Consider the following 138,560-nt stretch of genomic DNA (forward strand, 5'->3'; position numbering starts at 1 on the left):
TGATATGATGGCAAATAAACAGGTAAGTTATTCGATTCGTTCACAATTTGAGCACAATTACTGCGTCTCAACCTTACTGTACAGATATATTTACCTTTGGATCAGAGTCGGTCATGAAGTACCAGCCAGGTATTCAATACAATGACTTGTGGAGGTCCCATATCTTCACAAGTTATACATTATATTAAAAGAATAAAGCCAAAAATTATAAGTCAAAATTCAAGAACAACTAGTTTTTTTTTGTTTTTTTTTATAAACGAAAGAAATACAATGCATGTTGTAATTATAATTGTATACATGTACGTGTAAAACATCCAGAGATCAACGCACGAAGGTACGTAGGCCATGTGTTGTGTGGGGTATCCCCAGTGAGTCTGTGTAGTCTGTCATGACGGTGAAGATCGTCTCATCTTTCTGAAAAGGCATACATGTATATAATTCGCATCTATCTGTACATGTATACATACCATCTAAGTATCGGGCCGACCATCTAAGTGTGGCACAATGGTATAACCTGTCGGCATTTTCAGGCTTAGCGATTGTAGATCGTGAGTTCGAGGTCCGTTCAGTTATATGACTCGATATCGTGCCCTGACCGGGCCTCGACTGAACTCACGAACTAGTACGGCACCCAATCGCCCAGCCAGAAATACCCACAGCTTAAACCGCTGCGCCACATCGACGTTCATAAAAAACGTGAACGCCATGTGCGCTGTGTGTTGGGGATCCGAAGATAAAAATTTGAATTTCCTGTCGTGATTGTTCCAGTAGATAAAGGAAAAGTACACGTTATTACAATGTAATTCATGTCATTTTTATTGTTCTGAAATCCTAGTCTGGTCATCTTTGATAAGCTTAATTACTGCATGACTGATATTTAACGTTCTGTATACAAAAGCAGATTCAAAAAACATTGCAAAGAATATAAATTTAGTTTACTTGATGATGAATTGCAATTCTTTTTCCATTGCTCCGATCGGTTAAACCCAAGCTCTAAAATGTATCTCTCCATTGCAGAAATATTTAACCAAACTTGAATGTAAACAAATTTTAACATGTCGCTAAACAATACCAAGATCATACTTACTTTAATATACTTTAATTCATCAATCATGTCAGTAGAACCGAGAGAAGACCGGTCTGTATGCAGTATGATTTAGTGTATTTTGTTATTTCCATGTTATTCTTGTTTAGTCATCAAATTACACCTGTAATTATATTAGAGCTAATAGTATTTGAACTGTATATATATGTTCTAACACGTGTTTAGTTTTAAATGTAGGTGTCCATTTGCACCTGAACATTTGTTCATGTTCACCAATACTTTATTATTAAACTACTCTGATTGAATCCAAAATATTCTCATTACTTTTGCGTTAAACTAGAGACTTGTATATCACCTTGCTTTGTAAACAGAACAAGATATATATTCAAAATATATTATATTACGGCAAATGGCCCGACAAAATAACTTTCTAAAAAAAAAAAAAAATTTAAGAAAAAAGAATTTAAAAAAATGAAGATGGATATTTTTACGAAGAATGTTAACTCAATATATCTTTTTTCCGCAAATTGATTATTGTAAAGTCATCTTGCTTAGCTTTTTTTCCCCATTCTGGTTTCATCAGATCGTCTTTTCTAATATGAATAGGGCGCGGTTTGTCATAGTTACCTCCCTTCATGAGATAGCGTCATATTCGCACCTGTAACAGTAAACAAAGATGGCGGTGTTATAGAAAGGCGGTCAGCGCTGCAGAATTTCAGGAATTTCGACAGTATTACTGAACATGTTATCATAACATACACAAAAATCATCTCTCTGATTTTCGGATTGTATTGTGTACCAAAGTAATAATTTCTGGAGCAAAATCGATGCTTGAAATAGCACAGGTGTGCTAAATACCTGTAGCCTTAGGTAAAAGACGGAAGTGTTATTGTCGATTTGAAAAATGGCGGACTTCATGAGTAACCTACTACGGGCCAAACTTTTGACCCTTTCAGGAATAGTGTACTTGTTATGTAGTTTAGCGTGTATTCTGTCGGCATTGCTTCCCTTTTGGTTTGTTCTGAGAGTAGACCTGACTTATTCAGACGACAGCAGCGCAACAGTATCGAGGAAAATCAACTCTGGTCTGTTCTTCATGGACGAGGGACGATTTATCAACATGATGATGCTTGGTAAAATAGACAACCATGGGCTAGTTCCACGTAAGTTTCTTTTCTCCGGGTTCATCAACTACAACTTAGTTTGTGGCACGAATGAAAGCCGAATTAGCCGAAAACTGATTTAATTTGTCATTTTTATATATATTATATGGTATTCATATTATATCGAGCTTTGCGATTGGTCATACATTATTAGTCATGTCCTACCAAAATTTACCAGTTGTACTATGTTTTCACCATATCGTACCAATGTGACGATTTAATTCCTTACCCCTTATAAAGAAATTTGTATCACAAGTAAAGACACAAACAAAAATTCTGAAATATAAATGGATGTTGGATAAATTTAGGGACCCTTTTGTTCCTCTCCATTGAGACTGGACACTAGCCAGCTGCCACTCAGTTATTTTTTGTTTCTTTTATATGGTTCTTGCATTGTCTGATTATTGCTGCTAAGAATATGTAAAAGAGTTATACTGATTCGCAGATATGATAATTAATGCAGATATGAGTTAGAGAACTTTTAACATTATAAATTTAAGATTTGATCAACAGATCGATGCTGGCAGAGTAATATATAGAATCCATTTGTTCAATTCAATGACCTTGACATAGTGCTGTGTCCAGTGAATACAAATGTACAGGCACTTTAATTAATGCAGTCTATTAAACTAAATGTAATGCTATAGCCTAAAAAGTGTAGAGGTTAATTGCTGCATATCATCATGATCAGATATACTGCACATGGTCAATTGCACTAGATTTGATGCTATACTTATTATTATTATATAGGACATGGTGTGAACAATTAAAAAGATATTTTATGATTTTCTAAGGTCATTATATATATATAATTGTTCATGGAGTATAATGACAGAGTTATATACTTAATGCAAATAATAAATTATACCCCCCCCCCCCCCCCCCCCCCTGAAAAAATGCATGTACATTAATATAATTATATATATTAAAGAGGCTTACCCGCAGACGGACCGGTGAACGGCACATTTCCGATCACTAAATAAACTTCAGTACACGTTTCTATGTGACAAAATTAGAGGCTTTCCGACTTTATTTCTTGAAAACAATTACAGAATATGTATTTAAAAGACGTTTTAAAACTCAACCTGAGAGGGAAATGTATGGAATATAATGGCAAATCTTCTTTGTAAATCGCCGCTGCCTTTGAAGTTATCACTGTGCGGCACTGTGCACGTGCTTGTTTCTTTGATGTGTCAATCAAGTTAGACTCCACTTTATAGCGGGGACTTATTGCGGGTTGCGATTAGATAAATAATATTTAAAAAATGAGGTTTTAATATCACTTTTCAGCGTTTTATAAGGAAAATAAAATGAAAAACTCAACAATTTCAACAATCTGTCATGTGTAAAAAATCTTTTTCTATTAGTCAATTTTTCTGATCTCTCTGCGGGCAGGCCTCTTTAAGATATTAAAAAAATAAATGACAGATTTTTGATTGAAGGACTAACAAGTAATCAGTGAGATTTACAGATTTAATAGTAAATTTTATATGTCCTGGGTCCAATTTCAATGATGTGAATTTGGTGTTGACAGCCATGCTACAGCTGGCCCAGCTGTTGTTTCTGCTGGGATCTCTGGGAATGATTGTGTGCTGTGCTACAACTTTTATCCTGGCCTGTAGGAAATACGCCTCAGCTACAGGAGAGCTCTGCCTGGCGGTGGCGACCACTCCTCTTAGTAAGTATAACTATATATGGAATTTTGATGAATTTATAAAATAAAGTGAAATTAGATTGACAAGAATATAAGACGAGAATATTTTCCTTTAAGAGTACAAGTGTATAGGTACTGCTGCGACAGTAGTACCTATACACGTATATATACACGCTTTTGAGGTGTAAGGAATTATACATGTAGATTCGGACTAATAGATTACCGAAGCCGGCCATTGAAGCTCTCATAGCAGGGTTGAGATATATACATGTATCCACGATACAGGAAAATATTTGAATATTTTTCTCACATACTTGTAAGAAATTGTAAGGTCTGTACATGTTGTGAAACCTTTTCATGGTGCGCTATCATCAAGTTTCCATAAGATCTATGTCAAAATTGGTGATTACTATCAATTTGGGACATGGTAATGCTACATAAAATAATGATATTATACTATTGTGAGTGGCGTTATAGCACATGCCAGCTGTCTTTCACTTAATTACCCGTATGACAGGGCATCCAGTTGACCCTTGACTTTCAGCAGTTTCAGAAGTCAAATCATTATTTGACAGAAATCTGATTGGTCAAAACATATGTCAGGTAGACATGTCCCTTTAACATACTCTCAGGGGTCTACTGGATGCCCTGTATGAGATTGAATTATCCCATCGATCCCTAGCAACTATGTCGGGATCACCCTGTGAAGTACAGGTATGTGAGAAATGATTATAACACTGGGGCTTAATTCAAATCAACAATACATGGTCCATATTAGGTATAATATGTATATGTTATAACATATAAAATACATGGATTTAGGAATTGGTGTTGAGCCCCTATACGACACACAAATATTGATATCACAGGCACTCCCCTCATCTGTCAATACAGCAAATTTTGTATATAAGGTGTATTGACAGACGAGGCAAGTTCTTGTATAAGGTGTACATGTATTGACAGACGAGGCAAGTTCTTGTACCGACATGAAAACACTTTGACAGATACTGTCACTTAGCTTAGAATTTGATTGTTATATACCAGTAAATAGGCTTCAAAAAGGCCATTGCAAAAAAGCCTTACCTTAGTTATTTTGTCATGTAGCTACTACACATGTACACAGACAGGTACCTTTTGAGATTTTTTTATACAAATAAGTGTACATAAATAAAAATGTTTGATTGTATTGTTTTTGTTTGATTATATTATTTTTTGTGTTTTTACAGCAATATGTATGGTGGCCTCAATAATCCTGGTTTTTATGTCTGTGCTGGTGGACACCCAAGCAGAATGGCATGGACTCCCAGTTCCTGATTATACTCCAAACCGGTTTGCTGGATTTTACAAAGTACTGAAAGTTATTCCTGAGATTTCCCTAAACTTTGGGACTTATGTGGCGTGTATTGGAGTCGTGTTTTCCATCGTAGGCACCGTCTTGATGTGGATCCAGGCATGCTGTACCTGTCAAGAGTTCCATGACACCCGCTATCACATGCTAAGGGAGATTCCTGATTTGGGTTCCAGCCCAATCCCTGGGAAACACCATGGTTTTGCCAATATCGGGTATACAAAAACAAATCCCGGAGAAATCAATATTTAATCATTTTCTGAACCATTTTCTCAAAAAAACAAAACAAAAAAATACAATGAAACAATCTCATTGAATTAGATTAACAAAATATCCATTATTGATTTTAGTTAAACAAAATTCTTATAAAATGTGTTGATCTTTGAGATTCCACATATATCAGAAAATCAAGACTAGGCCAGTATATACTGTAAACTTACTAAATTTAGCGCTCTCAAATTTTAGCAAATTTAACAGATACATGCAGTGGTGATTCAGCCCACTCATATTTGTTATTATAAAACTAGAATATGGTAAGAGCTCAACCATAATTTTGTATAATGCATCCTTTGAGCACGAAAATAAGATACCGCTAAATTGTATTGTTTACAGTGTGCAGATTGTATTTTTCTTCTTTTTTTGTTAGTTTTGAGAAAATGGGACTGGATATTCTTTTCAGATTTTCTTGAATAAATGTGTAGTTTTAAATAAAACAAAGAAAAGTGTACAATTTATTCAAGAAAACTTGTAGTGTAGAAAGGAATAAATCTTCATAATGAAAAGACTGAAAACTGATCAGTTCAAAAAATGGAATCCACAGTTTACTTAGATTAATGGGTGAAAAGAATTAATATGATTGTTAGAAAATTCATGTGAAACAATTATTCAGCCAATATAAAAATATTTTAGAGTATATGGAGTGTTCAAAACATAAAAACTGTTTCTTCCTTCCTGTACTTACCTGCCCAAATTTGAAGTGATTACTTCAATTTTATCTTTTCTTTCTTGACATCAACTTATAACAGACATAAGTCTTAAATTATGTTTATAAAACAACAACAGAATCACTGGTCCTGAAGACTGGACCTGTATGAAATTATAGATTGTTTTTTAAGGACATACAGCATTTTTGTTTATTACAGGAAACTTACTTTACAAGTAGATAAACAATCTAACTTCCTAACTTTAAGTTTTTCATATGACATTTGAAACATTACAGATTTTTAAGGGAAGTTCTTGTAACTAAAATTGTTTTCCTTGGCTCTGATCATATTTTCCTGTGAAAATGAAAGCTTAACAATTTCCTTAAGTTAAGGAACCTTGAAGGAACCGAGTCCAAGTTGTTTTTATAGAAAAACTCTGAAATACTTAAATATGGAATTATCTTAATTGCACAGAAAAATACATGCATTTTGAAAATAGACTCTAAAACAGATATGTACCAAGCTTAAAGTCTAGAAATAAATTCAATGTGAAAGTACATGTATAACAAATGTATTTTGAACGAATTTCTTAAACTTTAACATTGTACTTTTGTGAAAGTATTTAACAATTTACGAGAGTATCTACAGTCTTAATTAAGTGCTTTTTCTAGATATGTACATAAAACCCTTGACCAGTAATGATATTGGAAGTTTTGCTGTTATACTTCCTAATTTTGTACATAACAAAAAGTGCCATAAAATCATCAGAAAAGATCTTTAAAAAAAATGTTTTATTTCAAATTTGTGTTTTGGTACCTTATATGAAAATCCGTTTCTGATTTACCCTTACATGGTGAACCATTTTGGTGCAAATCTATTTCATAGTAAAAAGTTCAGGTGTTACAAATTATGTAGTATTTTCCAGTAAAAATGTTTCCGCTATTAATGAATATGAAATAAAATGATGAATATCATTGTGTAATCGAGTATAACCGTAACTCAATAACTATGTTTGTATGTAAATAGACTGTAATAAAACTGTATCCCTATATATATATATATATATAACTATATACGCACATAAAATGTACCAAGTAACAAAGCTTTAACTCTTAATATCAACATTTACAATTTATTGATATTTTTATATCCATGTCCTATATAAATCCGCCGTGACAGGAAAGTTTGAACTAATTTCGTGGGGCTGTAGATCCCAAAATTTAAAAAGAATTGTACAGATTTAAATATAATATGCTGGCCTTCCAGTAGACCCTTGACTGGCCTTGGGAGTATGTTTTTGACTCCCTTAAATGATAATTGACTCTTCGGTTTAAGGGACTTGTCTATTTGATATATATTTGGTCCCTTCATGATCAGATTTCCAAGAAATAATGATTTGAATTTGACTCCTGAAATTGAATTAGAGGTCATATATGGATGCCCTAATATACTGGTACTTTCAGAAAGGAACTTCAATGATGAGATAAATATTTCAACTGCCTGATTTGAAGTTAACATTAATACTTATAAAAATAAAAAGTAATTGGTACTTGGTAAATAGATATATTGTAAATTAACAGGTCTAGACAGATATAAAATGGTAGATAAAATATAATATTCAAAGAAAAACATATAAACAAGACTGGATTATGTCTCTTTAATTGGACCATACCCTTGCCATTAGTAAATTAGTAAACATATAGAATAAATATAATGTAAGGTTTGTTTTAGCTATAATGACTTTATTATCTAAGATATCATCACATAGTAAAGTGGTTTAGTAAATAATCTGTGTAAATCATTGAATTATTGTGTAGTACATATATAAACACAGGATATTTATATACATTGTATATGTATACCGTGGTATGTATATGTATGGAGCAAAGAAGTAATCCTAAGTGTGGACATGAAATATGTCAAATTTTCGAGGCAATCCGCCCCTTTATCAAGACACAGAGAATACAAATACAATCACATGATATTGTATATTCTAGTACTATTTATATATATTATGTGATCATATTTGTATTCTCTGTGTCATGATCATGATAAAGGGGTGGATTGCTATATTTTTAAACAATCTGTTATAGAATTGGTAGGGGATGGCCAGTAGAGGTTTTGGTTAGTGTTTGGCATTGCTTTGGAATGGGGAGCTGGTTTTGGCAAGAGTGTGGTAGAAATTGTTTCACACTTGCATTGAATTTGAGTACATGTGTTTGCATTTTGGAACTTCCCTTTTCAGATGTAGCTTATCTAGATCACACTTAGTGTTTTTTCCATTTCCATGTTTTTGTCAACAGCTAATTAACTTACGCAATACCGTTAACACAACATCTCTCACTTGTAGTATGACCAAGCATGTTTTCCCTTAATTTCCTGTTCATGCACTCTCTTTACCCTCATTCTCTGCAGTTTTCTTTAATTTACACATGTACAATTTACGTATAAATAGTGCATACTTTCCTTTCATTTAGATCTATGTATAAATTATACATGGCAATTGTCTTATTACCTAAATATGGTTATTTAGGAGTAGAACACTGGTGCATTTTCATAGTTTTATTTACAGGTTCCTCATGATCACACTTAGGGATGGTATTTTTATTCTCACACTCATATAACTAGAAAAGGGACTGAAAAACATAACCATTGAGTCCCTTTAGATTAATTTTCAAAAGAAAAACAAAGACTTTCCAGGGTCATTTTTTTAACTTTTGAAAATTAACAATTGAATGAGGCTATAGCTATAAGAAGCAGTGATTTAAGTATACCACAGAACAATGTATATTTCTCCAAGAATCCCTTGTCAGATCTACTGGAATCTTATATATGTATGTATATAGTTTTATACTTCAGTTGTAAATAGATTCATTCACCAGTCATTTTGTGTAAGCTTGGATTAGTACATACAAGGATATGTATCGGACATGTACAGTACTATACATGAACACTGTTTATAAGAACTGTGTATACTGTACATGCACATTTTGTGTAAAACATGTACAGTGTATTGTACACAATTATATAGAGTGTTTAATGCACTATATATGCATATTGTTCACTGTATGCACAATGTGTGTACACTTTTACATCATATGTACATTGTATGACATGCTATGTACATTGTATGACATCTTATGTACACTGTAATGACATCTTTTGTACACTGTATAACATTGTATGCATACTGTATGATATTGTATTACACTGTATGACATCGTATGTACAATGTTTGACATTATGTACACTGTATGACATTGTCGACGTCTTAACAGTTTTATGTTGTGTGTATGTACATTGTATGACATTGTCTGTACACTGTACATATATGTATGCACGTTTTATGTACGCCGAATGCACATTATGTACCTAGATTTGGGTAGAAAGGAAGAAAATTATTCTATATTTTGGATTGATTTTTACCTCAGATATGAACATGTGTCATGATAAAAACATATCTTAATAAAAAAATTATCAGAAATAATATTGTCAGTTTTCTTATTATTCTGATGATTTTCAAAGTTTTGAGGTATTGTACTCTTGCAATGATATATCGGAGCCATATGGACAAGAAGAGACTCAAGGCAATTTGATAAGAAGATATGATATCTTCTGAATTAGGTCTAAACATGTTGAAAGATGGTGACGATAATTTGTTTGTCTGCTATCGTAAACACACTTTATTTAGTTGAAACACTGTTGACAAATGTATTATAGATTTATTAACATAGAAAAGACTGTATACATAGACAATTGTTTTAATATCCATGAAAAAGATACCGTTCATGTCATTGTCAATCACTCGCATCAGTCATTCGCTTCATTCTAACTGGTATCCATAACTGTACAGCCAGCTTCACTTGCTTCCTTTGCTTACTGTCATTGCATTGCCTAACACTATGCTGCTCTAATCTTGTTTTTCATTGGCTAACATGCTGCCTTCACTTATCTCGGCTCTCATTGGTTAACATGCATGCTATCTGATCTATCATGGCTCTCATTGGTTAACATATCTGATCTCTGTCATTTTAAATTCAAACGTTGTATACTCTCATCATTGGCAAGCATGCAAAACTAAATAATTAAAATAAACCAAAGATAAAATATTTCGAGACTAGCGCTGTTAAATCTGCCTTTTCTTGAGAATTAATATGTTAAATTGTTCCAGTTTGTATCTGTACTTAACTGTTTCAAAATAATAAACCAATGTTATTTAAAATGTCTACAAATGGTTTGAGAAGTGTTTAAATTCGTGAAAACGTCTGTAATATCACCAATATCATAATGTATTTTAGTGAGCTACCCTTGTTGCCCATGGGATGCTAAAATGAAAATCGTTTTCAATAATCGAAAAATATAATCTAGGAAAGACCAGGTTTTTGAAACTGATCAAATTTCTTTGCAGGTAGCAACAGAAATTTATTCCAAATTAATGAACCTACACCTTACACCGTGGACGATGATGGGTAGTCTCCCCCTAGCTAGTGTGGACGAATGTAGGTGGGTTAGCGTGGCGGGAGACAGCAAGCAAAGACACGTGAACTATCTGTTTGATATGTTGTACATTGTTTTGTGCAGTTGTTAAATGTGTCATTGTACATCAGGAGTTCCCTTTCGAATTGCTATGTAATTCATTTTTTTTTTAAATTGTTATCTCTGCATTTATATTGCGACAAAATCATTTGTAATCAAGAGTTAATCTTCGGAAAATCATGCAATTGTAATACATAAAACGAAAGTGATATACGATGTGATTTTTTTATTTTCAAATATAGAAAATAAAACCTTGCTTATGCTTTCAGGAAAGGAAATCAACATTAAAAAACAATGTAATTTGTATGTATGAATAGAGACATACACTTGTATGTTAAGAGCTTTTTCTCAAACAGCTTTTTGTAACAATATTTATTAATGCGGAATATTTTATCATGGAATTAAAAATAATTGCTTTTTGTATGATAAGCAACGCAGATATATGTAAAGTGCTATTATCTAACAAGAATAAATAGGCTTATTTAAGGATGCATGCATCTTGGTATGAAATGCATCAACCCAGAAGAGTTCCACTGTCTTTTGATTGGTAAATTTGACTAGGGAAATTTATGCACTGAAATAGTACTAGAAAAGGGACATCACAAATCTAGGTAATATCTCTTTCATTTAAGTGACATCACTCTCACAAATCAAGGTATTATCTCTAACAAGAAGGGACATTTTTGAATTAAAATTATAAGTAATTCTGGAGTTCCAACATACAACCTTTCTTGGTTTGTGTTTCGGTTTATTTTCAAATTTCAAAATGGTTTAAAAAGTCGCATGCTATGTGTGATATGGAATACATCTCCAGAAAATGACCAAACTTAAATTTCACAACAGTACCAATAACTAATAAGTAATCAATTACGCCTTTATGATCAAAATCTCATTAGCATACACTTTATGTCATTCCACATTTATTAGCACAAAAGAATAGAATCAAGTTTGAAATAACCATTATTAATCCGTTTCCAATAAGTATCTAATTAATAAGGAATATACTGAATTCCACGGAAACAAAAATACATGTACGTGCGTAATGCAGTAATTTTTAAATGTAGTATTTCGAAGAAAAAGGAAGGATAATGTGGTGATGGGGTTAAAAAAAAAATAAAAAAAATATAGTGTGGAACGATTGACGATAAAAAGGACTTTGTCAATTTTTTTTGAATGGATGATACATTTTAATTTTCTCATATTAAGGTGCTAAGATTGAACACATGCTTGAATTACTGCTTCTTTTTGGTTGTTTATAATTAATGATTAATAAAACTAATGAGCATGCAGGTAGACATAGATTTAATTTTATAAAGTTAGATAATAATTAACTTGTTTAAAACGTCAACAGTGTATATACTTACATCATTCTCGTCCGCGATCATCTGTCAAGCTTTACCGACAGAAACGAAGGGAAGTGACTCCGATAGATCAAAATGATACATTCATGGAGTATTGTGTTTGTTTTATAATTCGATTTTAGAGATGGATTCTTAAACAGGTGATCATTAAAATGTCTTTGCATAATAATGATTTTGATTTTAGCAAAGCAGAAAATATCTTTCGAAGTGAAACTGCTTACAGCCAATCAGTTCAGAATTTTGTAATGTATTCTTGACAATTAATTCGTCAAAAATATTGTTTTCTGATTGGTTATATGATAATTTCCATTCTTCCTTGATTAAGTATTGATTCATGTGAGTAATTATTACAATGGCGAATTATTGACAATGTCTTGCTGTCTTGTAAAAGTTGAGGGGTTTTTCACAAGCTAGTTACGATAAGAAATTATTCACCTGGCATTTTTAATTGAAAGAGATTATTCAAAAATGTCTTGTCACAGTACAGAACTGTTCACAAGGTCTTGTCGCGATGAATGCTTCTTCACAAAGTCTCGGTTGATTAAAATATGTATTCACAATAGCTTTGTATTGTGAATAATTGAATTAAAGTTTTGTCACAGAACAGAAATTTCGAAAATAAAATACATTGTACATTGTATCATAGTTATATAAGTCAGCAACTTTCATTATAAAAATCATTCCCAGATTTCCATGTGATTGTTTTACTAATTGCCCCTTACGGAGGTTCTGAGTACATGACATACTTTATATATTTTACCTATTTTTTTAATACGAATTGTAATTGGATTATTTTACCTGTAAATGTTGATGATTTTATTAAGTGATTATATTTTTTATCAAACGGAATCAAACACTCATTGGAGATCACTATAATTAGGACATATATTTTTATATAATTTAACTAAATGAAGCTATGCGCCATGATAAAATGCTTAACATATCTTAATAAAATCATCATCCCAGAGAACATTCCAGAGTGACAAACACTGTACAAGAGAAGGTGGATTTTAACGCTTTAAAGCATAATCTTTCATTTTTTTTACTTTCTTTTTTCTTACATTTTAAAATCATCATCACGACTACCATCATCATCATCATCATCATCATCATCATCATCATCGTCCCCCAGAAGACATTCCATAGCGACATTCTTGATAGTATGGCTTTCTTTAGAAATTCAGGAATCGAACCGAATGGTTGTGATATCTCTTAACAATTCTTTAAATAGTTTTTTTTTCTTTAATTGTTTAATCATAACAACAGTTATGTTTGGTTCCGTCACCATCTACACGTGTTCTCTCCTATATTAGTGTACAAATGATCATCTTTAACTGTTCCGCTCAACTTTTATCTCTGGAATGTAAGATACAATTCAATGGAGAAAATACAAGGAAGTGTAATCTTCCTCGTCGTGAATCACTGTGAAAAGAGGATGTAGACATAATTTTAGTCCTGCGTTCACCAGCCTTTAAATGCGTGCCAAGATAAATTATTATAGCAAAGTCTGTCAACATCTTTTTTCCTTTGTTTTTTTTTTCTTCTCACTTGACTGGTACATGTATGAATCTAAGAATTTTTTTACCAAGATTCGAAAATCAAGCATAATAATGGTCCATTTCTGTTTCTTTGCGAAAAGGTTGCTGTTTCAGTTCTATGGTAGTCACATTGATTAAGTATTAATGATTGACAGCTAGCGTCGCCGTGTACTTAATGGGACAAATACGACAACATGATTTATTTTGTAAAAAAGATGTATAATTTTGCAAGATTTCTTATTAAATCAAATAAATAATGAAAAATAATATATTTTGTCTGTCTTGAATCTTTAATTGGGAATTACTGATGAATAACTTCAGGTGACTGATTACATGACTTTAAAGTTATAAATCGTTAGTACAGTATTATATTCGTTCATCCAAGGATTTCTCTTTAAGATGAATGGAGCGAAGCATTAAAATAGAGAATATGAAAAATAATTTTGATTGGATGATTTTCGAAACATTTTAAACGCTTATGATAAACACTATTTCCTCAAAAAAACATCACCTGTTTTCATAGAAATACTTATAGATATATAATTTGTAATAAAAACGTAATGAAGCTTTCTTCTACATTGAATATTTCGCGAGAAATGCTAATAGGTACAATGTAGTTATAATCGGTACGATAATAATGTGCTGGCGGAAAAACAATCGTCAACATCTTCTGAATTAGGAAAATGACGTTGAAAATATGTTGGAGTTGACATGTATTGTTCTAATACAAAAGAAATTACTTATTCTTTATAAGGCAGATACAATGTTAATGATTTGTTATGCTTCATTTATCAAACTATGATGTAAGGTATTTTCTAAGATTCATTTATTCACATTTGGAGTCGTTTTCCTTAAAAACTGAGCATATAATTTCCACGTGAATGTCTTTTAAGAACAACTGCAAAAGAAGTAAAACTCTAGCTTCTACAAAATACGTCTTATTCATCGAATCGAAATCTATGTAGCTAGTGCCAGAATTTTCCTGTCACGGAGAATGTTGTGGAAAGTTTTTCGCCACTCTGAGTGTACCGCCTTTTAACAAGTTGAGTTAGCTAATAACCCACTGTCAAAGTTTACCATCTTATTGACCGGTGGTGTTTGCAAATAACCCACTGTCAACGTTCAACACCTTTTTTTAACCGGTGGAGTTAGTAAATAGCACATTGTCAAAGTTAACACCTTTTTGATTGGTGGAATTAGCCAATTGCCCACTGTCAAAGTTGACTACCTTTTTGACAAATGTAGTTAGCCAATATCCCACTGTCAAAGTTTACCATTTTTTAACGGAAGGAGTTATCCAATTGCCCACTGTCAAAGTCTACAACCCTTTTCAATGATGGAGTAAACCAATATTCTACTGAGAGATGTTACCGCCTTGATATGGCAGGACTGACCGCCTATAGGTATCACCACCTTATCAGTGCTCTAGTACATATGATCACACTTCTGTGAAAATTTGTTGCTTGAGTTTCCTGAAACACGAATGACCCAAATACCAAGACAATGTACGAAACGATTTACAAAACCACAGGTAAGAATTGGATGACTGTCAACTGAAGATGACAATACATTTCTAAAATGTATGGATTTAGATTCACTTCCAGTATCAAGAAAAAATGGAACAAAAACTTTGGACAGGAGTCATGAAAAGCTGACAAAGAGGATAGCCGAATAAGTTTAAACGGGAATATAGTAATGGTTAAATAAAGGGAAACGTGAGAGAAAAAAACCCTAAACTTCTACAGCTTTAACCAGCCAAAATAAGAAGAGCATACAGTAGTTGGTAAATTTCAACAAAACATGAGAAAAATGCATGTTTCAGGGGGACATAATTAACTCATTTGTATCTCATTTATTGTGCAAAACAGTCATGTCGTTTTGCTCACAAGGGTCTAAAGCACAAAATAGGAGCATTGGTTTGACTAGATTGGACTTTATGATATGTATTAACACTGATTTTATTTAGACCTTGAAATGCAAATGGCGGTTGTGAATAAGATCAGACAATTATGGCATATAAGAAGGTATTTCAAACGTCAAAAATGCTCATATTAGATACTATAGAGAACTCTAGACATGGCAGGAAGACTGTTTTTAGGAAAAAATGTTCATCCGTTGAGTTTGGGGTAAAAGATATATATTTCTGAAAAAGGCCCAAAACTCACCAGTTTGACAATTTGTCTTAAAATGGATTTCTTACTATAATAAGATGTCTTAAACGTATTATATAGGAGCATTTTTAATGGCTGAAATACCTCCCTTTATGCCATATTTGTGTAATATCACCCACAGCCGCCATTTGCATTTCAAGGTCAAAACTAAATATGTGATTATACCTATATAATGTACAGCTGGGCTATTTTTCAGGTTTGGTTATCTTTGTGGCTTAGAATTATTCCATGCTACAACTTACCACAAAGTAACTCTATAGAAGAAATTGTTAGCATCTACATCAAATTATTTGTGATTTTAAGACACTACATGTCCAAACAAGCATTTTGGTATATTACATGACTATTTTTGTGCAATTTTAAAGCTATTTATTCGTGTTTGAAGATCAACATTATTCTGCTATATAGATGACTCTTAATGAATGATTGTAGCTATAATGTGTTGATCATTTTGATTGCTACAGTTAGCTCATCATGTTGTTTTTTATTGAATAATATATAATTGACACAAAATCTATCTATAAATGGCGTAATTCGATAACACGAGTACAAAATATGAACAAAAATAGATTTACATGGTAAAAGAAGTACATAGATAATCGTGGTCAATGTCTTAAAATATAAACTGTATTTTGGCGAGGGTGTTTTTTGTCACTTTTGTCTTTCTGTCCCGAGGCAAAAATACAGCTTATATTTTAAGACACTCGCCATGTATTCTATTTATCCCGCAACAGACATCAACAATAATAATTTTGAAGTGAAACGATATCAACAATATTCCAAGTATGTTCGCCTTTTAAACGTTGTTTCACTTTGAAGTAGGCTAGTAGAATTGACGCACGTGTTATGATTCCAAAATAAAGCTATTTTCTGTTACTGCCGAATACAGCAAAAATATGTATAGTGTGTGTATTCCGACAATGCGGTAGCAGTTGCAGGATAAAAGAAGATATCTTGGTGTTCCAGATGGGTAAGTCTTCTACTTGATTGACGACCCTCAGTATGATCTGTTGTTGCCATGGATAGTATATTGAACACAAAATGAAAAAAAACAAAACAATTAAGATGCTTCAAACTTTTGTGGAAAAAAACTCGAAGACAGACAATATCGCATATATTGATATAGTATTCAATAGGAAATATATAGTTGTAAGTGAAACAGTTATTTTTGTAGTCGTCTATAATACTACGATTAAAAGGTACAGTACAGCTTTATAATGAGGATACCAAAATACTGTAGTCTCCAGCATCAGCCGATTACCAAGATCTTTATTTAATCACAGGCGTCTGCTTCTGGTTTGCATTAATAGAAAAAAAATATTAGACCCTACTGTTGATAAAGTGGGAATAGGGCTGATATTTTTTTCTAAAACTAACCAGATTAACCCGATTTAATTTTCCGTTCTCACACTACCATTACCAACTCTTACTCCTCTATCCTCTTGTGTTGAGGTTTCTTTTCCAAGAACGGTGAACGATGTTATAAGTACATACATGTAGTTGTTAACTATACTGGAGAATACTTCGTTAAACATACGACTTGATTGACATTCTGACCGACAACATCTCTGACTTCGGGGACAGCCAATCTGTATGGTAAGCGTGATGATTTCAACTTGTTTATTCTCTATTTTCCATTTCTAGATAAAACATCCCTGCATCCCCACCTATTGTGATGCTATATTCAATACGCCAGGGCGTGTTAGCACTATCCCGGTTTCCACGACACACGTCGACTCCTGACGGGAAAAGTGTCATCACAAGTTAAGGTATTGACAGATACAGGTAAACGAAGACATGACACAGCTTCATGGTCGACATCCTACCATTTAGCGAGATGTTAGATGCGTTTGATACTTGTTGCTTAGACCTAGCCGTTAGGTCACCAGTACCCTAGTTCTCATTTTGAGAACGTGAATTAATTTAGATTCGATATAGAAACAGAAGGCCTAGTATCTTTCTCCTCAGAATTGTGACATCGTTTTAATGTCGGTATTCCCTGTTGTTTGGATTTTTTTTTCTTGCGTACCAAACAGGGACAATTTAAAATCTCTACCAGAGAGGTATTGTATCTCCTTGGCTAAATATTATATCTTTTGGTTCCACCTGTCACAAAATGGATTTTATTTAGAGCAGAAAACTCCTCCGTCTCTTTTCATAGTTTGTTGAATATTTTAATCGACTCTGAGCTAAGTATCAAATGAAACGATTTCCATCTAAGTTAGTAGTGATAAAACTGGGGGTTCTGGCGCACTTTGCCCCATAGGGTTAGTATGGGAAAATGTTACCCTCCCTGAAGTGATATTTTATTGTCTCTGTCAATAGAACGGACACGGGTCAGAGACCCATCCCATGTCCGCCCGTACAATTATTTCCTATTCTAAAATGGACAATATATTCATATTTACACCTGGGAGTCGTCTAACACCCTTGACACGATACTGAGACGATCTGTGTATATGTACACCTTTTCTCGTATCAAGGTGTCATGACATTAGATCTTTCTAGGGTAGTGCACTCTAAATATCAGTACAATATATATATATATATAGTAATAATAATAAAAAACACAAACCAGAAATTCACACTAGCGCTTTCAACATGCTTTGAGAGCAAGCTCTTCAGGTGTACTACACCTGAAGAGCTTGCTCTCAAAGCATGTTGAAAGCGCTAGTGTGAATTTCTGGTTTGTGTTTTTTATTATTATTACTATGTATACCCATCACAAGGACATTATATATTTTTAATTATATATATATATATGTATATACGCGTTAATATTATAAATACAGCTATTGACTATACTGCTAATTCGGCGGTGTTACTCTCCAATGTCCATACGCAAGGCTACTTATACCATCATCAAGTATATATCTTTTGTCATCAAAGGGTGACAACCCGAGTTTGTTGATATTTATGTTATATAGCTGATGTCCATAGCTTCGGATCTGAGTCATATTTGACATATGTAATTCTTTTTTGAATAAGCACTGTTTATAATGCTCATGCTTTGTGTTGTTCTTAACAACACACTTCTTGATACCTTTTGCTCTCTTCATTTCTACCTTTACTTTTGGCTTTCCTTTGCAAACATCTTTATCGTGAACCAGAGAATACATCTTTGATTTCAATCCCACGAACTCGTGGATCACGTTGCCATGCATCTCGTCTTTCATCTTTCCTAGCACTTTCTTGTTTGTTAAGTTGTGAAGTGGGTGATCTTTGTCATATTCTGATGTGTCGAACAGATAAAGATCTTGTTGCATGTCCTCGTAGATGTCATCTGTTTGTAAAATGTACGCTAGAGAGTCGGTATCGGTGAAGAGGAGTTTCGCTCCGGATCCATATTTCGTTTTAATGTAATTATAGTGGAAATCGTACATCAAGGTCTTTGAGATGTCTAAAATGGAAAATCCTACATAGATGGGCCTGTTAAGGTATAATTTCTGCTTTAGCATATGTACTGCGACTAAGTTTTCGTGGAAAATTTTGAAGGCGTGAAATGATGGCTTGCAGGTAAGTTTTCTGGCCATCTTTTGACTGTTGACCAGCTTAACGTCAACTCGCCTCCTAAGGTTTTCCATCGTCTTGCCAAATACGCTGTTGTTCATCAATTTAAAAAAGTCCTTTTCAAATTCGTTTCTGGCGCGTTTTCTTTTTTCTGTGTTGTAGCTGATGTAATTCTCCAACCACGGACTTTGTTCGAAGGACAGCACTCGGTGAATCTTTGTTAATTTCATACCCAAAGCAAGATATAATTTGACATTTCTGTAGTGTACCCACATACTTCTCTTTCTTACTCAAGTTAGGGACGAGTTTTTCCGTAGAGGTTCCCTTGAGTTTGAGATCTTCCATGAGCTGCGTGGCATACGGAGACAGCATTGCCTCCGTAACCGTTAGTTTCTCGGGTGCAAGAGGATAATCGTTATGGAGATCGTGAAGATCTTCTGGATATTCCATGTCTACCTCGAGGATATATCCCTTGTCCGAATTATCTGCTATCTTGGTAACGTCGAAATCATCGTTGGCATCGATCCATTCAAAGTCGTGTGTCGGCAGAGGCTGCGACATAGCCCAGCCGTATAAGTTGTTAGCGTCCAAGTACATGATGTATTCATCCGGTTTGTTTGAGTCGTATTCTGGTACATATTTGTTGTTCGCCTTTGCAAATCTATGTGAAATCATAGAAACTCCTCTTCGGAGTCCCTTTTCTATGAATAAGTGCATGTCGATATCCGTTAACAATTCTAAATTGACACCCGTCATTTTTAGTGCTGCTTGCCATGCTAGTCCTGGTGATGTATAGAAATGAGCGGGGTCCAGCTCATAATAGTTGAGACAAAGCTCGCGGAAGTTTTCGAATACATCTGCTAAGGCCAAAACGTCCGTCAGGACGTATAGGTCATGATATTGCCCTAAGTTCTGTATGTTGAATGCCTCCCAAACAGTTTGTGCATGGTGATAGTCTTCATCTGAAATACTCATCCCCGTCAATGAACTTCTGAAGACCTGCTTGTTTGGTAAAACCGTCTCTCCGAATTTCGCCTGACAATCGAAGTAGTCGTACGGATACACCTGCTTCCGGAGCAGTAGAGGGAGGACTTCTGAACCAAAATGTGTGACCATGTGCTTGAATTGAGATGACCCATTATCGACAAGATTACCAACTAGTTTATCTAGAGACGAGCTCATGAATTGGAATGAATCAATAAAGTCCATACATCCTAACGAGAACGATATATATTTCTCCATGTTATTTGGTATACAGTTCAATCGCTTGTGTCCTATTTTGCCGATGGCCTGCATAATGAGATGACTGTCATAACCTCGTAAGTTGTGCAACACTACTGGAATCCGTCCCGTGAACTTGTAATTTAGGTTACATTCATTGTGTGCTGCCCCTCTGAATACTCCCGTCACGTGACAGTGATCCCGAACTCTGTCGTCTCCGAGCGTCTTTTTACATATGTGACAATGCGTGGCGTGTTTGAAGTTCTGCCAGTCTCTTCCTGCCATGCGCATTGGTTCGCATTGCTTGAAGCGTTGTTCTATGAGTTCTTGTTCTTGAACCATACAGTTTACGAATTTGTCCGCTGCATCCGCTCCTCTATACACCACGGGCTCCTTACAATGGTCTTGTGTGAGACCGACCACTTTGTATGCGAATCCAGATGGTATGTGCTCTGTTGTCTTTTCTGTATATGATGATTTTGGGTTTTTAGCACAGCTTGCAATCGGTACTTGGAGACTCTCAAAGTCGGCGAATATAATATAAGGTACCTTCAGTTGCTTCTGCGTATTCTTGTAAAATAGCCATTTGTCTTCTTCTTTTGGAAGTTCTACTTTCTGAGTTCCATGTGATTGACAATAGGCTATATGATCTTGCAGTATTCTTTCCTTCGTAAATCCATGCAGACAGTAAGGGCAGTGATAATGCTGTCCACGATGTGAATGTTGATCACTCAATAACCTATTCAGATTTTTTATCCAGCAATAGTGTGATTTCTTGGCATCGCAGATCATCAATAAGTCCACATGCTTGTGGTGGCGTTGTTTCGTCACGTGTTTGGGGAAAATGTCTCCTCTTTCGTAACCGAATACATTGATGGATATGTTGTTTTGAGTCTCGAACCGAGATATGTCGTCCATCTTAATCGGAAATGACACATCTTTGAGATTAAGATCACCTTCGTGTTCCCGATACTTTTTGACTCGTTCAGCGTCTCGCAGCCAATACCGACCACATGAAACATTTTTCATCTCTGTTTTTCACGTTGATGACGGCGTGTTTGGATCTAAGTTTCACCGGAAGTGGAATGTAACTGGAACCTTTCAACGGCCTGTATCTTGCCATATGAACGGTCAAGTCCAGCACTTTGTCTACGGTCCAGTTACTTCCTTGTCGTTGGTATTCTATAAAAGACGTGTAAATCTTTTTAATGGACTCCTTGATGGTCTCATCAATATCTTCAAATTTTAGCAGCGTTTGACATTTCCCGCGGAAATGAGGCTCAACTGTCTCTGTTGTTTCTCCCTTCTGTCTAGATAACCGTACCTTTATGGCGAGGTAATATTTGAGTCCTCCCCTCGCCTTTATTGCTTCCTTAAGCACCTTCTTCACCTCCTCGTATTTACTCCTAAGGAAAAGCATTGGGTCGAACTTCTCCACACCTTCACCCATTATGATATGAGTCTTTAGAGTACCACCCAAAGCCTGTTGACCACATGGGTTCTGCTGTTCTCCTACGCCCGCTGTCTCTGGCGTACTAGTATTCTGAACGTCAGCACCTCCCGTTTGTGCTACGCCATGCCTTTTTAAATGCCTTTGGTAGTTGTCTTTCCGATTGAATTCCATTTTACACGTTGGGCATATTAACTTTGTCTTCTGTGTATGAGCTGTACTTTTGTGGCGGCTCAGGTGCGACCTATTTTTAAAACTTTTCCCACACTTGTCACATCCATGTCCTGCTTTCCCTGTTCCGTGTTCCATCTTTGCTGCTGGAACAGCGTAATATATCGTTAATCACTGGTTTATATGACATTGTATGATAAAAGAGTCTATATGAGGAACAAGTGTGCGATGAGTTGTAATTGCCATCGGTAAAGAGTATTGAATAAATATACGATCTGATTAAGAAACCGTGAGGTTTCAAGGCGGTTGCACGGCCGTTCGACGTTTCTGTCACCAGAAACGGAGATCCACCCATTCAAGGGTCCATGAGAATCGAGTCGGAAAGATATTCCTGACAATAACGGGGACATGGTACTTAATAACACCCTCTTTCCGTTGCATCAGCAATCTTATCATATTAGATGATCTCATGTCAACGGCAAGCAAAGACCCTCGTATTAATGAATTGTTTACTGAGGGGAGTCATCATAGGAATCTGTCGGTCATAACCATCAATCAGAACCTCTTCTACAGCAAAGATCCAACGCAGAGGAGGAACTGTCACTATCTTACTTTATTCAACAATCCCATTGACAAACAACAAATTATGACTCTGGCTAGACAAATGTATCCTGAAAACCAACAACATTTCATGCGATACTTTTCAGAAGCTACAAATAAACCTTATGGCTACTTACTAGTGGACTTGAAACCAACTACGCCAGAGGGTTTGCGCATGCGCGTGAACGTTTTAGATGAAAACATTGGCGGGGTGCCTATAAAAGAACAGAACGTCGCCGCCAAATCTCATTCCGCAGAGAAAGGTTCATTAGCACAGACGTGTTATGAAAACCTAAACAACCTCGAGGATCAATCTACGTATAACAGCAATAATCAATATCGTGAAGTGCAATCCGAAGACATTCTTGACGAAATGCCTGCATGCGACGATTGTGGGGTTATGTTCCAAGACGCACACGATTTGCAAAGACACGTTAAACGATGGTGTCCAGAGAATGACAAAATGAAAAGGAAACTTGATGAAGATGAACGTCCGTCAAAAAGGAAGAGGGTGAATATTTTCGATGACCTAGAAACCATCGATATCGAAGAGGAGGATGAGGATGATGAAGAGGATGAGGGGGGTGAGGAAGACGCATTTTTCAGCAAAATAAGCAATCTGGCTAGAGTTAAAAACAGAAAGCTGTGGCTAAAGAAGATAGAGAAGTACAAAGGAAATGGACTTTCAAGCAGAGAAGCGGAGAGTAAAGCCGACGAAAAGATGAAAGAGAAAGATCTGATGGAATTCCTCAATCAATACGGGCAAACACTCATCAATATCCTACGCCTGAAAGGTGGGAAACTACATACGAAAATCATGAAAAGTATAGAAAAGTACAGACAAAATGGTTATGAAATTATTCCTGCTGTACGCATGTCACTGTTGAAATACAAACACCAACTCCAGGAGCACATGGAGGAGGAGGAGGAGGAGGAGGAGGAGGAGGAGGATTGAAAAGTTGAATGGAGGAGAAGGAGATTGAAAAGAAGAGGAAATGATTGGGTTAGTTCAGATGAGGAGTCTATATAAACACTGATGTAAGCCTTATGTATACCAGTACTGTAAACTCACTAGAGAAGTCAACATGTCTACTTGGGAGGACTACTTGAAGGCGGTATATTACAACCCGTCCAATGCTGGTAGTTTCTCCGGTCCTGACAAGCTATATATATACGTACGGAAAGCAGGAAAGTACGTCATCAGCAAATACAAAATAAGGAAATGGTTACAGCGACAAGAACCTTACAGTCTCCAGATATCACTCCGACGACCTTTGAAAAGCAACAGTATAGTAGTTACAGGGATCGATGACCAATGGTCTGCAGATCTCATGGACATGGTCAAGTTCAAAAGTGAAAACGATGGCTATTCATACGTACTAGTGGTGATAGATGTGTTCTCCAAATATCTGTGGATGAGACCGCTAAAAGACAAGAAAGGAGCATCCGTAGCAAAGGAAATTCGCGACATTCTTAGCAGGGGGAGACAACCTAGGAGGATCCGTACCGACAAAGGTCAAGAATTTAGATCAAAGGAGGTCAGTACTCTCCTGAATCGATCCGGCATTGACCATCTCTATGCTCAAAACGAAGCAAAAGCCGCCATAGCTGAGCGTGTAATCAAAACTATCAAAACTAGATTGTACAGATATTTCACGCACAGAAGAAACTACGAATACGTTAAGAATCTACAAACGTTTACCGATAGCTATAACCATACGTATCACCGGACAATCGGTATTGCTCCAAGAAGCGTAGCTAAAGACAAGGAGACGTCTATCTGGTGGAGAATGTATTGGCCGAAAAAAACAGGTAGGTTTGCGAAAAACGAAGAAGGTTCGCAAGCCATTCAAATTTAAAGTCGGAGATAGAGTAAGGTTGTCTCATCTGAAAAATCCTTTCTCCCGAGAATATGACGAAAAATGGACGGGTGAGATATTTACCATTTCCCAAAAGATACTGCGAGGGGGATTACCTATATACATAGTCAAAGACTATGATGACGAAGAGATCAAAGGAACTTTTTACCAGTCTGAGCTACAGAAAGTGGACGTTCGGGATGACGATATGTGGAAGATGGAGACCATTTTGAAAACCAGAGGAAGGGGTCGAAACAAACAATATTATGTAAAATGGCTTCACTGGCCTAAGATATTTATTTCCTGGGTGCGGGCATCTGATGTAACCGATTTGTAGGAGAGTGAACTACCCTAGAAAGGTCCAATGTCAGGATCCCTTGATACGAGAAAAGGCGTACATATACACAGATCGTCTCAGTATCGTGTCAAGGGTGCTAGATGACTCCCAGGTGTAAATATGAATATATTGTCCATTTTAGAATAGGAAATAATTGTACGGGCGGACATGGGATGGGTCTCTGACCCGTGTCCGTTCTATTGACAGAGACAATAAAATATTGCATGTAACACTGCTCTTATCTCGTTCTTTATTCAATCAATGAAATTAATTTCATCAAAAATATTCAGTACATGTGCATCTGCTATATCTAATCAGCATTAATTAAAAGTGATTCATAATGACTATGACGTCATATGTTACCCTCACCAATGTTACTCTCACTTCAGGGAGGGTAACATTTTCCCATACTAACCCTATGGGGCAAAGTGCGCCAGAACCCCCAGTTTTATCACTACTTAAGTTCCCCATTTCGTTTTTAGGAACTTTCTTAATAATTGCATACTTATGAATTATATAGACAAACAAATAGGGAGACGTATATGATCGAGTTCCCAACCAACGGTCCATAAATACCTATATGTATTATAGTATACAAATGACTCCCCGGTGGAGAAAAACGGACACAGTTTTTTTTTTAATTGTATTTGTATATATTACGGGTTGTGAATACCACTTTATTGTTCCAACGAGTGATCACACAGAGAAATCGACAAAGTATTGAACAGGCTATGACGTACTGTAACCAATTCGAAAAAGTGCGTAATATAATGGTGAAAAAAAATGCTATATTCAAATTTCTTGTAAATTTTTTCTACCGTGGAGTTACTTCCCTTCATACCATAATACATATAAATACGGACCGTGGGTTGGGAAGTTGTCCCTGCGGGCATTGTGTGACCGACAACAAAACATGAGAAATAAAACGAATGTTCCACGCTTAGTAGCCGGATGTTGTGTTAATTGAGTTACTTTTATACAAATTGTATGTATTTACCTTTTATAAAGGATAAAGGAAAACAATTGTTCGAAATATTATTTTAATTTGCTGAGCATGTTAATAATATAATGGTGTCTGTAACATATCAAGCGAGGCCACTATATACAATATTATACCGCGTGTTAACCCCGGTTTCTGCCAACATCTTCACGCCAAAAGCATGTTTACTAAATCTGAAAAATGGAATGAAAACAATGGTATACAAACTGCTTTTAAGTCAACCGGAATACAACATCTTCAAATCTTTGCTATATTAGCATATATATTATATTGTCATATGGTTTTAGACACTCAACAGTTCTACATGGGACATATGCTTGCTCTTGTCCACGCATTCTTAGTTAATATATTTAATTTATTCTCCGCTTACAATAGTGTTTCTTATATCTTGTTACCATACTGTGATATATTTTTTTTCTTTTGTATGTCGTAATAATAGCTCATCTGAGCTTAGTTCTGTTTCATATATACGACTATGTATCTTGTATCATGTATCTTGATGCATATAAAAACAAAAGTATGATAAAAGTGATTATACTCTCGTTTATTATAATAGTCAAATGTTCATACTGAAGGCAGTAGTCAAATTGGAACATTTCCTTACATAATTATACAATGAATTTCGGGGTTGGGGTTGGGGTTGGGGGGGAGCTGTACTTCCTCTGGCCTATTATAATCAAGTGTTTCATTGTCTCTGTATTACAACTATAAACCATTTGATCGGTACACCATAATACGACTAATTTATCAAAGCGCCATTAATTATTCTTATACAAGTAGGTATTACAAAATGACTTCATGTTGTTGTACCAGTCTATCTTGTCAGTTGACTTGGTCACTTTTTACAATAAACCGGCCACAACAAGTTTAAAGTAACCATAGACTTACCGTTTATTTCTATTTTGCCGTCTCGGTCCGATTGACGCAGTTTCTCGATGACATCTTGCTTGATTCTGGAGTCGGCCTTGACGATGGTCTGTAACTGGTCAACTGTAACGGTTCCGTCACGGTCGTGGTCGTACACTCGGAAAGCCTCGCGTAATTTCTCTTCTTCCATTCGTACCTGAGGAAGGCGATGAGTTAAAGCAGTTTCGAAATCTGCCCAGGCGATAGAGTTATTGTCTAAAAAAAAAAAAAAAAAAATGTGTTGCATTAACAGTTGATGAGTGACGTCACCAGACTGTAAACATGTAGAGTATTATCTAGTTCACGATATACTATGTAATTGCGTCCATTGCTTAATACATATTTACAGTTATATCAGTCCGAGTTTCCTCTGTCCCTGACACTATATCTCTGGTGTCATGGCCAGAGGAAACACGGGCTACAGTTATATGTATCAGTTATAGTTTCCACAGAAAACTGGCCGATGAGCCTTTTAACATCTTAATGTTGTTTACGTCGCACGACGACTCATTATTGTTCCGCGCATGTGCAAACCGCACCAGACTGCGACAGACAGAAATCCGACTTGAAAAACATATAACTATGGTGGCTCGTTAGGGCCAAGTATCAAATCTCGCATTCTCGCACTCTCGACCTAAGGTAGGTCGAGAGTGCGAGAATGCGAGATTTGATACTTGGTCCTAAAGAGCCACCATATATACCTGATATTCGTGGAGTTATTTCCTTGCAGGACATTGCGTGTTCGATGTCTTTGCTATGCCTGGTGGTTTCGTCATCAACACCCAAGGGTATGATTCCACCCAAATTCGACCTAAATTTGCATGGCAGGTGTCATCGGTGAAGGAGAAGACGCTTACCCTCAGAGCGCCTGGTCTTGTTTTCCTTGGTGTTTTTTTTCAAGGATATCCGTGGATTTATCATTTTTGTATAGAATCAAGGTTTCCTTTACATATCAGTTTTCTCCGTTCTATATTATGAATGCAATAATAGTTTACAATCACCACAAAAACAACTGTATTGTCCAGTAATCTACAAACTAACAAACCCCACTAAATGAATTTCACGAACATGGTTATTTATATAGGTTGTGAGAGTATTCCCACGGAATGATAATCTTTATAACTTGATATTTTCTGATTTTAACTTTATACCTGATAGTTTTAAGCTGTTAAAACCTACCATCTGGGTCGGCGTCTTTGAGGATGACCTCCTCAGCCTTATCGTCGGGATTGAAGCCGATTCCCTGGATAAACATTATGAACTGGTCACGTGTGAGTTTTCCATCATTGTCATCATCCAACAAGTTAAATGTGTCACGAGCATTTTCGAAAGCTTCTGCATCGGGGTTCTCTGAAAAATAAGTTCTGATTCTGATAAATTATTATTTAAAACAAATACAATAAGTCTAGTAAACATTATGTACCTTGATAAACTTTTTTTTTTCATTTTTAAGATAGTACAATGTATACTAGTCCATTGGTTACGTCATTTGATGTTTAAATCATCTCGAATTAATAGAATTAAGTATTGTACGATATGCAAAATGTATAATTTTCTGTTGCGTATCTCACTTTCCTATACACGTGTCTCCCACATTATGGTAACAAACGATAGAAAAGCCTGATCCAGACCAATAAATCACAACTTAAGAGCTTTGATTTTCAAATATCCAGTCTTAGGCTCCGCTAAGGCCTGGGTTTATAAGAATCCCATTCCGAACTTTAGACTTTCCTGCGTACAACGTTGGTGTTGTTTTTGTTTAGTTTTTGTCTTTTTTTTTCCAAATCCCAATTTTTATTGCTTGTAATCAACTTATATTAAGTTGAACCGACTGTACATTGCAATTAGCACAGGAGTTTTGCAAAGTAATTCGCTTGGCCACTTTATATGCACAAGATCATTACGCACGAACACATAATGTTTAGTAGATAGTAAAAGATACATATGTACAGTTAACGGGTACTATTTATCTCGTAAGTGTTTTAATGTGGTAAACAATCATACAACAACAACAACATCAACAAATAAAAAACAACAAAAAAACAAAAACAAAAAACAAAAAACAAAAAACAAAAAACAAAAAAACAAAAACAAAACAAAACTATACGAATACTTTAGGAGATGACGCATTTAACGAGACCAATATATAAAGCGATCCGTTCCTACTTCCGTTTCCGGTTAACAGCCTGAAGCAACTAGAGTTACTGTGTCGGGTAAAGAAGAAAATCTAGCAGTTGTAAACTCTGTCAGCGAAGTAAGAAACCTAAGCTCTCCGGACTCTGTCGGGGCAGAAAGACAATGTAGGTCTCCGGTAGTACACTCTGTCGGGTAAAAAGGAAATCTAACTCTCCGGTTGTACACTCTGTCGGGTAAAAAAGGAAATCTAACTCTCCGGTTGTACACTCTGTCGGGTAAAAAAGGAAATCTAACTCTCCGGTTGTACACTCTGTCGGGTAAAAAGGAAATCTAACTCTCCGGTTAAAAAATCTGTCGGGTAAAAAAGAAATCTAACTCTCCGGTTGTACACTCTGTCGGGTAAAAAGGAAATCTAACTCTCCGGTTGTAAAATCTGTCGGGTAAAAAAAAAATCTAACTCTCCGGTTGTACACTTTGTCGGGTAAAAAAGGAAATCTAACTCTCCGGTTGTAAAATCTGTCGGGTAAAAAAAAATCTAACTCTCCGGTTGTACACTTTGTCGGTTAAAAAAGGAAATCTAACTCTCCGGTTAAAAAATCTGTCGGGTAAAAAAGGAAATCTAACTCTCCGGTTGTAAAATCTATCGAGTAAAAAAATAAATCTAACTTTCCGGTTGTACACTTTGTCGGTTAAAAAGGGAAATCTAACTTTCCGGTTGTACACTTTGTCGGGTAAAACAGGAAATCTAGTTTTCCGGTTGTAAACTTTGTCGGGTAAAAAAGGAAATCTAACTCTCCGGTAGTAAACTCTAGTGATTTGTTAAATAGGATACGTACACTGTACACGTACACGTACAATTATTTATAATAAAAACACAACGACCTCCACTTATTAAAGTAAATTTACCTGTATTCTGAAACATTCAAGTACGTGCCCGTTATATGTAATACATAACCACCAGTGTGATTACTGTTCTACTTGTTAATATAGACCTACTGTAGCAATCTTCTTTAACGTAAAATACCTTCACAATTACGGCATACGACCTGAGTAAGGGGTACGCCATTTAATTTAAAACTCTATCATAAAGTATTTGGATAATGCTTTTAGAGACACACATGTATGTAAACACTCGTTATTAAAACAGTACTGCGTGTCCTTTAAACGGAGATGTGAGGTAGGGAAACCATTGAACTATTTCTTAATGGTCTCTTACTGATATATATCAAGAAATAGAACTCTGCTTCCAACAGGTGAATCTTTTCACTTGATTTTTTTATGGGAATTTTTTTATACTGTTTAAAGAATTAGCCGAAATGTCAAAACTTTAGCACACAAATTTGGAAAATGTTAATTACACGCTAACTATACACCAGGCATCGTATCAGTTAAACAGAAAATACAAGTTAAAAACAACCCAAAAACAAACAAACAAACAAAATATATAGACAGTAGAGATGTTCCCTCTGTAATTATATTTACCTGTATAACCGTATGTGGGGGAATCCCTTAGTTCACTCGTGTCGTCATCAGCCATGATCTCTGCCAATATTCAGGTACTGAAATCAAATGACATTTCTGTTAAATCTACGTCCACGTTGGTGTAAGTCACATTCTAGGAGTTTGAGTGAAGAGAGTACAACATGGATACATTTATATCACTTTTAGGACTGATTTTTTCTTGTACTCAAACGATTTTTTCATGATATTCACTAGCCCGAGTTTTCTCTGGGCCTGTCACCATGTCTGTTGTAGCCTGAGTGTCCAGACATTGTGACAGGGCCAGAGAAAACTCGGGCTACACCAGACATGGTGACAGGGCCAGAGAAAACTCGGGCTACACCAGACATGGTGACAGGGCCAGAGAAAACTCGGGCTACACCAGACACGGTGACAGGGCCAGAGAAAACTCGGGCTACACCAGACACGATGACAGGGCCAGAGAAAACTCGGGCGACACCAGACACGGTGACAGGGCCAGAGAAAACTCGGGCGTCACCAGACACGGTGACAGGGCCAGAGAAAACTCGGGCGTCACCAGACACGGTGACAGGGCCAGAGGAAACTCGGACTACACCAGACATGGTGACAGGACCAGAGAAAACTCGGGCTACACCAGACATGGTGACAGGGCCAGAGAAAACTCGGGCGTCACCAGACATGGTGACAGGGCCAGAGGAAACTCGGGCTACACCAGACATGGTGACAGAGCCAGAGAAAAACTCGGGCTACACCAGACATGGTGACAGGGCCAGAGAAAACTCGGGCTACACCAGACATGGTGACAGAGCCAGAGAAAACTCGGGCGTCACCAGACATGGTGACAGGGCCAGAGAAAACTCGGGCTACACCAGACATGGTGACAGAGCCAGAGAAAACTCGGGCGTCACCAGACATGGTGACAGGGCCAGAGAAAACTCGGGCTAGATATTCACATCTCTGCCTTATAAACACCAAATGCAAGCTTGAGGGGAGACACTGAACGCTATGTGTCAATGTAACGTATAATTAACAACAACAAAAACACTGAAACATTGATATTACTTAATCAATAGTTTATAGATATTGATATGCCGATTCGTATAGTCTTTGACATTCGTCTGTCAATACACATGTTATCTGTACAGGTACTCGTCTGTAAATACACCTAATATCTGTACAGGTACTCGTCTGTCAATACACCCAATATCTGTACAGGTACTCGTCTGTAAATACACCTAATATCTGTACAGGCACTCGTCTGTCAATACACCTAATATCTGTACAGGTACTCGTCTGTCAATAAACCTAATATCTGTACAGGTACTCGTCTGTCAATTTATCTAATATCTGTACAGGTACTCGTCTGTCAATACACCTAATATCTGTACAGGTACTCGTCTGTCAATACACGTAATATCTGTACAGGTACCCGTCTGTCAATACACGTACTATCTGTACAGGTACTCGTCTGTCAATACACGTAATATCTGTACAGGTGCTCGTCTGTCAATACACCTAATATCTGTACAGGTACTCGTCTGTCAATACTCCTAATATCTGTACAGGTACTCGTCTGTCAATACAGCTAATATCTGTACAGGTACTCGTCTGTCAATAAACCTAATATCTGTACAGGTGCTCGTCTGTCAATACACACGATATCTGTACAGGTACTCGTCTGTCACTACACCTAATATATGTACAGGTACTCGTCTGTCAATACACCCAATATCTGTACAGGTACTCGTCTGTCAATACACATGACATCTGTACAGGTACTCGTCTGTCAATACACCCAATATCTGTACAGGTACTCGTCTTTCAATACACCCAATATCTGTACAGGTATTCGTCTGTCAATACTCCTAATATCTGTACAGGTACTCGTCTGTCAATACACCTAATATCTGTACAGGTATTCGTCTGTCAATACTCCTAATATCTGTACAGGTACTCGTCTGCCAATCCATCTAATATCTGTACAGGTACTCGTCTGTCAATACTCCTAATATCTGTACAGGCACTCGTCTGTAAATACACCGAATATCTGTACAGGTACTCGTCTGTCAATTCATCTAATATTTGTACATGTACTCGTCTGTCAATAAACATAATATCTGTACAGGTACTCGTCTGTCAATACTCCTAATATCTGTACAGGCACTCGTCTGTCAATACACTTAATAGCTGTACAGGTACTCGTCTGTCAATACACCTAATATCTGTACAGGTACTCGTCTGTCAATACTCCTAATATCTGTACAGGCACTCGTCTGTCAATACACCTAATATCTGTACAGGTACCCGTCTGTCAATTCATCTAATATCTGTACAGGTACTCGTCTGCCAATTCATCTAATATCTGTACAGGTACTCGTCTGTCAATACTCCTAATATCTGTACAGGCACTAGTCTGTCAATACACACGATATCTGTACAGGTACTCGTCTGTCAATGAACCTAATATCTGTACAGGTACTCGTCTGTCAATACACCTAATATCTGTACATGTACTCGTCTGTCAATAAACATAATATCTGTACAGGTACTCGTCTGTCAATAAACCTAATATCTGTACAGGTACTCGTCTGTAAATACACCTAATATCTGTACAGGTACCCGTCTGTCAATACACCCAATTTTAACACAGGCACTCGCCTCGTCTGTTAAAACACCCAATATACAATTTATATGTATTGATAGACGAGTCGAGCGCCTGTGCACGCCTGTTTTCGCCTGGAACAAGATGTCGAAGGGGTTTGAATGTGATGGGTACTTTATATTCTGATGATTCGATAGTATTGTACAGATTTTATGCAACCTATTAATCGGACATCTCGGATGTGACCACCACTTTAAACGACATACCACCCGGGTTGTCTCGGACTTGATGATCACCCAATGTAAACATCACAAATCGCCTTGGACTGGATTTGATATAATCTGTGACATTTACATTTTATTGGTACGTGATAGGCATCATCCGTCGGTTCGTTCAACACAGGGATGTAATGTTTTCCATGGGAATTGGATTTAGAATAGTCCACAAATTATTTATCATATATACACCGACATCTACTATTGTGATTAATTGTGATTATCTAACGAGACCTGTACGTTATATCCAACGAGACCTGTACGTTATATCTAACGAGACCTGTACGTTATATCTAACGAGACTTGTACGTTATATCTAACGAGACCTGTATGTTATATCTAACGAGACATGTACGTTATATCAAACGAGATCTGTACGTTATATCTAACGAGACTTGTATGTTATATCGAACGAGACATGTATGTTATATCTAACGAGACATGTACGTTATATCAAACGAGATCTGTACGTTATATCTAACGAGACCTGTACGTTATATCTAACGAGACTTCTATGTTATATCTAACGAGACTTGTATGTTATATCTAACGAGACATGTATGTTATATCTAACGAGACTTGTATGTTATATCTAACGAGACTTGTATGTTATATATAACGAGACTTGTATGTTATATCTAACGAGACATGTACGTTATATCAAACGAGATCTGTACGTTATATCTAACGAGACTTGTATGTTATATCTAACGAGACATGTATGTTATATCTAACGAGACTTGTATGTCATATCTAACGAGACCAGTATGTTATATCTAACGAGACTTGTACGTTATATCTAACGAGACCTGTATGTTATATCTAACGAGACCTGTATGTTATATCTAACGAGACTTGTAAGTTATATCTAACGAGACATGTATGTTATATCTAACGAGACCTGTAAGTTATATCTAACGAGACCTGTATGTTATATCTAACGAGACCTGTATGTTATATCTAACGAGACCTGTATGTTATATCTAACGAGACTTGTATGTTACATCTAACGAGACTTCTATGTTATATCTAACGAGACCTGTACGTTATATCTAACGAGACCTGTATGTTATATCTAACGAGACATGTAAGTTATATCTAACGAGACTTCTATGTTATATCTAACGAGACCTGTACGTTATATCTAACGAGACTTGTATGTTATATCTAACGAGACCTGTACGTTATATCTAACGAGACTTCTATGTTATATCTAACGAGACCTGTACGTTATATCTAACGAGACTTGTATGTTATATCTAACGAGACTTGTATGTTATATCTAACGAGACTTGTATGTTATATCTAACGAGACCTGTATGTTATATCTAACGAGACCTGTAAGTTATATCTAACGAGACATGTATGTTATATCTAACGAGACCTGTACGTTATATCTAACGAGACTTCTATGTTATATCTAACGATACCTGTACGTTATAACTAACGAGACTTCTATGTTATATCTAACGAGACTTGTATGTTATATCTAACGAGACATGTATGTTATATCTAACGAGACATGTATGTTATATCTAACGAGACTTCTATGTTATATCTAACGAGACCTGTATGTTATATCTAACGAGACATGTATGTTATATCTAACGAGACTTGTATGTCATATCTAACGAGACTTGTATGTACGTTATATCTAACGAGACCTGTACGTTATATCTAACGAGACATGTATGTTATGTCTAACGAGACATGTATGTTATATCTAACGAGACATGTACGTTATATCAAACGAGATCTGTACGTTATATCTAACGAGACTTGTATGTTATATCTAACGAGACATGTATGTTATATCTAACGAGACCTGTAAGTTATATCTAACGAGACATGTATGTTATATCTAACGAGACCTGTACGTTATATCTAACGAGACTTCTATGTTATATCTAACGATACCTGTACGTTATAACTAACGAGACTTCTATGTTATATCTAACGAGACTTGTATGTTATATCTAACGAGACATGTATGTTATATCTAACGAGACATGTATGTTATATCTAACGAGACTTCTATGTTATATCTAACGAGACCTGTATGTTATATCTAACGAGACATGTATGTTATATCTAACGAGACTTGTATGTCATATCTAACGAGACTTGTATGTTATATCGAACGAGACCTGTACGTTATATCTAACGAGACATGTAAGTTATATCTAACGAGACATGTATGTTGTATCTAACGAGACATGTACGTTATATCAAACGAGATCTGTACGTTATATCTAACGAGACTTGTATGTTATATCGAACGAGACATGTATGTTATATCTAACGAGACCTGTAAGTTATATCTAACGAGACCTGTATGTTATATCTAACGAGACATGCATGTTATATCTAACGAGACCTGTACGTTATATCTAACGAGACCTGTACGTTATATCTAACGAGACCTGTACGTTATATCTAACGAGACATGTATGTCATATCTAACGAGACTTCTATGTTATATCTAACGAGACCTGTATGTTATATCTAACGAGACCTGTACGTTATATCTAACGAGACCTGTACGTTATATCTAACGAGACCTGTACGTTATATCTAACGAGACCTGTACGTTATATCTAACGAGACTTGTACGTTATATCTAACGAGACCTGTATGTTATATCTAACGAGACCTGTACGTTATATCTAACGAGACTTGTATGTTATATCTAACGAGACCTGTACGTTATATCTAACGAGACTTGTATGTTATATCTAACGAGACATGTACGTTATATCTAACGAGACCTGTATATTATATCTAACGAGACCTGTAAGTTATATCTAACGAGACCTGTACGTTATATCTTACGAGACCTGTGCGTTATATCTAACGAGACATGTATGTCATATCTAACGAGACTTGTATGTTATATCGAACGAGACATGTATGTTATATCTAACGAGACCTGTACGTTATATCTAACGAGACATGTATGTCATATCTAACGAGACTTCTATGTTATATCTAACGAGACTTGTATGTTATATCTAACGAGACCTGTAAGTTATATCTAACGAGACATGTATGTTATATCTAACGAGACCTGTACGTTATATCTAACGAGACTTCTATGTTATATCTAACGATACCTGTACGTTATAACTAACGAGACTTCTATGTTATATCTAACGAGACTTGTATGTTATATCTAACGAGACATGTATGTTATATCTAACGAGACATGTATGTTATGTCTAACGAGACATGTATGTTATATCTAACGAGACATGTACGTTATATCAAACGAGATCTGTACGTTATATCTAACGAGACTTGTATGTTATATCTAACGAGACATGTATGTTATATCTAACGAGACCTGTAAGTTATATCTAACGAGACATGTATGTTATATCTAACGAGACCTGTACGTTATATCTAACGAGACTTCTATGTTATATCTAACGATACCTGTACGTTATAACTAACGAGACTTCTATGTTATATCTAACGAGACTTGTATGTTATATCTAACGAGACATGTATGTTATATCTAACGAGACATGTATGTTATATCTAACGAGACTTCTATGTTATATCTAACGAGACCTGTATGTTATATCTAACGAGACATGTATGTTATATCTAACGAGACTTGTATGTCATATCTAACGAGACTTGTATGTTATATCGAACGAGACCTGTACGTTATATCTAACGAGACATGTAAGTTATATCTAACGAGACATGTATGTTGTATCTAACGAGACATGTACGTTATATCAAACGAGATCTGTACGTTATATCTAACGAGACTTGTATGTTATATCGAACGAGACATGTATGTTATATCTAACGAGACCTGTAAGTTATATCTAACGAGACCTGTATGTTATATCTAACGAGACATGCATGTTATATCTAACGAGACCTGTACGTTATATCTAACGAGACCTGTACGTTATATCTAACGAGACCTGTACGTTATATCTAACGAGACATGTATGTCATATCTAACGAGACTTCTATGTTATATCGAACGAGACATGTATGTTATATCTAACGAGACCTGTAAGTTATATCTAACGAGACATGTACGTTATATCTAACGAGACCTGTATGTTATATCTAACGAGACCTGTACGTTATATCTAACGAGACCTGTACGTTATATCTAACGAGACCTGTATGTTATATCTAACGAGACCTGTACGTTATATCTAACGAGACCTGTATGTTATATCTAACGAGACCTGTACGTTATATCTAACGAGACTTGTATGTTATATCTAACGAGACCTGTACGTTATATCTAACGAGACCTGTATGTTATATCTAACGAGACCTGTAAGTTATATCTAACGAGACCTGTACGTTATATCTTACGAGACCTGTGCGTTATATCTAACGAGACATGTATGTCATATCTAACGAGACTTGTATGTTATATCGAACGAGACATGTATGTTATATCTAACGAGACCTGTACGTTATATCTAACGAGACATGTATGTCATATCTAACGAGACTTCTATGTTATATCTAACGAGACTTGTATGTTATATCTAACGAGACCTGTAAGTTATATCTAACGAGACATGTATGTTATATCTAACGAGACCTGTACGTTATATCTAACGAGACTTCTATGTTATATCTAACGATACCTGTACGTTATAACTAACGAGACTTCTATGTTATATCTAACGAGACTTGTATGTTATATCTAACGAGACATGTATGTTATATCTAACGAGACATGTATGTTATATCTAACGAGACTTCTATGTTATATCTAACGAGACCTGTATGTTATATCTAACGAGACATGTATGTTATATCTAACGAGACTTGTATGTCATATCTAACGAGACTTGTATGTACGTTATATCTAACGAGACCTGTACGTTATATCTAACGAGACATGTATGTTATGTCTAACGAGACATGTATGTTATATCTAACGAGACATGTACGTTATATCAAACGAGATCTGTACGTTATATCTAACGAGACTTGTATGTTATATCTAACGAGACATGTATGTTATATCTAACGAGACCTGTAAGTTATATCTAACGAGACATGTATGTTATATCTAACGAGACCTGTACGTTATATCTAACGAGACTTCTATGTTATATCTAACGATACCTGTACGTTATAACTAACGAGACTTCTATGTTATATCTAACGAGACTTGTATGTTATATCTAACGAGACATGTATGTTATATCTAACGAGACATGTATGTTATATCTAACGAGACTTCTATGTTATATCTAACGAGACCTGTATGTTATATCTAACGAGACATGTATGTTATATCTAACGAGACTTGTATGTCATATCTAACGAGACTTGTATGTTATATCAAACGAGATCTGTACGTTATATCTAACGAGACTTGTATGTTATATCGAACGAGACATGTATGTTATATCTAACGAGACCTGTAAGTTATATCTAACGAGACCTGTATGTTATATCTAACGAGACATGCATGTTATATCTAACGAGACCTGTACGTTATATCTAACGAGACCTGTACGTTATATCTAACGAGACCTGTACGTTATATCTAACGAGACATGTATGTCATATCTAACGAGACTTCTATGTTATATCGAACGAGACATGTATGTTATATCTAACGAGACCTGTAAGTTATATCTAACGAGACATGTACGTTATATCTAACGAGACCTGTATGTTATATCTAACGAGACCTGTACGTTATATCTAACGAGACTTGTATGTTATATCTAACGAGACCTGTATGTTATATCTAACGAGACCTGTACGTTATATCTAACGAGACTTGTATGTTATATCTAACGAGACCTGTACGTTATATCTAACGAGACTTGTATGTTATATCTAACGAGACATGTACGTTATATCTAACGAGACCTGTATATTATATCTAACGAGACCTGTAAGTTATATCTAACGAGACCTGTACGTTATATCTTACGAGACCTGTGCGTTATATCTAACGAGACATGTATGTCATATCTAACGAGACTTGTATGTTATATCGAACGAGACATGTATGTTATATCTAACGAGACCTGTACGTTATATCTAACGAGACATGTATGTCATATCTAACGAGACTTCTATGTTATATCTAACGAGACTTGTATGTTATATCTAACGAGACCTGTACGTTATATCTAACGAGACCTGTATGTTATATCTAACGAGACCTGTATGTTATATCTAACGAGACTTGTATGTTATATCGAACGAGACATGTATGTTATATCTAACGAGACCTGTAAGTTATATCTAACGAGACTTGTATGTTATATCTAACGAGACCTGTACGTTATATCTAACGAGACCTGTACGTTATATCTAACGAGACTTGTACGTTATATCTAACGAGACATATATGTTATGAAATAACGAGAGCTGTATGTTACATCTAACGAAATATGTACGTTATGAAATAAAGAGAACACTTGATTATAGATGTGTGGTACTGTATATGGATTGTGAGATGGACACTTTAGTATAGATTTGTGGTGTTGTTTTCGGATCTGTGGGTATACAGCCGTTGAGTTGAACACCTGAGTGTGGATCTGTGGTACTGTATACAGCCGTTGTGTTGAACACTTGAGTGTGGATCTGTGGTACTGTATACAGCCGTTGCGATAACCTTAATACGTCCGAAGTTTAGTGTTGATCAGTAAGAACATGTGAAGATGTATATTATTTGTTTATTGGAAATGTTCCTAAGACTTAATAAAATGCCAGTAATCAGTATTCCGCCCAGTGCTCCATTACGGAAGCAAATCCTGATTCCCTTTGTCTTACGATCACAATAAACGGATTGCGCTCTCGTCTCTTTTTTTATTGTAAGTCGATCAATACGATGCAGAATTACGCCTGGCACTAATTGAATAAAACAAGTGCGTGTTTTGTAAAGGTAAAACGAAATCTTGACAAATGCAAACACTTTGATCAAGGGAAAGATCGATAACGCCTTCTCGTGGTCTTAAGCGAACTCAGACTGTGTAGGATGTAAGTTCATTGTTTCTGCAGTATATTGTGCTGTACCTATAGAATATTAAGTAGGATTTTCTCCGGCTAGTTACACAGGGACTTGGCCCGAATTTCCAACCCTCGGTTAATAGTGCATTTATATTAACCGTGCATGGAGAATCAGTGAATTATAATTGACCAATGGAAGGGTTCGAATATGGAATATGGACCTGTTATTACGAAACAATCATAGAATAAATCATAAAATATTTACAGCACATTTCAGAGGAATGAATTATCAAACCATTCATAGAACATTGTACAGAACATATTGTGTATGACGATAAATATGTACGTCGACAAATAAACAGTTTTTGTATTCGGGAATTCTGCAGATTGTTGTGACAAGATTCGATTTCAAATTAGGTTTTAATTCTGCTCATTTTACGTCCTTATATCGCGCATGTGCAGAACCACAAGTGTGGTAATAATTAGTTTATTATGAATGTCTATGACTAGGCACTCTGAGCTTCCGTAAAATGTAGACTGTCTCAGAAAAAAAAAATTAAATCAAGAGTATTGTCACGGACAGAAATAAAGGTCATGCGAAGAACTTGGGAGTCGAACCCGCGACCTCCTGTCTCCAGGCGCTTATAACATACAAACAACTGGCTACTACTTGTGCCAATATCTATTGCAGGTCGGTAACAATCTATGGCATATTTCGGAGTTAAGAGATGCACGTGTTATGATGGTATGGCGACATATGTCCATTATAATTCTAAATAACACCCGATAGTCAAGGCGCCATGTACAGTTGTAGATCCCCTCACTAGATTTAACCTCGAAATAATAGTCCATGTGTAAGTAAAGCGACGAGTTCCAATAGTACGTTCCCCTTCCCTCGATAAACGACCAAACATGGCTATATTATTGTATCGAGTTCGAAATGGAAACATTAAACTTTGAAGTATGAGCATATTTAAATCATAGGAATGGAATAAAAATCGTATATAAGTAAGTTAATTATAAAAAAACCCATTTCAACATAATGATATTAAAGGACATTAACTATTACGACCTTACCTGGAGCACGATTCCACCACTACAGATATATACAGCTACAGGTGTGTATAGAGGGACACTGGTAGGTATATAGACTTACATTTTCAGAATCCTCTTCTGTTTACGCTCACTGTGTGGGATAATCACAACATCTCCCTTTACGATAACGAGTCATGAGGTGTCTGTTATAGCTATGCAGCTTAGTATGCTCATCGATCGACACCTGTGGTTAGACCAATGACTCTTTAGACACCAATGGTTAGACTGTTGTCTCCCTAGACACTTTTGTTCGACTGTTGTCTCCCTAGACAGCTCTGGTAAGACTGTTGTCTCACTAGACACCCCTGGTTATAGACTGTTGTCTCCCTAGACATCACATGTTATAGACTGTTGTCTCCCTAGACACCACATGTTATAGACTGTTGTCTCCCTAGACATCACATGTTATAGACTGTTGTCTCCCTAGACATCACATGTTATAGACTGTTGTCTCCCTAGACACCACAGGTTATAGACTGTTGTCTCCCTAGAAACCTCTGGTTATAGACTGTTGTCTCCCTAGAAACCTCTGGTTATAGACTGTTGTCTCCCTAGACATCACATGTTATAGACTGTTGTCTCCCTAGAAACCTCTGGTTATAGACTGTTGTCTCCCTAGACATCACATGTTATAGACTGTTGTCTCCCTAGACACCACATGTTATAGACTGTTGTCTCCCTAGACATCACATGTTATAGACTGTTGTCTCCCTAGACATCACATGTTATAGACTGTTGTCTCCCTAGACACCACAGGTTATAGACTGTTGTCTCCCTAGAAACCTCTGGTTATAGACTGTTGTCTCCCTAGAAACCTCTGGTTATAGACTGTTGTCTCCCTAGACATCACATGTTATAGACTGTTGTCTCACTAGACACCCCTGGTTATAGACTGTTGTCTCCCTAGACATCACATGTTATAGACTGTTGTCTCCCTAGACACCACATGTTATAGACTGTTGTCTCCCTAGACATCACATGTTATAGACTGTTGTCTCCCTAGACATCACATGTTATAGACTGTTGTCTCCCTAGACACCACAGGTTATAGACTGTTGTCTCCCTAGAAACCTCTGGTTATAGACTGTTGTCTCCCTAGAAACCTCTGGTTATAGACTGTTGTCTCCCTAGACATCACATGTTATAGACTGTTGTCTCCCTAGAAACCTCTGGTTATAGACTGTTGTCTCCATAGACACCTGTGGTTAGACTGTTGTCTCCCAAGACACCTCTGGTTAAGACGTCTGGTTGAATATTGTTGTCTCCCTAGGCACCTTTGGTTATAGACTGTTGTCTCCCTAGACACCTGTGGTTAGACTGTTGTCTCCCTAGACACCTCTGGTTAGACTGTTGTCTCCCTAGACAGCTCTGGTTAGACTGTTGTCTCCCTAGACAGCTCTGGTTATAGACTGTTGTCTCCCTAGACACCTTTGGTTATAGACTGTTGTCTCCCTAGACACCTATGGTTAGACTGTTGTCTCCCTAGGCACCTTTGGTTAGACTGTTGTCTCCCTAGACATCTTTTGTTTGACTGTTGTCTCCCTAGACACCTCGCTAGACTGTTGTCTCCCTAGACACCTCGCTAGACTGTTGTCTCCCTAGACACCTTGTTAGACTGTTGTCTCCCTAGACACTTCTTGTTTGATTGTTGTCTCCCTAGGCACCTTTGGTTAGACTGTTGTCTCCCTAGGCACCTTTGGTTATAGACTGCTGTCTCCCTAGACAGCTCTGGTTAGACTGTTGTCTCCCTAGGCACCTTTGGTTAGACTGTTGTCTCCCTAGGCACCTTTGGTTAGACTGTTGTCTCCCTAGGCACCTTTGGTTATAGACTGCTGTCTCCCTAGACATCTCTGGTTAGACTGTTGTCTCCCTAGGCACCTTTGGTTAGACTGTTGTCTCCCTAGGCACCTTTGGTTAGACTGTTGTCTCCCTACGCATGTGGGTTAATGTTGCATTTATAATTAAAAAGAACAAAAAACGTCATGTTTTAATATCAATTCAATATTTAATGATTTCCCGGTTAGTTCTGTTTGTTTTCTTGATCGGGTTTTAATGTTAGGTGTCGAACGTCTTTATCGGGATGTTTTCGTCGTTCCTCGTGTTCTCGCGTGGTCACGTGACCGGCACGAAGGACTACATTAACACTTGGTCGGTAAATATGGCCAGAGCACCCGACCAACGTATTTTGTCGTACAAACAAATATGATACACTTATTCATCGTGCTAAGAAACTGAGAAAAAGTGCTGTACATTCTTCTATTTATTCAAGTATGGTTACATAACGGCGTTATAAACTGGTGTTAATTGAGGAAGTGCCGATTAATTGACTACTTTTTAAGTAATTTTGACGATGTTTGTCATTTTCGTAAGAATGTACAGCACTTTTCGTTGTTCTCATACAATTACTTTCACGCTCTTACCTGTTTCATAAGTATTGATTTAGGGTAGTCGGGTGCTCTAGGACGATTCATAGAGCAAGTGTTAATGTTCATTCTCCAATATTGGAACTCTTCAGTGTTTTAAGTATCGAAATCGACATTAAGAAACGAACAAACGTTAATAAACGAATGCAATGGATCGTAATTAATTCAATTAATTATTAACAGATGATTTCCAAAGACATAAGGTATAGTTAGAAGTTTTCGGCTGTACACATGCAAGTTTGTAAATTCGTCACTGTGATAAAACCACCGTCCTCGCCGTTGCCATGACAGCCGATCGAAGCTGCGATTACGAATGCACTGACAAAGTGAAAGTTGAAGTATTTTTCGCAACATGCCGTTTAAACTTAAAATTATATTCACACCTCATATTGATTGGGGTTGTTTAATCATACCTGATCAATTGAATTATCAGAAAACTAACAAAAACACTAAAAAACACAGAATGAAGCCTTCCTGTCAGGCAGTGCAGACACAACGCGGGATCTGTAAACAATGTGACGTCATTGGAATGTACAAGCTGCAACAATGTACAACAATGTATATTTTACATGAATACACTAATGAACAACAAAACGGGACGCAACATTAACCTACATGCGTAGACATCTTTTGTTTGACTGTTGTCTCCCTAGACAGCTCTGGTTAGACTGCTGTCTCCCTAGGTACCTTTGGTTAGACTGTTGTCTCCCTAGGCACCTTTGGTTAGACTGTTGTCTCCCTAGACACCTCGCTAGACTGTTGTCTACCTAGACACCTTGTTAGACTGTTGTCTCCCTAGACACCTCCCTAGACTGTTGTCTCCCTAGACACCTTGTTAGACTGTTGTCTCCCTAGAAACCTCGCTAGACTGTTGTCTCCCTAGACACCTTGTTAGACTGTTGTCTCCCTAGACACCTCGCTAGACTGTTGTCTCCCTAGACACCTTGTTAGACTGTTGTCTCCCTAGACACCTCGCTAGACTGTTGTCTCCCTAGACACCTTGTTAGACTGTTGTCTCCCTAGACACCTCGCTAGACTGTTGTCTCTCTAGACACCTTGTTAGACTGTTGTCTCCCTAGACACTTCTTGTTTGATTGTTGTCTCCCTAGACACCTTGTTAGACTGTTGTCTCCCTAGACACCTTGTTAGACTGTTGTCTCCCTAGACATCTTTGGTTTTAGACTGTTGTCTCCCTATACAGCTCTGGTTAGACTATTGTCTCCCTAGGCACCTTTGGTTTTAGACTGTTGTTTCCCTAGATACCTCTGGGTATAGACTGTTGTCTCCCTAGACAGCTCTGGTTAGAGTGTTGTCTCCCTAGACACCTCTAGGTATAGACTGTTGTCTCCCTAGACACCCCTGGGTATATACTGATGTCTCCCTATACACCACTGGTTATAGACTGTTGTCTCCATAGACACCTCGGGTATAGACTGTTGTCTCCATAGACACCTCTGGGTATAGACTGTTGTCTCCCTAGACACCACTGGGTATAGACTGTTGTCTCCCTAAACACCACTGGTTAGACTGTTGTCTCCATAGACACCACTGGTTAGACTGTTGTCTCCCTAGACACCTCGGGTATAGACTGTTGTCTCCCTAGACACATCTGGGTATAGACTGTTGTCTCCCTAGACACATCTGGGTATAGATTGGTGTCTCCATAGACACCACTGGTTAGACTGTTGTCTCCCTAGACACCTCGGGTATAGACTGTTGTCTCCCTAGACACATCTGGGTATAGACTGTTGTCTCCCTAGACACCTCGGGTATAGAATGTTGTCTCCCTAGACACATCTGGGTATAGACTGTTGCTTCCCTTAGATCCATTTTAATTCCTAGTTTTGAACACAGCAAATAATAATTTTCCTCGCTATGTGAACTGAAAAACAAGATATTTTCATTTAAAATGTTAATGTCGACACGATGAGGTTGCTCTATATTAAGATTCATTTATTTTATTTCTTTATTTAATTGACTAATGAATTGAGATTTGTATAGTATTGGTATCTTTTGAGTGATTAATAAGTTGGTTGACTAATTGATGTAGTTTTCTCATTAACGACCAGTTAACCAAATTGAACCACATCAGAGACCAATACCCGACCATTGTGTAGACATATATCCTGACCTCTTTGTTGTAGATGTAGACAATTCTGTCGTAGAAACATAAGTAACATACGACGTATATACTTCACTACGTATACAATATGTGTTGACTTTATCGTAGTGGCATGGAAAACCTTTTAATCACACGGACGATCGTGTCCACTCGGCCATGACGAACTTCATACGATGTAAGAAATACCATAATGAAGGTTAATTTTTAACGTAAAGTGGTGTGTCAATGTTTATGCTAATATACAAACAATTGTGAAGTTTAAATTCCTCGTTTAAATATTAGCCTGTGTTCACAAGAGGGGACGACAATGTGTCCTAATAATGACTAGAGAGTAGGGAATTAGAGGAGTCGCTTTTATAGACGCAAGTACTACTCAATGTGGAATGATGATACGTGTGGGTATGGCCAGGGACGTATAATAAGATATGTCCCAGGTATGGCCTACAATATTAATGTGACCCACCTCACATGGAACCAGTGTAATAGGGAAGTATATAGTGTGGCTCCACCCGTGTCGAGGGAGACATTCAGAAGATGAAAAATGTAGAAAAACAAGAGAAAAGATAAGATCCCAAATTTAGTCGCCTCTTGCGAATGATCCATCGGGGCAGCAAGGACAATTCCTGTGTAACGATGAAAATGGACCCCCGTGGAAAATCGAACAGGGACGCCGTGGAAAACTGACTCTCCTGTTGAAAATGGACCCCATCAGGTCTCTCTTCTCCACGTGTAGCCTGTTGAAAACGGAAGCCGTTGAAAAGTGAACCATATGCACATGTTGCTCTGATAACAGCACTGTTATAAGATACAAGTCTGTATACAATTTAACAAGCATAAGATATTGATCGATATTGATTAACAATTCGATCTTTGGTGACCCATATAATGACCTTTGGTATATCTTCAAACTATAACATGATATGCATGTAAAATTTATACGATATTGATCAACATGGATTGATGATTTGACCTGTGACCTTTGGTGACCTTTGGTATATCTTCAAACTGTAAATTGATATGTATACGATATTGATCGATATTGACCTTTGACCTTGGTTGACCCATATAATGACCTTTCGTATACATTTTAACAATAATAAGATATTCATGTATATGATATTAATCGACATGGATAAACAATTTGTCCTATTAAACGTTTGGTTATCTATTCATAAACAGAGATCCACTGTAACAGTTGAATATGGAACCGGTGCCATTTTAACATATACTATAGAAATTGGTCAGTATGTTGTGGGGTCCAATTTCAACGTTGAATACGGAACCGGGTTAATTTTTAATGTAATTGGTAAAGGTTGATAATATTTTCTTTTCGATTATCTTAACTTGGGAATCCCATTGAACGTTGAATACGAAACCGGTGTCATTTTGAATATTTGATACGTAAATGGTTCAACATGTGGGGCCAATTTTCTACGTTTCAAATATTACATCCGGTCATTAAGAGTAGCTATAATATTGATTATCATATTCCAATGTAAATGTTCAACGATGGACATGACACACGTTATCTTTCTTTTGTTGGATTAGATACAATGAATGAATCAAATACTAGCTAAATGGCAATGTCTTCAGTGACACCTTTTGACTGATTAATTCTTTGCAGGAGTATGAAAACATCAATATGATGTGGTTTCACTTAGTGAATTGATTGCGTTTTGCATTCTTGGCTGGTGTACAGTTGTGTATGTATGTATTTTTTCTGTCGTTACAAACAATTAGTATGCAGGCATGCTCCCTAGCGGACAACTTTTAATTAAGTAATTGAAACTAGATAAGACCACATATCTGAGTTTATACAGTTTATTCATCCCTCTTACAACCAGGAAATTAGGTTGGAAAGGATAATACTGTTTTATAATATTATTTTCGATATATGCTGCAACTAATATCAAAGTAAGTGATTTGTCCTTTTAAACACAACTTAACCAATAATTTTCATATACATAATGAAAATCACATAAAATCAACGTTATCAATCAGTCCCGCCATTAATACAAAATTGAATCTTGTTCACCCGATTTTGAACAATATCCTGACATTCATATAGAATCAGATACATTTTAAAGCATTTGCTAAATTTCCCTATGGGACCCGCCCCTCAGAGCTCAGGTGGGTCAGATCAACTGCTTATACAACATTAATTTACCTTCATCCAAGGACACTTCAAACCAATGTCTTGTTCCTCCTTAAGAAGAAGACGGATTTTAAAGAATTTACTTACTACACTTCCCCTATGAGGTCTTAGTCCTCTGGCCCCGGGTCTGTCTCATCGTTTATCTACAAAAGTAAATTATCTTAACCCAATGATGCTTCAGACGCAATTTGAACAATATCGTGTAATTCTTACGGAAGAAGAAGTATTTTTAACTGAGCGGCCGGGAACTGTGGTCTCCCCACCTGGCAGGCGGGAGGACTGAGCGGTCGGGTACTATGGCCTCCCCAACTGGCTATAAAAAAAAATTCCTCCTCCGAAAAAGGGGACAGCCCACCTCCCCCCCTGGATCCGCTAGTGTACATTCATTAGAGGTCTAGAAGTGATGTTATGGCAAAACCATGCAGAAAAAATTGTGATTTGTTCGCATTTTACCATTTTGTGGACTTTTTAGCACCGAAATCCACTTTAAAGTTTTTGAGATCCGTTTTGGAAAGCTTCTAAGTCCAAAAGTATACTCCTCACACCCTTCTTATTTGGCTTATATATTTATTAGAAGTCAAGAAGTGATGTTATAGCAAAATCATGCAGAAAGAAATTGTATTTTTTTGGCATTTTAATAAGTGGACTTATTTTTTTGGCATAAAAACCCTCTTTAAAGATTTTTGGCGTAAGTTTTGGAAAGCTTGTTAGTACATCCATTAGAGGTCTAGGAGCGATATTATGTGACGTACAATTTCAAAATGACATGCTTATACACACATAAAAAATGAATGCATAGTGTGATTGCTGCCGCCGGTGAGCTTTCGCAATCATTGATTGCACTTGTAAACTGTAGGCAAATACAGTACATGCATTCTGGTTTGTCAGAGTTACCTCCCTTTGTTTAACGCAGTCATTGCTAGCCCATAGAGCCAATGTAAAATGTGCGTTTGTTACTTCACATTCAGCGTTCAAGTGTATTTGGTGAGTTAACAAAAAATTCAAGTACTACGTATTTGTAAACTATTCAAACATGTTGTAACTTGAGTTACTCTATTTTTTCGCAAAGTTGACCTGACTAGTTTTATTTTACCACGCGATACTGGATATGAACATTCCAGTGTTAAAGACAGAAGTTTTTACTCCGGTATCAACATTGTACAGTCTTAATTGAGACTACTAAAGACGACATCTTGGAGAATCAAAGACTTCCCACTTGTATCTCCCTATTTAAATTCCCCAATTGGCCTTCTAGATATCGGAACTTCAGTTCTTCAAAATCACTGTTGAGTCGTAGATATCGGAACTTTGAACAGTCCCTTTGAATCACTGTTGAGTCCTAGATATCGGAACTTTGATCAGTCCCTTTGAATCACTGATGAGTCGTAGTTAATGGACCTGTTCTGCCTTGGAATCACTGATGCGTCCTAGATATCGGAACTTTACCCCATTAGAATCACTGATGCGTCCTAGATATCGGAACTTTACCCCATTAGAATCACTGATGCGTCCTAGATATCGGAACTTTACCCCATTAGAATCACTCATGCGTCCTAGATATCGGAACTTTACCCCATTAGAATCACTGATGCGTCCTAGATATCGGAACTTTACCCCATTAGAATCACTCATGCGTCCTAGATATCGGAACTTTACCCCATTAGAATCACTCATGCGTCCTAGATATCGGAACTTTACCCCATTAGAATCACTCATGCGTCCTAGATATCTGACCTTTACCCCATTAGAATCACTCATACGTCCTAGATATCGGAACTTTACCCCATTAGAATCACTGATGCGTCCTAGATATCGGAACTTTACCCCATTAGAATCACTGATGCGTCCTAGATATCGGAACTTTACCCCATTAGAATCACTGATGCGTCCTAGATATCGGAACTTTACCCCATTACAATCACTGATGCGTCCTAGATATCGGAACTTTACCCCATTAGAATCACTGATGCGTCCTAGATATCGGAACTTTACCCCATTAGAATCACTGATGCGTCCTAGATATCGGAACTTTACCCCATTAGAATCACTGATGCGTCCTAGATATCGGAACTTTACCCCATTAGAATCACTGATGTGTCCTAGATCTCTGACCTTAAGTGCCCTAGAATAACTGTTGAGTCCAAGATGTCTTATCTTTAGTCCCTTAGAATCACTGATGAGTCCTAGATATCGGAACTTTACCCCATTAGAATCACTGATGTGTCCTAGATCTCTGACCTTAAGTGCCCTAGAATAACTGTTGAGTCCAAGATGTCTTATCTTTAGTCCGTTAGAATCACTGATGCGTCCTAGATATCGGAACTTTACCCCATTAGAATCACTCATGCGTCCTAGATATCGGAACTTTACCCCATTAGAATCACTCATGCGTCCTAGATATCGGAACTTTACCCCATTAGAATCACTGATGCGTCTTAGATATCGGAACTTTACCCCATTAGAATCACTGATGTGTCTTAGATCTCTGACCTTAAGTGCCCTAGAATAACTGTTGAGTCCAAGATGTCTTATCTTTAGTCCCTTAGAATCACTGATGAGTCCTAGATATCGGAACTTTACCCCATTAGAATCACTGATGTGTCCTAGATCTCTGACCTTAAGTGCCCTAGAATAACTGTTGAGTCCAAGATGTCTTATCTTTAGTCCCTTAGAATCACTGATGCGTCCTAGATATCGGAACTTTACCCCATTAGAATCACTGATGCGTCCTAGATATCGGAACTTTACCCCATTAGAATCACTCATGCGTCCTAGATATCTGACCTTTACCCCATTAGAATCACTCATGCGTCCTAGATATCGGAACTTTACCCCATTAGAATCACTGATGCGTCCTAGATATCGGAACTTTACCCCATTAGAATCACTGATGCGTCCTAGATATCGGAACTTTACCCCATTAGAATCACTGATGCGTCCTAGATATCGGAACTTTACCCCATTAGAATCACTGATGCGTCCTAGATATCGGAACTTTACCCCATTAGAATCACTGATGCGTCCTAGATATCGGAACTTTACCCCATTAGAATCACTGATGCGTCCTAGATATCGGAACTTTACCCCATTAGAATCACTGATGCGTCCTAGATATCGGAACTTTACCCCATTAGAATCACTGATGTGTCCTAGATCTCTGACCTTAAGTGCCCTAGAATAACTGTTGAGTCCAAGATGTCTTATCTTTAGTCCCTTAGAATCACTGATGAGTCCTAGATATCGGAACTTTACCCCATTAGAATCACTGATGTGTCCTAGATCTCTGACCTTAAGTGCCCTAGAATAACTGTTGAGTCCAAGATGTCTTATCTTTAGTCCGTTAGAATCACTGATGCGTCCTAGATATCGGAACTTTACCCCATTAGAATCACTCATGCGTCCTAGATATCGGAACTTTACCCCATTAGAATCACTCATGCGTCCTAGATATCGGAACTTTACCCCATTAGAATCACTGATGCGTCTTAGATATCGGAACTTTACCCCATTAGAATCACTGATGTGTCTTAGATCTCTGACCTTAAGTGCCCTAGAATAACTGTTGAGTCCAAGATGTCTTATCTTTAGTCCCTTAGAATCACTGATGAGTCCTAGATATCGGAACTTTACCCCATTAGAATCACTGATGTGTCCTAGATCTCTGACCTTAAGTGCCCTAGAATAACTGTTGAGTCCAAGATGTCTTATCTTTAGTCCTTTAGAATCACTGATGCGTCCTAGATATCGGAACTTTACCCCATTAGAATCACTGATGCGTCCTAGATATCGGAACTTTACCCCATTAGAATCACTCATGCGTCCTAGATATCAGAACTTTACCCCATTAGAATCACTGATGCGTCCTAGATATCTGAACTTTACCCCATTAGAATCACTGATGTGTCCTAGATCTCTGACCTGAAGTGCCCTAGAATAACTGTTGAGTCCAAGATGTCTTATCTTTAGTCCCTTAGAATCACTGATGAGTCCTAGATATCGGAACATTACCCCTTTAGAATCACTGATGTGTCCTAGATCTCTGACCTTAAGTGCCCTAGAATAACTGTTGAGTCCAAAATTTCTTATCCTAAGTCCCTTAGAATCACTGATGAGTCCTAGATATCGGAACTTTACTCCCTTATAATTAGCTGCACAGGCCTCTTTCTGGTGGAACTGTTGGTTTTTAAGAATGATGAATAGACTAACAAAGATATTCTTCTGATCAGTTTCTCACAGATAGAATTTTTTTCGTTGTCGTCGTCGTCGTCATCGTCATCATCCACACTCGATATATCACCATTTTCATAATATACATTCAGATACATGAACTAATTCCTCACAGATAGATAGATGGAGAGCACGTGTAGAACAAATAATGATACCTGCTCTCCGACAGAAATCGTGTGTCCGTCAGTACAGGACAAGTTCCTAATTTGTAGACCTACGTCCTGGTACTTGGCCCTACATTGCTATTAGATCCCTTCCGAAGCTGTGCGAAGAAGTCTCTTGTGTAAATGCGCCGTTCCCAACTAGTACAGGCGAGCGTAAAACACTAGTAAATGGACAGTTCCCAACTAGTACAGGCGAGCGTAAAACACTAGTAAATGGACAGTTCCCAACTAGTACAGGCGAGCGTAAAACAATAGTAAATGGTCAGTTCCCAACTAGTACAGGCGAGCGTAAAACACTAGTAAATGGTCAGTTCCCAACTAGTACAGGCGAGCGTAAAACACTAGTAAATGGTCAGTTCCCAACTAGTACAGGCGAGCGTAAAACACTAGTAAATGGTCAGTTCCCAACTAGTACAGGCGAGCGTAAAACACTAGTAAATGGTCAGTTCCCAACTAGTACAGGCGAGCGTAAAACACTAGTAAATGGTCAGTTCCCAACTAGTACAGGCGAGCGTAAAACACTAGTAAATGGTCAGTTCCCAACTAGTACAGGCGAGCGTAAAACACTAGTAAATGGACAGTTCCCAACTAGTACAGGCGAGCGTAAAACACTAGTAAATGGACAGTTCCCAACTAGTACAGGCGAGCGTAAAACACTAGTAAATGGACAGTTCCCAACTAGTACAGGCGAGCGTAAAACACTAGTAAATGGTCAGTTCCCAACTAGTACAGGCGAGCGTAAAACACTAGTAAATGGTCAGTTCCCAACTAGTACAGGCGAGCGTAAAACACTAGTAAATGGTCAGTTCCCAACTAGTACAGGCGAGCGTAAAACACTAGTAAATGGTCAGTTCCCAACTAGTACAGGCGAGCGTAAAACACTAGTAAATGGTCAGTTCCCAACTAGTACAGGCGAGCGTAAAACACTAGTAAATGGTCAGTTCCCAACTAGTACAGGCGAGCGTAAAACACTAGTAAATGGTCAGTTCCCAACTAGTACAGGCGAGCGTAAAACACTAGTAAATGGACAGTTCCCAACTAGTACAGGCGAGCGTAAAACACTAGTAAATGGTCAGTTCCCAACTAGTACAGGCGAGCGTAAAACACTAGTAAATGGTCAGTTCCCAACTAGTACAGGCGAGCGTAAAACACTAGTAAATGGTCAGTTCCCAACTAGTACAGGCGAGCGTAAAACACTAGTAAATGGTCAGTTCCAAACTAGTACAGGCGAGCGTAAAACACTAGTAAATGGTCAGTTCTCAACTAGTACAGGCGAGCGTAAAACACTAGTAAATGGTCAGTTCCCAACTAGTACAGGCGAGCGTAGAACAATGTAAATGGTCAGTTCCCAACTAGTACAGGCGAGCGTAAAACACTAGTAAATGGTCAGTATAATTTATTGTAGTCCGGTTCTATCACAGGAGCTAGTTTTTATTGATTAGACATAATATAATGTTTGTGTATCAGATTAATGTGATGATTATTGATATACTAAATGTATATTGAATCAGACAATATTCTGATGCTCCAATATTTTCGAATTACTAATCAATAGCAATGAACTCCTGTGGTTCGGACCTATGCTAGTGTAGAGACCCTTAAAGGCATTGACATATAATTATAGGTGTTGGTTAAACCAATGATCAACATATGGAAGGGAGTATAGTTTTGTATTGAAGTGCGTGTAAAATGGAGTATCATAATTCTGCTGTATCGTGCTTATTGCAATATCTTCAACGTGTGAACGGTTATAATTCTTTTGAATTTAAATCATTCTTTATAAATAGCAAACAATACACAAAAGGATTGGAGTCTAGTTATCACAGCTTATCAATGTCCTCTCCGTAATACAATTAACTTATCAATGTCCTGTCCGTAATACAATTATACACATAACTTATCAATGTCCTGTCCGTAATACAATTATACATATAACTTATCAATGTCCTCTCTATAATACAATTATACATATAACGTATCAATGTCCTATCCGTAATACAATTATACACATAACTTATCAATGTCCTCTCCGTAATACAATTATACATATAACGTATCAATGTCCTATCCGTAATACAATTATACATATAACTTATCAATGTCCTCTCCGTAATACAATTATATATATAACTTATCAATGTCCTCTCCGTAATACAATTATATATATAACTTATCAATGTCCTCTCCGTAATACAATTATACATATAACTTATCAATGTCCTCCCCGTAATACAATTATATATATAACTTATCAATGTCCTCTCCGTAATACAATTATACATATAACTTATCAATGGCCTCTCCGTAATACAATTATACATATAACTTATCAATGTCCTCTCCGTAATACAATTATACATATAACTTATCAATGTCCTCTCCGTAATACAATTATACATATAACTTATCAATGTCCTCTCTATAATACAATTATACATATAACTTATCAATGACCTCTCCGTAATACAATTATACATATAACTTATCAATGTCCTCTCCGTAATACAATTATATATATAACTTATCAATGCCCTCTCCGTAATACAATTATATATATAACTTATCAATGTCCTCTCCGTAATACAATTATATATATAACTTATCAATGCCCTCTCCGTAATACAATTAACTTAGCAATGGCCTAATGATAAATCATATTATAGTATCACAAACAGAGCAGAAAAGGATAGAGGAAAACAGAGAAAAACAATGAAACATGTAGGTGAAATAAGAATAAATTGTACAAGATAACGGACAAGCGGATGACATCGTGGATAATATTTTGAATTGTACACATACTTTGATATCTAAGGAACTATCGCCATACATAAGGCCTTCATATGTAATAAGTCTATACCATGATAGATGTCTAAGCATTGTACACTTGTGTATTTCATTGTACATTATATAATGGGCAATGAGAAATAAAATATTTTAAAGATCATGGCTAAGTCCTCTGATAGCTTAACAAGTACCGTGGCTAAGTCATTTGAGGTTGTAGCATTATTGGGCAAAAGAAATAGAATGTTGTATAAACGACGGGCATGGCTCCCCTAGGAAAAGAGGGGCAGTCTAATAGTGGAAGCAGGACATGAATCCTTGATATCGCTACTACTCCTGATTTTTGATATAGAACATTGGGCAAAGGAGAAGTGTGGCTCCCCTAGGGCCGATATGTGAGGCGCAATATGGGAAATATAGCCAATTCCTCTTCTTCTTTAAGAATGACAGGATCTGGTTCTCATTTTGTTTGTTCCAATGTTGGGAGATGCAGCTCAAAAGGCAGACAAATATTTGTAATATACAATTAACTTAAAATGAGAGTATTTTCCATAATTACATGTGTTTGAATATCCAGGAGAGCGATGCAGGCCCTCTGGATCTCTTTGATACAGGTATATACCACAACCGTCGTATTATAGCCAGCATACATTTTACTTACATTCAGAATGGAAGAATACTAAAAATAATACAAAATCACAGGATATTTATGAATCCTTGACAATCCGGAAACTATTTGACCTTGGAACACCACAATGGTGCTTATCACACGATGAACGTTGCAGACTCGTCAACCCTGTCTCCGTTGTATAGATGAAGACTAATCGTCATGTTATGACACTGTGACCGGTTAGCCTTTAATATTGTAGTTTTACGTGCTGTTTATGTATGTTATATGACTTTTGACACATTGATGACGTGTTAACTCCCCGACAACACGACTAACAGATCCGGCATGTCGGTGTTTGCATCACTGTGGCTTGGCGTTCAAGTCTTGCATATCTTCCCAACCAAATCTGAAAATAAAATCTATTTTTGTTTATCCAAATCGATATTGTGGATCTATCATCTTATCGTTTTGTATTCAGTGCTGACTGTATTTCTCACTAGAATCTAAAGGTCACCAGTGTGTGTTTTGTACAGCTCTGTATTACTGACTGTTTACCTCTTAGCTATAAATGGGAATTTGGAGAGTAAAAGGAAACACTTTAGAATCAGAAATAAAGAAATATAATAACAAAAAAAAAACAAAAAAAAACAAAAAAACCAAGGAATGATTTCTACTCAATGTAATATGTAGAGGTAAGTCAGGAAAATATTGTATGTATTATCTGATAAGTCATTACTGTCTAAATTCATGTACATGTACTTAATTCAGGATATCCATTAACTTACAATTTTACATATATCGCCGCGTGGCAGCAAGGTTAATTTCGTGGTGGGGGTCTCCTTCTAGTAGTGGGTGACTACCTCATTGGACAACATAGGGAGTCCGGTCGCATGTCATCCAGAGTAATTAGGGTAAAGAATCTTCCCCAGGGACACAACATTTAATAGAGTATAGAGAAAAGTTTTCCTAAGAAATGTTCTTTTTCTTAGTGGATATTTTCCTTAATGCCCCAAGACTCCGGATTCATCAGTAACAAAGCATTACAAGCTTTAAAGAAAATTCTCTAACTATTTCCCCTTAAGATTTAAATAAATGAATTTCCTTATGTTAAGAAAGTTAGTTGATGAAATGCCTAAAGGACAATTACTCCCAGAATAGAACGACCGCATCTTTACACGTACCTTTATATATAACAACTCCATCCTTTTTAACGTCCATGTCTCGAAAAATCTCGTCAATCCATTCGTCGTCGAGAGCATCTCCTGTTCCTGTTAGCACCGTCCGGAGTGTAAGGCAGGAGACAGTGCCTTCTGCCTTTTTGTCCAGTGTCCTGAAGGCGTTCATTAGAGAGTCCCTTTCTGCTACAGCAGCGTCCATCCGGATCTTCAATTTGTCTTTGTACTCATCATATTCTATATATGTGGACCCTGCCGGCAGACAGTGCGTAGATACAATGAGAGAGACGATGTCAACAAAAGTCATCAACAAAACTTAAGAGTTGTTAAAAATAAACAAAAATCATCTGTTTATTGTCAATAAAACACCTTTCATTTGCCAACGGTCAATTTCCTTTGTCAATTTAAATTACATGTATTAGATGACGTTACAATGTTCTGTCAACATGTCGGTCTTGGTGTTAACAACACTCCTGGAAACTCTCCCATTATATTCAAATATCTCGTACGCCAAACCGTAAATTCTTACCGTTAGCATCACATTGGTCCAGAACGGTTTTCACCTCCTCTTGTGTTGGGTTGAGTCCCATCACGTGGTACCATTTTATCAGTTCGTCCAGGGACAACCGTCCGTCTTTGTCTGTGTCAATGGCGTCAAACATCTCGCGTAGCTTTTCATCCTGCACAGCCAGGTCTCCTTGTAAAGAGTAAGGGTGCTACATATCATGTTATTTAACAAGATTTACAAGACAATATCAACATTTAGACAAACCCGTAATTTTAACGAAAAATAGATAAAATGAAGGAAAAAATTACGACGGGACACCTTAATCGGAGATTTTAAAAAGCTCTCGAAAAATCATACATGTACCAGGTGTTCCGGAATAGTGAGCACAGTATTCTACTTCCTAGCCAAAGGTCGCATTGCAGATCGAGTTCAGGACATGTGTTATACATGTTAATAAATAAAATTATATTGATGGATTATCATTTAATTACAAAATATGAGAATTGGAGAATTACTGTATATTCCCACTACTACAGTAGAGTAGAAGCATGGTCCAAACATATTTAAGGGAAATCAGTAGTCATAGTTTAATCTTTAAACCGTAAGACTTCGGAGAGCTTTCAAGAGTGGCCATCAAGAGTGATTGATATGAGGGCTTGTAAAGGAAACAAACAAGCGAATGTCACTTTGAAATATTGATACAGTACACATCTATATATGTCAAATGATGAGTTTTATTGCATCATACAGCTGTTTCGTCCTTCTATAGGACTTGTCCGTGATATTAGGGACATCATACATCTGTTCGACCTTCTAGGACACGTCAGAGGTGTTAGGGATATCATACAGCTGCTCGACCCTCTAGGTCTCCTCAGTGGTGTTAGGGACATCATACAACTGTTTCGTCCTTCTAGGACTCCTCGGTGATTTTAGAAACATCATACAGCTGTTTCGTCCTTCTAGGACTCGTCAGTGATGTTAGGGACATCATACAGCTGTTCGTCTTTCTAGGACTCGTCAGTGATGTTAGGGACACCATACAGCTGTTTCATCCTTCTAGGTCAGTGATGTGAGGGACATCATGCAGCTGTTTCGTCCTTCTAGGACTCATCTGTGGTGTTGGGGACATCATGCAGCTTTTCGACCTTCTAGGACTCGTCAGTGATGTTAGGGACATCATACAGCTGTTCGTCCTTCTAGGACTCGTCAGTGATGTTAGGGACATCATACAGCTGTTTCGACATTCTAGGTCAGTGATGTGAGGGACATCATGCAGCTGTTTCGTCCTTCCAGGACTCGTCAGTGGTGTTGGGGACATCATGCAGCTGTTCGACCTTCTAGGACTCGTCAGTGATGTTAGGGACATCATATAGCTGTTCGTCCTTCTATGACTCGTCAGTGATGTAAGGGACACCATACAGCTGTTTCGTCCTTCTAGGTCAGTGATGTTAGGGACACCATACAGCTGTTTCGTCCTTCTAGGTCAGTGATGTGAGGGACATCATGTAGCGGTTTCGTCCTTCTAGGACTCGTCATTGGTGTTGGGGACATCATACAGCTGTTCGTCCTTCTAGGACTCGTCGGTGATGTAAGGGACATCATACAGCTGTTCGGCCTTTAGGACTCGTCAGAGGTGTTAGAGACATTATATCGCTGTTTCGTCCTTCTAGGACTCGTCAGTGATGTTTGGGACATCATACAGCTGTTCGTCCTTCTAGGACTCGTCAGTGATGTTAGGGACATCATACAGCTGTTCGTCCTTCTAGGACTCGTCGGTGATGTAAGGGACATCATACAGCTGTTCGGCCTTTAGGACTCGTCAGAGGTGTTAGAGACATTATATCGCTGTTTCGTCCTTCTAGGACTCGTCAGTGATGTTTGGGACATCATACAGCTGTTCGTCCTTCTAGGACTCGTCAGTGATGTTAGGGACATCATACAGCTGTTCGACCTTCTAGGTCAGTGATGTGAGGGACATCATGCAGCTGTTTCGTCCTTCCAGGACTCGTCAGTGGTACTGGGGACATCATACAGCTGTTCGACCTTCCAGGACTCGGTTATGTTAAGGACATCATAGAGCTGTTTCCACCTTCTGTGACTCACCAGTAATAATCAAACCGAAAGTGCAGAAAATATGAAACGTAAGTAAGGAAAATAAAAAAGTGGAAAACCAATGTTGAAATATGGAAAGTGAGTAACAGGCACACCTTACGATTTATGGTAAGTGTCTCGTTGGGTATAATGGTTTACTGTATTTCTCCCAGTACCATCTCCCACATCGATACTCAACAAGGGAGAGGTAGCATAATCGCGACCTAATCAGAGTAGCTAAATACTGACCTATTAATTTAAGATGTTACATAAGGATTTAAAACGACGATGAATCGATGTAGCCATTCATAGCCTTAACATACCATGCAGGTAATATCTAGGAAACAAAACAATCTCTGACCATATATGGGTAGATGGTTTGGAGACGATTATTGATTCTGACCATATATGGGTAGATGGTTTGAAGACGATTATTGATTCTGACCATATATGGGTAGATGGTTTGGAGACGATTATTGATTCTGGCCATATATGGGTAGATGGTTTGGAGACGATTATTGATTCTGGCCATATATGGGTAGATGGTTTGGAGACGATTATTGATTCTGGCCATATATGGGTAGATGGTTTGGAGACGATTATTGATTCTGGCCATATTTGGGTAGATGGTTTGGAGACGATTATTGATTCTGGCCATATATGGGTAGATGGTTTGGAGACGATTATTGATTCTGACCATATTTGGGTAGATGGTTTGGAGACGATTATTGATTCTGACCATATATAGGTAGAAGCTATAGACATGATTATTATTTGTTGTAGGTATATACCCGTAACTTGAATGCGATGTACTTCCGTGTGTTCGTCCGTCTTTACGCCCAGTCGTGTCTCGTCGCTGGCTTTGTCTGGTTCAGACATACTCACGTCTGGTGAAACTGACGAAATACAACATCTCACACTGTATAGATAAAGAAACAAGGTAACATAGCTGTGGTTAAGGTATAGTTAGGGCCTTATTTAAATAAAGAAGGTAATGCTAAAAAGTTGTAAAACTGCCTTTAATGAATTAAAAGGACATCGACGAAAAGTGTGTGTGTGTATATATAAAGGGACGGGGAGTTTCAGTTGTCCCCTTTATTTCAGAGTTTGTGTGAGGGTGTGTGTGGGTGGCGTGTTAGTGGCGGTTAATTTGCAGGAGAGAGATAGCAAGTTTTGAACATCTGTCTAATTTACAATAGTGTACCATACCTAGCCGTATGTCCCCAATATACCGTGATATATCTCGTGAAATCTTAGAAAAATAGTAATTATTGAACACCTATAAATACCAAATTTTATGTTAAAATGTTGCAATGTTTTACTCGTCACACCATAAAATATACATGAACTTTATTACATAGTTGATTTTGGGAATATCACTATGTGAAGCAACTATATTGACATTTGATATTGTTTTATACCTGTTCATATGGAATTGTCTTGGTAATTTTCTATCGACTACATGTATCTATCTAATGATTAATTCAAAATACGCCATGGTTGAGACAAAAAAATGTTTATAAATACATTGTATTGACATGTAAACACGTCTCTGTGTAGAGCTGTAAACATAAGACTTTCTATGGCAGTGTATGTTACACAGTAATTAAACCATCACACATTCTGACATGGTTCCAGGAAAAGGCAATTCCTGGAGAACGAAGATGAAAATTAACTTATTGTCTCGAAATTTCGTCTAAACTCAATCAAACATCTTAAAAATCGACATGCATAAACACATTTCTTCAACTATCAAGTTATTCTGGTTCCATAAATTCATGATTCATAGACTCCACGGTAAAAAAAACCGCAACTGGATGCTGAATTATGACAACTTACCGAGTCTGTGACAGCAGAATTCTGACTTGCCTGTCCTGAACGCACACATGTACAATTTATATGTCTATATACGCCCCTCCACAGAAGCGGCAATACAACAGACAAAATATACCTATACATAGTACAGGGGATTAAAGATAAAGATACCTAAGCGGCAATGCATACACTGTTTGGGGAATTTGGACAATGTAAATAAAAAAAGGTGGCAGAGAAATGTTTAGATACACTCAATTTAAATCTGGAATCCACGAGCATGGTGCTGGACCTGATGATATGATTCCCAGCATAATAAAATCAACTACATCCACCTATCAAAGTTCCTCTAACTCTTCTATTTAATAAAACATCTGAAACTGGTACAATTCCCCTCAGCTGGAAGATGGCTAATATTAATGCTACTTATAAGGGTAAAGGATTAGTTAATGAGGTGTCAAATTACAGACCTATCTCTGTCACTTCATGTTTTAGTAAAATGCTAGAAAAAAATCATTTTTAAATATCTTTATAACTACATGATTACATATAAGATTATAACAAAACACCAGTCTGGCTTTACACCTAAAGATTCAACTGTAAATCAATTATTATCTATTTACCATACCATTGTTAATTGCCTAGATCAAAATAAAGAAATCAGATTTATATTCTGTGACATAAGCAAGGCTTTTAATGGAGTTTGGCATAATGGACTGCTCTACAAGTTAGAATCATATGGTGTTAAAGATAATCTTCTAAAGTGGTTTCAAAACTTTTTATCAAATAGAAAACAGAGAGTTCTAACTGAAGGTCATGCATCAACATTTGACCCTGTTCAAGCAGGGTTCCACAAGGCTCGATCCTCGGCCCATTACTATTTTTAATATATATGAATGATATTGTTAACTGTGTCTCCAGTAAAATTAAATTATTCGCAGATGACACTTCTCTTTATGGTACATGTGATGACAATCCCATTGAATTGGCACAAAATCTTTTAGATGACTTGACTAATATTAAGCGTTTGGCCACTAAATGGGACGTCAAATTTAATCCTTCCAAAACTGAATCTATTATCTTCTCTAGAAAAACTGACAAGAATCATCATATCATTACTTTTTATGATGAACCGATTGCAGAGAGCAAAGTACATACATAGCTGGGTCTTATACTTAGTCTTACACTTAGTCTTACACTTAGTCTTACACTTACTGACGATGTTAAATGGAACCAACACATATCTAGAATTTATATTTATATTTAAAGTATTTAAAAGAATAATTATTTTAAGATTAATAAAAAACAAAGCTGATAGAAAATCTCTAACTTTTATATATACATCCTACATAAGACCAATTATTGAATATGCAAATGTTGTGTGGGACAATGGTACACTAGCTGCTCAAAACAATCTATTAGAAGTTATACAATTAGAAGCTGGGAGACTAATAACAGGTTAACGCAGAGGAACACCACATGATAAATTATACAAAGAATTAGGGATGGGAAACTTTAAGTTGCAGAAGAAAGAATCATAAACTTATCATGATGTATAGAATAATGAACAATACAACTTCAGATTATCTTGAAAAAATATACAACCATATTTTCATGATGAAACTCTAGACAGATATCCCCTCCGAATATACAGAATATTTGATCCCCCATTATGTCGTACTGTAAGTTATTTTGAAAGTTTTTTTTCCCATCCATGTTTAATGAAATTAATAGACTAAATCCAGATATTAGTAACATTCAGTCTACGCCACAGCTTAAAAGGCTACTAAACAAAAGTCAATTTATAAAGTCTGAATCAACTGATGTTTTCAAATTTTGTGGAAATCGTGATATAAATATTATTCTATGTCAGTTAAGAAATAATGCAAGTAATTTAAACTATGATCGTTACAAAGATCATTTAATTGAATATCCAATGTGTGAATGTAACCAATCTTTTGAAACTGCATTACATTATTTTTCAGAATGTAACAAATAGGATATTATTTGCCAGACTCTCCAACAAAATTTAAATCATTACTCTCATAATCATCTATGTATACATGTCTTTTACATGCTTGTAACAGTTGTAATGATACACAGCATAAAGATATACATGTTGTGTGTATTATCACATACATTAATTTTGTATATTCAGCTATATTTACATTTGCTCCGCATTTCCCCATGGACACAATTCTAAGAGCCAGTTGCCACCATACGCCTATAACACCCAATGCATCAGGCTATAACACCCAGTGGGTCATGTGACATTAAAAAGACGTTTTTTCTATTGGTTCAGTTTTTTTCAAAAAATTTTCAAAATTTTTTCAAAGACGGAAATGGTAAGACAATGTAACTATAAGTATTGAACAGTGGTTTTAATGTTGTTATAGTCGATATGGCAGCAAGATGTATGGTGGGCAAATGTAGCATGGGAACCCTAATGGGCGGGTTCCCATGCCATTTGCCCACCATACATCTTGCTGCCATATCGACAATAACAACAGTAAAACCGCTGTTCATTGCTTTGATATATCGCAATCAAATAGATTTCATTGATATTAACAACTATATTTAATTAAATAATAATAATTATTGTTTTCTTTAAGTTCGTTTTTTTTTTTTTTACATAAGCTATATATTTATATATTACCATAAATTCTTCATTAAATAATGCTATTTACTGAGTCGACCCCCTGGTGCACCTTACTTTAATGACACATTTGTTAAATGTTGGGTAAATCAAATTTAATTACAACACTTGCTAAATATCTACAGGATGGATTTGATTTGGGGCAGATTTGATACTTGTTATTAATATGTTTTCTTTTTCTTCTTTTTTTTCTTCTTTTGTTTTTTGTTTTTGTTTTTTGTTTATGATATAACCATCAAAAATGAAGTAACTCCTTTCAAACTGATTAAGAAAATATCAAATTATTTGCAAGAGTTGGTGTAACCTTACTTCAAAAATATATATCTATTTGCTGAAATTGGCTTTTGATCCTCATCAGTAGATGGCCAGTGTGTGATGCATATGGACTGTGTGGCCTCTATCTGTTGGGGGATGAATTCAATATCACCAAATATTTATTGCTTTGTATTATTCACTGATAATATAATAATCCAGTATTTAAAATTAGGTATCCTTAGCCAAAGGGTTACTCTCCTAAACAAGATTGTCTAACAACCTCAATGATTTACTTCCCTCTTAAGTCAATTTGTCATATCAATGTGTACATATGTTTGTCTATATTTCTTACCACCTGTTGTTTCTAAGGAGAAGACTTAGATAGGCTACGTCTGATGTCTAATCCTATTGACTTTCCATCCATGTCAATAACATTTGTTGAAATTGAACTTACCGAGTCTGTGACAGCAGAATTTTGACATGCCTGTCCTGAACGCACACATGTACAATTTATATGTCTATATACGCCCCTCCACAGAAAGCGGCAATACAACAGACAAAATATACCTATACATAATACAGGGGATTGAAGGTAAAGATACCTAAGCGGCAATGCATACACTGTTTGGGAATTTGGACAAGGTAAATAAAAAAATGACAGAGAAATGTTTCAGATACACTCAATTTAAATCTGGAATCCACGAGCATGGTGAAGTGAAACATTTCAACTACTTTCTTAATAATCAACTGTTGATTCTTGATTCTATCCTTATTAACGTTATTATGCTTCTATGTAGGAAATGCATTTTCTTGATATTTTTTGTCTCATTAGAATTCTTTATAAGACATCAAAGTAACTTCTGTTAGACTGACATGGTCCTAGCCAGACACAGTGTCTGTTGTTTAACACTATGACACACCACGTACACATCTCTTTAATTATCATACCAATTACACCCTAAAACAAATTAAGATCATATAAGGATAGTTATTGAAGGATTCTTGTTTGACTTAATTTGCCTCATACATTACTTTATCACTAACAATTCGTTTCGCTATTTTCATATGAATTCAAAGAAAAACTTAGGGAAGTTCGGGTTGTAGGGGCATTGTATTAGAAATGCAAATATAGCTGAGTGTAAGCTAACCTTTACACCTAGTGCACTACGTTTAAACTACAGGTAAACTAGTAGTGCACTACATTTAAACTACAGGTAAACTAATAGTGCACTACATTTAAACTACAGGTAAACTAGTAGTCAGATTTCAGATTTTATTTCTCTCTCAGACATACAGAGTATGTGACAAGAGGTCACTATACATCAAATTTATGAACACATGGCGGTTAGCAAAATATGAATGCAATAAACAACAGATGATAAACTAGTGATATACATCCAGTAATTTTTCAAGTTTTTGTAGAAATTTGCTGACCTTCGATAAAATCTTCACATTACATATGGTAAATAATCCTTGCATTTTAATAAGGCTAGGATAAGTACAGTAGTAATTTGGAATGTATAATTGTCTTATCTGCTTAACAGTTGTATGATCACATTTAAATAAACAATGATATTCGTCACCGATTTCATTAAAACATAGATTACATGTTCTATTTTCTTTAGGTATTCCAATCCATCTTACAGGTCTATAGGTAAGTGCATCTTTGAAGTTCTGAATTTAGTTATAATTTGTCTTTCTTTTGGCTTTAACTTCACAAGATAATTTTCAAACACAAAATTTCTTTTATCGATAAAATAGACAGACCTCTTGAAGAGCCCTATATATCGTTAAACCATTTTTGGATGAATTTGTCTTGTAATCTTTGTTTCACAGCATACTTCAAGTAATTTCTATTTAATGTACATATTGTGTGATAATCCCAGATAAAGTTCATACCAGTTTCTATAAATATATTCTGAACATTCTTTAACCATTTGAAATCCATAGTTCCGTTTGTCTGTAAATTAAACATTAATGTATACATAGCACTAGACAGATTACTACCAGTTATCAATTTATGCCAAAGCATAATAATTCTTGTTTTAACTTCTATATATAATGGAAATCTCCCGATCTCACCATATACCATGTAGTTTGGTGTACTTTTTTAATACCTAGTATACGCTCGCAGAACTGTAATTGTAGTTTTTCGATGACACTTAAATTTTCAAAGCCCCATACTTCTACTGAATACAAAAGTATCGGTAATACGAGGGTGTCAAAACCTTTTAATTGTAGGTCTACAGGTAAAGGGATAATTCTGATTTTTTTATTGTATACAGCAAACATGGCTTTTTTTAGATTGTTCCACCTGTTTTGTTTTGTAGTAGCTCCCGTTATAATTCATCAGAACTCCTAAATAAGGAAATGATTCTAGAATCTCTATCACATCATTGGATATTGTAAAATGGAAGTTCATTCGACACTTTCTTTTTGAAAATATAACAATTTTATTTTTCTTTGTATTTATATCAAGCTTCCATCTATTACAATATAATTCAAATGTATTCAGGGCTGATTGGAGTTCTTCGGCCGATTCAGACATAATTACTGTATCGTCTGCATAAAGAATTATAAACAGTTTGATATATTCCAATGTTTTCACCTAATTTTCTACCTTTTGTAAACAATTCACACCTTGTTCTCCAAGAAAGTCTTCTAGATCATTCAGATAAATGACAAATAGAAATGGCGATATATTTTCCCCTTGACGTACCCCGATATTACAATTGAACATTTCAGATACCTCATTTCCATTTTAACACAGGATTTGGTATTTGCATATAAATTATAAATAACTTTAAATATTTTCCCGGTTATATTACTTTTCTGGACTTTTTTTCCATAGCCCAAGTCTCCAAACCGAATCAAGGGCCTTTTTGAAGTCTATAAATGTACAAAATAACTTTTTTCCAAGTGAGAAATAGATGGATGTTAAGGCATGAAGAATAAAAATGTATCAGTAGTAGAATGATTTTTTCTGAATCCAGCTTGGGCATAAGTTATTAGATTTATTTCATCAGCCATCTTATGTAATCTGCTATTAAGAATAGATGTAAACACTTTACCAAGACATGAGGCAATGCTTATTGTTCTATAATTATCTAAGTTATCAGGATCACCTTTACGTTTATATATGGGTTAAATAACCCCTACCTTCCAGGAATCAGGTATGCAGTCTGTATTAAATATGACATTAAATAATTTATAATATAATGGTTTAAATAATTCTACAATGGCTTTTAGATACTCGTTTAAGATTCCATCATAACCTGGAGCCTTATTGTTGCTTAAACTAGAAATAGATTTAATAATTTCACACTCAGTAATTTCACCATTCAGTATTCAATTTCAATATCAAAGATTTCATTAAACTTATCTCCCTTGTTAAGATCTTTAAAGTAGTTGTACAATTCATTTATAATTTTTATCAATATTCTGTCCCTTACTGGTCCCGTCAATTTCACCTAGAATGTGCCAGAATGATTTCGGTTCTGATTTGGAAGCGTTTCGTAATTCTTTTTCCATTTTCTCTTGATGAATTCTTTAGGATTTATTTAAAGTTTTTCTATATTCTGTTCCAGTATTTCTAAGAACAGTTTTGTTTGTGGGATTTTTTTCGACATTATAACAACGTTTAGCTCTATGAAAATCTAACATTCTCGAGTAAACCAAGGCTTATTAGATTTACCTTCTTTTCATCAAATGTCTGCTTAGCCGATTCTTTAAATAAATAACTGATGGCATTAACACCATTGTTTATTTCAGCAGCTGTTACTAAATTATACGGTTTTTCCGAAATCAGTTCCACTTTTTCGACAATTTCTCTAAAAGCACCATTATCATCCCCTTCGATATAATTAACAAAATTCATTATTTTGTCAGTGTTCCATTTTACATAGCTATTTTTATTTAAGTTATTACTTGAGGCATTTTTATCATCTAATTCTATTTTTTTCAGACATAATTCAAGTCTACAATGGACATCAGAAAACTAAGGATCAAAATCAAAAATTTCAAATTTGTTACATTCTTTAAAAAATCTGATGAAAATAACAGATAGTCAATTACACTGGTATCATTACAAGTTGTTTTTCCAACTAATTTATCTTTCCCAGTTCGACCATTTGCAATATATAAGTTATTTTCTTTACAAAAATCGAGTGGTTTGTAGCCTAAACTATTCGGTCTTGCTTTACACTGGCTGGCTCGTTTTAAAGGGACAACAGCTTCATTTAAATTCTGTGAATCAAAGAAATATTTGTGAAGCTCATCATTCAAATTTACATCAAGTATTTCAATATGTGTATCATCAAGTTGTATAAAATCGTCTTTACATTCAGGTTTGGCATTAAAATCACCAACAAATGCAAATTTACAATTATTATTAGTCAGCTGATTCATCTCATTTTCATTTTTTTCAAAACAATCAGCAGATGAGTATTTTGAATTTCCAGGAGGGATATACACGCAACCCAATAACATATCATAATCTCGACTCATTATTTCTTGTGACAATTGCAACCATTGAACAAAATCAGAGGGAGTGTGGTGACATTGTAAATGAGATTTCAGGTCTTCTTTGTATATGATAACTATACCACCAGATTTCTTCTTCACTTCCTTTGATCTATTTTTACAAAAATATGAATATCCCTGTGGTAGACGTACATGTAGTATATCAAAATCATCCAACTTACTTTCCACAAAAAATAATAGGTCATATGATTCAATCAATAATTCAAATTCAGGTGTATTCAGTTTTGATTTTATACCACAAGCGTTAAGAAACGTGAGTTTAAGTGGTTCTGTATATTATAAGAGTCGCTGTATAAGTCATCTGGCTGACCTCTTGTGGTGTCCCCCTATCTGTTCTGATCGGGTAGTGCAATACACCCTATGAGGTGATGAACAGCAAAACCCCCATACAGGTAATGGACAGTACCCAAGGCTACCTGTGATTTTTACCTGTACTGTATGGATATATATATACATGTATATATAAAATACATCATGTCAGGGTATCGGGCCGACCATCACTGCGTCATTGAAACTTTTTTTAAGAACGCCGATGTGGCGCAGCAGTATAAGCTGCGGGTATTTCTGGCTAGGCGATTGGGTGCCGTAGATCGTGAGTTCGAGGCCCGGTCAGGGCACGAGTCAAAAAGTTGTCTTCCTTCGTCATTTGTGTTATACGAGTCTAAAAGTTGTCTTCCTTCGTCATTTGTGTTGCTAAGTTATATATCTATATCAGCACAATGTATCATATACACTATGTGTTGGTGATCCGAAGATATAGATTTGAATTTCCTGTCGTAGTTGTACCGAGAGAAATATATATATATAGTTGTATATTACTGTTTTACTGTGTTATATATTACTGTTTCACTTTGTTATGTATTACTGTTTTACTATGTTGTATATTACTGTTTTACTGTGTTATATATTACTGTTTTGCTTCGTTATATATTACTGTTTTACTGTGTTATATATTACTGTTTTGCTTCGTTATATATTACTGTTTTACTTTGTTATGTATTACTGTTTTACTTTGTTATGTATTACTGTTTTACTGTGTTATATATTACTGTTTTGCTTCGTTATGTATTACTGTTTTGCTTCGTTATATATTACTGTTTTACTGTGTTATATATTACTGTTTTACTTTGTTATGTATTACTGTTTTACTTTGTTATGTATTACTGTTTTACTGTGTTATATATTACTGTTTTGCTTCGTTATGTATTACTGTTTTACTATGTTATATATTACTGTTTTACTGTGTTATATATTACTGTTTTGCTTCGTTATGTATTACTGTTTTACTGTGTTGTATATTACTGTTTATATATATTTCTCACAAATGACGAAGGAAGACAACTTTTTGACTCGTGCCCTGCGTTTTTTCGAGTGCTCATTGGGACTTTTTGAGGAGTTTGGGTGGCCCTGAAAAGGGCCGTTTGTGTTTGTAGTAAACTGTTTCAGGAGTTTACAAATGACAAATGAAGACAACTTTTATAAGGCTATCTAGCAGTTATATTCAAAGAGTTACTAAAAAGGTTTTGGAAGCTTAGTTTGTTGTTATATTTCAACCTTTCTATTCTTATTAATGGTACACTGTAACTAAGTTAAGACAAATTTACTTTAAAAATCCTTTAACTAAGTTAAATTGTTCAAGCCAAGTTTCATTTATCTTTTGGTACTTTATATTTCGTATTGATTGATCAGTTATATATTTCACATGTTTTATTCCAGTAATTTTGTTTTCATCACATGAAAGTATATAGTAAAACATTTGGAAACAATTATCGTTACTTGAACATTTTCAATTTGATACATTTAATTTATATTGTAGTTTAATGCCAGATTAAATTAAGCAGCATATTCATAATTTTTAAAATTAATTATCTTTTGATGATTCGCAAAAAAAAAAAAAAAAAAAAATACAAAAAAATACAAAAAAAAAAACCTATACAAAAAATCCACATGTAGATATCATATATGGGTAGTGTCAGATGCTAATTACAGGTAGGTAAGGCAAAGGAGCCTGGCACAGCATGCTATATAAATGGACCCCTGGGGTGGGGTGGGATGTGATTGGGGACTTGACAAAACTATAGCCAGGTGTTAAAACAGGCACACCTTAAGACTGATCCTCATCTGATACATATATATATAGGTAAGGTGTAATGGAGGTCCATAAGGTGGTGGTGAGGTGGGGTTTGTGCCCTGGGGACCAGGTGGCCATGACAACAGGCATGTACTGTGAGTACCAAATTATACATACCGGTACATGTATATATATACATGTACATGTACATAACTTGTTGTGTAGATATCATATGTCTCTTACAGAACATAAATGAGAATATACGAAGCTTCTGATTCTTAATAATCAGAGACCTATATACTAGTATATAGGTCTCTGTTAATAATTGATTCTTGATTATGTACTATGAAATGTTTTCATGGTTGAATTAACAGATATTAGTGAAGTAACAATACATTGAATTTTAGAATATTAAAATAGGCCTAAGGTAGAATTAATCAGTAATATAAAATGTAAATTAATTACATCTTAAAAAATAAACGAAAAGCATCAAAATTTTGAAATCATGAAGATAAACCTTAATTTTACACTATAATGAAATCTTTTTAAAAAACATTCATGATAAAAAAAACCCATTACAAATCCAATTGATAGAGTTTTAATTCCTCTTGTGCAATATATCATGTAAGAACCACAGCCAATTTTATGTTGAGTTTATATTAGATAAAATTTATCAACATTTAAATATACCTGGTAAAGTCAGGATGACAGATATAAGGCAGTCAATTTACACAGGTCTGTATATGTAACCACTACGGGTATCTAACACAGGTGTCCAGTGGCACTGTCCTTTACCTGTATAGGGGGATTTGTGGTCACACCTGACTGGACGTAGTGCACTACTAGTTTAAACGTTTTGTAGGAGTGCACTAGGGTGTAAAGGTTAGCTCAATATTAGCAGTTACACTCAACTGTACTTGCCGTTGAAACGTTCTTTTTTTAATAAGCTGCGGGTATTTCTGGCTAGGCGATTGGGTGCCGTAGATCGTGAGTTCGAGGCCCGGTCAGGGCACGAGTCAAAAAGTTGTCTTCCTTCGTCATTTGTGTTTCTAAGCTATACATCTATTCATTAGCACAATGTATCATATACACTATGTGTTGGTGATCCGAAGATATAGATTTGAATTTCCTGTCGTAGTTGTACCGAGAGAAATATATATATATATATATCTTGTATATAGACTAAACTTTTCTGGCCATAGACACATTTTTGATGTTATTGTGCTTTTAAAAAGGAAAGATTCAAGGTGTTCCAAAAAATTAAATGTGAAAATGTTAAAGTCAGAAAACACATAATGTTTCACTTGAACTTCATGGTAAAGTCAGAGACACATGTATTATATGTCTCTGGTAAAGTGAAGCGCACTTAAAGGAATGAATGAAGATAATCTTTTTTTTTTTTTGATAAACTACTATAAGAGTGTCACTTTGCCATAATAGTAAATAAAGCGCCATGCCCCTGCCTAAATTTCCTGGTCCCTGTTATGTTTTTTGTCTTCGTTTTATCATTTGTAGAAAAATATTTCAGCAAACTGATAAATAATGGTTTTTAAGCTCACTTTGCCATATGCTTCACTTTACCATATAAACTAGGCCTACGGTTGTATTCATAAATGATATAAATCAAATCTAACGTAGGGGTACCCCAACACAGAAACATATAGGTGGTACAGGTGGTCAGAGAACGTTAAACAACCTACATTGAAGGCGTACTAACTTAGCCGTTATAAATACGGTCAAGGGGAAGGAACTCTTTCAAATATCAAACTTTTTGTATTCCAACTCCCGAGAACTTAGAAAGCGAAAATGGTAGAGATAATCATAATATGCATCAAACTATAAATAAACAAAACATTGATAGGTGATATATATTGAGCACATTGTTTATCACTTTGGCAAGTCATTTTTCATGGAATCCGTGTGCCTGTGATAAAATCAGAGTCATCTGCATGTTTTCTAAATTACAAGCGTCTGAATGAGTAAACTCTCAAGGTCACCACGGAGAGTAGACCGGTGATCAGGTAAGCCTTTCACATGTTGGACCTAGTTGGCTTTTTTGTTAAAATATTTTGAAATATAAGTCTGTCAAACATAAGATAGAATATATACGGACTGCGAATGTTGACATAAGATAGAATATATACGGACTGCGAATGATCATTTATTTTACCCGAATACTCCGTTTTGCGATTACTCATGAAGCCCAACGTTACACTCTAGGACCTAACAATCTTTACAATGTACATTTCTAATTTCTTACACAACGTCAACGACACAACTTTCGTTGACCTCCTGCTCTGTCATTATCATTTGCTTTGCGAATAATATGTACTAAAAAATGAAGAAGAACGTGTAAGAAACTTGGGAGATTGGTTTTTAAAGCCATTCATTGTAACACAGTCACACTGGAAGTCCTGATCCAGTTGCCCTGGTCTTGAGGGCACATGGTAAGATAATCGCCGACCTTATTAAACATATATGTAGGTAAGCAGTGATAGGGACTCAACCAGATTTTCCTTTGGGCATCAAGGCCTTTATTTTAAAACTCATAACTAAAAAAATATCATTCAAAGTGACATAGATCTTAGACTATGTAATGCTACATACACAAATTTGACAAAGCCCTCTTAGTCTTAAAGCGTGATCTCAATGTTTTTGTTTATGAATATAAAACTACATCAATTTAAGCACTTCATAATCTCTTATGAGTTTCTTTTATTTGATTTCTTTCAATTCTGTTCTGTAACGTCAGCAATTCATACGTAAAACTAAAAAGTAGAACATGAACAAATCTACTCCAATAATATTAGAGGTTTACACGACAGGAAACTTTTGACAGGCTGTCATGATCATGTAACCTTTAATCACCACCGCACATAGAACCTGTTGCTGTGACACCTCTAATTGAAATCGCTTAAAAGTTATAATAACTCACATTTTATACGATATGACTTACATAATGCTATAAAGCTATGATAAATAAACACAGTTACAATATTGTGTCCATATCTATATCAAAGATCAGTGATTATTAGCCTCTTTTGTTGTTTAAGCGTAGGTCCCATTTGGATATATCGCCATACTTGTTTTGATTGTGACCTCTCAAGGTTATTTCTGGTTTATCCAAATTTGTAGTTGAAATAGAAGAAGCAAACGAAACGCTGTGAAAAAATTGTGTTACTCTATCCGTTTTATTTGTATGTATTACATATTTTATAATAACCGGAACAGCAAAGTTGTTTTAGTGACCCAATATTTGAACACAGTAGGTTGCAAGTGAATTATTGTGGATATAATTATATTTAAGAGGTGCCCATCACAGTTTGTGCATAAATGGATTGATACTTCATCGACAAGTAATGGTAAAGCGTACACATATTTGTTAACATGAGTTATCGTTTTAGATGGTTTATGACACTTTTTTTTGTCGCGCCCCAGAATCACGGCGCTGGTAGCTACAAGAAAAACACGCTGATGGGATATGAGGTCGCAATATCCACCAATGTAATCACTAATCAGGTGGAATAAGACCTCATATACGTATATATAGGAGTAGAACAATTCCTGAAAAGTGGTGAGAAACATCCCCAGATGATTTTAACAGAAAAGCATGAGTTTGTTAATCAAATGCTGAGAAGTCTCGCTGCTGTAGCATAAATGGACTGGGTCGATCATAGGGGACCAGGTAACTCGATTGGTAGAGAATCCATGTAGTGTTTGGAGAGGTCTCAGGTTCGAAGCCTGGGTTGTTAGTTGTTAGGATTTCTGCATCAAAGACTTTTAAGAAGGAGGGAAGAGTGTAGTGAAAATGGACTGGGTCAATCATCGACGACGAAGTAGCTCAATTGGTAGAGCATCCGGCTAGTATTCAGCAGTCCCGGGGTCAAACTCAGGTCTGGTTGCGCCTTTTCCCACTCCTCTAACAATGCTCATTCATGGTCCCAGACTTTTCATGTTTTAATAGCTTGTCTCGTATTTTGTCTAATAGACCCATGTTGACTCTGTAAGTCGTAGATTGATGATATTTTGATTTTGCGCGACACTCCTTGTCCTTACCTTCGCTGCAGCAGTATATGCTCTTTTAAATATTGAGAGAGGATTAGCACTGCATTAGAGATTCCCTGTAATTAGTAGGTAGTTTCCTGGTTTTAATTGCAATTGTAAAGAACTAAGCTGTTAATTTTCACGTTATTTCATCTATGTAGAAATCTGAATGTATATACTATCATTAAACATATTTTTGTAATTTTGTCATAATTGATATGTTACAAAACTTGGAGAGGCTTTAAAAGTGGGATAATTCAACATTCATTCCAGTGAAACAGTTTCAACAATCTTAATGTAGTTACTAAGGGTTGCTTGACACATGCAGATCTATACCATTTCCAAGTGCAATAACACATTCCTGAGGTATTTTATATCAATTAAAACACATGAATTGCATTAATTATGCTTCATTAATCCACATTATTTTAACCAACACACTTGCACAACTATTCAGTATTGTATGGTCATCGAATGAACCGTTTGGCATCACATTCAACTATCTTGAATTAAAATTAATCCTCCAATCCAGCTCCCCACACCAACAAAAAATAACATAATTTGGCAGTTTCTGAAATCACCTTTTTTAGGAGGAAACACCAAATTTGTCAAAAATAAAAAATTCTTAAAACAAAAATTGTTTAAAATAAGTAATAGAAGTGTGATTATTAATGAAATATACCGAAATCCATTATTTTGGTGTTTCATTAGGTGTTTCACTCAATGGTAAAATAGAAAGAAGTCTCACAAAATCAACAAGTTTCAACAACAAGTTTTATTCCAAACTTGAGCAAGTTGAGGACTGTCTTGAATTTTCAAGGGAATTCCCAATTTGTTTAATATTAAATGACTTGAGCAAGTGTCTTGAACAGACTGAGAACATTTTCGTTGTCAGTGTTTTGATAAATAAAATCAGTACAAGCCTGATATGTGTTTTTGTGATTTTACAGGTAACCGAACTGAAAATGAGTACAAAATCAGTTGTGTGTAAGTATTTAAAACTTCAAGGCCTTAGAGGTGGAAGTTATCATGTTGATGTTCTAAGTGCTCTAACACCAGCTGGTGTACAATTTCATATTTATTTTACATGAATTTATACTTCTCCACCATGATATATAAGCTTGAAATAATGTTATGACCAGATCTTACTTGGTTTTTATAAATTGTAGGAATATTTCACCTGTATTTAAGGTAGTTATGTCATGTAAAATCTGCTCTATTTACATGATTAATCTTTTGAAATGATGTGTTTTAATTGATAATTTCCTTGTATGAGAATATAATTCAAATGATTAATTGGTTTATTTGTGTGAGCCTACTTGACTTTCTCTGTTTTATTGTCCTGATGTTGTCAATGTTGTAGCCCGGATTTCCTCTGCGGCTGTGCAGACCTCCGGGAAGGAAAAAGTTTTGGCTGCTTTTTTTACATCACGTCCAGTCCAGATCATGCACAAGATTTATAGAAAAGTACTTTATTATCCACAGATTGGTAAGTTTATACATTATATGTCATAATATTACAATATTCCAGCATTTAGACAATATTAGGAGTTATAGAGGTTTTTTGTTGGATTTATATGTGACATTACTAATTTTTAATCAGATTTGTAAAAGATCTTCCTCATTAATTTTGCTTAGTGAATCATTGATAAATAATAATGCAATCACTATTTTACTTATTTTTTTTTATCATTTTACCAATAAGTTTAAACTATATGAACTATCTCTAAATGTATATATTAAATTATCTCCTTTTCCTTCTTAAATTGATTGGTATTACTACTTGTTCTTTGATTCTTTGATATCTGATGTTCACAATCATAAACCATGCAGTGCCCAATCTATAGTTAAAGCATGTGGTATATGTATAGAATACTACTAATTTAATTATAATTGCAAGTTGCAACAAGTGTAAATATATTATAATTGTATTAATTTAAAGAAATTTCCGAATAAACCAACTTATTGACTAAGAATTTCTCTGGTCTCAGTGGGTGCTCTGTATATTTTGGCAATATCTTTTTACTGTTTACATGCAGTATATTCCAAAAATTCAAATTAGTTGCTGTAGATATTCTCTAGATAAGACAATGTATTTCTTTATATTCTGACTCCAATAGGATTGTACAGGGATGACTGTACAAAACGTAACTTCTATGCCCCTGGAGTTCTGAATGAAGCTGTGCAACGACTTCCAGACACTATTCAACGGGAGAGACAATTTCGAATCAGCAGAGCTTTCGCTAAAAGTGGCAACAAGACTGTCATGAACAAGAAACAATGGACTCTTTACAATGTGAGTTATTTATAATCTAGTGTATTTTATAAATGATCTACCATTTTTACTGACATCATAGTGACATGACCCAAAGTCTCACAAAAATGTTGCCAAATTTCTCTGTTGCATTGAATTATGTTTTTGTCCTAAACTGTATAATTTCTAAATTTGAAAATTTTGAAAATTGACTTTGCCTTAAAGAGGCTTGCCCGCAGAGAGATCAGAAAAATTGGCTAATAGAAAAAGTAAGAAAAATATTGTTTATTTAATCGCAACCCGCAATAAGTCCCCGCTATAAAGTGGAGTCTAATTTGATTGACACATCAAAGAAACAAGCACGTGCACAGTGCCGCACAGTGATAACTTCAAAGGCAGCGGCGATTTACAAAGAAGATTTGCCGTTATATTCCATACATTTCCCTCTCAGGTTGAGTTTTAAAACGTCTTTTAAATACATATTCTGTAATTGTTTTCAAGAAATAAAGTCGGAAAGCCTCTAATTTTGTCACATAGAAACGTGTACTGAAGTTTATTTAGTGATCGGAGATGTGCCGTTTACCGGTCCGTCTGCGGGTAAGCCTCTTTAAGGTTTCCTGTAGTGAACCAGAGATAAGTCTGCCCTTGTGTTATTGGGTCAAGGTCATTGATACTAATTGAATGAAATCATTACCAGTGCTCAAGCAGCTTCATTCTTCGGGGTATTTTGATCAAACTTTGCACAATTACAAAGGACCATAATATCTCGGACAAGTCTGAGTTTCAAAATTCATTAACCAAGGAAACTTTAAGTTTGTTTGTTTGTTTTTTATTTGGAAAATATCACCTTTATTTGATATAAATCCTTAATCAAAATAATTGCATATTACATTAAAATCAGTCACAAGCTATTTGTATACTTTTCTTTTTTCACAAATTAATGCCCAAAGGCACCATTTTTATGAATCATTACAGTGAAATAAGTAGTGAGGGCTGGTAGGGGACATGTATTGCTCAGTATGCTTGTTTAAAATCCTGCTCCTTCTGTATTTGTCTTTGCAAGTGTATTTAACTTTTTAAACAATTTAGACCTGATTTTTTCATCTTTGGAGGAAAGAGCTTGGGTGTTAATTGTGAATGGATTATTCTGTCTTTTTTTCTTATTTCAACAAAATATCATTGACTCCTTACACACCAAATGGTTTGGACATCAGGCTAAGACTGTCATGTCTAAAGTCTGCAGTGGTATCTGATTGTACAGGTAAAGGGAGTGAACTCCAAGTTATTCAGTGATAAATCTACAAGCAAGCCTCTTAGTACTATACCACTTAATCATGCAAATTTAATGATGAAATACCATGTACTGTAAGAGATCTGTTGGAAACAGGCCATCAAATCATATGTCATAAAATTATGTCTTTTAAAGGTCTGCACTCACAGGAGTCAATCCTCGAAAACCAAGGAACAGGGCTTTTTAGGGAAACAAAATTGCATTATTTTCAGATATATATATATATATATATTGAAATTGAGTGAGTAATTAACATGTGTCTGAATTAAGACTTTGTTTTGTTTTTGTTTTTTTTACAGGATATGAGGTATATTGATAATGCTATTGACACAGTAATCCGTGACATAGAGGTAAAGAGATACTGGGATCAAAATGGAGAACAACCTCCAGATGATTTCAAGTTATCTCCAGAAGAATACCAAGAAGCTTTATCAAAAGTGGTTGGCATGATGGAAGCACCTGCTGAGGCGAAATGAGAAACAACTTCATTTTCCATTATTTAAAGTGTTGGTGACATAGTTACTATAACATGAACTTCATTAATTGATGGAGTTTTACCTTTATGAGAAATCTAGTATTGAGTGTGTTTATGAATTGGAATGGTTTCCATCAGGTACTATCTATGATGGAGGTTATTTTGAAACAGTGACTTTTAATTAACATCTAAATACTTCAGGTATATTATGAAAATTGGGATATGTGAATAAACATTATTTGTTAAAGAAGATTTTTAGTCTGTTGATTTTCTTTCCAAGGCAAAGCCAAAAGGGACAATTTGGCTATATTCCTATGAACAACTTCTTCATTGGAATCAAACAATGGTTATCGCTTATATTTGTCCAATAGCATCCTTGAGTGGTTGCCCGTTGGAAACATAATCATACAAATGGAGGAGCTGTACCCCTCTCCCCAGGAAGCTGAGGTAGGGTAAAATGAGACAATGAATCTGTTGAAACTAAGCAATGGATATTACTCATATTTGATTGGTAACATCCCAATGTGGTAGGGATTCACAATTGTATTAATGGATGATTCTGACCCTCAGCCCCAAGTGCTGAGGGGTGGGGTCAAACTTGAGTCAATCTAGCTGTATTGCTCTAAACAAATTATCTGGAACTAAGTGATGGATACCACTCTTATTTGACTGGCAGCATCCCAAAGGGGTTAAGACTTTAAGATTGTAAAAGTGGTGGGGCTGAACCCCCAGGGAGCTTAGGGTCAGGGCCTTAAGTTGGCAATTTAGCTATATTGCTATGAATGACTCCTTTTAAACTAAGCAATGGATATTGCTTATATTTCACTGACAGCATCCTTATGCTATAGAGTTTCATAATTGTAAGTCGTGGTCAGGGTCAATTAAGGACGTTTTGGAGGTGGAGGAAAGCCCAAATACCCAGAGAAAAACTACTGGCCTAGGGTCAGTACCTGTTAACTGCCCCATGTAGGTTTCGAACTTGTAACCCAGAGGTGAAGGGCTAGTGATAAAGTGTCTGGACACATTAACCAATTGGTCACCGCAGCCCCTTAAGCCAGGACACTCTGCCTAATAATGTAATATAAAAGTGCTAGTATGTAAACGGTTTCAGTCTTAAGTATAAGTATATACAAGCTAAGTAGATATGACAAGTATTAGCACAGGCCAATTATACATGCTATACAGTACTGACTGCCTGGTATTTATTTCCTGTTGTGAACTGTTTACTACCTGTTGCTTATAATTACTGTGGACTACCATCGGTTACTGCCTATGGCTTATTTCGGTACTGCTTATACAATGTTACATTTGTAACAGCCTTCTGCTTAAAACCAACTTCTTACAAAGTACTTCACACTACTAGTATTTACTGTACTACTGGCCAACACTGTTAATACTGTTTACTGTTACTGTTTACTTTACTGTTTACTTTACTGTCTACTGTTACTGTCTACTGTTACTGTTTACTGTTGCTGGTTACTGTCTACTGTTACTGTTACTGTCTACTGTTTACTGTTGCTGGTTACTGTCTACTGTTGTTGGTTACTGTCTACTGTTGCTGTTTACTGTTACTGGTTACTGTTTACTGTTACTGTTTACTGTTACTGTCTACTGTTACTATTTACTGTCTACTGTTACTGTCTACTGTTACAGTCTACTGTCTACTGTTACAGTCTACTGTTACTGTTTACTGTTACTGTCTACTGTTACTGTCTACTGTTATTGTCTACTGTTACTGTCTACTGTTACTGTCTACTGTTACTGTCTACTGTCTACTGTTACTGTTTACTTTACTGTTTACTTACTGTTTACTGTTACTATCTACTGTTACTGTCTACTGTTACTATCTACTGTTACTGTTTACTGTTACTATCTACTGTTACTGTTTATTGTTACTGTCTACTGTTACTATCTACTGTTACTGTCTACTGTTACTATCTACTGTTACTGTTTACTGTTACTGTCTACTGTTACTGTTTACTGTTACTGTCTACTGTTACTATCTAATGTTACTGTCAAATGTTACTGTCTACTGTTTCTGTGAAATGTTACTGTGTACTGTTACTGTCTTCTGTTACTGTCTAATGTTACTGTCTATTGTTACTGTTTACTCTTACTGTCTACTGTTACTGTAACTGTCTACTGTTTACTGTCTAATGTTACTGTCTATTGTTACTGTCTACTGTTACTGTCTACTGTTTACTGTTACTGGTTACTGTTACTGTCTACTGTTACTGTCTACTATTACTGTTACTGTCTACTGTTACTGTCTACTGTTACTGTCTACTGTTACTGTCTACTGTTTACTGTTACTGTCTACTGTTACTGTTTACTGTTACTGTCTACTGTAACTGTCTACTGTTACTGTCTACTGTTACTGTTACTGTCTACTGTTACTGTCTACTGTTACTGTCTACTGTTTACTGTTACTGTCTACTGTTACTGTTTACTGTTACTGTCTACTGTTACTGTCTACTGTTACTGTCTACTGTTACTGTCTACTGTCTACTGTTACTGTCAACTGTTACTGTTATTGTCTACTGTTACTGTCTACTGTTACTGTCTACTGTTACTGTTTACTTTACTGTCTACTGTTACTGTCTACTGTTACTGTTACTGTTTACTGTTACTGTCTACTGTTACTGTCTACTGTTTATTGTTACTGTCTATTGTTACTGTCTACTGTTACTGTCTAATGTTACTGTCTACTGTTTCTGTGTAATGTTACTGTGTACTGTTACTGTCTACTGTTACTATCTACTGTTACTGTCTAATGTTACTGTCTACTGTTTCTGTGTAATGTTACTGTGTACTGTTACTGTCTTCTGTTACTGTCTAATGTTACTGTCTATTGTTACTGTCTACTGTTACTGTGTACTGTTACTGTCTACTGTTTACTGTTACTGGTTACTGTTACTGTCTACTGTTACTGTCTACTGTTACTGTCTACTGTTACTGTCAACTGTTACTGTTCACTGTTACTGTTTACTTTACTGTCTACTGTTACTGTCTACTGTTTACTGTCTACTGTTACTGTCTACTGTTACTATCTACTGTTACTGTCTACTGTTTCTGTTTAATGTTACTGTGTACTGTTACTGTCTTCTGTTACTGTCTAATGTTACTGTTTATTGTTACTGTTTATTGTTACTGTCTACTGTTACTATTCACTGTTACTGTGTACTGTTACTGTCTACTGTTTACTGTTACTGGTTACTGTTACTGTCTACTGTTACTGTTTACTGTCTACTGTTACTGTCTACTGTTACTGTCTACTGTTACTGTCTACTGTTACTGTCAAGTGTTACTGTCTACTGTTACTGTTTACTTTACTGTCTACTGTTACTGTCTAATGTTACTGTCTATTGTTACTGTCTACTGTTACTGTGTACTGTTACTGTCTACTGTTTACTGTTACTGGTTACTGTTACTGTCTACTGTTACTGTTTACTGTCTACTGTTACTGTCTACTGTTACTGTCAACTGTTACTGTCTACTGTTACTGTTTACTTTACTGTCTACTGTTACTGTCTACTGTTACTGTCAACTGTTACTGTCTAATGTTACTGTCTATTGTTACTGTCTACTGTTTACTTTACTGTCTACTGTTACTGTCAACTGTTACTGTCTAATGTTACTGTCTATTGTTACTGTCTACTGTCTACTGTTTACTTTACTGTCTATTGTTACTGTCTACTGTCTACTGTTTACTTTACTGTCTACTGTTACTGTCTACTGTTACTGTCAACTGTTACTGTCTACTGTTACTGTTTACTTTACTGTTTACTGTCTACTGTTACTGTCTACTGTTACTGTTTACTGTCTACTGTTACTGTCTACTGTTACTGTCAACTATTACTGTCTACTGTTACTGTTTACTTTACTGTCTACTGTTACTGTCTACTGTTACTGTCTACTGTTGCTGTCTACTGTTACTGTTTACTGTTACTATCTACTGTTACTGTTTACTTTACTGTCTACTGTTACTGTTTACTTTACTGTTTACTGTCTACTGTTACTGTCTACTGTTACTGTTTACTGTCTACTGTTACTGTCTACTGTTACTGTCAACTATTACTGTCTACTGTTACTGTTTACTTTACTGTCTACTGTTACTGTCTACTGTTACTGTCTACTGTTGCTGTCTACTGTTACTGTTTACTGTTACTATCTACTGTTACTGTTTACTTTACTGTCTACTGTTACTGTCTACTGTTACTGTCTACTGTTACTGTCAACTGTTACTGTCTACTGTTACTGTTTACTTTACTGTTTACTGTCTACTGTTACTGTCTACTGTTACTGTTTACTGTCTACTGTTACTGTCTACTGTTACTGTCAACTATTACTGTCTACTGTTACTGTTTACTTTACTGTCTACTGTTACTGTCTACTGTTACTGTCTACTGTTACTGTTCACTGTTACTGTCTACTGTCTACTGTTTACTGTCTACTGTTTACTGTCTACTGTTACTGTCTACTGTTACTGTCTACTGTCTAATGTTACTGTCTATTGTTACTGTCTACTGTTACTGTCAACTATTACTGTCTACTGTTACTGTCTACTGTTACTGTCTACTGTTTACTGTCTACTGTTTACTGTTACTGTTACTGTCTACTGTTACTGTCTACTGTTACTGTCTACTGTTACTGTCTAATGTTACTGTCTACTGTTACTGTCTACTATTACTGTCTACTGTTACTGTCTACTGTTACTGTCTACTGTTTACTGTCTACTGTTACTGTCTACTGTTACTGTCTACTGTTACTGTCTACTGTTACTGTTCACTGTTACTGTCTACTGTTACTGTCTACTGTTACTGTCTACTGTTTACTTTACTGTCTACTGTTACTGTCTACTGTTACTGTTACTGTTTACTTTACTGTCTACTGTTACTGTCTGTTACTGTCTACTGTTACTGTCTAATGTTACTGTCTACTGTTACTGTCTACTGTTGCTGTCTACTGTTACTGTCTACTGTTACTTTTTACTTTAGTGTCTACTGTTACTGTTCACTGTTACTGTTCACTGTTACTGTTTACTTTACTGTCTACTGTTACTGTCTACTGTTACTGTCTGCTGTTACAGTTTACTGTTACTGTCTACTGTTTATTGTTACTGTCTACTGTTACTGTCTATTGTTACTGTCTACTGTTACTGTCTAATGTTACTGTCTAATGTTACTGTCTACTGTTTCTGTGTAATGTTACTGTCTATTGTTACTGTCTACTGTTACTATTCACTGTTACTGTGTACTGTTACTGTGTACTGTTACTGTGTACTGTTACTGTGTACTGTTACTGTCTACTGTTTACTGTCTACTGTTTACTGTCTTCTGTCTACTGTTACTGTCTACTGTTACTGTCTACTGTATAATATCTACTGTCACTGTTTACTGTTACTGTCTACTATTACTGTTACTGTTTACTGTTACTTTCTACTGTTACTGATACCGTCTCCCGTCTACTGTTAACTGTTACTGTCTACTGTTACTGTAAGTTGTTACTGTCTAGCGTCTACTGTCTAGTGTCTACTGTCTAGCGTCTAGTGTCTACTGTTAACTGTTACTTTTGATGTCGTAGTCTACTATTTACTGATGACGTTTACTGTTACTCTTGATAGTCTACTATTTACTGTTACTGTCGCGTCCGGCAATAGTCAGGATCTTTGGTGCTAACGAAATCGCTGTTGCCCTCAGCCCCAGTCAATAATTGTATAGTGTTAGTGTCTACTGTGAACTATTTACGGTTTAATCCCTAATGTCTTCTGTTTACTGCGTACTACAAGGACATGCACTATACGGGAACTCGATGGTTTCTAAAGTTTGTGCCTGTCCTGACTTTCACCCGTTCGTCAATTGATTTTTGAAGTTTGTTAGTGACAAGTACTTTCTATGAATGTTCTTACCTGATACCAGTTAACTTTTTGATCATGATGACATCATCTGATATATTGCAAGTCTTGTATAATAACGTTTAAAGCAAAAGGGTAATTTTTTCTTGGCTATAACAAAAATGGATTAAACATTCTCCGTAGACTTTTTCTGTAGCTATTTGGGTGAGTTTATTCTGTTGAAATAGCGAAAATAGAAACCCCTTGAAAAATGCAGTACATCCTAGTCATATGATGGACGTATAGATCACTCCCGATATCTCACGGAAGTTAAGTTCATAAAAACGAGAACAACTATGCGGTTCAGGATGTGGGCTTTATTTCTAAAGGCTTCCTGCAAGATCCTAAGATATTCCGCTGTCTGTCAGTCATCAATATTGCAGAAGGAGATAAAACGCAATGTCTTCCCTGGATACCACCACCCTCACACCTAATACCTTCATCCTCATGTAATGGAGGAAGGTAAGTATGGCCAGGATGAAGACTGTATATAACTTCCGGCGACGGAATTCCAGTTCACGTTTCCGGCGGGGAGACGTCGTCGTTACAATGTTTCTCATTGCATTTTTGTCCTTGGGATTGTTTTGAAGAAATTCAGTCAATTCATTAACATCATCTTGTGCTGTTGCGAACGTTGATTGCATACATTTTCTGGATGAAACATTTATGACGTCATATCCGTTTTCTGTATTCTTATTTTTCCGTTTAGAAAATTTCTTTCGGTTTTCCCTCTGTGTTGCATTCTGACAAAAGAAATGTAAGAATTGTTAAATCAAGAATCTGGGTTTCACTCGAGAAAGTCGTGAAATTGACTTGCGCATGCCCAGCTCGTGCTAAGTTGACGAGCACGACATAAGCAAAATTACTTTTTTTCTAACAAATGACCGACGTGATTCACTGCTATTCTTGGTTAAAAACTTTGCTGAACACTTCAAGGACTTCATGATTCGTGTTTTATTTCTCACATCGCCAAAATGTCCTCTTTTAGACAACCGCTCACACACGTACAGTTTCTATAAAAAGGAAGCGCCTTCAAATAACGCCGAATATTTCACGGAAATTCTTGGGTCCGCTATACTTACTAGATTTATTTGTCTATACAAGTGTAGCAGCACTGTGCTTGACTGGATGCCGGTGACAAGATAGCTCAAATGGTTAGAGTTCTGAGTTTCCGGATTCGGGGTCCAAGCTCCGGTTTCTTCAACGTTCTTTAACGTAAGGGAATCCCTTACTTAGAATGCTCCATTATAATTAGGTTTGTTTTTTGTTTAACGTCCTATTAACAGTCAGGGTCATTTAAGGACGTGCCAGGTTTTGGAGGTGGAGGAAAGCCGGAGTACCCGGAGAAAAACCACCGGCCTACGGTCAGTACCTGGCAACTGAGGTGGAGGGTTAGTGTTAAAGTGTCGGGACACCTTAACCACTCGACCACCGCGGCCCTTATTCCATTAGAAAGCACTATTGTATTTAAGAGGGAACATCTTAGTAACGTTCTGTTATGTTTTCCTATGGGGAATTTTGAGTAAGGGGATTTCATTAAGTTAGGGGAAATTGATGAAACCAGGTTCTAGTCTTTTATTCTTTCTCCCCTATTCCAATTTTGAGCCAAAGTAAAATACCCATAAAAGTCTTTGTTCAAGGAGGGAGTAATGTAGCGGAGCTTACGCGGCTTACATATGAAATGTTTTTTGTTTTTTTTTCGTTTTCGCTTTTTTTTCTTCTTAATTTTAATTTTATTCTTTATATATATGTTACTGGTCGAGGTACCAAGGAAAATACAACCTTTTACTTTCCATAGTACCCAAAGCAATGCCACGGATATGTGCCTGTGGTCTAGAGTTCGGAGGTCCCGGGTTCGAGTTCTAGTCTGGCCGTTGTATTCTCTTTCTCCTGCTGCACATGTATGTAGGTCGACAACGAGTAAATAAGTAACAACAAAAATAAATAAATAAATAAACAGATTCTTACCGACGCACGACAGGAATAGAACCCGGATCCTCGTTATAATACATAACTTAACTAAGAAACGTCTCCGCCATTTGAGTGACGCAGAATAATACCACTGCCATATATGATATGACGTGTACCGTAAAACGTGTAACAGGTGCTACAGGCTCTAGGATAGGTCAAACGCACCTACCCCAGGTCCCTGTGGTTCACAAGGGTATTTAACACATTGTCAGGTCCCCGTGGTATACCAGGGTATTTAACACATTGTCAGGTCCCTGTGGTATACCAGGGTATTTAACACATTGTCAGGTCCCTGTGGTATATCAGGGTATTTAACACATTGTCAGGTCCCTGTGGTATACCAGGGTATTTACCACATTGTCAGGTCCCTGTGGTATACCAGGGTATTTACCACATTGTCAGGTCCCTGTGGTTTACCAGGGTATTTAACACATTGTCAGGTCCCTGTGGTATACAAGGGTATTTACCACATTGTCAGGTCCCTGTGGTATACAAGGTTATTTACCATATTGTCAGGTCCCTGTGGTTTACCAGGGTATTTACCACATTGTCAGGTCCCTGTGGTATACCAGGGTATTTACCACATTGTCAGGTCCCTGTGGTTTACCAGGGCATTTAACACATTGTCAGGCCCCTGTGGTATACCAGGGTATTTAACACATTGTCAGGTCCCTGTGGTTTACCAGGGTATTTAACACATTGTCAGGTCCCAGTGGTATACCAGGGTATTTGACACATTGTCAGGTCCCTCTGGTATACCAGGGTATTTAACACATTGTCAGGTCCCAGTGGTATACCAGGGTATTTAACACATGATCAGGTCCCTGTGGTTTACAAGGGTATTTAACACATTGTCAGGTCCCTGTGGTATACCAGGGTATTTAACACATGATCAGGTCCCTGTGGTTTACCAGGGTATTTAACACATTGTCAGGTCCCAGTGGTATACCAGGGCATTTAACACATTGTCAGGTCCCTGTGGTATACCAGGGTATTTAACACATTGTCAGGTCCCAGTGGTATACCAGGGCATTTAACACATTGTCAGGTCCCAGTGGTATACCAGGGTATTTACCACATTGTCAGGTCCCAGTGGTATACCAGGGTATTTAACACATTATCAGGTCCCTGTGGTATACCAGGGTATTTACCACATTGTCAGGTCCCTGTGGTTTACCAGGGTATTTAACACATTGTCAGGTCCCTGTGGTATACAAGGGTATTTACCACATTGTCAGGTCCCTGTGGTATACAAGGTTATTTACCATATTGTCAGGTCCCTGTGGTTTACCAGGGTATTTACCACATTGTCAGGTCCCTGTGGTATACCAGGGTATTTACCACATTGTCAGGTCCCTGTGGTTTACCAGGGCATTTAACACATTTTCAGGCCCCTGTGGTATACCAGGGTATTTAACACATTGTCAGGTCCCTGTGGTTTACCAGGGTATTTAACACATTGTCAGGTCCCTGTGGTATACCAGGGTATTTAACACATGATCAGGTCCCTGTGGTTTACCAGGGTATTTAACACATTGTCAGGTCCCTGTGGTATACCAGGGTATTTAACACATGATCAGGTCCCTGTGGTTTACCAGGGTATTTAACACATTGTCAGGTCCCAGTGGTATACCAGGGCATTTAACACATTGTCAGGTCCCAGTGGTATACCAGGGTATTTACCACATTGTCAGGTCCCAGTGGTATACCAGGGTATTTAACACATTGTCAGGTCCCAGTGCTTTACCAGGGTATTTAACACATTCTCATGTCCCTGTGGTTTACCAGGGTATTTAAACACATTGTCAGGTCCCTGTGGTTTACCAGGGTATTTAACACATTGTCAGGTCCCTGTGGTATACCAGGGTATTTAACACATTGTCAGGTCCCAGTGGTATACCAGGGTATTTAACACATTGTCAGGTCCCTGTGGTATACCAGGGTATTTAACACATTGTCAGGTCCCTGTGGTATACCAGGGTATTTAACACATTCTCAAGTCCAGTGCCTCAGGCTAACACCCAGTAGTCGGCCATGTGACTTTGAAAACTCGTTGGTTCAGTTTTCAAAGTTGATGAAAATGGTACGATAAGTATTGAACAGTCATTTAGATGTTACATGTACAGTGTATGGTAGCAAATGCAGCATGGGAAACGGGTTCCTATGGTATTTGCCCATCACACATCTTGCTGTCATATCGACTGTAACAACATTAGAACCACTGTTCATTGCTTACATGGTCAGTACGATATCCGATGTACATGTAACTTTGTATGAAACCAGTCCTATGTAATTTCCTAGTGTAAACTGTATGTGTGCCACAGCTTAAATAAGGAAACTAAGATCATCGACAGCTAAAACGAACTTCTCTCACCTGCTCTGTCAAACATCGCTCTTGATATTTTGACTTCTTTTTTCTTTTCTTTGCAAACTTGGAGTGTATACAACCCATTTTTTGACTGCCTGTTGTGCATGACTGTTTCCTAGCAATAATACTAGCATCGATGACGTCACAATACCAATTTGTGACGTTTCTACATCACAAGAGAAGATAATGCCCACAAGGCTTTTGCATTTAGGATGCACTTCACTAAATTAGGCCTAAACTGGTTTCGCCTTTACAGCATGGGACGGAGTATGGCGATTTCTTCGAACGCACATAAACTATTTTATATCTTATACAGACTGTCGCAGTTGGAAAGGGACTCTATATTTACTCGTATGAATACCCTAGTCTACATAGGCAATGCATATCACAACACCTCGAATTTTATTTGCAATTCATTTGGATCATTTAGAGTTTTTCGTGAATGGAAGATTTAAATGTTACACGTGCCATCTACCCTCCAACTACCGCCACCGTAGACTGGATTACCTGCCGTATTTTCACTACTTTCAACTAGGCCTCCCTTCGAAAAGACAATGTCATAAGCGTAGTCTAGCGGATATAAATGGTTCTTATCAAGGTGATCCAATCTACTGACATCACTCCTATCTACCCGCCACCTACTGGCATCACTCCTAAATCCGCCACCTACTTGCATCACTCCTACCTACCCGCCACCTACCGGCATCACTCCTATCTACCCTCACATAATGGTATCACTCCCATCTACCCGCCACCTACCGGCATTACTCCTATCTACCCGCCACCTACCGGCATCACCGGGACCTCACCGGGACCTCCGAACACTAGCCGGATGCTCTACCGATTAAGCTACCTGGTCGCCGATGATCGACCCGGTCCAGTTCCGCTACACTCTTCCCTCCTTTTTTTTTTTAAGTCTTCGACCCAGAAGACTTCACAACTCACAACCCAGGTTCGGGTATCCCCTTGTCAAGTATTCACCTCACTTGAAACAAGGTTTGGTCACAGGCACCAAATGTAATAGGAGTGGAAAAATGCACGGCCAGAGCGGGGTTCGAACCGGGACCTCCGAACACTAGCCGGATGCTCTACCGATTGAGCTACCTGGTCGCCGATGATCGACCCGGTCCCGTTCCGCTACTCTGGCATCACTCCTATCTACCCTCACCTAATGGTATCATTCCTACATACCCGCCACCTACTGGCATCACTCCTATCAACCCGCCACCTACGGGCATCACTTCTACCTACCCGCAACCTACCAGTATCATTTCTATATTCCGCCACCTACCGGCATCACTCCTATCTATCTACCCGCCACCTACCGGCATCACTCCTACCTACCAGCCACCTACTGGCATCACTCCTAATCTACCTGCCGCCCAATGGTATCCCTCCCTACCCGCCACCTAACGATATCACTCCTACCTACCTGCCACCAACTGGCATTCCTCCCGTCTACCCGCCACCTACCGGTACCATTCATATCTACCCGCCACCTGCTTGCATCACTCCTACCTACCTGCCACGTAATGGTATCACTCCTATCTACCCACCACCTAATGGTATCACTCCTACCTATCCGCCACCTAATGGTATCTTTCCTATCTACCCGCCACCTACCGGCATCACTCCTATCTACCCGCAACCTACCGGCATCACTCCTATCTTCCGCCACCTACTGACATCACTCCTATCTACCCGCCACCTACCGGCATCACTCCTATCTACCCGCAACCTACCGGCATCACTCCTATCTACCCGCCACCTACCGGCATCACTCCTATCTACCCGCAACCTACTGGCATCACTCCTATCTACCCGCCACCTACCGGCATCTCTCCTACCTACCTACCACCTAATGGTGTCATTCCTATCTACCCGCCACCTACCGGCATCACTCCTACCTACCTACCACGTAATGGTATCACTCCTATCTACCCGCCACCTAATGGTATTACTCCTACCTACCCGCCACCTAATGGTATCTTTCCTATCTACCCGCCACCTACCGGCATCACTCCTATCTACCCGCAACCTACCGGCATCACTCCTACCTACCCGCCACCTACCGGCATCACTCCTATCTACCCTCACATAATGGTATCACTCCTATCTACCCGCCACCTACTGGCATCACTCCTATCTACCCTCACATAATGGTATCCCTCGTATCTACCCGCCACCTACCGGCATCACTCCTATCTACCCTCACATAATGGTATCATTCCTACCTACCCGCCACCTTCCGGCATCACTCCTACCTACCCGCCACCTACCGGCATCACTCCTACCTACCCGCCACCTAATGGTATCACTCCTACCTACCCGCCACCTAATGGTATCATTCCTACCTACCCGCCACCTACCGGCATCACTTGTATCTACCCGCCACCTACCGGCATCACTCCTATCTACCCGCAACCTACCGGCATCATTCCTATCTACCCTCACATAATGGTATCACTTCTATCTACCCGCCACCTACTGGCATCACTCCTATCTACCCTCACATAATGGTATCCCTCCTATCTACCCGACACCTACCGGCATCACTCCTATCTACCCGCACATAATGGTATCATTCCTACCTACCCGCCACCTACCGTCATCACTTATACTTACCCGCCACCTAATGGTATCACTCCTACCTACCCGCCACCTAATGGTATCATTCCTACCTACCCGCCACCTACCGGCATCACTCCTATCTACCCTCACATAATGGTATCATTCCTACCTACCCGCCACCTACCGGCATCACTCCTATCTACCCGCACATAATGGTATCATTCCTACCTACCCGCCACCTACCGGCATCACTCCTATCTACCCTCACATAATGGTATCACTCCTATCTACCCGCCACCTACTGGCATCACTCCTATCTACCCTCACATAATGGTATCCCTCCTATCTACCCGCCACCTACCGGCATCACTCCTATCTACCCGCACATAATGGTATCATTCCTACCTACCCGCCACCTACCGGCATCACTCCTACTTACCCGCCACCTAATGGTATCACTCCTACCTACCCGCCACCTAATGGTATCATTCCTACCTACCCGCCACCTACCGGCATCACTTGTATCTACCCGCCACCTACCGGCATCACTCCTATCTACCCGTCACCTACTGGTATCACTCCTATCTACCCGCCACCTACCGGCATCGTTCCTACCTACCCGCCACGTAATGGTATCATTCCTACCTACCCGCCACCTAATGGTATCAGGTATCATTCCTACCTACCCGCCACCTACCGGCATCACTACTATCTACCCGCCACCTAATGGTATCATTCCTACCTACCCGCCACCTACCGGCATCACTCCTACTTACCCGCCACCTAATGGTATCACTCCTATCTACTCGCCAACTACACTACATTTAACCATTGCTTTAAAATTTCTACCACTTCCAGGGAGTTTCCCCATAGAGAAGCGTGCAATGTACTGAGATTGATCAGGGGCGTGTTGGTGTTTCGTCAAACTTGTTCAGACGGTAATATCTTGCCAATATTATAGCCAACACCTTGGCCAAGTCTGTAATTGAAATGACTGGCCCTAGGGTGTCGAATTCCCATTGCTCTATTGTTGTCTGGTTTCAATAAAGGTATCTTGCAGGTTAATTGATCATTTCTTGTTTTACAAAATATGATTAGTTTTCAATATCTGGGTATTAATGACAAATCTCTTCCAAGTTTTCTTACTCAATCTCGCAATGTACTCTAGGCGGGATTAGTTCAAGGGGAGTGTATTTAAAACAAATTGACGAATTAAACACAACTCTTGTATAATATTACGCAGGGATAGTCTACAAAAACTATATGTCTGCTGTATTTGCATCAACTCCACCATGAAATCGAATGATGTCATTTTTAATATTTTATATGTGTATCATACAATGTATAATTCCGGTATGTTATATGTGTATCATACAGTGTATAATTTTGGTATGTTATATATGATATCATACAGTGTATAATTTCGGTATGTTATATATTATTTCATACAGTGTATAATTTCAGTATGTTATATATGATATCATACAGTGTATAATTTTGGTATGTTATATATGATATCAAACAATGTATAATTTCGGTATGTTATATATTATTTCATACAGTGTATAATTTCGGTATGTTATATATTATTTCATACAGTGTATAATTTCAGTATGTTATATATGATATCATACAGTGTATAATTTTGGTATGTTATATATGATATCATACAGTGTATAATTTCAGTATGTTATATATGATATCAAACAATGTATAATTTCGGTATGTTATATATTATTTCATACAGTGTATAATTTCAGTATGTTATATATGATATCATACAGTGTATAATTTTGGTATGTTATATATGATATCATACAATGTATAATTTCAGTATGTTATATATGATATCAAACAATGTATAATTTTGGTATGTTATATATGATATCATACAATGTATAACTACGGTATGTTATATATGTGTATCATACAGTGTATAATTTCAGTATGTTATATATGATATCATACAATGTATAATTCCGGTATGTTATATATGATATTATACAATGTATAATTTTGGTATGTTATATATGATATTATACAATGTATAATTTCAGTATGTTATATATGATATCATACAGTGTATAATTTTGGTATGTTATATATGATATCATACAATGTATAATTTCGGTATGTTATATATGATATTAAACAATGTATAATTTCGGTATGTTATATATTATTTCATACAATGTATAATTTCAGTATGTTATATATGATATCATACAGTGTATAATTTTGGTATGTTATATATGATATTATACAATGTATAATTTCGGTATGTTATATATGATATCATACAATGTATAATTTCAGTATGTTATATATGATATCATACAGTGTATAATTTCAGTATGTTATATATGATATCATACAGTGTATAATTTCGGTATGTTATATATGATATTAAACAATGTATAATTTCGGTATGTTATATATTATATCATACAATGTATAATTTCAGTATGTTATATATGATATCATACAGTGTATAATTTCGGTATGTTATATATGATATCATACAGTGTATAATTTCGGTATGTTATATATGATATCATACAATGTATAATTTCGGTATGTTATATATGATATCATACAGTGTATAATTTCGGTATGTTATATATGATATCATACAATGTATAATTTCGGTATGTTATATATGATATCATACAATGTATAATTTCGGTATGTTATATATGATATCATACAGTGTATAATTTCGGTATGTTATATATGATATTATACAATGTATAATTTCGGTATGTTATATATGATATCATACAGTGTATAATTTCAGTATGTTATATATGATATCATACAATGTATAATTTCGGTATGTTATATATGATATCATACAGTGTATAATTTCGGTATGTTATATATGATATCATACAATGTATAATTTCGGTATGTAATATATGATATCATACAATGTATAATTTCGGTATGTTATATATGATATCATACAATGTATAACTACGGTATGTTATATATGATATCATACAATGTATAATTTTGGTATGTTATATATGATAGCATACAGTGTATAATTCCGGTATGTTATATGTGTATCATACAATGTATAATTTCGGTATGTTATATATGATATCATACAATGTATAATTTCAGTATGTTATATAAGATATTATACAATGTTTAATTTCGGTATGTTATATATGATATCATACAATGTATAATTTCAGTATGTTATATATGATATTATACAATGTTTAATTTCGGTATGTTATATATGATAGCATACAGTGTATAATTTCGGTATGTTATATGTTATTTCATACAATGTATAATTTCGGTATGTTATATATGATATCATACAGTGTATAATTTCGGTATGTTATATATGATATCATACAATGTATAATTTCGGTATGTTATATATGATATCATACAATGTATAATTTCGGTATGTTATATATGATATCATACAATGTATAATTTCGGTATGTTATATATGATATCATACAATGTATAATTTCGGTATGTTATATATGATATCATACAATGTATAATTTCAGTATGTTATATATGATATCATACAATGTATAATTTCGGTATGTTATATATGATATCATACAATGTATAATTTCGATATGTTATATGTGATATCATACAGTGTATAATTTCGATATGTTATATGTGATATCATACAATGTATAATTTTGGTATGTTACATGATATCATACAGTGCACAGTTTCAGTATGTTATATATGATACTATACAGTGTATAGTTTCGGTATGTTTTAATATATTACGTTCAACCAATCAAACTACGTAAAGAGAAATTCTCTGTAGCCGAGCGGTATATTGTGGCGTGTATTTACAGGGTTACACGTAGAAATTGTATATAGAAAGTTAGCTAGCGCAATTATAAATTAATTAGTGGAAACGTAATTTAGAGGAACATTTCCAGTGCGAAAAGTGCTGAAGTTTTTAGTATCTCCCCTGGAAATTTAGATGAGATAAACAATAGAATCAACTTTTTCATTATTTGTGAACCCAAACGATATTTTTTTTAATCAATAAGGAGTATTTAAGGAAATTTAATTGAGTTTCTGAAAGGAAAATAAGTAGTAAAATATACTGGAAGACAAGCTATAATGAGAGCTGCCTGGCAGAACGATAGTTTGTTTAGCACGTTTTAACCATAAGATGTGCTGTTCAAGCATTATGGCCTGTTATGGAGCAGTAATTATAATTTAAACGTAATTTTGGGAGATTATGTTTCCTATAAATTCAAGCCTGTCTAGTGGCAATTGAAAGCGTCAGGTTTATAGCTGAGTTGTCCCATACACAATAAAAGGTTGATACAATGCCGATAACCACGAGCCTGGTGGTAGTGCTGTATATGTTGATTGCTATTTCTGGAATAGAACATTAACTGCACAACAATTACAAAGTGTTTTCAGAAACTTTCAACTGATCCAAGAACCCGAACAAATTAATGCATATTGATTAGACCTATCATTTCTCGATTTAAGTACCCTTTTAAAAATATGCTTTTACGTGTATAAAATATCCTGAAGGAGTTTGGTTAAATCAAATGGATTACGGGCGAGTACAATGTATAGGATTTTTCTTTACCATACAGTATTTTACCACACATATGAAATAAGACCAAGAAGACGAAAATGACATATTTTGTTTCGTTCATGTATCTGCATTATAAAGTTATGGCATTGACAATTACACAATATATAAAGAATAACGAGAATGTTATCAGATCATAATTCTCCCATAATCTCTAATGGTGTAGTGACATGAAGAACAATATTCGTGTCACTAAACGACGACGTTTTGTCTGACGTCAATCTAATATTTTAAAAGTGTCCTTTTGGCATCACGAAAATTCACTGGTTAAAAAAAAAAAAAAAAAAATCACTCCAATTGACCAATGTAACTTGCAACAGTTTACGTAGTTCTGTACACTTAATGTAGTGACGTCAGACAACGCCGCGTTGTCATTTAGTGACGACGTCACGAACATTGTTATCACTACACCAATTGGAATTATGTGAGAATTATGATCTGATAACTTTCTCCGTGTGTTCCTTTATTTGGTCGTACAAGTTGGACTGAATAGGTACGGTACCATATAATGGAACGCAATTAAATCTCAAGTGAGTTTCCATGATGGCGACCGTCTCTATAAAGTATATGTATACACTTCATACATAAAAAAAAAAGATTATTTATCTTTTTACAGGGTAAAGGATTTAAAATCAATACTTGAAAAGTTCCGTTATATATAAACACGTATAATTTATAAAATTTCATCGAACTCCTCGTCTCGCTTTAAACAAAACGTACATCTGTATGACGAATGAAGCATCACAGTTGCGCCATCTTGGGATCCAAGTGGTACGTCTCGGGAACCGAACCACGTGAACCGGTTCGGTTCTACTTGTTCGCCGCGTTCCATTACGAGTACAGCAGATCCGTATAGGCACAACTGGTACGAACCCGGAGAAGGCATATTTTAATGTTTTAAATCGTACAGCTGTGTGGCAATACACATGACATTACGATGCTAACATCATAACATTGCCACAAATCCCTCCTCCACGTGCATGCCAACATTTGGTATCCTGTTTATATATAACACAATATCATCTAACCATCGGGGTTTCCCCACTGGTCAAGATATGAGGTATATGCGGGTTTTCCCCATTGGTCCAGAAATGAGGTATACGCGAGTTTTTCATCACCAAATTCCGTACTGTGAATATTATCAGCTTGACGCTTTACATATAATCGAATGGAATATATAGTCTCGACTGTGTGTAAGAGACATATGACAGGTGTACACCCTGTATAATTACGTTGACCATTTCCCCAAATCGATTATAACTACGTGTAATTATAAAGTTAACTGCAATTTCCTTCAACAACTCCTAAAAGGGAAGGATTCTTGATATCAATGGACTGTCAGGACCATAAATATCGAGGTAATTGTTAAACGGTATCGAATTATCTACAGTAAATGTCGGATGGTCCCAAACATCGTGGTCGTAAACCAATGGGTTTGACCGCAATGTACTATGTGATAGAATAATAATTATTATAATAAAAAAAATGCGTTGCACTCTGGGAACAAGAGTGGATTGCCTGTCGTAGTTTATCTACTCTACGCTAGGCTACGCAATTAAAATACAAGTATTCATGAGCGCAGCCTAGCGGAGAAATGATACTTGGAACAGGAAATAGACAATGATGCACTATGGGATGGATCGAGAGAATGTGATGCATTCTGGGAACTAGAGAGGAACCAAATACACTCTGGGATAGATCGAGCGAATTTGATGCACGCTTGGAACAAGAGAGAACCCAATGCACTCTAGGATAAATTGAAGAATGTGATGAAGAAGCACTATGGAGAGATCGAGAAATGTGATGCACGCTGGGAACAAGAGTGGAACGCAATGCACTATGGGATATAGTTTGAGAGAATGTAACGGGATAGACTGCGATAGAGTAATGTATTCTGGGATAGATCTGGAGAACGCGATGCACTCTGGGATAGATTGAGAGAATGTGATGCACTCTGGGATAGATTGAGAAAATGTGATACACTCCTGGAGAGGGTTTGGTTTTTACAGTATATGGAAAGATAGAAACGAAATGGGGAGATGATGGCGATAGAAATTCTACACGGTGGGAATTCCTCTCAGTTTTATTAAAATCTTTTACGCAGATATGCACGCACGCGCATGCGCATGTGAGTAAACTCACACTAGTAAACACATGTAATGATGTATCTCCGTAATAACAATAAATACGAGGGACAGAATATAGGAACTCGCTGAATTGTCAAATTAGGAAAACACTGGTGTAGGAGTTTTATACAGGGTTGACAAGACTTTTTTTTATATAGTAAATGTATTTTCGGAAATATCCATAACGTATTTAATAAAATGATAATTTAAATAAAGTTTTCAACATCAACCAAACATCTACGTGATTTATTATAAACCAGACTTCAGCTAGAAAGCGTGTTGGTCAGCAGCAAAGAGACGTAATATAGATTCATATACTTCATCGTGCAACATAAACGGATTCAATATGGTAAATTGTAACTAATCAAAGGACGCTTCCGAATCCATGTAAGGTTCTGTGATTGACGCTGCCGGCTACCATTCCTATCAATCACTCGCTACCTAACATACTAATCCTAACCCTATATCGCCTTGATTCCGCCTGGGATTGTAATCAATCTTGATTAGAGCATGTTGTTTTCCTGCAAAATGGCAGTCCGTCTATATTTAGACATTTCCTATGTTATGAGTGCTTTAATGAAAACACAGTAGTAACGTGTAATATATAGTGAACGTAAGCATTACATGCTGAATTGAAGAAAAAGAAAAAGAAAAAAAGGACGACCACAATGATGACGACGAAGACATTTGTTGTGGGGTATATGGCTAAAATCGGATTTTTCTGACCCAATTATTTCAGTTTGACCAGTTATGCAAACATTTCAGCCTCAATGTTAACTACGTGTTAAGTATACAGTTGTATGTGTATATTCTGGTGTTGCTCATCGTCTGTACCGAACTCATTATTGAATAGCTTCAACACCTCCTGGTATAGAGTTGGTGTATGCAATTGAGTATGGAAAATGTCTTTGTTTTTGTATCACGTTAGTTATCATATGTTGAACATTTTAGTAAAAATATGAAATCAATTAAAACCAAAAAATATAAAATCAATTAAAACCGAAAAAAAAAAGAAAAGATATGGTTCTTTTCAGCCGGAGACATCAAGCCATCCGATATGGCATGGCTTGACAGTTGTACATGGACGAAACATACCCAGGACAATGTGATATGGTCAGTATCTGAAACCAAGCCATCACAAGAACTCGCACGAGAATATTGGGTTCGACTTGGCGACACACCAACTGTCATACGGCCGGACACTTATCACAGCAGTCGGTTGCTTCAGATTTATTGATACAATGGTAGAGATTGATACGTCGGCATTATTCTTAGTCCCTTACCGGTGAAGCCTGGGGACTATAGGTTTTTTCCTCGTCCGTCGTTCCGCCCGTCTATCAGTCCGTCCACTCAGTTTTACGCACTTTTCTCATCCATGCTTTAAGTTAAAGGTATATTGGTGAGAGTTGGTATGTAATTTCAGTATTGTAAACTACAGATCAAGTTCGAGTTTCAGGCTTTTTTGGTCAAGGTCAAAGTCACTCTTACAATTTTTAGCGGGGGCCGGTAAGAAACATGTATTGCTTTAGCGATACCCAGCATGGTTGTTAAAGAAAACAGATTCACATTATTTAGATTTCTTATCAGTTAAATCAATATCAATTGACTCGTCCGATATTAATTAATACTATCGTATGTTAAGCGTCCAGTTGACCTTTCTCTGCAAATGTTTTGAAACTCTTTGTTCGAGATCTGAATGAGACAATTTGACTATCAGCATGGATCGATACACTAAGTACCACCTGGCTTAGGTCTATCTCAGGCCTTGATGTTTAGATAGGGAGGAAGGCCAGCTCGATTGGTGGTCTAAATAGTATAGATCATCTCTACCCGGTAATTAGTAGGTTCTCCCGAGGGATCCGTGGACAGTGATGAAGACACTTCGCAGAAAAAAGCCAATCTGGAGAGTGAAGCAAACACAATATGATCATTTGATTATTATTGCCACAGTAATGAGAAAAATATAAATACGTGTTCGCTTGCTCACATTTGTTTTTTGTTGCTTACTGCCGAGTTTACGATAGACAATAACAATACTACAATTCTTCTCGTCTTTATACAATGTGGGACGTTTAAATGACATACTTACATATCATAAACATGTCTAATTGTCAGTCTTTTTAAAAAAAATATACTTATGTTTCTGATATGATTCTTGTTTTGTTTTATTTTGTAGAAACTAAAAAATAGGCAATGTTTTTAAAAGAACATGTTAAGTGAAAGTCGTTTTATTTTTCAAGGTCAACGTCAAAGGGTTGCTTTGTTAGAGCGAATAAAATGTTATACATATACAAACCGATGTTTCGTAGCAGCACCGTGAAGTATAATCTTCACTTTGTTGTGTATTGTATAATGTGACCCTTATGAAGCGTTTGTGCCCGAATCGGGAGCCTGAAGTTGATTCCGAGTTCCGAGTTCCGAGTTCTGTTTAAGTAAAACGGAACTCGGAACCAGTAAAAACAAAACTGAAGTACTATGTATTAGCTTGATTGGTTTTGGTCCCAGTTCCGAGGTCCGTTTAAGTAAAACGGAACTAGGAACCAGTTCCGAGTTCCGTTTAGATAAACGGAACTCGGAACCAGTTCCGTTTAAGAATAACGGAACTAGGAATAAGTTTCCAAATTCATTAAAGAAAATATTCTACGTACTTTATCTCAATATAAGACCCGAATCTGAAAAGAAATGATATTTCAATGAGTGCAAGGACATTTATCAGTCAAGTATAAACTTTACCGGACTTGGTCTTTGCTCCAAGTTCCGTTTAAAATAAATGAATCTAGAAACTATTTCCGAGTTTTGGTCCCAGTTCCGAGTTCCGTGTAAGAAAAACGGAACTACTATGTAAAAGATTTACGGGTTTTGGTCCCTGTTCCGAGTTCCGCTTAAGATAAACGGTACTAGGAACCAGCTCCTAGTTCCGTTTAAGAAAATATTGCATGCGTTGTAACTTCTGAGAAAAAGGATAAAAAACACGACTGGTGTTGTAAAATTACGAGACAATGTTGTGTTGTAACCTCCAAGAGAGAATGTTACAACGCAGTATTCGTTCATGGTACATTTCTTTTTTTACCCGTTCGTAAATTACAAGTAGCTTGTTAAAGCAGCTTTCTAGATATCGTGAAATGTGGGTCCATGGAGGGAGATATGAGTTTTTATTTGTAGTTAATGTATCTATATGTGTGAAGTTAAAGTACACAAACAAAGCAATAACTGCAAAGTATATTTCATACACCATTTTGTTTTTCAATATGGCTTCTACTGTTGAGGTGAAATGTCTATATGACGACTGGGAAAACATCTTTAATTGGTATTACTGAATTTTTATTAAACACAAATAAAAAAAAAATACAATTTCATTGAATAATATTGAACAGTTCTTTCATTGGCACCTGGAAACATAGAAATACGCGGGGTAGCAGGAAACTTCTAAGGAGCTGTTGCCAAAGGCCTTCCTTGTTATTCGCTGCCAATGATTAGACTAAATGATTTGATTAAATCTACAATTTGTGATATCACTTATTCGAATATATGGTATCATTAAATGATTTAACGATATCATGAATTCTAATTTATGATATCATTTAATGAATAAATTATATCAACAATTCGTATTGATATTACTTTATTCCTTGAATTAATGATATCAATAATGGAATTATTCATATAAATAAATCGAATAAATGATAACCATTAATTATATCTCTCCCGTAAGTTTCGGAGAGACATATTGCTTTGTTCCCGCGAGGAGAGGATGCTTGGGATTGCATTTGAGTTTTGTAAGTCAGAGCTCACATGATCTGCTACTGAAAATATCAAATTTATTCATACGTTTGTTTCCGTGCGATAACTTGTATTCTTGTTAACAAATCGTCTCCCCCTTTTTTTTGTATTTATTTTATTTTTCAAGTTTTTCAGCATAGTAAAATACAAAAATATAACCCATATACGTTTGAACTCGGAACTGGGACCAAAACCCGTAAAGCTTATACATAGTTTTTTTTTTATTTGAACATGTTTTTATTCATTTTTTACATCACAAATACAAAACATATCACAGTACATACATACATCCTATGACAATTGACAACACAATTGTGACACTACAAAAAGTTGTAGGACCATTTATGGACAAGGCAGTTGTTACAATTGAAAAATTCTACAGTGTATACATGCGTAGAAGATTTAAATAACTTTGTCATCTAGCATCTCGTACCATCCTCCCCATCTTTTCAGAAATTTAGAATAACAATTCTTTTGTTTATGAAAATATTTCTCTATTCTATAGTAGTAACAAATCCGAGTTTTTAAAACTTCAAAGCATATGTAAATTTTACGAAGTCTACATAAGTGAATATATTGCTTAAATAGCATACATATAATATTAATTGCAGTATTAAAATTACCCGGTAACCCGAACAAAACCGGATTTTACTTGTCCGAGAACATTCATAGAAAAGATGTAACAAAGTTTCTTCTTTTTCATTGCAAAAAGTACACATGGGAGAATCTAACACTTTAATTATGTGAAGAAAAATATTTGTAGGCAAAATACGATGTATCAGTCTATACTGCAACCATTGTAATTTAGTATCTTTAGACATCTTAAAATTAGATCTATTAACTCTCATCCACCATTCATCATCTTCCTCAAAGTCTAATTCCCTGTTCCATTTTGAAATGTATGTTTTTGTTAGTGAACGCCCAATTGAATGTATCAGTTCTTTATATATTTGTCTTTTTCCTGGCCCATCATTTAATATAATATGTATAAATTTGGGGTGCAGGAGTTGGTCTCCATTAACACTTATTTTTTCTCTGAGGTTAGGAAGAGCTTTTATCATTGTCCTCTTACATTTACATTAGCATCCAATAAATCACGTACATTAAATATACCATGCTCATACCACTCTTTATAGTACAAGCTTTGCTTATTAATTGTAAAAAGAGAGTTGTACCAAAGAGGTTCTGATAATATGAATTCATCCTTTGGTGGCGCTATTCTTTTAACTTCACTCAACATTAAAAAGACTTCTTTCCAAAACTGATTATGAATAGACCTAGAAATTTGCTTGTAAAAGTCATCACCGAAAATGTCAATTTGTAAGCCTTCCTTAATTATGGATTTGCAAACTTCTTGTAAAATATGAGCCCAAAATGTATATGTGTTATTGACTAATATTTTTATCCAGGTAAGCTTGAGAGATTTTAAAAATGATTCCAGGTGTAACATATTTAACCCTCCATTATCCTTTGTTTGAATTAACAGTTTTCTTGCAATCCTGTCAGTTGTGTTACCCCAAAGATAAGAATACATAATTTTATTTAAAGTAACAATGTGTTTTGTTGTTGGATTGGGGAGACTTAAAAATAAATGTACCAGTTTAGATATAGCCAAAGTCTTAATGACCGTTATGCGGCCTAAAGGAGTTAAGTATCTTTTAGACCAATTTTTAAAAAATACATCAATTTCATTTATTTTGTCAGCGTAGTTTAATTCAACCATATCCTCTAGTCTGGAACAGAATGTAATTCCTAGAATTTTTATTGGACCATTAGTCCAATTATGTTGACATCTGAACAATTTTTTTTATCAGAGTTAGCTTTGCTACCAATCCACATGGCATTTGTTTTTTCAATGTTAGGCTTTAGTCCTGAATATTTTGCATACTGATCAAGTATATGTAAGGCTGATCGAAGAGAGCTTTCAGGTCCATCCAATAGGAAAGTGGTATCATCTGCAAATTGTATGAGTTTTGTTTCTTTTTGTTTAATAGTTATACCCTTTATATCTTTGTTATTCCTCACCATAATAGCCAATATTTCAGCACACAATATGAAATTATAAGGAGAGACAGGATCTCCTTGTCTACAACCTCTGCCTACATTAAAAAACTGTGAAAAATATCCATTCTGAATAATACACAACTTAAATTCATGGTTCAGAATTCTGATCCACTCAGATATATTTGGTCCAAAATTAAAAAAATCTAATGTTCTTTGTATAAATCTCCATGAAACTGAGACAAATGCCTTCTCAAAATCTACAAACAATGCTAGACCAGGCATTTTATGTGTACATGTATAACTCATTATATCATAAAGTGTTCGAGTATTCTCACCAATAAATCTTCCTTTCAAAAACCCTGTTTGATTTTCATGAATTAAATCAGACAATACTAGTTTGATTCTATTGACATCCAGCCAATAGTTTGTAAGTGGTATTTAGGAGTGATATTGGTCTCCAATTCTTGAGCAAGTTCCTTTGTTTATTTCCCTTGGGAATTAAAGTTATGATGCCTTGCTTTAGTGTAATTGACAATGACTTACACTCGAAAGAATGTTTTATGGAGTTATATATGGATGTCTTAACATCTTTCCAAAAGAATTTTAAAAACTCAGCTGGAAAACCATCAGGGCCTGGGCTTTTATCATTATTAAGTTCTTTTGAAGCTGAGCCTACTTCTTCCATTGTAATCTCACCCTCAAGGTCATCCCTTTTATCCTCAGACAATTTTGGGACAGTACAATTCTGTAATAGGACATTCAAGTCAACATCATCTAGATTTTCGTCTCTACTTTTATAAAGATTGGAATAAAACCGTTTGGTTTCTGAAAGTATTTCTTTCTGATTGTTTATTTCAGAACCATTCTCTGTATAAATTGAAGTAATTGTTTTATTAACATAATGCCTTTTCTCCAAATTTGTAAAATATTTGCTTGGTTTCTCATCATCCTCTATCCACTTTGCTTTGGCTCTTATAAGAAGACCCTTCATATGTTCTCCCCTTATTATTTCTTGTTCTGCTTTCTTCTCTAATAGCATATTTGAAAAGACTTCAGAGTCTGGCGAACTATCGCACAACTGCTGTAGAAAAATTATTTGATTTTCAATATTACAATATTTTAATTTCTTTTCTCTTTTAATTCCTGCACTGTAACCTATAGTCATTCCTCTTATTTCAAGAAGTAAGGTCTCTAGCAGTAAATGCTCATCTATTACAAAGTGTAACTGAGCTGGGTCTATATCTCTCAGATTTTCTCCATTATAAGGTGTGGTGGCATATCTATCTGTGACTACTTGTATCACCTGTTTAACTTTATCAACATGTTTGTTATCTCGTAGAAGAGAGGTGTTAAATTTCCAAAACCCTTTGCCCTTATTGAAGTTGGAAAACTTCAACTTCAGTTCGACTAGAGCATGGTCGCTTCTGTATCCTGGGCTAATGTCAGAATGCTCATAAACAGACAGTAACTGTTCAGAAACAAAGGAAAAAATCTAACCTCCCCCTTTTCATAGGGGATTGTTTAAACCATGTGTATCTTCGGAGGTCAGGATTATTCACTCGCCAAGGATCTCACAGAATCATTTTTAAAACTTCCTTTCTAGAGTTTGGATTGTTAATATGAGCATAATTACATGTATCTATTTTTGGATCTAAAGTTAAATTCCAATCGCCACAGAGAATTACAAATTCATTATCGAACAAGTTACAGTATCTCTAATTTTCTTTAAAAAAGTAGGATTATCTCTGTTTGGTGCATATATGTTAATAAGAGTAAAGCAGTAGTTTGCAATTTGTATGCTTAATGCTATCATGTTACCCTCATCATCCTGTTTTTTTGTCTTTTATCTCATGCTCAAAGTTTGTGTTAAACAAGATTGCAACTCCTCTGGCATTCCCACGAAAATTATTAAGTATACATTCATAGCCCCACTGAGATCTTATAAACTGAAAGTCGGAATCCTTAAAATGTGTTTCTTGAATACAGTATATAGAACAATCTCTTTTTTTAAGGTAGTTAAAAACGTCTTTTCTTTTATTACAGTCGCCCAGGCCCTGTGTATTTAATGAAAGTATTTTAACTGACATATTGTAAGATGTAAAAAATCATTTGTTTCTTCTCGTAACAATGCATGATTAATCCTCGAGAAAAAGGTCCTACTGACAAACATACACAAAAAAGATGAAGATACATATAAACACAAAACAGAATTTTTACCCTTCCACTAAACATTCCTGACTAGCTTCCTCAGAGCAAGTATGGCTGTCTATTAAAATTGTAGTCTGGCCATTCAAAAATTTAAAAAAAATATATAAAAAGTGAAGAATGTACAGTGCAAACAGGGAAGACAGAAAAGAAAAATTTTCACTGCACATTCTGCAGTACAGAAAACATCCAATCATCATACATGGACCCACTCATGAACTATCTCATGTTATTGACCTCATGTTTTCAACTTCACTAAGTATAATATCATGTTGGCATGGTTTATTAACCCTTTCACCCCTACTGACCATATTGGACTTCAAATGATAAATGAATGGCAGAGTCCACTAAAGTTTCATAGGGTTGAAAGGGTTAATATTTGTTGAATTATATCTAGGATAACATTAATTCATTCTTTCACATTCATAATCATTGATTATTCATTATTATGGCTTTTAATCAGTATATTTATCTCATATGTCAAACATAAGTGGATATATACATAATGTATATATATACACTTTACTTTCAGAGTTAAATTGCTTCCATATGTTAAAACCATGCAAAGTTAAGTATTCACTTATATCAGTGAAATGGTTGTGTAACAATAAGTTACAACATATTATGCACATGCTGTATAATTAGATATATGTATTGTACATCCAAAGTGTATTACCATCAACTTACAATGTGTTAGTTGAATGTGATTGTTGGGAATAAAATCTTCAATATTTATCTGGTTATTGTTTGTGTTCATTGTAAGAAAGTTTGTCAATACGTATAGTTGTATTCATGAAATACAATAACAGCTACAGTATGAAGTTGCTGTGCTCATATTCGATCAAGCCGGTCTGTATTTGAAAATAGAATGACCCATATACATGGTCAAATACGTATTAGTTATCATGACTGGAATATTTGAAACTTATAGAAACTATTAACAAAATACAAAAGCATAGATCAAGTAATGAACAGTTCGGCATTCTGCCTAATTTCATCAAAAGTAACTAAAACATAATTAACAGGAAATTATCACTAAGTCACTGGTGTTAAACTTTCTTCCATGTTCCCTTGGATGGGTCTTTAGGCCTAACCTCAAGCCACACATCCCCTATACTCAGAGATTCTTGGATTCTGGTAATGATAGTTTTTGTGTTTTTGTTTCATCTCATAGGCTTTCCTAGCTAGACCTGCTCTTTTCTTTTTAAGCCTTTGTGGCAAATCCGTTCTAATAGTGATTTTTGAACCTTTAGGAATGTTCCTCGCGGATGCCAGAATTTTATTTCTATCCTCCATCGTGGCAAATAATACTAGGTGGACGGTTGACACTGTCCTGGCCTGGAGCCTGGTACACAGGTAACCGGTGTGCGTTGCAGATAATAATTTTGTTCGTTACAGATTCATCAAGATTTAACTTTGAGTGGAAGAAATCTCTTACTACAGCCATAGTATTTTCCTGGGTCTTGACGGGGATTCCGTAAATGAGAACATTATATTTCCTACTTCTGGCCTCGGCATACTCGGCCCTTCTTTCTAGCTCCGCGATTCTCTCGCTGATACTGTCAATGCATCTCACTTTGTTTTCATTTTCTAAAATTGACCCTTCGATTCTCTCAATGTCTGATTGTAATCGGTTGATGCGTTCATCAGTTTCTTTCATATGTTCAGCGAAAGAGAGTTCTAATTGTTTGACCTGTTTTTGCAGTTCGCTCGTAACTTTCTTTTCCATTTCAATGATTAAAGTTTTGATTTCGCTATTGCTTATTTGGTCTCCGTGGTCAGAACACGTGCTTTCTGCCATGCTGCCTCGTACTGGCTGTTTCTTTGATTTATCGTTGTTCTGGAAATATCCTTTCACAGAATTGTTTGTTGAAACTTGATTCTGTAGCTTCTGCGTTTTGTTTTTCCTAGTATGCGGCATCATATTCACGTATATCTTAGGTGTTAGCCATCGCTTGCTCTCCGCCTTCTTACAGTCGACTTACCGTGGCCGCCATCTTACCGGAAGTCCAAGCTTATACATAGTTGTTCCGTTTTTCGTAAACGGAACTCGGAACTGGTTCCTAGTTCCGATTTTCTTCAACGGAACTGAAAACTAGGACCAAGTCCCGTAAAATTCATACGTGACTCATAAATGACTTTTCATCCATTTGACACATGTAGTTTTTCTTCTTCAGATTCGGGTCTCATATTGAGACAAAGTACATAGAATATTTTCTTAAACGGAACTCGGAACTGGTTCCAATTTTCGGTTTTCTTACACGGAACAGAAAACTAGGACCAAGTCCCGTGAAACTGGTTCTTAGTTCCATTTATCATAAACGGAACTCGGAACTGGGACCAAAACCCGTAAATCTTCTACATACTTACATTTTCTTAAACGGAACTAGGAATTGGTTAAACGGAACTAGGAACTGGTTCCGAGTTCCGTATTACTTAAACGGAACTCGGAACTGGTTCCTAGTTCCGTTTTTCTTAAACGGAACTCGGAACTGGGACCAAAACCAATAAAGCTAATACATAGTATTTTAGTTTTTCTTAAACGGAACTCGGAACTGGGACCAAAACCTGTAAAACTAATACATTTCAGTTCCACTTTTCTAAAACGGAACTCGGAACTGGTTCCTAGTTATCTTAAACGGAACTCGGAACTGGTTCCTAGTTCCGTTTTACTTAAACAGAACATGGTTTCTAGTTTCATTTATTTTAAACGGAACTGGGAGCAAAGACCAAGTCCCATAAAGTTTATACCTAACTGATAATTGTCCCTACACTCATTGACATATCATTTCTTTTCATATTCGGATCTTGTAATGAGATAAAGTACGTAGGATATTTTCTTTAATGCATTTGGAAACTAATTCCTAGTTCCGTTTTTCTTAAACGGAACTCGGAACTGGCTTGTTCCAAGTTCCGTTTATCTTAAACGGAACTCGGAACTGGGACCAAAAACCAATTAAGCTAATACATAGTATTTCAGTTTTTCTTAAACGGAACTCGGAACTGGTTAATTCCGTTTATCTTAAACGGAACTCGGAACTGGTTCCGTTTATCTTAAACGGAACTCGGAACTGGTTCCGAGTTCCGTTTTACTTAAACGGAACTCGGAACTCGGAACTCGGAACTCGGAACCAACTTCAGGCCCTGAATCGGGTAAGTCAGTCAGAACAAGCACTCGGATAGCGGGCATATGTGACCTACAAACAACACCCGTGTCACGTCCCGGAGGTTCACAAACGATGTTTTTGCGGTTTTTTTTTTTTTACATAAGTTTAAAACCTGAAATAAAAAGACACGGTCTTACCATCAGTCCATGATTTTACGATTTTTATGTAAGTTATAAACCTGTCCGTGCTGACTGTGAGTTGTATATGGTTCATAAAGAATAAGACTTAAAATGTTCAAATGTAATAATGTTATTAAAATATTAATGATAGTTTGTGAGTTTCAAAGAGGAAAATCATTTACCATATGTGACTTTATTACAATCTACAAAACGAGCTATAATCATTTCTCTTTTCAAAAATAGCAGACATTTTACACAAGTTAGTCTTAATGTCCATACGGTACGTGATATAATTGGTCCTATTACACAATTATCAACCTCGGCCTCTGGAAATATCACTTTCTCTGGTTGATAAATCCTCGTATTCACCGGAAAATAAGTTGATAATTGTTTTATTATATGAGATTTTATTCAATATTTTCATGACCAATCAGACCAGATAGAAATCACGTGGGTTGAGAATTACAATGAAATAAATACTCAATCGGAATTGTCGATATCACAATATTTCACAATCTTCTAAATTTAGTTTAAACATAATTTATTGGCATGTAAAATGGCAAAGGGATTGGTCAGTATGTTTTTTCAACTTGTAAACGACTTCTCCGATAATGCATTTATATATATAAACTGATGCTACATTGGGCAGCCACAAAGATAAGGAAGCTATAATTACATTGAGATGAAAAGATAGAAAGTCGATCAATTCAATCTATCCGATCTTCCCAAGAAGTGCTGTGCAGCTCCAGTTTGTTTTTGGTCATTAGGAGAGATATTCAGATCACCTCTACAGGGAGTATCTGTTGTTATGTCATTAGCAGAGATATTCAGATCATCTCTACAGAGAGTATCTGTTGTTATGTCACTAGGAGAGATATTCAGATCACCTCTACAGAGAGTATCTGTTGTTATGTCATTAGGAGAGATATTCAGATCATCTCTACAGGAAGTATATGTTGTTATGTCATTATGAGAGATATTCAGATCACCTCTACATAGATGTTGTTATGTCATTAGGAGAGATATTCAGATCACCTCTACAGAGAGTATCTGTTGTTATGTCATTAGGAGAGATATTCAGATCACCTCTACAGAGAGTATCTGTTGTTATGTCATAAGGAGAGATAAGCAGATCACCTCTACAGAGAATATCTGTTGTTATGTCATAAGGAGAGATAAGCAGATCACCTCTACAGAGAGTATCTGTTGTTATGTCATTAGGAGAGATATTCAGATCACCTCTACAGAGAATATCTGTTGTTATGTCATAAGGAGAGATAAGCAGATCACCTCTACAGAGAGTATCTGTTGTTATGTCATTAGGAGAGATATTCAGATCACCTCTACAGTGAGTATCTGTTGTTATGTCATTAGGAGAGATATTCAGATCATCTCTATAGAGAGTATCTTGTTGTTATGTCATTAGGGGAGATATTCAGATCACCTCTACAGGCAGTATCTGTTGTTATGTCATTAGGAGAGATATTCAGATCACCGCTACAGAGAGTACCTGTTGTTATGTCATTAGGAGAGATATTCAGATCACCTCTACACAGAGTATCTGTTGTTATGTCATTAGGAGAGATATTCAGATCAACTCTACAGAGAGTATCTGTTATTATGTCATTATGAGAGATATTCAGATCATCTCTACAGGCAGTATCTGTTGTTATGTCATTATGAGAGATATTCAGATCACCTCTACAGAGAGTATCTGTTGTTATGTCATTATGAGAGATATTCAGATCATCTCTACAGGCAGTATATGTTGTTATGTCATTAGGAGGAGAGATATTCAGATCAACTCTACAGAGAGTATCTGTTGTTATGTCATTAGGAAATATATTCAGATCACCGCTACAGAGAATATATGTTATGACATTAGGAGAGATATTCAGATCATCTCTACAGAGAGTATCTGTTGTTATGTCATTAGGAGAGATATTCAGATCACCTCTACAGAGAGTATCTGTTGTTATTGTCATTAAGAAAGATATTCAGGTCACCTCTACAGAGAGAACCTGCTGTTATGATGCCTTCATATAATGCTAGTTCTGTATTAAGATTTCAGATTTCATTTAAGATTTGAGCCATTGGTGAACAAAACCATTTTGGTTATTGGAGATATTGGGAATTTTTAAAGGTATAGTTTTGTGAAAAAACTTAAAGTTATCATTTGGTTTAAATTAATGACTATATCAGGAGGGCCCATTCCGTGTTTAAAAGGGGTGTGAGCTCTTTATACGTCACAAGGTGTTCATGTGATAACAACAGCGCCAGTCCACTAACGAACAATTCCTGTGATCAACGCCAGCAATAATAAACTATTCATTCCCTTGACAAACCTTAGCGCCAGTAAAATAACAAACAATTTATGTGATAAACGCCAGCCCCAGTCTAATAACAAATTATCCCTTTGATAAACGCCAGCGCCATTCAAATTACCAGCTATTCCTTTGATTAGCACCATTGCTATTTCAATAACAAACAATTGCCGTGATCAATGCCACCGTCAGACTAATAACAACATATTACTTTGATAATCGACGGTGCCTTTCGAGGAAGCAGCTATTCCTTTGACTAATTTATTAATGTAATAAACGCCAGCGCTAGTCCACTAACAAACTATTCTCGTGATAAACACCAGCGCCAGTCCACTAACAAACTATTCTCGTGATAAACACCAGCGCCAGTCCACTAACAAACTATTCTCGTGATAAACACCAGCGCCAGTCCACTAACAAACTATTCTTGTGATAAACACCCGCGCCAGTCCACTAACAAACTATTCTCGTGATAAACACCAGCGCCAGTCCACTAACAAACTATTCTTGTGATAAACACCAGCGCCAGTCCACTAACAAACAATTCTTGTGATAAACACCAGCGCCAGTCCACTAACAAACTATTCTTGTGATAAACACCAGCGCCAGTCCACTAACAAACTATTCTTGTGATAAACACCAGCGCCAGTCCACTAACAAACTATTCTCGTGATAAACACCAGCGCCAGTCCACTAACAAACTATTCATGTGATAAACACCCGCGCCAGTCCACTAACAAACTATTCTCGTGATAAACACCAGCGCCAGTCCACTAACAAACTATTCTTGTGATAAACACCAGCGCCAGTCCACTAACAAACAATTCTTGTGATAAACACCAGCGCCAGTCCACTAACAAACTATTCTTGTGATAAACACCAGCGCCAGTCCACTAACAAACTATTCTTGTGATAAACATCAGCGCCAGTCCACTAACAAACTATTCTCGTGATAAACACCAGCGCCAGTCCACTAACAAACTATTCTCGTGATAAACACCAGCGCCAGTCCAATAACAATCTATTCTCGTGATAAACACCAACGCCAGTCCACTAACAAACTATTCTTGTGATAAACACCAGCGGCAGTCCACTAACAAACTATTCTCGTGATAAACACCAGCGCCAGTCCACTAACAAACTATTCTTGTGATAAACACCAGCGCCAGTCTAATAACAATCTATTCCTTGATCAACGCCAGCGCCAGTCTAATAACAATATATTCCTGTGATAAACACCAGCGCCAGTCTAATAACAAATTACTTCTTTGATAAACTCCTGCGCCAGTTCAATAACAAACAATCCATGTGATTAATGCCAGCGCCAGTCGAATAAAAAAAATCTGCGGTTTACGGCAGCGCAAGTCCAATTATAAAATATTCCATAGATAAACACCAGCGCCAGTCCAATTACAAACTATTCCTGTGATCAACGCCAGCGCCAGTCTAATAAGCTATTTCTGAGACAAACGCCAGCGTCAGTCCAATGATAAATTATTCGTTTCATAAACGCCAGCGCCAGATGAATAGAAAAAAAGCCCTTTGACAAACGCCAGCGCCAGTTGAGTAACGTTCAGTATTTCCATTTGCTCTGCATTGTCAGAAAAACAAATTATCAGAATGTCCTCGTGATGGAATATAAGATTAAAATGTTGAAACTGAATTGGCGATTCTAGTTTTTTCCCGTGAACTATTTATTGTTTTGCCAGGAAACTGTACTCGTGACGTCAGAAGAACAGGTGTCATTGACACCGCGATCTTTGGAATATGATAGCAATATTAGAGGTTGAAAATAAATATAACTGGGATTTAAAACGAAAATATAAGAATTAAACTTCGTTCCTTTAATACTTAACCAAACCTGACGACGATATTTGTCTGGCTAATTATTACGCAGACACATATAATATGAGTAACATGAGGAATTATGCATAATTTGTTATTTTTCATGACAATATATATAGACTTCTATTTATTCATTGCTTTGAAAAGAGTGAACTCACGTTTTATTTGTTATGATTTCTAATACGTTATAATATTTCGATTCATTTCCGAAATTGTAAATTTGCATATCAATTAGCGACATTTCAGTTTAGGTCATATCCTTAAACCACACCTGATGTTGTGAAAAGACCCCACATTGACATAATACAGGTCTATTCATCCTCAGAATAGTTTTTCTATTGTGGTAGAAGCAGGTCACATCAACTTGCGGTTGTAGTAAATGGTATTTCGTGCACTCTCGTTAGTTATTTTTCCAAAGTTACAAAAAAACACTCGTGTTTTTGTAACTTTTGAAAAATAACTTACTCGAGTGAAAGAAATACCATGTACATCGACCACTCGTTGTGTAACCTCTATCTCTCACAGAAGAAACTCATTAAACTCACCAGCTCTGTGAGAACTGACCTGTTCATTGTGTCCTACGCATGAAATAATGGTATTTTCATTTTGTTCCGCCAGCGTGTTTGTTTTCCTACCGCGTTCTTTAATATGTTGACCACGGGTCTTAATATGGAATCTACCAGATTAGTCGTGACATAGGATTCACTTACCGAAATATATACCGTAATAACTGTCGATACTGAAAATAATAATGCGATAGTAAAAAGGGATCAATCTTATAAAATCCTTGTGTACATATTGAAATCCTGATGTGTTATAAAACCCTATTATCATACAGTGATTCAAAGTCGCCTAATCGTTACCTTACGTGGGGTTATAAAGAACACTGTGATATGTTTATAACAGATGTACTGACGTCACAGTATTACATGGCTGTACTTCATGTGACGTGTTAATTAGCTTATGAATTAGAAAGTAGGACACTGCTCTCTTGGGGAGTAAGATCACGTTAATTACATTGGCATCTGTTAAACGTTCTGACGTATACTGTAATGGTCAGGAAACATCTAGTAACAAAAGGTCAAACAAAGATATCCATTTAAAATCAGCCAAATAAGGACATCAATTTAAAATCAGCCAAATAATGGCATCCATTTAAAATCAGCCAAATAATGACACCAATTTAAAATCAGCCAAATAATGGCATCCATTTAAAATCAGCCAAATAATGGCATCCATTTAAAATCAGCCAAATAATGACACCAATTTAAAATCAGCCAAATAATGACACCGATTTAGAAACGGCCAAATAAGGACATCCATTTAAAATCAGCCAAAAAAGGACACGCATTTCAATTTAACAAACTAAGAACACCCAGCCGACTAAGGGACGTTCTATTAGTTTGATTGGAATATAATAAACACATTAAGCAAAAACAATTTTAACAAACTGTGCCCAAAATTGTGCATTTGATTATAAGAATTCCTCTTCCATCTGGTATTATCATTAAAAATGAATACAGAATCATTTATTCTGACATTTTGAATCTATTGAATAGATAGATCTACGATATCCCGGCCACATGGAATGGATGGTTTGATAATGACAACCTGAGATTATGTCTTGAATTAATTGAAACTGACATGAATTAAAATGTTTGTCGAAATCGTTATGGCGTCATATATAATTCTAAAAGATATCCCATACTCCAATCCGGTATAGGTAGCAACAGCAGGTGATCATTTTTTATCAATATTTTACCGAAAAGAAATTTTTCATATATCGTATGTATTTTGTGTTAAGGGGTCTGAACATGGGACTTACAATGTTCATGATTTATTTGTGTAATTTACAGGTTAACTGTATACGTATTAGATATTCCGTTTAAGATTTTTATTTTTTCATCTAACTATACCAGATTTGAAGGCTTTACGAAGATTGTTATACAAAATTGGCCTTACTCTAGTAGGCTTACTTTGTCTGTAGAATTGTTTGAATAGCCACATACTGTTAAATTATTTTTCAGTATGTTAAAGGATGCAGGAATATCTATAATAAATTCATAATCAGCTCCTAAAAAAATCTAAAGCTGTATTAAAATGAAACAACATTACATCGGAGAAAGATGGAAATTGGTGAAAAAAGTGTTTATGTTACCAGTACAGGTAACTAAGGGTTTGGCTATAGATGAATTCAGTAATGATTATTCTACAGAATACGACCTACAAACAACCTCTTACAGAGGTAGCATAGAGTATCAAGATTTAATCCATACTTTTTAGAAGACCTAAAATTTGAAAGCCTTATTTTCAGAAAAATCAAAAGGGATTTATCTTAAATAAGCACGTTTTTGATAAAAAATAAGCATGTGAACATTTCAACTAACATCAGATTCTTAAAGGGCCTGTTTCCAGTCATGTTAATTCTCCATAGGAGCCTGCCCCCGTATAATTTCTTATCTAGCTCAACAACAGTTTTTTTCTTTTCCGAAGAATAATTTTACACCTTTCCGACACCCAGATTTCATAATGTCAGTGAAAATGTATTTTTATAAAGTTGTCATTTTGAGCATCAAAGACATAAGGTCGTAAATAAAAGAAGGTTATCTCGAAATTGTAATTCGCAACATAGTATAAATTTCTTTTGATAAATATTTCCAAAACATCGTGTTTATTCATAAAACATAAAACAAAAATTTTCTCGGATGAAAATGCACTTGCAGAGACACAATTATGAAGAAAAATGCCTTAAAATTGCAATTTTCTCCCGTTATATAGTTTTGGATGCAACTTTCCATCACAAAATCGGATAGAGCTTTACTTGTTTCATATGTGTACCAAAAATCAGCTAATTCCATGTGGTTGAACGTTCTCATATCGTCGCCTGAATGTGGTTGTAAATTGAAAGAAAAGGGGAAATGAGTAACAACCTTGTCTGCAACCCTATTATATAGCTTATTATATACAAAATTTTATATTGAATATCAGAGCGGATATTTTCATGACAGTTTTATGATATCTAACGACTAAATAAACAGTATCGATATAAAGATTTACGTCTCGATCTTGATTACTTGAGAACCATTACGTGTGGAACGTATCAGATATCTCTGGCTCCAGGTTACATCGCCGAACATTTAAGTGATGACGGAGACTATGAGGTGTGGCTTTACCAGCACTCCCCAGACCTTCTCCGATCTCAAATACATTCTCGACACAAAAGCGAAACGAAATATAACGTTTGGATACGGTTCACCGTTTTACCCGATGATGAGGCCCCAATAAAGGACTACTACTGCCAGTGCCCAGTTGGAGAGAGAACGACGGGAATGTGTGCGCACATCTCCAGTATCGTGTACTACCTTGGGTATTACAGGGCGCTGGAAAACCCTCGACCATTACAACCACAGGTGAAGAAATTCCGACAAAACTTGAAATAGTTTTCCATGCGGCAACGGAGTGTATATGTCAAAAGTATGTTTGGGGCTCGATATGAAAGATCCCCGTTACCATGTGACTAACCAAACTTATAAATATAGGTATTATACAATCGCCCGTAGCTATGAACACTGCCGTAAATGCGAAAACCAACCAAAATCATAAGGAACACGTTTTGTTTGTTGTTCTGTCTATTTGTCAGCCAATGTCTTCAACCACGGGGACTTGTGAAGTAGCCATCTTGGATTTTTTTTTATGAAAAAGTGTTTCTCTCACTTTTTTTCATATCTGTGTACATATTCTCAACATACCGAGCAAATACTCTCGTGTTTTTGTTAATTATCTAAAGAAAGTCGAAAATCGGCAATTCAACCATAGGCTAATTCAACCCAAGATTTGAAAATGTTCCACCACTTACATGATGATGATTTTTCCTCTCATCAATAGCATATTACGTATTAAGGTAAGAAAAAAGAGTTAGAAAGCATAAGATTTGATAAAATTAAAGGAAGTGTTATAAGATCTAGGGCAAGATGGCAGGAAGAAGGTGAAAAGCCAACAAAATATTTTTTTAATCTGGAGAATAGGAATTTTACCTCTAAGATAATACCAAAGATAGAGAAAAAGTATAATATTATGATAACACAGCAAGATGATATTCTTGATGAGGTTCGCTCTTTTTATGAAAAATTGTATGATGACAGTTATGAAATAGATGATATTGAGTTAATAGAATTCTTAGATAAGTTTGAAGTTCCAAAATTAGATTTAAATGAAGCTGAACATCTAGAAGGGTTAATTTCTGTAGAAGAGGCAGCAAAAACTTTAAAAAAAACATGAAAAATAATAAGAGTCCAGGTACAGATGGTTTTACAGTTGAAGTTTTTAAATGCTTTTGGAAACAGTTAGGAGTTTTCATTGTTAGATCAATTAATTTTGGATATATTAAAGGTTTGCTATCTGTAACACAAAGATAAGGAATTATTACCTGTATTCCCAAGGGAAATAAGCCTAGGCACTTCTTAAAAAAAATGGCGACCCATTACATTATTGAATATAATTTATGAAATAGCTTCAGTGTGTATAGCAGGAAGAATTAGAAAAGTTTTAGATAAAATAATTGGTGAAGATCAGACAGGATTTCTTTCGGGTCGCTATATTGGAGAAAATACGAGACTTGTTTATGATATCATGCAGTATGCTGAAGAAAAAGACATTCCAGGTATGTTACTAATGATAGATTTTGAGAAGGCGTTCGATTCAATATCTTGGAAATTTATTGACAAAGTTTTGAATTATTTTAATTTTGGTCCAGAAATTAGAAATTGGGTTAAGGGGCATCTAAATAGCAAATCCAGTCAAAACATTGATATTTTACAGGCCTATAAATCCATATTATGGTGCAATGTCACATAAGTAACATGATGAACTTTTAGTATGTATCATGGCAAACCGTGGGACTTGCTGTTGACATGTAATTTGTTAAGCTGTTTGTAAATTTCAACAAAACGTAAGAAAAATGCATGTTTTAATTAACTCATTTGTATCCCATATATTACACAAGCTTGCCATGTCGTTTTGCTCACAAGTGTCTAAAGCACAAAATAGGAGCATTGGTTTGACCAGCTTTGACGTTATTATATGTATAAACGCTGTTTTTATTTTGACCTTGAATTGCAAATGGCGGTCGTGAATGATATCACACAAATACGGCATATGAGGAGGTATTTAAAACATTAAACATGCTCTTATTAGACAATATAAAGCATTCTTGAAGTGGCAAGAAGACTACTTTTATGAAAAAATGTTCAACCGTTGAGTTTGGGGTAAAATATGCCTATTTCTGAAAAAGGCTGCAAACTCACCAGTTTAACAAATTGACTTTAAAATGTTCTTCTTACTATGTTGAGATGTCTTAAATATATGATATAGGAGTATTGTTATTAACTGAAATGCCCCACTTTAAGCCATATTTGTGTAAAATTATTCACAGCCGCCATTTGCATTCCAAGGTCAAAACAAAATAAGTGTTTATACGTACATACAGTAAAATCCGGTCAAACAAATGCTCCTACCCTGTGCTATAGACACTTGTGAACATAACAGCTTGGCTATTTTTCAGGTTTGGTCATTTGCGTGACTTAGAATTATTCCATGCTACATCTTACCACAAAGTTACTCTATAGAAGAAACTGGTAGCATATATAGCAATTTATCGGTGATTGTAAGAAGCTACATGTCCAAACAAACATTTTGGTATATTACATGACATTTTTTTGTGCAAATCTTTAGGTATGTATTCGTGTTTGAAATTCAACATTATTCTGCTATATAGATGACCCTTAAGTTATTTCACACTGATATTAAAGCAACTGTAAATCAGGGGGGTAATCTATCTACATTTTTTCATATCAAAAGAGGCTGTCGTCAGGGTGACCCAATCGCCCCCTATATTTTCATTCTGTGTGTTGAAATACTTGGAATTAGGTTTAGAAATAATAATAAGATAAAGGGTATTGAGTTAGATAGTTGTCCCATTCTCATTTCTCAGTATGCTGATGACACCACTCTTATACTGGATGGATCCGAAAGGTCTTTAAAAGAATCTATTATTGAGTTGAATACATTTGCAAGTATCTCTGGTTTGAAACTTAATGTTGATAAAACGCAGGTTGTCTGGATAGGGAGTAAAATTTATAGTAATGATAGTTTTTTGCCAGAATTAAACTTACAATGGGGAAGGCATATATTTACACTGCTAGGAATTGATTTTAGTGTGAACCTTCATGAGATTCCCAAGTTAAATTTTGATAAAAAGTTAATTAAACTGAAAATGCTTATTAAGACATGGACTAGAAGATCACGTACACCTCTTGGGAGAATAACTTTAATAAAATCTCTTTTATTGTCACAGTTTAATCATCTGTTTATTTCCTTGCCAAACCCTGATGAATTAATTCTGCAGGAGCTTAACTCAATTCTTCGCATTTTTATGGAACAGTAGGGCTGACAAAATAAAGAGAGATGTCGCAACCCAGAATTATTATGAAGGGGGTCTTAAAATGGTTAATGTAAGATTGTTTATAGACTCATTGAAATTAGGTTGGGTGAGAAGGTTATATAGGAAAACATGCAAGTGGCAAGCTATTTTTAAGACACACTCAGACTTACATAAGCTATCTAATTGTGGCAGTGGTTATATTCAGGAATGTCAGAATAAATGTAAAAACAAATTTTGGAAGGATGTGTTTAAAGCATGGATACGGTACAATAATTCAGATATGGTAAGGGAAAAACAGGAAAGCCTCATACTGACCATGCCTTTATGGTATAATAGAAATTTAGTAATTGGGAAAAAAACGATATTTTACAAAGTTTGGTACAATAGAGGAGTAACAATAGTTAATGATCTGGTAAAAAATCACAGTACGAGCACTTTCTATTCATTCCAAGAATTCACTGAGATCTACCAAATAAACACTAACTTTCTCCAATATCAGGGTGTGATTGCTGCTGTCAGAACATACTTAGCAAAGATGAACTTTGAAAAACAGTTAATAGTCTACCCAATCATTCCTAATAATATATTACTACTCCTGAAAAGTGTGAAAGGGACTAAGGATTTATATAATCTGATGGTTAAAAATAGTATTATTTCTAGAGGTAGGAGAAAATGGGAGGAAGTTTTTGAAGATGGTGAATTGAATTGGTCAGACATTTATGGAACTCCTTTTAGGGTTACAAAAACACAAAACTACAATGGTTTCAATACAGAATAGTTCAACATATACTAACAACAAATGCTCTCATGTTTAAAATAGGCCTGGTGAATAGTCCAATATGTACTCTATGTAATTTAGAGCGAGAAACAATTATTCATATTTTATGGGAATGTCGAGAAACACAAAGTTTTTTCAAAGTGTAGAAACACTACTTGATGCTCTCTTTATTCCTTTCCAATTTAACAAAAAAAGTTTCCTTTTTGGTGTTTTTGTAAAAAATAGGAATATTACAACAAATAGACTGGATAATGAAATTTTGATTATGATTAAGTTTTATATATACAAACAAAGTGTCTACATAAAACATGAAGTCCACATGCTCTGATTAATTCTATTAAAGATTTCTATATCATTCAAAAATATATTGCTAATAGCCAAGGTGACCAGGTACAGCAGAACTTTGAAAAAGAATGGAGAAAGTGGGGAAAATTATTAGAATTTGCGGACAGTTTTTTCTGAATTGATATATGATGTCCAGTGTATTATCCTATTCTTCTGCTCTTTTTTTCCCCTCTACTTACTTTCCCTGGAGACCCTAGATTCAATTGATATAGCTATGTAAGATAAATATCTATGACAATTATTTTTTACGTTTTTATTTGACATATTTGTTTGGTAAGTCTCATTTCTAGCCCGGTCTATCTCTTTTACTTTCTCTATCGATCCTCTAGCTTCATTCGAATCTCCACCACCCCCCCTCTCTCTCTCTCTCTCTCTCTCTCTCTCTCTCTCTCTCTCTCTCTCTCTCTCTCTCTCTCTCTCTCTCTGTCTTCTGTTGTTTTTTTGTTGTGGAATGGATGTGATGATTTGTGTGAGGGTATGGAGAATGTGTGTATGTTGATGATATACTCTCATAATGTAAACGTGTGGATGATGCTGATTTTCTTATTTTACTAATTATATATATATATAATGATGATGATATCATAATGATGATGATGATGATGATGATGATGATGATGATGTATGTGTGATGATGATAGTGTTTTTGGTCACTATTTCTGAGATAGTTAGTGTATGTAACTGAATATTGTATAGCATGAAATGAAAATGGTGATATATCGAGTGATGGTGATGATGATGATGATGATGATGATGATGATGATGATGATGATCACTATGTGAGATAATTAGTGCACGTAACTGTGAAGAATGATGATGATGATGATGATGATGATCACTATGCGAGATAATTAGTGCATGTAACTTATTGTAAATTATATATATATGTTGATATTGAGTGAATGATATAGTGAATTGTGATGATGATATCGATGATAATGATGGTATATATGTGATGTGATTATGATCTTATGTGCGAGTGTAAGTGTATGTGTTATATTTTTGTATTTTACTATGCTGGAAAAAACTTGAAAAATAAAATAAATACAAAAAAAAAAAAAATATTACGTACTGTTTAATAGGATAAAAATTGGTTTGCATTCAACGCCTATAAAAGGGTGTATTCTCTAAAAAAAACACAGTTTTTGTGTCTAAAATGTTATCATCGAAAATGGCATTTTTGAGATTGTTTCTTCCATAAAACAGCCAAATGGCGCGATGGAAACATGATTTTTTGTCACAATCATGCCATGAATGTATTCTTTACGGTGACTATCATTTGATTAGATTTTCATTAATATTTTACATAACATGCACATTTTATCAACACTTAGACAGCTTCTGAAAGGTACAACTTTGAGGAGCCATAAAAAACAAACCAAGTGACCTAAATCTTTATACTTTATAGATTTGTAACCACAACGGCATGGGCAATGAACCACCAACAGGCAATTTGAATCAGAGAAGGGGCCATTTTGGAAACAGGCCCTTTGAAAATTTTCGAAAATATTTTTCAAAACAATATAATTACTATATGAGGCTTTTGATGTTACCGGCGGTACTCTTAATCATACCGATGATTAAATAACAGATAAACTACTAACAATGAAAAAAAAGCTCTGGTGTAAAAGTTTTCGTTCTCATTGTCTTACACTATGTAATGAGGTTTCACTGTATTTTAATATAATAAGAGAACTTATCACTCTTACCTAAAACATTCAAAATACATCTCTATCAACAAATTGCAACCATACCCATTCATTATACAATGCAGTTAAAGGTTGATCAAAGGTAATTAAACATGATATTGTATTTCTGGTTGTTTAATGCAGGATAAAGTTCAGTATGGTATCGTTATTTGGAGTGGACCGCGAAATATTTGGGTTTTTCCTCAAAAAGGTACAGAAATCCATTTTGTGATTTTCTTTCTTTATTTGATATTGCAATAGTTAGATTAATTCTAAGTATGTGTACATAACGACACCGAAATTTGTATCACAATTGTAAGCATTAAGCGGACGAATGCACACTTAGTTTTGACACGGTCTGGAATTCAAACCGTAGGCCACTAGACAGACAGAAAGTTGATCTACTTTCAAAATTAAACTTTCAGTTGAAAACATGAATTTTGTAATCATTCGTAGGGAAACACGTTTTTGTCTATGGGAGAGTTCATTCCACCCTACATTGTATATAGCACAACAACAACAGTATAAATAAACTGCATCTAGAAAACGTTTTGGTAATACTATAGCCAGACCATGTTCTCGTCGTTGCCATAACAGCTGTCTAATGCTTAACTTGTCGTGTACCATAAAACTGCATTTCTCTGGTATTGATGTTATTTTCTCATCAAGTGAAAATAAAAAGAAGAAAACGAAACTAAACGAAAACAAAATGCATCAATGTGAAAAATGGATACACTGTTAAAAGGAATGGAGCACGGCATTTACTCCCGTTAGATCGGCATACATGCGTTTTGCGTTAGTGTTCAAGCTTATGTCTACTTAAATCCACTTTTATGTTTTGTATTGACGCTAGAATTCCGGCCAGCGTATTCATCCGCGTGGCTTCAGCCTGCGCGCGATCTACTAGTTCTATCGATAGATAAAGTGTAGTAGCTTTTGATTGAAATCAATAGAGTTTATACAATCACTTCACTACTGACTGTGTTTGGCAAGCCATTTGTTGTTTTACCTATTCAATTCAGACAGAGACGTATATATCACATGTATATGTATCTAAATATAGATATTTCTGTTTTAAATGTTGATGTCTCATTTTAAATGAAGATGTATCTTTTTATTTCAGATATGTGTATTCATCATGAATATCGTGTTTTGCCATTTCACAAACTTGTGTTAATCGTGTTAAATAACCTATCTATGCTGTGGTTGGCTGATTCCACGTCGATTGTATTCCTACGCGTGGGAACGATCCACGTTTTGTTCTATTACGAAACGTGAACCCTTAGACCAAAGGATGAGTGCCTAAATATTCCTCCGAACCAGATAACGCAAATCATCGTAAAATGCAGAGTGTCAGCAGTAACAGCAATGTAAACGACGAACAACACGAACACATTCTTCGGAATCTTTTCAAAGTCAAATGTGACTAACACAGAACATGCACACCCATGTCGCTAACAAATCGGCCTCAACTCTCCCCTCTCACGGCAGTTTGAATACCATGTGTGTTGAAAATATCTCTCAACTCTCCTATCTCAAACAGTGACACTTTAAAATCTACAGCTGTCAGAATACGCCGTCCAATACACCTACCAACGACAGCAGACTTTTGAGGAATATGTGTTTGCGCCGAGTGTTAACCTGTGACGTCCCAATATAAACAGTTGCTTGTGTGGTCGCTTGTGTTTGGTCTTCACAGAATAGATTTTTAGTTCGTCGCACTTAATTTGACTGTTTCATATGCAAAATCAAGATGAAAATGCTCTATGTAGTATGCATTAAAATATTTCCTAAGAGAAGTTTTTCAGCACGTATGCATTTGACCGTATTTGTTTTTTAATGATGCGATCGAAAAGGTAATAATCAGTTGATCAATCAGCTGGCTAAACCCTCGGAAGAAATGAAAGTAAATATGAGTCCTGTTAGTAGAATCTGTTATGCATGTCAGGTTAATGATTCTCATTATGACCCTATCGAGAACAAGAGCACGTTCGAAGAGCACGTTTAGCTTGTCTTTTCCCTAGGGTGAGATAAATCTCACCCCGGTAAATCTGCAGAAACCCTGCCCAGGGTAAGAGAAAAAGAAATCTCAACCTTGGGGATTGACATTCATGTATTCCATCCACGTTTGAGATTTCTTTGTCACACTCCCTACGTAGGGAATGATTATTTTTCTTCCACCACTTTGAACAATTTCATATTCCATACATGTAAGTGACTAATGTCTGTTTTTAAACAAATACACATGGTCGGCGCACGAATATTCTAATTTGAAGTAGTACCCATCATATCCCCAAAAAACAACAAACCAATATCAAGAAAACATAGGTCTAAATTTGATTTTAAGTACTTCCGGTTCAGGTTAGTGCGTGCAATCTGTCATACCCTAGTGGTTGATAGAGAAATATATCACGTCTAAAACTGGAGATCAATCGGTGAACCGTGGTAGAAAGCGATATCTCTAATTTAAATACAGATGTCTGAATGGAATTTGGTGTTTACAAACGGCTTTTAAAACAAGCAATTTGAATTTTACCTGTTTAATTAATAGATGGAGATATCTTTCTGTTAAAAACAGACATCTGAATTGAAGGGGTAAACACCCAACGACTTTAAAGCCATTTGGTTTAAACTAGTTTAATTAATCAATAGAAATATCTCTAGTCTAAATAGGGATATATCTAATTTAAAAACATATATCTGTATTTTGACAATAAATAGAGACATCTCTAATCTAAATACATATATCCTAATTGATAAGCTCAACACCCAAACAGTTTTAAAGCAAGCCATTTTGGGTTTTACCTATTCAATTAGTGAATAGAAATATTTCTAGTTTAGATACAGATATCCGAATAAAGCAACATGTGTATAATTAAAGTTTATTTCTCATCATCCAGGGATCTTAAGACTCCCCTCGTTTGTCAGTTTAGATTTAAACATAATCACTAATTCGGTCTATATTCAAAGACAGAACACCTGCTCGACATTGATATAACTGATAAAAAGCAGAGACATTTTCCGGGGGGATTAGATTATCATGTCGATCATGATTAAAGATGTGTTCCGTGTGTCGTGAGAGTGACAGATTATCTCGGTATTGGCAGTAGACATCATGATGGACGACAGGTTTGATTTATTCCCTATTTGTAAAGTCTTACTTTGTCCTCGATTCCATCTCCGTATTACCGATGTCTTATGCATATACCCATCCTCAATTTCTTTTGTTGTTTCTTCGTGATTTGAATTAAACACTTCGGGATGTTTCTTTCTTTATAAACAGTTTGGAGCATACTACTCTTGTGATGAATAAAAAATATTGATCAACTCCAACGGCCAGAACATTTTCTTTGCTATAATATCCGGGAAATATCATAATAAAATCAGACGAAAACATGATGTCATTACATATAGACACAATCCAATTACAGTCCATCAACATGTCAACAGTAAATGAAGTGGAACGAAATATTCTTTATTTTAATGCTGATCCATTCTGCGACCATACAACGCCGTGGTGAGTTGGACATACACACGGCCCAATGCTTTCTGGTAGGTACCATAGCCAATTAAGCTCTATATTTTGCCAAGGAAGACTGTCTCTAGATACGAATACAAGAAAATTTCAACTTGCATAAGTTACGTGGTACATTGTATGTCTTTAAGTTGAATGAATTGCCCGCATGTTAAAAATAAACCTGCACTATTAACCTGCACAAAATGTTAAGACCTAATATAGCGCTGTTATTTATGCGATATGAACGAGTAGACTATTTTTGTCCTTTTTGCACGAAAGAAAACATGAAATATTCATAGCGTTGTCATACATACCAGTAGGTCCTAGTGTTAAAGAATGGAAATCAATACTGGGGAAAAGTTATTTAGATAACCTAAAGCCAAATTCATACGATACGGCTGAAAATACGACGCAAGTTTTAATCTTTAAAAGAAGTCATCAAAACTAATGCAATAGACATATATGTTAATAATGCAGTATTAACTTCCATAATATTTATTTTAAAGTGCTACCTAGCAAGTAGGAGGTTAGAATTGTAGCTGTTTGATTTAACGATTATCCCCACCAGTAATGAAATCCCGGTACTTCGTAGACTAAGAATATATATATTTAGTTTCCAAAGGCATGTCTTTACAGCTTCCTTTTGGAATCATTCAGATACATTAAGATATATGTGTGTGTGGTTACAAGCCAGGCAACAAACTATTGTTTCGTTTTGACATATATCTTTTGTATAGAAAACATAAGCGTAGTTTCGCGACTGATACATACATGCAATTGTGGTTTAGAGAACACACACACACACACACACACACACACACACACACACACACACACACACACACACACACACAAAGAGTATTTTTAAGTATGGAACTGTTTTTGTATGGTATTTATGATCTATTTGAATGCCAGAGCTTTGCAAGCAAACAACATATTCTTTCCTATCTTGATTGATCGCCTTGTGGTCATATGATGACTGCATCCGACAAGAATACGAGAAAACAATTAACTTTGTTGCATTTTCACGAGGTAAACCAGCCATATATCGGTTTCGAGTGACTGCCCTGCATGTAGGGCGTAAGAATTGTACCTGCTGCCCCCATTGCATGATCGTAAGAGGCGACTAAATTTGGGATCTTATCTTTTCTCTCCTTTCTGAACAACTTTCTTCTTCCCAATGTCTCCCTTGACAATGCCTCACTTTTGGTCTTCAGTTGAGCGTTCGCCCCTGTGAGGAAGGCTTTGGGTTCTGTCCCCTGGCCGAGACATACCAGAGTAATTAAAAATGGCAGTTGCTGCGCCTGTTTAGCGCTCAGCATATTAGGAGTGGGACGACGGGTTCGCCCGTTGTCAGTATAATGTGACCGGGTGGGGTGTCCTGACTAGACTAGTACCAGCGGTTTTGTTTAAAACACAGCGCTGAATTAATCTGAATATCTCGATATGACATACATGTATACATAATAATATGTATATTTGTACCCCTCTTTCTAAATATCAGCATTTGTTCAGAAGATCGCTTTTATTCTCCGGCTTCCTTTCTACCATGATTTCCATGCTTTCGAACTTAGCATAATTGACGAGTCCTAGACAGACGAAGCGGTTTTATGATCTTATTTCATATTCATAATTCGGCACACACCATAAACGGTATTGAACTAATTGTTTTAGGTGTGAATTCTGTTGATACCCACAATCTCTCAGCATAGCACTAATGAACTGATGATAAACATGGACAATGTTTAAGAACTTCACTGGGAAATACTTTGTTTTCTCGATAAATGCAATAAAGTTGAACATTAGCGTTAGGGCTGTAATTTACTGTTGTTTCTATTGATCTCATTTAACTCATGTCGATGAAGAAGAAGATTATTGTATTCTCGAAAACATGGTGTCTGTTTTTGTACTTTTAAAGGATGTCGAAAATGAAATACAGAATTCAATTAATTTTGTTGATGATATTGGGTCCATCCATAATATAACGAATATTTTTTTACCTTCTAGGCCCAGTTGTTCAAAGGGTGATTAATTTAATCACTTGATTAGTGAAAATTTCATTTCTCCATTTCTTCAAAATCTATGTCTGTATATTCCTTGAAATAGGCAGGTAGGAAGAGACTGACGAGTGTTGTTGTTTTATAAAAGTTTGTCAAGTTTGTTTTACTAGAAATTATTTTACCAGGATTTTAAAATTGTTGTTAAACTATGATTAGCCTAATCACATTTTGAACAACTAGGCCCTGGAAGGAGCCCATAACTTTGCTCAGTAAGCTCTGGTCCAACTTTTAAACCTGACCGATTTACTTTTATTGTGCATGAATACATATTACAAAGCATATCACACATAGGTTTAGCGTCACTTCTATTGTTCAGGGGTGACTGTAAGACATACTATTTGGTTTTACTAACCATATATTCCACGCTTTTTCTCTTGGCTGATGTTTTATTTTTAATGAAAGATGTCTGCTGGATTGCCGCCGAGTTCTTTCTTTCATCGTTTGCCCCCGTCTTCTAATGGTAAGGTTATCAATCCCATACCTGGATTAATCCCTAAATGTCTTTGTATCAGTTTGATGTGCCATGTATTGTATACATTATCATATTATTTTTTATTAGTTTGATGTGCCATGTACGGTATATTTGTTTATATTGTCTTTTAACAGTTTGATGTGCCTTTTGTTGAATACATGTATAAATCATTTTGTATCAGTTGGATGTGCCATGTACGTTATACATGTTTATATTATTTTGTATCAGTGATATTTCATGTATTATATACATGTTTATATTATATTGATAAACCATGTATTGCATACGTGCTTATATTATTTTGTATCAATTTGATGTGCCATGTACATGTACACTTGTATTGTATATATAGAGGGTATTGAATGGTTTCCCGTTTAATATAACATATATTTCAGTGAAAAATACCGAAATATTCTGTCACACGAGTGAAATATATGTTATATTTAACGGGAAACCATTCAATTTTGTTTTTATTGCATTTCATATACTTAAAAACAAGATGAAAACATCGAAAAATTAATATTATCAAAAAGTGCGGGAATCAGTAATGACGTCATCTCTTTGTGACGTTACTCCACGTCAACTTGACGGCGCAATTTTGAAAGGGCTGATCAGCGGAATTCAAGCGTTTTCTGCTGTTATCGGCGAATATGTGCATGAATAGCTAACGTCAAGTAAGTATTTTGTCAAAAATTAGTCAGAATATTTCGGAAATACAGCAAAATAACCAAGTTATCAATCCCCGCTTCGACTGAAAAAATCGAAAACGGAAAACTTATATTTTCACTGCAAAATTTGTATTTTCACTTGATAAATTTCTCTATTTCACTGGCAAAAATGCAATAAATGCTTATATTATTTTGTGTCGGTTTGATATACCATGTATTTTATACGTGCTTATATTATTTTGTATCAGTTTGATATGCGATGTACGGTATACATTGGTATATTGTTTTGTATCGGTTTGATATTTCATGTATTATATACATATGTTTATATTATTTTGATTCATTTTAATAATTTTTTATCAACACTGATACACAAGACAAGCACATCTCTACGGAACCAATACAGATCTTGGATTACGCTTGCTCCATCGCCTTTTATCACAAGCTGACGTTTCAAATTAATCATATCCTGCTGTTCGTTGGACGTCTTGACGTTATTATAAGATACTTTATTAATTAGTATCAAGCAAAGGTAGCAGTGTACAGTAAAAATGCCAAATTCTGAAAAATATGGCACATGTTTTAGATATGTAAACATTGCCAGTTAACCTTACATATAACCTCTAATAAAGTATATATATTTGAAATCTGTACAACATTTGCAATTTTAATAGAGCTCTGAAGGATAAGTAAACTGATATTTTCTGTGATTTTTAGAGCTGTGAATACCATGGTAACAGCTTAAAAAATTCTCAAAAATTGCAAAATATTATGATATTTGACCCAAAATGGCACAATTCTCTACACAATTTTTTTTCTGAAACCTATTTAAAATTAAATATCTCTATCCCAAAGACAGAATTAATCTTGTTTGGACATCTGTTGTAAATTAAGTTTTTCCGCTATCTTACCTTTTCTGTGGGCTGCCATTTTGCGCTGTAGGCAAAACTAAATTTCCTGTGTAAACACACGTTCGGAAAATCCGGATATTTAAAATCCGGAACCAATTTATTGATTTTTGTTTTAATAAATGTGAAGCCTGTATGTACTACTTCATACTGAATATACCAATTATAGTGTACATTTATTTTTTCATTTTTTATGCATATCATAATACAGGAGTTATTTGCTTAACAAAAATATTGCCCATGGCCAGGCTGTCTTACTGTACATGTGGTGTGCTACCAAAGTACAAACAAATAAGAGTTTAATCACCCGTACGTTCGTTATATTTAACAGGTTTGGTTTGGTTTGTTTTGTTTAACGTCCTATTAACAGCCAGGGTCATTATTTAACAGGAACTAATGCTAACAACAATGTATTGAGCAAATGATAACAGGAAACTCCAGGCACAACAAAACACTAGCCAGATGTAAACAAGACAATCTGACTTGAAACTGGTAAAAGGCAACATATGATATAGATGTTTACACTAAAACTATTGCAGTGAGGGATTTTCACAGGAATAAGTAAGGCAAAGTAACGAGTATAGATGAGTTCATATTATCTTTAAGGTACCACTGGCAGAGGCACATAGGACATTTATATTTAGGTGTTATGGAAATTGATGAGAGACACTGTATTCCTGACCTCTTCAATGGAGACACCGATGCAAAATGGTAGTCTTCAAGCTGACTATGGATCGAAAGAGGGCTATTTATGGGAGACCATAACATAGAACCAAGGAAGATAAAAGACACTGGTAATTATTTTGTCAGCCGTGGCAAATCGATAAGTCTGTTCGGGTGTACATAACCTTGACATTTGATTTATCATACATGTACATCGTATAAATGGCATATGTTTAAGAATTGAAAATAAAAACATAAGAAATGTTATAGAGGAGTATAGATTACATGCAAAATTAAAAGAAACCTCCATTATTTGTATAGCATTCCAAATTATCATTTTCCTAACATCAATGACAGGTCCGAGAATGACAAATCTGCTGTATGATATCCCTAAAATCAATGACAAGTCCGAGAATGACAAAACTGCTGTATGATGTCCCTAACTTCACTTACGAGTCCGAGAATAACAAAACTGCTGTATGATGTCCCTAACATCAATGACAGGTCCGAGAATGACAAAACTGCTGTATGGTGTCCCAAACATCACTTACGAGTCCGAGAATAACAAAACTGCTGTATGATGTCCGTAACATCTATGACGGGTCCGAGAATGATAAAACTGCTGTATGATGTCCCTAACATCACTTACGGCTCCGACAAACAAGCTGTATGATGTCAATGGTAGCACTTATGAATCCTAGAAGGACAAATCAGCTATATTATGTCCGCAGTGACAAAGATGAGTCCTAGATGGACAAAACAGCTATATGATGTCGATATTAAAACAGACGAATCCAGAAGGACAAATCAGCTGTATGATGTCCATAGTATCATTAACGAGTCCTGAAAGAACAAGAAAACAGCATGATATTCAAAGCATCACTGAGGAGTCCTAGAGAAAAAAACCATCATGTCTCTAGTATCACTGAAGAGTCCTAGAAGGACAACTAAGCTTTATGATGTCAATAGAATGATGGAGAGGAAGCATCAGTATGATGTCTATAACATTGTTGACTAGTTTTAAGAGGACGAAGCGGCTGAATGATGTTACTAGCATCACCGAAGAGTTATAGAAGGAGGAAGCAGCTGTATGGTGTCCCTAACATCAACAACGGGGCTATGTAGGACGAAACAACTGTATGATGTTTCTAACATCAATGTTGAGTCCTATGTTGTCGCAGGAGCTGTATGGTGGATGTCCATAACATTACTGACGAGTCCTAGATAGGTGGAAACACCAGAATGATGTCTCTAACATCTATGAAGAGTTCCAGGAGGACGAAGCGTCTGTATGAATTTTCTAACATCAGAGCTCAGTTCTAGGAGAACGAAACGGCTGCATGATGTCTCTAACATCACTGAAGAGTTTTAGACGGAAGAAGCAGATGCACAGTGTCCCTAACATTAATTACAAGTCCTAGAACGGAGGAAGCACCTCTATGATGTTTCTGTTATCACCGAAAAGTTCTAGGAGGATGAAGCAGCTGTCTGATGTTCATATCCTCAATGGCAAGGCTTCGACAGACGAGGAATATTATGAGGACCCTAACCCCACCACTGACTTGTCATGGAAGGACGACGCAGCCGTGTGATGTCGGTATTATATCATTCTGTCTGTACCATTTATGTCATATCTCCGATTCGTCATCCTCTCTTTGTTTAACGGAGTTTGGTGTAGCCGTGTTAAAATCAACGTTCTGCCCTTTTATAATTAAATAAAAGTGACAGATTGTGGACCAATTAGAATGTCTTTTCCCCCCACGTCGATAATATTTGATCCAGTATTATTGACACTCGCCATCACTTCTCAATTACTAAGGCTCTTTCTCTATCGTTATCCCAAAACGCGAGTCCCAGTATTTTCTTTAAATCATACATACGTTTTCCAATCTATACCGTACCGTCACCGTCAATAATGTTGGTATTAGTGGCATTACGACTTCGTTACAGTGTCCGTGGACAGGTCTCGTAATTGTTTAAAAACGTTTAAACAAACTGTATCTTATTCCTGAAATGCAAGCTGCGCAAACGTGATTTAAGCATTGAGCTGTTACCAAATGGTAGTAGAAGATTGTTAGGGTGACATTCTATTGATCTGTCACCCAAATTGTATTCAAATCGACTGTATACTACCCTTTGGTAAAAGTCCAATGCTTACATTTACATTCATAAGATCTTTAAACTACTGTAAGTGATGACGCGTTTAAATTTGCCGTTTACCCTATCACTGACGTCATCAAGTTCAAATACCGGAACAGCCGAAATATCCTGAAGGAACTTAGCAGACGATTTTCAACTTCACAGGGTCTCGATTTTGTAGGGTAGGCCTTTGGCATCAGTGAATAACCACAAAAAGAAAATCCAGTATACATACACAACCGGAAACCAAGTCGATACCCTCGATTCTTTCATATAAATACCGTACTTGACTTTTAATGTTGTTGTGTCCTGCATTTTTGAAAATTCGGAAACGAGCCCCTGTGAGTGTGACGATGCTGACAATTGATAATTTTGTATAGATCCTGAATGGCGCTTATATTAATTTTGTGTTGACTACATTATTTTAATTATAAAATATTACTCACATAACTTGCTTTATTTTATGCTGTGGTTATGTAAATAAAAGCTAGCATTAAAAAGCTCTCTAGACCGAAAATAAATGTCGGCTATTGTTTTAACCTCCAGCACATGGGGCTGTATTCCTACACAGACCGAATCACTGTAAATTATAGTATACAGTCTCATGAATACAATTTAACTTACTAACGGCATATAAGCAAATGCAACACAGAATGTAAATATTGTTTGATGAATGCATTTGCCTTTACGTGTGTTAAGGTAATGAACACATTTTTATTCAGGTACGCAATCGTATTTTAACAGAACAAACAGAGTAGTGCAATGATGGATATGCTTAAATAGTTTAAATATATTTCATTTGACATATTCAAAAGGGTTTAGACGCATTTGCGATACGTACATTTCCGTCAACAAGTATAGACATGCATTTGTTGTACAATTTATAAATGAAAAAATAACATTATTATGAGATGAGATGAGATGGAAACATCTTCTAAACCTACCGGACCTTCTGACCTTGTCTGTGATCGTTTGCCTACTTCTAAAAACCTATTCTGAATTTCAACCCTATATCGACTACCTATATTGCGTTTTGACAACCTTATTTTATATAACTAGGAAAACCTATTATTTGTGTGGTTATGATTGATTGTTTTTCATTTTGAAAACTTCCAGTTTGTAAATAAAACAATAAAAATAATATGTTCAGACGGAAATATCTGCTAAACATAACATTAAAAGGCACACCCAAAATATTCCGCTTAATAATAATTGCCTCAATTGTATTCTTTATATAGATTTCTATCTATATAAAGAATACAATTGACGCATTCATCAGTTATCGGAATACCTTCAGCCGTAAAATAAGATTATCTCCAAACATGGCTTCCAGTATGTTAATGAGCTTATACCTTTACTATATCGTATTTCATATCCAAGTTCGTAACACTCGTTCTGGAAAGCAAACTATCATACAACTCATCAATCAAACGAACATTCTACACAGGCTGAATCTATAGTGTCATCTCGCATTATTTATAATTTGTTTCAATGTGTTGATTTGAAACATTTCCACATTTAATTTTAGTTCCCCAGTATTGACCTTTATTGCCAATAGCGCATGATCCTTTTACATGTTCCATTTAAAAAAGGAAATACTTTCAAAATTATCGATCATAGCTGGTTATTAAGATAATTGAATTCTTTTTAATATTTATAGAAGGGTTTTAATTGACTTGTTGGAATAATTTCTGTTAAATATCACACAGTTGTACAGGGTCGTGGACGACTGGTGATGATACCCTAGCGAGCAATGTGGAGCACAGTGTTTTATTTTCGCATCTTTATAATGTTTGTTTTATTAGGAACCAAAATGAGTATTTATAACAAACCATATAGGAGAACAATACGAACGAAATTTAGGTAAACACCTTTCTTTTAATCACACTTGCAAAAAATATGAAGTTTTATAGGTTTTACAAAAGAAAAGAAGATGGACGGCGGGAGAAAGACGTGTCCATTCAATGTGTAAGCTGACTGTTCATCAATAAAGCGATATCGACAATGCTTCTGTTTTGTTGTTGAGGATAAATACATTTTAGAAGATATGTCAAAATGCTCTCAAAAACGATAGACTGGTGTCAAACAGATGCAAAATAACACAACAAAGGGATAACGGAATGTAATGGGAATAAATAGTTGGCAGAAGATAGAAGCCAAAATAAGCTTTGGTGTGTTCAGACGACAGCCGAGCTTACAATCTAGTTTCTTTCTTTCAAATCTGACAAAGAAGTTGTTTGCACCATGAAGGGGTCGTGGTCGTCTGATATGGTTTTAACCTTGACTGTTCACACTCAGGTGGTATAAGAAGCTTCTATTGTGTAGGGAACTAGGGAGCTATTCCAAAACAATAGTTCTGCTTATGTAACCGTCGATAATGCTGAAAGGACATCGTTTCAGTCATATTCAGATATTTTAAACTGCTTTTATTTTTAAATTAAAGATTAAGATCACTACGGAAACGGTTGCCTGCCTGTCAAGAGATAATGGTTTACGGGCGAATACAAGGATGTGTGAATTCTTAACATCATTTACACCAAACCTTTTTCACATCACTCACATACATAAATGATCCTTGTACATCTTCAGCCTCCATCACCTATTGCCAAGGTACCCATGGAATATTGGAAAACCAGTGAAACCTAATTAAGGTTCACAAAAAAGTATCAGGGGTAGTTCGTGGATGTTATATTTCGCGAAATACTTACTTGTCAAAATACTTCATTAAAGAGTTGTATATTTACGTGTATATACATCAGTGTGAAACTGACATGCTATAAATATATAAATATTTGCTGGGTTATTTTCGCGCAAGATGTGCTGTGGATATAGCGGAAATAGATAACCTGCAAATATAAACATATTCTAATTTAATTTTACAATGACTATTGCAGTAAAAACATCTAGCCTGAGGAACCATAAACGAGTTGCTGCTGATGACACAGCTACTGGAATTATTCGACTGTCACGAGGAAGTTACAGCACGTGTAAAGGTCATCAACACATCAACACATCAACCAGGATAGCTTCCAGATGTTTCGAAATGATAGATAGATTACTTGAAATGACTTTGACTGATAATAATGTGACAAAACTCCAGCAGATACGGAAGTAGGGTCGTAAGAATGCAGGCAAATAACATCCATCAATAAATAGAGCTCAAAAACTTGATATGTTGATCGAGGGTTAAAATTGAAATAAAAAACGGAGCAAACACTCTGAATCGAACCACTATACGAATGAATTAACACTTGAAACACGTTAAATTTACCCTCAAAGAAAACACTGATGGAAGTTTTGCACTTTTACGACTTAGATTGTTACTTTTTATATCAATAGTTTTGATGGTAGCATTATGTCGACATTTTCATTTAGCATCGCCACAGCACATTGATAGAATGATTGCAGCCTGGCAAGTCAGACTGTTCCGTCTCTACAGCAGGTGAAATAATATCGAGTACACATCTGCTTAATGAGATAAGCTAGTACTATAATACAGGGATATTCTGTACAACAACCGGACGTTTATGAACATTGGTAAACACTTACGTAGATCATAAGAGAGATAGATAGTTAATATGTTATCAATGCCTGGCATTTTAACGGAAATGGCTTTTATTGTACTCCCTGGAATCGGTACACGTGTCATTTATTTCCAATAGCATTAGAGGTCTATATAGCCGACGTCGGACAGCGATCCTGTCTTTTCATTCATTGTTGATATAAAATGTTGTATATATAAGATGTTTATTTGTTTCCTTATTATAGTAAAAGGTTGTTTTTTCCCGATTGAAGTAAACTTGGAAATCACTACGGTATGTGATTTGTTCACAATTGCAAGCACACTATGTCATTAGTCTGCATGTTAAATATACTTGGTATAGAATTTGTTAATAGTTATAATGTCAAAGTGTAATTATATGCCAAGTAAAGCATATTTTTTTTTATATTTCCACGATAGAGGCCGAGTGTAAATAAGTATGATTTAAAGGATAGTAAAAGCAATTCATAATGAGGGGCCGCAATAGCTCAGTCGGTTTGAAGGTTCGAAGTGGTGGGTTCGACGCTCCCTACCTGTGTTGGATTGTATTTTTCGGAAACCTGAGAAACATACCTGTCTGCAGAAACAGACCTGTTTGTAGAAACATACCTGTCTGTAGAAACATACGTGTGTTTTCAGTCGTTGTTATGTCCCTGGGCAAGGTACTTTACTCGAATTGTCCTGGATGGGATGCAACGGGCTTCCCATATGTTGTTAGGTGCGGTAATCACCAACTACTACACGGATAACCAGCCTTAAATGGACTGGCTTTTCACCGGCAGTTCCTGATTAAAATCTAAAGGATGGTGCAGTCAGTAACAAATATTCTTCGATCCTTCAATTGTACCATCATGCAGGAAAGGGACACGTAAATAGTATGTACACAGAGTTTGCATGCAAATACACAATGACATGGCAGTTCGGTATTCAAATGTTAAATGAATCCACTAATGATATTCTAACAATGATGTGTTATATGATAAATAACTGTTACACATCTATTTCCATGTCCTCTTGTAGTACATTTACACTGTCAAACAGTGCAGCGGATACATGGTGTGGCAGTGTGTATTTTTAGATTTAAGTAGCGCCTTCATTCGCTCTTTGGCTATGACAGCTTTTTTTTATAAGAACAGCGAACGACTATAAAAGTACATCTTGTAAATGTACTGGACCTTATCTCGTCATACATACGACTCATACCAACAATGAAAATACCTAGGATGAAATAGAAAGACTGACCGAATCTCCTTACCCGAGGTTCGTGGCAAAATCTTTCTTTTATGCTGACTGGGGCTCCGGCTCACGGCGCTGGTTTTATTGAAGACCTTGTCACAACAGATCAGAACATTTAT

At 36.0% G+C, this 138,560-nt stretch overlaps 7 protein-coding genes across 10 annotated transcripts; 3 read left to right on the forward strand and 4 right to left on the reverse strand.

The window, feature by feature from the left end:
- The first annotated feature begins 1,715 nt into the window (after window positions 1–1,715).
- LOC117317052 lies at window positions 1,716–13,835 on the forward strand. 2 transcript variants are annotated; one of them, XM_033871837.1, is made up of 4 exons: window positions 1,716–2,208; window positions 3,743–3,886; window positions 5,089–5,425; window positions 10,542–13,835. In XM_033871837.1, exons 1-4 carry the CDS (start codon window positions 1,950–1,952, stop codon window positions 10,543–10,545), a joined length of 744 nt encoding a protein of 247 aa, XP_033727728.1. In that variant the 5' UTR covers window positions 1,716–1,949; the 3' UTR covers window positions 10,546–13,835. The 2 variants fall into 2 exon arrangements, with proteins under 2 accessions (XP_033727728.1, XP_033727727.1); XM_033871836.1 differs by lacking the exon at window positions 10,542–13,835 and having other exon boundaries at window positions 5,089–9,620.
- A 5,534-nt stretch (window positions 13,836–19,369) lies between these two features.
- Window positions 19,370–21,388, reverse strand: LOC117316295. The gene has a single exon (XM_033870834.1). The coding sequence runs from the start codon at window positions 21,386–21,388 to the stop codon at window positions 19,370–19,372; it is 2,019 nt and encodes a 672-aa protein (XP_033726725.1).
- Window positions 21,389–25,910: 4,522 nt separating this feature from the next.
- On the reverse strand, window positions 25,911–41,664 carry LOC117317053 (neo-calmodulin-like). 2 transcript variants are annotated; one of them, XM_033871839.1, is made up of 5 exons: window positions 41,411–41,664; window positions 30,412–30,488; window positions 27,973–28,143; window positions 26,776–27,009; window positions 25,911–26,060 (listed from the first exon to the last, which is right to left on the reverse strand). In XM_033871839.1, the coding sequence occupies exons 2-5, from the start codon at window positions 30,464–30,466 to the stop codon at window positions 26,035–26,037; spliced, it is 486 nt and encodes a 161-aa protein (XP_033727730.1). In that variant the 5' UTR covers window positions 30,467–30,488; window positions 41,411–41,664; the 3' UTR covers window positions 25,911–26,034. The 2 variants fall into 2 exon arrangements, with proteins under 2 accessions (XP_033727730.1, XP_033727729.1); XM_033871838.1 differs by lacking the exon at window positions 41,411–41,664 and adding an exon at window positions 41,332–41,403.
- A 10,735-nt stretch (window positions 41,665–52,399) lies between these two features.
- On the forward strand, window positions 52,400–53,777 carry LOC117316296 (glutenin, high molecular weight subunit DY10-like). Its single transcript, XM_033870835.1, has 2 exons — window positions 52,400–52,458; window positions 52,583–53,777. Exons 1-2 carry the CDS (start codon window positions 52,400–52,402, stop codon window positions 53,775–53,777), a joined length of 1,254 nt encoding a protein of 417 aa, XP_033726726.1.
- Window positions 53,778–55,859: 2,082 nt separating this feature from the next.
- On the reverse strand, window positions 55,860–64,857 carry LOC117316499 (neo-calmodulin-like). Of its 2 annotated transcripts, none has more exons than XM_033871109.1 (5): window positions 64,783–64,857; window positions 60,397–60,501; window positions 57,536–57,703; window positions 57,013–57,258; window positions 55,860–56,237 (listed from the first exon to the last, which is right to left on the reverse strand). In XM_033871109.1, exons 1-5 carry the CDS (start codon window positions 64,829–64,831, stop codon window positions 56,209–56,211), a joined length of 597 nt encoding a protein of 198 aa, XP_033727000.1. In that variant the 5' UTR covers window positions 64,832–64,857; the 3' UTR covers window positions 55,860–56,208. The 2 variants fall into 2 exon arrangements, with proteins under 2 accessions (XP_033727000.1, XP_033726999.1); XM_033871108.1 differs by lacking the exon at window positions 64,783–64,857 and adding an exon at window positions 61,445–61,535.
- Window positions 64,858–72,896: 8,039 nt separating this feature from the next.
- Window positions 72,897–79,257, forward strand: LOC117316500 (cytochrome b-c1 complex subunit 7-like). Its single transcript, XM_033871110.1, has 5 exons — window positions 72,897–72,962; window positions 75,936–75,972; window positions 76,349–76,474; window positions 77,106–77,281; window positions 78,830–79,257. Exons 2-5 carry the CDS (start codon window positions 75,951–75,953, stop codon window positions 79,004–79,006), a joined length of 501 nt encoding a protein of 166 aa, XP_033727001.1. The 5' UTR covers window positions 72,897–72,962; window positions 75,936–75,950; the 3' UTR covers window positions 79,007–79,257.
- A 5,943-nt stretch (window positions 79,258–85,200) lies between these two features.
- LOC117316502 lies at window positions 85,201–89,390 on the reverse strand. The gene is made up of 2 exons (XM_033871111.1): window positions 89,244–89,390; window positions 85,201–85,641 (listed from the first exon to the last, which is right to left on the reverse strand). The coding sequence occupies exons 1-2, from the start codon at window positions 89,319–89,321 to the stop codon at window positions 85,270–85,272; spliced, it is 450 nt and encodes a 149-aa protein (XP_033727002.1). The 5' UTR covers window positions 89,322–89,390; the 3' UTR covers window positions 85,201–85,269.
- Between the last annotated feature and the right edge of the window lie 49,170 nt (window positions 89,391–138,560).

The sequence above is a fragment of the Pecten maximus genome, chromosome 18 (genome assembly GCF_902652985.1).
Source record: "Pecten maximus chromosome 18, xPecMax1.1, whole genome shotgun sequence".
Lineage (NCBI taxonomy): Eukaryota > Metazoa > Mollusca > Bivalvia > Pectinida > Pectinidae > Pecten > Pecten maximus.

What these genes read in the sequence shown, in the direction of transcription:
- LOC117317052 (XM_033871836.1), top strand. Translation starts at nt 1,950, where the DNA reads ATGGCGGACTTCATGAGTAACCTACTACGGGCCAAACTTTTGACCCTT. An exon ending in CAACCATGGGCTAGTTCCAC is followed by an intron (nt 2,209 to 3,742) that starts GTAAGTTTCTTT and finishes TGGTGTTGACAG; the next exon opens with CCATGCTACAGCTGGCCCAG. An exon ending in GGTGGCGACCACTCCTCTTA is followed by an intron (nt 3,887 to 5,088) that starts GTAAGTATAACT and finishes GTGTTTTTACAG; the next exon opens with CAATATGTATGGTGGCCTCA.
- LOC117316295 (XM_033870834.1), bottom strand. Translation starts at nt 21,388, where the DNA reads ATGGACGACATATCTCGGTTCGAGACTCAAAACAACATATCCATCAAT.
- LOC117317053 (XM_033871839.1), bottom strand. Translation starts at nt 30,466, where the DNA reads ATGGCTGATGACGACACGAGTGAACTAAGGGATTCCCCCACATACGGT. An exon ending in CCCCACATACGGTTATACAG is followed by an intron (nt 28,144 to 30,411) that starts GTAAATATAATT and finishes CTTATTTTTCAG; the next exon opens with AGAACCCCGATGCAGAAGCT. An exon ending in CAAAGACGCCGACCCAGATG is followed by an intron (nt 27,010 to 27,972) that starts GTAGGTTTTAAC and finishes TTTTTTTTTTAG; the next exon opens with ACAATAACTCTATCGCCTGG.
- LOC117316296 (XM_033870835.1), top strand. Translation starts at nt 52,400, where the DNA reads ATGGAGAGCACGTGTAGAACAAATAATGATACCTGCTCTCCGACAGAA. An exon ending in CCGACAGAAATCGTGTGTCC is followed by an intron (nt 52,459 to 52,582) that starts GTCAGTACAGGA and finishes GTTCCCAACTAG; the next exon opens with TACAGGCGAGCGTAAAACAC.
- LOC117316499 (XM_033871109.1), bottom strand. Translation starts at nt 64,831, where the DNA reads ATGTGTGCGTTCAGGACAGGCATGTCAAAATTCTGCTGTCACAGACTC. An exon ending in ATTCTGCTGTCACAGACTCG is followed by an intron (nt 60,502 to 64,782) that starts GTAAGTTCAATT and finishes GTATTTCGTCAG; the next exon opens with TTTCACCAGACGTGAGTATG. An exon ending in TGGAGTTGTTATATATAAAG is followed by an intron (nt 56,238 to 57,012) that starts GTACGTGTAAAG and finishes TTTTATTTTCAG; the next exon opens with ATTTGGTTGGGAAGATATGC.
- LOC117316500 (XM_033871110.1), top strand. Translation starts at nt 75,951, where the DNA reads ATGAGTACAAAATCAGTTGTGT. An exon ending in GAGTACAAAATCAGTTGTGT is followed by an intron (nt 75,973 to 76,348) that starts GTAAGTATTTAA and finishes TCAATGTTGTAG; the next exon opens with CCCGGATTTCCTCTGCGGCT. An exon ending in AACAATGGACTCTTTACAAT is followed by an intron (nt 77,282 to 78,829) that starts GTGAGTTATTTA and finishes TTTTTTTTACAG; the next exon opens with GATATGAGGTATATTGATAA.
- LOC117316502 (XM_033871111.1), bottom strand. Translation starts at nt 89,321, where the DNA reads ATGGGTTGTATACACTCCAAGTTTGCAAAGAAAAGAAAAAAGAAGTCA. An exon ending in AGCGATGTTTGACAGAGCAG is followed by an intron (nt 85,642 to 89,243) that starts GTGAGAGAAGTT and finishes TTCTTTTGTCAG; the next exon opens with AATGCAACACAGAGGGAAAA.